This window comes from Dasypus novemcinctus, chromosome 13, assembly GCF_030445035.2.
Source record: "Dasypus novemcinctus isolate mDasNov1 chromosome 13, mDasNov1.1.hap2, whole genome shotgun sequence".
Classification (NCBI taxonomy): Eukaryota; Metazoa; Chordata; class Mammalia; order Cingulata; family Dasypodidae; genus Dasypus; species Dasypus novemcinctus.
In genome coordinates this window covers 105,600,547-105,744,725 of record NC_080685.1, presented here as the reverse complement: position 1 = coordinate 105,744,725, position 144,179 = coordinate 105,600,547, and the positions used below count along the sequence as shown (strand labels likewise).

The following is a 144,179-nucleotide window of genomic DNA, read 5'->3' as shown; positions in this document are numbered from 1 at the left end:
ATAGCAATTTTATTTATAGGCCATTCACATGAGGACTAATTCTTTGAAATAAAGACTGCTAATGCTTATCTACGTTCACTATAATGAAAACAGCATTGTGGAAACTCCAAACAAATGCTGAACCTTCGAGCCATGCCTTTGGACCTTTCCCCGATAATGGAACTCCACAGTGTCATCCTACTCTCTTGGCTCCCTCACAACCTGCCAAAGCTAGGCAAGACCTTTACTAAATGCCGGGAGATGGTATATGAAGCAAATTTGAGGGACTTAAGCTCCATGCTGGCACCAACACATGACTGCACTTGAATTCAGAGGCTCACATATGTCATGAAGATGTCTTAGAATACCAAGTAGTAAGCAGGCAATTTTATTTTTGCATGCACTCTTTCTTACATAGGAGAAATGGCAACCTTGATTTCTGTGATATTCTGCAAAAACAATTTTGGTCCAGGCACACACCGAGTCTGGATGTAAAATAGATTGAAGCATGAAGATGTCAAGTCAGATCCTGGAATAGTCTCCCACACTGACCCATAGGTAATTAGATTATGTTCTGTAAACAAAGGCTTGGCTTGACAAACTCACTTTCTCATTCAGCATGCTCTGGTAGTAATCAAAGATGCCTCAGTATCAACTTTAGAAAGTTTATGTTCTCAGTAAAAGAAGTTTTCTGTTGAAGAAAGCCACCTTTATGTTTCATATGTTTACATTTCTGCTTACAGATGTAGCCAAACAAAAATACATTGGTTATAGCATGATTTAATGGCATGGTTACTTCGGTCTCTGCAAAGAGTCTTGTCAGCCATCTAAAACCACATGGGCAGCAGTCAAAGCCCACTAATTTTCTAATTAACTTAACCTTTTCTTTTCTTCAGTACATCTTGAGCAATGTGAATTATGATGTACACAAATGAGAGACCTTGTATTATATTATGTAAGATGCATATAAAAGCCAGTGTGAAAAATTTATATTTGCATCACTTTAAGTGACTCTGATCTTCGTCACATTCTTATATTCATCAAGTACAAGCATAAAGAAATGAATAACGTTAAAAATTTGAAAAGATAAAACTCTCAAACTCTCTCCAAATGAGAGGCGGCATATGGATTACCCATTGTGTTTACAATTGCACCTTGTCTTCGAGGCTGTGCATTGTCCACTGGATAAATGCTCCTAAGTCATTAAAGTATCAGTTTAGAAATAAAATGCTACATTTTTTTTTAAAAGAACCAAATGAAAATATCTCAAAACTTAGTAAGAATAGGAGCAGGTGTAGCTCAGTGGTTGAGTACCTACTTCCCACGTACAAGGTCCAGGGTTCAATCCCCAGTACCTCCTAAACTTAATAAACAATCTACAGGAAGAGAATCACAGATCCTCAACGTGTTTCATAGCACTACATAGGAAAGAAAGTCCATGAACTTATCAGATACTCACCCTGCAGTGATAGTTTCCTTCTAAATTGACTTGTGTATTTTCATTATTATTGAATATAACTTTCAGTAGTCATGCTCAAAAAATAAATTTTATAGCATTTCTAATTCTCTTAAGATTATCCTTTATGCATAAGTAAATGTGTGGCATTTTATACTTAGAATTCTAAGAGTATTATTTATTTAATTAGGGAAAGAAAGTATTATTTAAGGAAGTTAACTGATGGAGGCGGAACTATACATCTTAATGTATTAATTCAGTAATTCATATGTAAGAGTTATAACTGTCTATTAATATAATCTCTGACATATTATTATTTTCTAAAGTTCAAAACAATTTATATTTGAAGCTAAAACATTTGATTTAAATAAAAGTACTCATTACAGTAATGACAACATTACTACTTTCTTTGTTCTTGTTTGTATATTAGATACTTAAAAAATATGCATTTATAAATTCACTATCAAAACAATCTTATATGAGTTACATGGTTTTCTGTATTTAAAATATGGAGAATCCAGGGACCACAATGTTTAAGGAATTTGCCTCAACATAGGCACACTTGCTGTCAGTCAGACCCTAGCTTGTTCCACCCTAGAGGCCATGGTCTTTCCCCTGTCGTCTTTACTGTTTTCCCCACAAACATACCACATCACTTCTTCAGGATGCCTGTCCCTGCCTCTGTCTCCCAAAGCCTGTAGTGCTTACACACAGTTTATCATGCACTGGGGAAGCACTTCCCCATTGTTTCACTCTGACATAGGATTGCATTTTGTTACATTTTTAAAAAATGTTATGTATGTACGTAGTTAAGTAGGTATTTTTTTTTACAGATTTATTTATTTATTTCTCTACCCTTTCCCCCCCACCCTGGTTGTCTGTTCTCTGTGTCCATTTGCTGTGTGTTCTTTGTCCACTTCCGTTGTTATCAGCAGCATGGGAATCTGTGCTTCTTTTTGTTGTGTCATCTTGTTGTGTCAGCTCTCTGTGTGTACGGCGCCATTTCTGGGCAGGCTGCACTTTCTTTTGCGCTGGGCAGCTCTCCTTATGGGGCACACTCCTTGCACGTGGGGCTCCCCTACACGGGGGACACCCCTGTGTGGCAGGCGGGCACTCCTTGCGTGTGGGGCTCCCCTACACGGGGACACCCCTGCATGCAGGGCACTCCTTGCACACATCAGCACTGCGCATGGGCCAGCTCCACACGGGTCAAGGAGGCCCGGGGTTTGAACCGCAGACCTCTCATGTGGTAGACGGACGCCCTAACCACTGGGCCAAGTCCGCCACTGGCATTTCTTTTTTAATGAACAGTAGTGAAGTGGGCAGAGCTTGAGAATTACTGTTAAGTTATAAAAAAATCTAAGTTATCTGAAATAAAAATTGCTACTTGACTAACTCCAAATAAATCTATATTACACAACCTGTTATTTTCCCCAAACCTCACACAGTTTAGATGATATAGGTAATACCTGTTTAGTTGAAAGGAAAAGTAGAATTATGACAGCTGTGGTAGATTAAATTATGTACCCCGACGAGGACATATTCTTCGTTGTTATCCATGTTCCTTTGGGTGTTAACTGATTTGTAAATAAGATCCTTTAAAGATGTATTATCAGTTAAGGTGCGGACTCATTTGTGAATAGGATTTTCTAATACCCATATGAGGTGCGTCCTAACTGAACGAGGGTAGACCTTAAACCACACTCCTGCAGACTTTATAAAGAGGAGCTAACAGCTGGAAGGCAGCGGAGACTGAAGGAATAGACACAAAGAGAAAGAGCTTGCCAGGCAACAGGAGGCAGAGCTGCCTTGCTAATGCCCAGAGTTTGGACTTCCAGCCTTCAAACCTGTAAACCAGTAACATCCTGTTGTCTAAGACAACCTGTTGCGTGGGATTTGTTAGGACAGTCCTGGCAAGCTAACACAACAGCTAAGAACTTAAAACTTAGAATTTCAAGAGAAAATGTTCTCCCAAACCTGACCACTAGAGTTTTATGGAAATAACAGTGGCAGAAACATGTATAGTTTCCATTATACATGTAGGAACAGATTCCCCAGTGTCATGAAAATTTCAGATTAAATCTTCTCAGAGTATGTGTCATGGGAACATAGGACAAAGACAAAATGATCCCTATTTATGAAAGAGCTTAGCATTTAGTGAGGATGCGACAGCCATTCTATACCACGTGGAATATAATTGCATCTGCAGGCTGGTAGTTTTTTGACATAGCCTTTACCTGTATGAGATCATATATGTTGTTGTCCATGGACACTGATGATCCACGTGTAAGGAAAGCAGTGTGAAGGCACGGCAGACAATCTGCAAAGAAACTGGTGCAGACAAAGCATTAGCACTGATGGACTTCCCCAGAGAGTGCTTTTCTAACTGTCCAAAAAGGGGTGATCCTTTTTATCTTTCTATTTTCTAGCCTTGGTGTTGTTGTTAAGAAAATTAGGAAACTAAGATTTAATAATGAACATTATGTCATGTACTAGTGGTACTTGTCCTCTAAAAACATATGTTTATATGTATACACCCATATATATATAAGTACATGTATATAATGAACAGTTTCTAATATTTACCAGTGAGCCATCCTCTAACAAAAGCACTCTCACTTGCTTTCTCTTAATATATATAAACATAAAAACATATACATATATAGGCAATAAATACTTTATATTCATGCTAATCTCATTTTTACTCCAGGGAAGCACAAATGAACATAACATAATGTGGGTTTTGACATCTTCATATTTGTGCATTGTTTTAGAGTTTTGGACAGTTATTTCCACTGCTTACAATCTCAGTGTTTGATGTTTTCAATGTTCTCCTGTAACATGTTTCAAATGACTCCCTTTTTATTTTTGTCATCTGGATCTCATCTCCATGCATACAAGATATTCACCCACTTGGCTCTCCATCTGCACAAAATTGTTAAGAGGTCTTAAGGATGATTTACTTAAAATTCCAAGCATTTCAATATACCAGCAAGAGGGACTAATTTCAAAGTAGAACTATATTTCTTTAAAAATGACCTATACAAGTTAGTTGTCATTAATGGTTTCATTAGCTATTTTCCAGGATTTTAATTACATTTTTTAATATGACAAACTTTATTTTTAAAGAGGTTTTAGATTACAGAAAGTTACATTGAAAGTATAAGGATTCTTATATATCCCACCCCTCCCCCATCTTCTCCTATAATAACATCTTACAATTGTGTGGTACTTTTGCTACAACTGATGAATAAATACTGAAGCATTCCTACCAACCAAGGCCTATAGTTTACATTGTGGTTTACACTTAATTCCAATGCCCTAAAAATGCCCTGTATTCCACCTATTATTCCCTCCCTCTCCTCTCAGAACCTCTGGTAACCACTCTCTTTATATCACTGTTAAATGTTCTTCCATAATTACAATACTAATGAGTTTACTTTGTCCATGGTTGATTTCCACCTTATGTTTGTTCATTCCTCAAGCTTGAGGATTTTGGGGTGGTGATGCCTGCTCTGCCTCAGATTGAAAGGGGGTTTAGATCTTATGGGGCAGATGGAAGGAACTGCTTTGTTTGCAGTTGTAGATACACTCTGTTTTGGGGCATGGGGGCTGTTAGGTGTCCTGGGCAAGTCCGATGATCTGGAGAGTGGGTGTTGACTGCAACTCTTCTAGGTTCAGGGCTCAACCGGCGTATGAACAGACTGAAGACTTACATCTTAAGACATATATTTAAAGGGTATAGTGATAATTATAGACTCAAATAAAAGGGGTAGAAGAATCATGCCTAAGGAAATTATAAGTAAATCTAGGCGGCGGACTTTGCCCAGTGGTTAGGGCGTCCACCTACCACATGGGAGGTCCGCGGTTCAAACCCTGGGCCTCCTCGACCCATATGGAGCTGGCCCATGCGCAGTGCTGATGCACACAAGGAGTGTTGTGCCATGAAGGGGTGTCCCCTGTGTGGGGGAGCCCCAAGTGCAGGGAGTGTGCCCCGTAAGGAGAGCTGCCCAGTGCAAAAGAAAGTGCAGCCTGCCCAAGAATGGTGCTGCACACACCGAGAGCTGACACAAGATGATGCAACGAAAAGAAACACAGATTCCCATGCCGCTGACAACAACAGAAGCGGACAAAGAAGATGCAGCAAATAGACACAGAGAACAGACAACCGGGGTGGGGGGGAGAAGGGGAGAGAAATAAATAAGTAAATCTTAAAAAAAAAAAAAAAGAAAATAGCTTTAAAAAAATAAGTGAATCTAACTCTGCTACATTGGGGAAAAAGGTTGTCATATATTCCAAGGTAAGGCCCCCCAACAGGGTGCTGATTTCAGGTGTGTGTGTGCCCTGCTTATAGTGTCCAGACGGCTCTAGGGCCCTCAGGAGCACCCCTATTTGCGACTTTGTTCACAGTGGCAGTTAATGAGATCTGCCTGAGACATGCATAAGGGTAATCTCTGGAATGACCTCCCGATTCATTTTGAAATCTCTCAGCTGTGTTTGATGTCTCCCCCTTTTGGCCAAAGGTCTTTTTCCAAATGCATCGCTGGTCAGTGCTTGGTATTAATAATCCCTTGGTACCAGGGAGGCTCACGCTGGGGGTGGGGTTGGGGGGTGGGGCTGGGGCATGTAATGTGGTTATTTGCTGAGTTTTACTTAGAGAGAGGCCACATGGTACATGGAGGTTTTCGGAAAGGAACTATTATGCAATAGTTACTATTTAAGCTAAGTTTCAGTTTTACAGAAATAGGGTTCTTAGTTACATGCATTAACACTGAGGGCTTGGCATGTCAGTCTGTTTTCTTTCATTAGTCACTGCCTATGTTCTCAAGAAATTCTTGCGCCTTTATTTGAGAATGTAGCAGGTCTCCCCAGGATGGAAGGTTAATATTTTGTTGTTTATTGTGTGGGTCTCCACCCATTGAAATAATACCCTATGATAAGAGGAACACTTTCATATTCCATAAAAGCATGACGCAGGAGCACCCTTTCCCACACATCCTGCACCAGTGACCCTCCCCTGCCATATTTGCCAAAGGAACATTCCTACAATTGTATTTTCAACCACAGATTTCCACCTCCCTAGAGTTGACCTGTTCCTTCCTCCAGCTCTTCCCCCAGTTCCACAGATAGTCCAACCCACCCCTCAACCCTATTGACCTTCACACTCCAGCATCATTGACCCCATTCACATGCCTGCAAGACCATCACCCCCATCCACTGCCAAACCACAGCGCTTCCACCTTTTCATAGGTTCTATCCACACTGAGCATCAGCTCACCACTCGCTACTCCTTTTCTGCTAGCTGATAACCTATCTTCCAGATTCTATCTCTGTGAATCTGCTCAATATGCTTAGGTCATACCAGTGAAGTCACACAATATTTATCCTTTAGTGTCTGGTTTATGTCACTCAACATAAGGTCTTCGAGATTCATCCATATTGTTTCATATGTCAAAGCTTCTTTCCTTCTTACAGCTACATAATATCCCATTGTATATATATACCACATTTTGCCTATTGAGTCATCTGTTGATGGACCCTTAGGTTACTTTCAACTTTTGGCAATAGTGAATAATGCTGCTATGAACTTTGGTGTGTATTTATCTGTTCATGTCCCTGCTTTTAATTCTTCTCGGTATATACCTGGCAGTGGAATTGCTGGATCTTATGGAAGTTCTATAGTTAGCTTCTTGAGAAACCACCAAACCATCCTCCATAATGGCTATAACCATTTTACATTCCCACCAGCAGTGGATGAGGATTCCCATTCTTCCACATCCTTTCCAACATTTGTAGTTTTCTGTTTTTTAGATAGCAGACAGTCTAATACGTATAAGATGATTGCTCATTATAATTTTGGTTTGCATTTCCCTAATAGCTAGTGATGATGAATGTCTTTAGCCATTGGTTTTTAGTTACTTTTATTTCCTCTTTGGAAAAGTGTCTATTCAAATCTCTTTCTCTTTGTTTTGTTTTTTTTTTAAGATTTATTATTTATTTATTTCTCTCCCCCCTCCCCCAGTTGTCTGCTCTCTGTGTCCATTTGCTGTGTGTTCTTCTGTGTCCGCTTGCATTCTTGTCAACAACACTGGGAATCTGTGTCTCTTTTTGTTGCATCATCTTGCTGCGTCAGCTCTCCATGTGTGTGGTGCCATTCCTGGGCAGGCTGCGCTTTTTTCGCATGGGGTGGCTCTCCTTGCAGGACACATTCCTTGCACTTGGGGCTCCCCTATGTGAGGGACACACCTGTGTGGCATGGCACTCTTGCACACATCAGCACTGTGCATGGGCCAGCTCACCACACAGGTCAGGAGGCCCTGCGTTTGGAACCCTGGACCTCCCATGTGGTAGGCGGACACTCTTATCAGTTGAGCCAAATCTGCTTCCCTAGTCAAATCTCTTGCCCATTTTTAAATGGGTTACTTGCCTTTTTATTTCTGAGATTTAGGATTTCTATATATGTCCTGCATATTAGACTGTTATAGACTGTTATCAAGATAAGTGGTTCCCAAATATTTTCTTCCATAGTTAGGCTGCCTTTTCACTTTCTTGACAAACTCCTTTGAAGTACAAAAGTTTTTTTAATTTTGAGTAGGACCCATTTATCCATATTTTTTTTCTTTCTTTGTGCTTTGGGTATAAAGTTTATGAAACCATTTCCTACTACAAGACCACATAGATGCTTCCATACATTGTCTTCTATAAGCTTTATGGTCTTGGTTCTTGTATTTAGGTCACTGATCCATCTTGAGTTAATTTTTGTATAGGGCATGTGATGGTGATCTTCTCTCATTCTTTTGGATATGGATATCTAGTTCTCCCAGCACCATTTGTTGAAGAGGTTATTCTGTCCCAGTTCAGTAGCCTAGGTGGTCTTGTTGAATATTAGTTGGCCACATATATGTAGCTACATATCAGAACTCTCAATTTTGTTTCATTGGTTAGGATGTCTACCCTTGTGCTAATACCATGAATTTTAACAATTTTAGCTTTGTAGTATGATTTAACGTCAGTTAGTGTGATTTTTCTAATTTTATTTTCCATTTTCAATATTACTTTTGGCTATTCGGGGCCCCTTACCATTCCAAATAAATTTCATAATTGACTTTTCCATTCAGTAAAAAATACTATTGAAATTTTTATGGGGATTGCATAAATCATTTGGGGTATGATAGATATCTTAATGATATTTAGTCTTCCAATCCATGAACATGGAATATTCTCCCATTTATTTAGGTTTTCTTTGATTTCCTTTTAAAATGTGTAATATTCTGTGTACAAGTCCTTTGCATCCTTAGTTGTTTATTCCTAGATACTTGATTCTTTTAGTTGCTATTGTAAATGGAGTTTTTTTCTTGATTTCCTCCTCATTTTACTCATTATTAGTGTATAGGCATGCTACTGATTTTTGTGTGTTGATCTTATAGCCTGCCATTTTACCAAACTTGTTTATTAGCTCTAGAAGCTTTGTTGTAGATTTTTGGGGGGCTTTCTATGTATAGGATCATGCCATCTGCAAATAGTGAAAATTTTACTTCTTCATTTCCAATTTTGATTCCTTTTATTTCTTTTTCTTGCCTAAGTGCTTAAGCAAGTACTTGTAATATAATGTTAAGTAAGAGTGGTGACAGTGGGCATCCTTGTTTTGTTCTTGATCTTAGATGGAAAGCCATTAGATTTTCACCACTGAGTATGACGTTAACTGTGGGTTTTTCATACATCCCCTTTATCATGTTGAGGATGTTTCCTTCTATTCCTATCTTGTGGAGTGTTTTTATCAAGAAAGAATGTTGTATCTAGTCAAATGGTTGTTCTGCATCAATAGAGATGTCATGTGATTTTTTTCTTTCAATCTGGTAACGTGGTGTATTAGTAATACACTGATTCATTTAATGTTCCCTCTACTTTTGTTTTTTTGCAAGAGTTTAGGCAGGATTGGTGTTAGTTCTTTCCAGAATGATTGGTAGAATTCACCCCTGAAGCCATCTAGTCTTGGGTTTTTCTTTGCTTGGAGGTTTTTGATGATTAATTCAATCTCATTATTTGTGATGTGTTGAATTCTTTGTTATCGTCTTTCATTAATGTAGGTTGCTTTTGTGTTTCTAGAAATTTGTCCATTTCATCTAAGTTATCAACCTTGTTGGCATACACTTTTTCAAAGTATCCTATTATGATACTTTTTATTTCTGTGGGATCAGTAGTGATCTCCCCTCTCTTATGTTTTATTTTATTTTCATCTTCTCTCTTTTTTTTTCTTTATTAGTCTAGCTAAGGGTTTGTCAATTTTATTAATCTTATGAAAGAACCAGTGTTCGGTTTTGTTAAAATTTTCTAGTGTTTTTTAATTCTCAATTTCATCTAGCTGTGCTCTAACTTTTGCTATTTCCTTCTTTCTGCTTGTTTTGGGATTAGTTTGTTGTTCTTTTTCTAATTCTTACATGTGTGCAGTTAGGACTTTAATTTTAGCTTTCTTCTTTTTTAATACAGACATTTATGCCTATAAATTTCCCTCTCAGCACTGCTTTAGCTGTATCCCATAGATTTTGATATGTTATGTTCTCATTTTCTTTTGTTTCAAGGTAGTTACTGATTTCTTTTGCAGTTTTCTCATTGACCCACTGATTGTTTGAGTGTGTTGTTTAACGTCCATAAAGTCATGAATTTTTCAGTTCACCACTTATTAATTTCCAGCTTCATTCATTAGTGTTCAGAGAAATTACTTTATATAATTTCAATCTTTCTTAATTTGTTGTATCTTGCTCTGTGAAATAGCATGTGGTCTATCCTGGAGAATGATCCATGTGCATTTGAGAAGAATGTACATCCTGCTGTATTTTGGTGTAATGTTCTGTATATATCTATTAGGTCTAGCTCCTCTAATGCATTATTCAAGACCTTTGTTTCTTTATTTACCCTCTGCTGAGATGTTCTACCTAATGGTGATAATGATATATTAAGGTCCCTAACTAAGATGATAGAGGCATCTACTTCTTCCCTTAGATTTGCTATTATTTGCCTCATGTATTTTGGGGCACCCTGTTTAGGTGCATAAATATTTTGATTGTTCTTTCTTCTTGATAGATTACCCCTTTTATTAATATATAGTGTCCTCCTTTGTCTCTTAGTTTTGCATTTAAACTTTATTTTGACTGGTATTAGTATCACTACTTGCACCATTTCTTAGTTATTGTTTGCATGTAAAATCATTTTCCAACCTTTCACTTGCAACCTCCTTGTTTCCCTGGGTCTAACACAGTTTCTTGTAGACAGCATATAGATGGGTCATATTTCCTTGTCCATTCTGACAGTCTGTGTTTTTTGACTGGAAAGTTTAATCCATTAACATTCAATGTTATTACTGTCAAGGTCATACTTACATTAGCCATTCTTTAGGTTTATATATGCCATGTTTTTTAAAATTCTCTTTTTATCCTCTTAGTTACTCTTAATAATAATCTTCCTTTCTACACTCTCCTCCAGCCCTCTTTCTCCTGTTTTTTCATTTCAACCTGCAGAACTCCCTTTAGTATTTCTCGAAGGGCAGAACTCTTGTTGACAAACTCTCTCAAGAATTCTCTGTCTTGTGTATTTGACAATCTGATAAATGTGTGTGTCAGGGTAAGCCTGTTAGGATTTATACTGTTTGGAGTATGCTGTGCTTCTTGGAAATGTACATCCACATCCCTCATAAGAGTTGGGAAAATTTCAGCTATTATTTCTTCCAACATTCCTTTTATCCCCTTTCTCTTATATGTTTGTGAGCTTCATATTGTCATTCCATTTCCTGAGTTCCTATTGAATTTTTTTTTTCAATTTTGTATCTACCCTTTCTACTATTTGTGTGATTTCAGATGTTCTACCTTCAGTGTCACTAATTCTTTCCTCTGCCTGTTCAAATCTACTGTTATGTGTTTCCAGAGTATTTTTAGTTTCTTTCATTGTGATTTCTTCTGTATGTTTTCCCAGTGTCTTCTTAGTAATCTTTATTTCTTTCTTTACTTCATTAAGTTGATTCATGATATTTGTTTGGACAACCTTGATTAGTTGTTGTACATTCTGTGTCTCCTCCTGCCTTTTAGTTTGTTCATTAGACTGGGCCATATATTCCTGTTTCTTAGTACAGCTTGTAATCTTTTGCTGGTGTCTAGGCATATGTTTATCTTGATGAGTTCATTTAGTTGGTTAGCTTCTCTTCCTATTCTAGGGTTTTATTTCATTTTGTTTTGCATTAAGGTCCTCTTTGACACTTGGTTCCACTTATTCGATATCCTTGTGATTGTCTCTGTTCCCACCCCCAAAGTATTAAAACCATAAAAAAGAAAGAAAGAAGAGAAAAAGAATTAAAAAAAAAAAAAAAGATGGAAAAGGAACCCTAAAAGAACCAGGAAAAAAAATAAGCAATGAGTGAAAAAACATAAAAGACAAAAAGGAGTAAGAATGAAAAAAAGATAGAAGAAGAGGAAGAAAATGAAATAGGAAAAAATAAAATAAAATAAAATTCAAAGACCAGAAAGATGAGAGGAGAAGAAAGAAAACAAAGCCCAAATAAGAGAAGGTAGACAGAAAGAAAAACAAGGAAGAGGGAAAAATGAAAGGAAAGAAATTAAGGAGAAAAAAGAAAAAAGGAAACAAGGAAAGAAATAAGAAACAAAACAGAGTTCTATCAGCCCATGAGCAGCTCTCTCAGCCTGCCAGTGCTCACTATCAATCACCCTGCAGCCCTCCCTCCACTGGTAAGGTACCCAGAGGTAGAGAGAAAAATAAAGAGTAAAAACTAAAAAGTAAAAAATTCTAAAAAAAAAACTCAGTCTGAGATTGAGACTTGTTTGCAGCTGCCCCTCCCCCAGGGAGTTGACTGGGTGTCTGACATCCTGCTGGATCACTCTCTGGCTCCTTTCTTTCCAGGCCAGTTGGGCACCTGACAGTCATCAGGGTGCTTCTCCTGCCCACTTTCCCTGAGGTCAGTTGGGTGTCTGATGGCTTGCAGGCTGCACCTCCCTCCCCCCATTTCTCTCAGTCAGTTGGATATCTGACAGCTCACCGGCTGCCTCTCCTGACTTCCCTCTCCCCCAGCATTCGGGTACCTGTCAGTTGGGCACCCCCTCACTGACCCAGCTCCTCTCTCTCCAGGGCAGGGGAGTGTGGCAGCCTGCCTGATCAGCTCGCCGCTCCCTCTCCCTGGAGCCACTTCAGCGCCGGCTGTTGTCTCTTCTTTCCCTGGGAGGTGGCTGAGTTGGGGTCCACCTGCCCCATTTCCCGCCCCCTGGCTCTTTTCTCCCCCTGAGCTGGCTGGGTGCTGGTCCCTACACTTGTTTGCATGGCAGCTTTCCTCGCTCTCCTGGCCGGCTGAGCCCTGGTCTTGTAGCCAAATCCCTTCCCCAGCTTCCCTCTCCCTCTGAGCCAGCTGTGTGCTGGTTTGCCTGCCCTGTCTCCCACGGCTTTCCTCTCCCCCAGGGGCCACCTGGGTGCCCCCCCCCCTCTGATTGCCCCCTGCAGTGCCACGGCTTCCCTTGTGCCAGGTAAACCTGCCTACTTTCCCACAGTCTCTGAAGGAGGAGTGTAGTGTGCCATTCCCTACTCCACCCTCTCAGAACTCATTATATTTTGACAAGTAATTTTTTACAAGGACCTCTAAAAATAACTTTTCTATTGAAACAACATCTATTTGGGGGGCGGGAAGTGGCATTCTGTGAATATGGCATAAAGGTTGGCTTTTGAGACCTGCTCTGGTATGGTTCTACAGAAATCAGCTCTTCCAGAATTGCCATTAGTGAAAACAACACCCCTCCAGCATCCTACAAGCTTCTTAGCATTAATCTATGGGGATTTAAACTGAATAAACATGCATTCCAGCTGAGCACTCAGATGATACTTTAGCCATTAAGAGCCAACTGAGAGAAAGGCTGAAGGAGGCACAGATGGAGGCAGATTATTTCACTTGAAGATTGGAGGTTGTCTGCTAAATTTTTATTGCAATTCTAATTAAAATTTGCAATGACATGAGATTAACTTCATACATATTTTCCCTGTATTTTGTTTTAGACAATATTGAAAGCAGTATGGGTCATGAAAATATAAGTGTAGCCAAGCTAATTTTCTTTTGACCAATGAACTGACTTTGCTAAATCAATAAAATAGCATTGAGAAACTGCTATATGGATGGTAGTTGAATAGCAAAAGTAACTCAGGTATTTCATTTTGTTTTTTTCAAAATAGCCTCCACCTACAATGGTTAATGATAGTTCATAAAAGTATATTGGGAAAAGTTGGCTAGAAACACCGATTAAAATATTTACCAGAAAGAAAAAAAAAAGAATCCTCTTGGACGACTAAAGATACCCTCTCCACGACATTAAAGTGACTTAACATATCTTAACAACAATAAAATGATAATTCACGTATCTTAGCAACTAAGATACTCTCTCTTTATAGACAAACACGCATATGCATTCATTTGTATACATATACATTATTTTGTATGTATATACAATCTTTATTTTAGCAATGATGACTGCTTATATTATTATGACTCTATAAATGCTATACAGAGCTGAGATATGTAGTGTTCTATTATTACGTTTCTTCTTCCAGGTATAACTTGTAATACCTGGAATTAGTAATTATTTCATTTATTCATTTGCTCACATAATATGCACTCATCACTAGCTCAAACCCCCTCTCTCATCCTAGGTTGTGCATATAATCTCTTAATATATTGAATATGTGAAGTAGTCTATCAAATTTCTTCTTCCTGGGAAAATCTGTCCTATCTGGACAAATAACTAGCACTTTTTTAAAATAAAGAATGTGTGGGTTCTTATTGCATTTTCTCAGACTTGGAACTTCTGGCAAAATAACCAGATAATAGGCAAGTTCCATTTAACATACTGTTAACATTTATTGACTTGTTTATGTTCAGCCTCTCCCGCTAGGCTCTAAGCCCACGAGGCAGGAGCCCTGCCTTGATTGTCCAGCTCTGTATCCTTGCACCTGGAAGGGCCCCTGGGCTGGAGCTGTTGCTCAAGAAGTATTAAAGGCATGGGAAGGAATGGGTTCAGAGTACTGCAACTCCCTGAAGGTAAATTATCTCAAAATCTTCTATTTCAGAGAAAAATGTGTGTTTTCTGTTTAATAGCTAAAAGGCCATCTGGGTGATGGTCACAAGATTAAGTTCAGTTTGTCCTATGGATAAATATGTTTCACCCATTTAAAAGGGAAGTCATATTTTCAACTTTGAAAGGGAGCTTTTTCCTCAACAAAAATACCACTTTGGTAAGTCAGGAGACCTTGATAATATTAGCATCAGGATCAGGGGTAAAGGATCTGACTAATATTTAGAGCATTTCTCTTTCCCTTAATCCAATTAGCTTAAGAGCTCTACCGAGTTGGGTGATTTTGGGCAAATTATGTCATCTTTCTGTACTTCAGTTTTCTCGTATGTAAAATGGGAATAATAATATTACCTATCTCAAAGGGTTGTTGTGAAAACTGAGAGTTAATACATGTACAATGCTTAGAAATGTAGGGATATACTGAACTGGCAGGAATGTGCCCTGTTCTCGGGAGCTCAGGAAGCATACTTGCAATCGTAGTAAACAAAGTAACAAATTAAATTTTGTCATGTGGTAAAAGCAATCACACTTTTTGGGGAATGATAAAACACAGTAATATCCCTTAAGAAGAAAGTTTTTACTGTTGGAGATTGTAGCAGAACTTCTCGTTGCCTATCCAACATGCATTTTCCACTTTCTAACTTCTTCCTTCCTTGCAAAATCCAGTTTTGTTCAGGTATCTGTCCTCTACTAAAATATGCTTCTGGAGAAGCTGGCCCTATCCCCAGCTCTAGGGAACTGACCCTGATTTGGCTAAGCATATCATGACAATCCTGCTTCTCTTCTCTTGCCAGAGATTGTTTTAGAAATGGCATGTGAACCACAGCTAGCCAATAACATGTGTGAGAGACACTTCTGGGTCCTTTAGGAAAGTTTTCTCTTTCCTAAGAAAGAGCCAGGTAAAGAGATGAATTCTTTTCTTCCCCTTGATGATGCTGTGTTTGAATGTGATGCCTGGAATTGCTGAGTTTATCATTTGACCAGAGAGAAGCCTGCCCATCCAGGAGGAAAGCCAGCCCTCTTGGAAGGGCAGTTCCAAAGAATGGGACGAACCTAGATTCCTAATTCTTTGGTTGCTCTGCAGAGGGCACCAGGCTTACAGCCTGTGCAACCTCTGGGCTTATTGTTATGTGAAGTAATATGTTTATTTCTTAAGCCTGTTTAAGTGTTTTCTATTACATGATGTTCCAATGCATCCAAACTGGTACAATGCCCTTTTCAAGTAGACATTAGGGAGTAAATTATTATTTACTTAAACACATATTGTTCTTCTTTAAGAAAGCTAAATTATGGAGAAAGGAGGCTCTCACCATATTGCTGCTTTTCTGCTATAAGGTGTCAGAAATCCAAGGATTGTCTTTTAATGCCATTCTTCAAACCATTATTTTCATTGCCAAGTTCTATACTATCTATAAACATTCCCTTGGCACTTTTCCAAAACCATGCTGCACAGCAAAAGTTTCCATTTAAAATATAAGTTTCTTCCCAAGTGGGACACACAAAATTTAAGGAAGAATGACTGTTCAAAGTACAAGACTACGTAATTCTCAACACTATAATTGACCAAAAGGAACAAAAAGATGCAAAACTAGCATTGCAAATGTTAGTACTTAAAAGTAGGAATAAACCCAAATTTATTTCACAAGCTAAGAAATATTAGCCAGGAAAAATACAATTAAAGTCAAAGGAAAAAAGGAAAAATAAAAAGGAAAAAAAAACCTGTAGATCAATACTCTACTCCTGTTTTTGAAAGAGTAAAGCATAGTGGCAGGAAACAAACGCAATTCTGAAAAGTCTTCTGATATCCCCTGATTTAGAAGATGTCTCAAATGGAGTATGGATATGTCACTAGAATGTTAGCACCTTGAAGGCAGGGATTTTTGTCCATGTTATTCACCACATTATCCCAGTGTTTACAATAATGTTCAATGACCACTCATTGAATTAATACATACCTATACTGTGAACTTGGTGGAATCGGGCCCCAGCATAGGGCAGGTCTAGAAATAACAGATGCCATTTTCTCCACATATAATTCCCCAAGAAAAAATGTAGAGGAATCGACAGACTTCAAACTAAGAAAATAATAGTGTAAACAAAATCAGATAACTCTCATGTGCACGGCTTCTTTCTAAGCAAACGTGGCCGTGTCATGTAGTTCTGACCAGTGTCTCTTTAAAAAAGAGACAGTTAAGTGAGGAGACCTTCCTTGTGCCACTCCTTCCATTCTTCTTACACTAACGCTGAGACGCGAGGAGACATTGTCTTACGCTCTGGAAGTCATCTTGCGATCTAAGATGACAAGTGTGGAGATAAAGGGCAGCATGTTGGGATGGCAGAATGACTAGGAAGCAGAGTCTGGGTCTTCCATGACAGCATTGGGAAGCGGTACCAAACCTGGAAACATCTCCCACCAGACTCTTCTATACGAGAAAAGAATTGCTTTTATTGTTTACGTCATAGGTGAGCAGGATTGCTGTTACCTGAAGATAAAAACATTCTGTACCCATAAAATAATTATGTTTGAGAAAAGTCAAAAGGTATTCCATCATCTCACACCATCTTTTGTTCAAGGTAAGAAACTAATGGAAAGAAACAATCAGTTGATTAGGTGAGATAAAGTAAAAGCCAGAAATAAGGCCATGCTAATGACTAACAGGCATGAAAAAGCAGGGATTGAAAAACATTTCAGAGGTGGACTCAACAGAGTTTGAGGATTAGATTTGGGAAGGTAGAATAAAGGGGTGAATAAAAGATGATTTCATTATAATAAAGTGAACATTAGGAATGGAAAGAGGATTGGAGAAAATGTGACCAGGCTGCTTACCCCAGAGTTGGTGTTCATGGAAAGATGAAGGTGAGAAGAGAGCTATCTAGTGAGACATTGAGAACTTTGGTCTGGCATTCAGAAGCAAGACTAGTGCTTTAGTTGCACATTTACTTGTACATAGAGAAGAGCATTTGCCGGTTTTCATGGTGTAAATACTCCTGCCCCTGCTAATTTCAAGCTACCAATGGTTCAATATCCAGCTAGAAATATTCCTCAACATTGTGCACTTGCGAGTTGATAAACACTCACTTCAAATCGCCAAGGGCTAGAATAATCCCTGTAATAATCATATTGGAATTGGAAGCAACTGAATGAACTCAAGTGTTTATATATATAAATGTATATTTTAGTTTTATATATATGTGTGTACATACTATGTATATATATTATATAAATACATAAATATGAGTAAATATAATGGTTAATATTTAATATGGGTACATGTATATATACATAAACATATTCCACAACTTCTTTCCACTGAGAGAGCCTGAGAGCAGTAAGACCCCAATAGAATGAGTTCATCCAGCATCCAAATCGTAGTTTCTAAATTTCATATTCCATTTAAAGGAATCAGGACATCTTGGATACATGACTGATACAGTGGCTTGGGCAAGAAAAATACAAGTTGAGCCTTGTAGTTTTTGAGGCACAAAGTAATAAAATGTTCAAAGAATGAGCACTGTGGAAAGGACACAAAAACCAACTGAAAGAGACTCCAACTGGCCAATTCTGGGACAATTCAGCATCCAAAATTTTATAGTAAATATTATAACCCATTGAATAAAATAGGAAACCATGAGCTGATGATGATATAAATTTATTAAAACTTTGATGAGGAATGCAAAGGAAAAGAGTAACTGTATAGTAGATAATCCTGGAAAAATAAACACCTCCAGTAATGGGAGAAACAGAACATGAGCCAGCTAGCTGGTAGGATACAGTGAGAAGTACACACTCTCACTTCTACAATATCGGTGCACAAAAGGAGTTAAGCAAAATCGATTCATGAAGAAAAATCAGACAAATCCAGGTTAAAAAAGTTGATGGCAAAACAGCTTCAAAAGTATCAAGGTCACAAAAGTCAAGAAAAAAACTGAAGAACTGTTCCAGACCAAGGGAACCAGAGACATGGCAGTTAAATGTTATGATTCCAATCTGGATCCTTTTGCTATTAAGGACATAACTGAATAATTGGTGAAACTTGAACTGGGTTTGAGGCTTAGATAGTAGTAATGTATTATTTTGAATTTATGGAATATGATGATTATATTGTGATTTTATAGGAGAATGTTCTTGTTTGTAAGAAATACACATTAAAGTATTTGGGGTGATCGAGTATCTGTTGGCAATTTAACTCTCAAATAGGTAAGGAAGAGAAAGTTCATTTTATCCATTCATTACATATGTACTTTGTGCCTTTCACTGTACTAGGCACTGAGGGAGAAATAAGGATAGCTATTACCCCTGAGTTCAAAATTTAGAGTAGGTGGAAGATCAACCTATAAAAGATAAAAACAGCAAGAATGAGAAGAGAGAAGTGTATTCTGCCATAGATAATGGGCAATACATTGGGCTACTTAAAACTTGTGCCTTATAATCTTCTCAGTTAATTGTAGATGTAATCAGCCAAAGCTGCAGTCAACTCACTGATGAATGATTAAAGCCCAAGAAATGTCTTGCATTACCATTAGCACAGTGCTTGCTTGACCAAACAACTGGGCACCATTACCTAGCCAAATTGATACATTAGCCTAACCAGCAGTCTACCCCTTGTTAACTCGGCAGCCAAACACATCATCTTAAACCATATGTACTGTCTAAATAAAAACAATAACAGATACAATAATAATTTTTTAAAAACCTGTGCCTTAAATGTTAAGAGTGTTTCAGTTGTAGGAAGAGAGAGTATTCCAAGTGAACCATATGTTAAAGGCAAAGTCATGAAAAGGATTGGCGTGCCTTGGGAATCTGGGTGTGGCAGATATTAAGGGGGTATATGCGCCTATGTGTGTCTATGCTCATACACTGTGACACGGGAGAAGAGAGATCAGGGATGAAGCTGAAATAGTAGGTTGGGACCATACTGTGAAATGATTTACTGCTTAACTAAAGAATTCAAATTTCACTCTGAAGACAGTGGGAAGCCAGAGGGGTCACTGGGTAATGGACCAGGACGATGAACAGACTGAAGAGAGACGTGAGGCAAGATGATTCATCCAACGGCACGTTAAGGAGACCAGAACTAAGGAAGAGAAACGAAGATGGTATAGTGGCCAGGGGAAAGCTGCTTTCTTTGGATGGAACATTAAAAGAATTTGTTAATTGACATGATGAAAAGTGGAGAGAAAGGGAAGGGTGGAGGATGACAAAGAGAGATCCTTTGGGAAGGGAAGTCATTTAAAACAGATGACAGGGGATTGGGTATAGCTCAGTGGCTTGAGCGCCTGCTTCTCATTTACAAATTCCCAGGTTTAATCCATGGTACCTCCTAAAAACAAGAACAATAACAACAGAAAAAAAAAAACTAAAAGTACAATCCTCGGGGTGCAGATGTATTAATGTGCTACTGCGCACCTGCCTCCCACCTATGAGGTCCTGGGTTCAATTCCTGATACCTCCTAAAAACAACAACAAGAAACGCAGAAAAAATAAAAGAAACTATAATCCTTGTACCTCAATGGTTGAGTGCCTGCCTCCCATTTTTGAAGTTCCAGGTTCAAACCCTGGTACCTCCTAAAAAACAACAAAAACAACGAAAACACAGATCACAGCAGATCCTTTAGGCTTAATACTTAATGCTCAAGGAAAGACTTCTATCTTGGAATTTTTCAATTTCAGTAAGTTCATTGGCAAAAGAAAACATATCGGAAGCTGACAAAAGTAATATACTAATTAAATTAATTACCAATATGTCAATATACAAACTAATATGCAGATATATCAAGTGTATCTCTAATTTTAAGTTTGGTGCTTTACCACAAACCCATTTTACAGATGGGGGAAGAGAAACTTGGAGAGATTTGTTTGTTTTTTAACTCAAATACAATTTAGTAAGTTTGAGATTATGCATTTTTAAAAAAAATGTTCAAGTAAAGTGACTCTTGGACAAGCAGGTGGATAGGTCCAGCAGGCAGTTAGAAACCTGGGTCTAGAGGTTGGAGGATAGGGTAGAACCCTCAGTCTGAAGCTATGGAAGTGAAAGAACATTCAAGGAGAGAATAAAAAGAAACAACAGACCCTAAAGAAGCCTCAGCATTAGGTGCTCATGGTGAAGGAGGCACTGAGAACAATGGAAAAGTGACAATCCAGACATATCAGAACAACCAGACTGGAAGGCCCAAGTTTCAAGAATCGGGGGTTAACTAAAGTGTCTAATCCTATAAACACATCAAATAAGATAAGGACTAAGGACAGAAACATGGGATTTGGAAATTTGAACTCTGGAAGAAATGATTAATAATGTTTAACTACTTCCTCTTAAATACATAAATCTATACCATAACTTTAAAAATTACACTGAGGCAGATGGAGAGGCCAATACATTCCTTTAGTAAAACAGCAAAACTGGAGCCCAAAGCAGCATCAATGTAAAACGTCTACGAAGGGATGAATGTCACTCTGAATCTAGAATGTTTTAATTTTATGAGCATTTTTAGCTTTGCCTTCTGAAGACTACCTTTATAGCAGCAGTGAACGTACCCAGTGAAAAGAGCACCTAAGCAGAGAGTTATATTTTACCCCTTCTTTTATTCAGGACTATAAATGTGCCACTTCACTTCTTTGGATCTCAGTTTCCAAATGTGTAAAATGATAATCTCTAAATTCCCTTCCAGCAGTAAAAATTCTTTGATTGCACTGCAGAACTAAGACAATGCTAGCCAGCTGCTCTCAAGCATACTTCACAGAACAATTAAGAAGCCTTAAAAAAATGCATTTCAGTTACTACTTGAAATTTATTTATTTTTTGTTTGTCATTTAAAAATCCGCTTTTTAGGGAAGCGGACTTGGCCCAGTGGTTGGGGCGTCCGTCTGCCACATGGGAGGTCCGAAATTCAGACCCCGGGCCTCCTTGACCCGTGTGCAGCTGGCCCATGCGCAGTGCTGTTACGTGCAAGGAGTGCCCTGCCATGCAGGGGAGTCCCCTGCGTAGGGGAGCCCCACGTGCAAGGAGTGCACCCTGTAAAGAGAGCCGCCCAGCATGAAAGAAAGTGCAGCCTGCCCAGAAATGGCGCCGCACACATGGAGAGCTGACACAGCAAGATGACGCACAAGGAGGAGCACAGATTCCTGTGCTGCTGACAACAACAGAAGCAGACAAAGAAGCTGCTGCTGCAAATAGACACAGAGAACAGAAAACCGGGGTTGGGGGAGAAGGGGAGAGAAATAAGTAAATAAATAAATCTTTTAAAAAATAAAAAAATAAATAAAAATCCTGCTTTTATACTTAACTAAAGATTTATAGCTGTTAAAATGAAATTTTTAAAGAGAGCCATTTATTTGCTTCTGCCAGTTGCATATTGTGAACTTTGGTTTGAAACTTCTTTCTTGTTACATGATAGAGAAAACTGGCTTAATGCCCAAGGGAAAGATTTCCCAAATTTTCATTTTCAACAATTTAACTGGCAAAAAAAAAGCATATTAGAATTTGTCAAAATTAATACATCAAGTAACTAATATATCAAGTTCATCTCCAGTTTCAATTTGACAAGCCAACAAGAACTAGAAAAATTTGGGGTGGAGAAGAAAGAGAGAGACAGAAATGAAAGCAAAGTGATTTTTAACAAAATAATACTATGCCCTTAACAGTAGGTGATGACACACCCAAAACAAAACAATTAAAGATTAGCCTCAATACCAAAAAAAAAAAAAAGAATTAGCAAGCTATTTTGAAATTGCCCCTAAAATGAATTTAAAATGAAATGCAGAAGTATCAAGTTTCCTCATTACTTCTTTAAAAAGAAAAAAATAATCAGAGGCTCTGAACTGAACTATTGGCAATGACATAAATCACTTATGGGCATTTTGTCCAAAATATGACTTCTTTAAGACAGGATAGCCACTGTTCATCACAGAACCATTAATTAAAATCACAATATAAAAATCACATATGACTTCTAAAACCAATCCAAAACAAAAGGCCTAAATAATATCACATATAATAACTTGAGAGTAGCAGAAAGAAAATATATTTTAAAATAATATATTTTTTGAAAATTCTATTCAGTATTTCAAATGAGATTCCACACACCCATTTTCTAAAATACTGAAGCACTGGAAGATAAGGTATGAGGGTCTCATTGTAGGCCAAGTAACAATATTTGAGGGAAGTCCATGGGAAATGGTGGCAAACATGGCCAACTGGGCAATAAACATTCCTCTACTTTATTTCTTCTTAATGAGGAGTCATTAGGGACAGCACTGTAGACTGAGTGCTGGGAAAGAAGCCTAAAGACAATGATGTAAAAGGTAGCTTGCTAATTCTTCTCTAGGTAGGACCTTGGTCAACCTCAGTCACAGGTCTACCCCTTGATAATAACTAGACCTTTCATCCTGGATGGGCAGAAGTCTCTGCTCCCTTTCAGACAACTGTTAAGGAGACTCACACATAAAATGAGTGTGAAGGGAAGGAAATTCACAGCCATTATGAGCAGAAAGCAGGAAATTCTTTAGAAAGTAGCCTGATTCACCTGGATAAAGAATGGGCCATGTGTAACCCTTAATGAAGAATAGCCAGCAGCTGGGCGGTTTTACAGCTCGACTCCTGTAGTCTATCATGTCAGCATTAGATCCACTGGAAGATGACCTTGAAGGGCCTCAAAGTTTTTTGTTAATTTGTTTTTTCATTCTCCAGTGGGTCTTACCTTCTCAGGGAAATTTCCCTGAGAAGACAAATTCCCTATGGGAAACCACAGCTGAAGCATTGACTAGTAATCAGGATCTTACTGACCTGGATTAGATTTACCGTGCTGATGAGGTTGACCTTCAGGAGAATGAGAAACTGACCACCAAAATTCTAGATAAATTCTTGTAAGCAGGCATGCTGCTCAAAACTGAAATGTGGCTTTCTTACTGCAGGGAGGTACCCCCTCTCCACACCATGTGATTCGCTGCTCCTCCTCTACAGTGACCTCCGCTGCTTTAAGGAGAAAGATAATTAGGGAGAGGGTCGGTCAGGATCTTCCTGACCCCAAGGGGATCAAAGGTCATATATCTACTGAATATGTTGGCAAATACTGGGGAGGGAACGATTTTGAATATTTTGGTTCTGTTGGATACTGTCATCCAAGTGACCATCCTACCACCTTCTGTAGGGTGAGGCTGTGCTCAAACTCAATTGATGGAGTTTGGGCAGAGTTCAAGGTGTGGAAGGGAAGTTAGCATGACTCGGTTTTGACTTAATGTACTGTTTTATGGCTTCCATTGCTTAATGTATAACTGGTATTGATGTTTTAGATTCCTATAATGTGAATGCTCTTACGTACCAAAAGGGATTCTCCTGATGGGAAGAAGTGGCTGTAGAGAAGTGCTAATACTTCTGGGCCCCACACTTTTAATGATCCCTTTGAGTTACAAGTCTCCTTGACTGATAATTTTGGCAGTTGGAACCTCTGGCAATAGGAGAACTCAGAGCTTCCCTGACACGGCTACCAGTTATTCCCTTCCTGAAAAGCAGCTTGCTATTGGACTCTTGTCAACACGGAACACCTCACTGCTGGAAGGCTTTGTGACTGCATGGACTGATACTCATTTTGGGGGGTGTATCAACTCAGACTCAACAATTAGCAAAGTAGAAAACATCCAAACTGGTTCACTTGTGCTGTCCCCAGGTAAAGGACTGTGTTTTTGATGTGTGGGCTACCATTACATGCCAGAATTTTGACTTCTACCAAGATGATCCATGTAGTGCAGCAAATGCAGCTGTATAACATGCCATGTTGCCCATTCCTGCTCCTAACACATTAATTACATCTGACCTTTGACCCCCTTGGGGGTTATAAATATTGCCTAACTGCTATGATACTTTTTCAGGTTATGTTGCTCTTCTAATACTCCAGCCACACCATTGTGGACCTTGAAACTTATCAGTGTTATATTTTTTGCTTTCTAGACTATTTGCTGTTTGACAGTGGTGTGCCTTTTATTGCAAAAGCAACAATGGGCTGGTAGTCAAAGTATTTGATGGCCCTTTTTACATTTCCTACAATCCATGGAGATCTGTTGGTATTGTTGAGAACTGGAACAATCTCTTCAAAAATTGACTCAGAAAGATTTCTAGGTCTACCTCTGTGGTGGCTTGAAACTTATGTACCCCAGAAAAACATATTCTTACATTTAATCTATTCCTGTAGGTGTGAACCCACAGTAAGTAGGACTTTTGATGAGACTACTTCAGTTTAGGTGGGACCCACCTCAAACAGGATGGATCTTAATCCTAAAACCAAAGTCCTTTACAAGCCAAATGATATTCAGAGGGAGAGAAAGACAGCCATAGGAAGCAAGAAGCTGAAATGGAACCCAGAAGAAAAGGAAGAGACCAGGAATTGCTATCATGTGCCTTTCTGTGTGACAGAGGAACCAAGGATCACTGGTAACCAGCCTCAGAATGCCAGTCTTCTGGGCGAAAGCATGGCCTTGGATGATGCCTTGACTTGGACACTTTCCCAGCCTCAAAACTATGAGTGAATAAATTCCCATTGTTTAACCTGACCTGTTTCATGGTATTTGTTTAAGCACTCTAGGACATTAAAGCAACCTCTCACTTTCTTCTGGTCCACACCTTTAGTAAGGCAGTATGGTCAATTAATGCAGCTGTCCCCAGAAAGAGACTAGATCCTCTCATCTGTTTCCTAGGTAAAGGTCATATTGAATGAGTTGGTAGGTTGTATGGAGCTATTTATATAAGCAAGGATTCCAGCTAACGATTTCTGGACATGAAGCTTCTTTCTTTATTCTAATGGCAACAACACCAAGCTGACTTGGTAGGACAATTTCTGGGAGCTTGCCTGGCCAAAAAGAGCCCTAGGGAGTTCAAACTTAATTTGAATTCCAAGCTTAATTAATTAGATTTACTTTATTCATTGACATAGTCTTAGATCCAAAAGACAATGAACAATTTGTTGAGGACAATGCTTGGGAATACCCCTACAGTGGTCCATATGGACCAAAGTGGGGGACATAATGGATCTCTGTAAGTTTTAAGAAAACACGCTTGAGCTGTGACGTTGTGCAATGGGGAAGAGAGACCAGTTTGTAAACACTGGAGAGAGGTTCTGCTTGCTCAAGGTCATTGCTGTGCAGAGGCCCCAGGGTGAGGTCACTGTTACCATGTCTGACTAGGAGGCAAAACCTTCAACTGAGGACTTGGGGGATAAGAAAGAAAGGGAATACATTAAACTGAAAGTCACTGGACAGGATAGCTTCAAAGTGAAAATAACTACACATCTTAAGATACTCAAAGAATCATACTGTCAAAGACAGGAATTTCCAATGAATTCACTCAGGTTTCTCTTTGAAGGTCAGAGAATTGCTGATAATCACACTAAAAAGAACTGGGAATAGAGGAAAATGTGATTGAAATTTATCAGGAACAAGCTGGGTCATTCAACAGCTTAGATATTCTTTAATTTTTTTTTCTTTTCCCTTAATACATTTTTATTTTTAAAAATAGTTCTTTTGTAATGTGGTATTCAAAACAGAATTGAAAACTGGCACCCCATCTCTTTAAAACATCTGGTATTTTGAATTCCAGTGCTCAATATTCATTTGTTTGTTTTCATCATGTGGATTTTGTTGATCAAGACTCAGCCCCCTTCATATTGTTCTCTCCTTTTAAAAACTACCTGTGTGCACAGAGGCCACCTTTTTCCAGGATTGCATTTTCAGGCTTTTGGTGATAAGATTGACTAATGGGAGTGTTCATAATGACTTTACAACTGGCCCTGAGATTCTAGAATGTGATTGTTTCACTCCTGGACTATGACTTTCTTTTTTTTTTTTTTTTAAGATTTATTTATTTCTCTCCCCTTCCCCCCTACCCCGGTTGTCTGTTCTCTGTGTCTGTTTGCTGCGTCTTCTTTGTCCGCTTCTGTTGTTGTCAGCAGCATGGGGATCTGTGTCTCTTTTTGTTGTGTCATCTTGCTGCGTCAGCTCTCCATGTGTCGGCACCATTCCTGGGCAGGCTGCACTTTCTTTCGCACTGGGCAGCTCTCCTTACGGGGTACACTCCTTGCACGTGGGGCTCCCCTACATGGGGGACACCCCTGCGTGGCAGAGCACTCCTTGCGCGCATCAGCACTGCACATGGGCCAGCTCCACAAGGGTCAAGGAGGCCCGGGGTTTGAACCGTGGACCTCCCACGTGGTAGACCGACGCCCTAACCATTGGGCCAAGCCTGCCGCCTGGACTATGACTTTCAGTGGGAAATGGAAGTATTTCAGAGAACTGAACTGTGGAAAAATGATCTTTCCTTAACTTGAAGGTACTTTAAAAATCTGAGGGTCTGGACCAAAAGAGGAAGATTATCTGGTTGGAGTTGAAATGACAGATATGGTGGGAGAAATGACTAACTCCAAAGATGGCTTCACTGAAGAGACAAAGCATTTCAAGATTAAAAGTAATCTTGTCTGGCCATATCCAATGGAGAGAGGGAGAACACCTCACACAAAGAGCTCCTGGAGGAAAGTGTAGGAGGGCATCTTTAGGATCTTGTAGTGGGTGGTAGTTTTTAAAGTCTTACACCCAAAGCATGAGCAACAAAAGAAAAAAATAGGTAAATGGGACCTCCTCAAAATACAGTACTTTTGCACCTCAAGGGACTTTGTCAAAAGGGTGAGAGGGTGGCTTACTTGATGGGAGATGATGTCTGATAAGGGCCTGGTATCCGTGATATGTAGAGGGTCATGCAACTCAATAATAAAAAGACAAAGTATCTGATTAAAAAATAGGCAAGAGGGAAGTGGCTTTGGCTCAAGTGATTGGGCTCCCGTCTACCATGTGGGAGGCCCTGGGTTTGTGTCCCAGGGCCTCCTTGTGAAGGCAAGCTGGCCTGCGCCTGCGGAGAACTGACGGCCCACACCCATGGAGAGCTGGTGCAGCAAGATGATGCAACAAAGGGAGACAAGCAGACACAGAAGAACACGTAGCAAATAGACACAGAGAGCAAGCAAGCCGCAAGGCAGGGGAAAATAAAAAAAAATCTTAAAAAAAAAAAAAAGGCAAAAGACTTGAAAAGATAACAGTCCAAAGAAGAAATGAAAATGGCAAAGAAACACATGAAAAAAGGTTCAACATCACTAGTGATTAGGGAAATGCAAATCAAAACTGCAATGAGATATCATTTCATACCTATTAGACTGGCTGCTATTAAAAAGTCAGAAACTGTAACTGATGGAGAGGATGTGGAGAGATAGGAATGCTTATTCACTGGTGATCAGAATGTAGAATGGTACAGCCACTGTAGAGGACTGCTTGGCAGTTCCTGAGGAAGTTGAATATGGACTTGCTATGTGATCCGGCAATACTGTTGCTAGGTATATACCCAGAAGAACTGAGAGCAGTGATACGAATAGACATCTGCACATTCATGTTCATAGCAGCATTCTTCACAGCAGCCAAAAATTGGAAACAACCCAGGTGTTCATCAACAGATGAATGGGTAAACGAACTGTGGAGTATACACATGATGGAATGTTATGCAGCAATACGAAGAAATGAAGTCATGAAACATATGAAAACATGGATAAACCTGGAGGGCATTATGTTGAGTGAAGCAAGCTACATATAAAAGGACAAATACTGTATGATCACCCTATTATGAACTAACTATATTATATGAAATATAAATATAGTGTGAAATATTAACATGGGCAGAATTGCATAAGACCATTTTTCTTTGAACAAATGAAAGTTAATACCACAAAATGTTAATATCAGGCACCCCCCCACACACAAAAAAACACATTATACTTAAGTGTAAGAGACCAGACACAGAGTACTATATTGTATGATTCCATTTATATGAATTGTAAATATAAATCAATTTGTAAAGATGAAATGATATGAGTGGTTATGTAGATCTGAAGAAGGAATGCTAAGGAGTCTTTCTTCTTGGAGTAATGAAATTTTTCTAAAATTTTTGAGATAATGAATATACAACAGTATGATTATATTAAAAGCTATTGATTATACACTTTGGATAGAATTGCCAGAAACAGCAGCTATGTACAGTGGGGGAAGCATAGAGAGATTGAGAGGTGAGGAATTTTCTTGTCTTTGTTTATTATTGAAATAATAAAAATTACCTAATAATGATTGAAGTGATGAATGCACAACTATGTGGTTATACCAAGTACCATTCATTGTACACTTTGGATGAATTGTATGCTTAATATGTATCAATAAAATTCATTTATTTGCATTTCTTTTTTGTCAGTGTAGATAAAGGTTTGACAATTTTTTTGATCTTTTCAAAGAAGCAACTTTTAATGTCTCTCAATTGTCTTTCTAGTTTCTTTTTCCCATACCTCCAATTTTATCTTTATTTCCTTCCTTTCTGCTAGTTTTCAGTTTAGTTTGCTGTTCTTAATTCCTCAAGAACTTGACGTTAGGTTATTGATTTGAGTTCCTTCTTTTATAATGTAAGTATTTACAGCAATTTCCCTTTGAGCAATGTCTCTGTGGCATTGACAAGTTTTGGTATATTGTTTCTGTTTGCATTCATCAATGACAATTTTCTAATTCCCTATGATTTCTTGGACTCACTGGTCCTTTAAGTGTTTTTTGATTTCCATTAACTCTAACTTTCACAATTTTCCTTCTGTTCTGATTTCCAACTTCATTTCATTGTGGTCAGAGAAGAAGCGTTATGAGATTTCAATCTTTTAAAAATGTTTGAGACTTATTTTGTGACCTCATATGTGGTCTATCCTGGAGAATGGTCCATGTGCACTTGAGAAGAATGTATATTTTGCTGATATTGGTTGACATGCTCTATGTCTATTAGATCTAATTGATTTATTGTTCAAATCCACTGCTTCCTTATTGATCTTCTGTATAGATCTATCCATATGGAAAGTGGTGTTCTGAAGCCTCCAACTGTTATTGTAGAACTAGTTCTCTCTTCAAACTTGTCAATGTTTGCTAAATATATTTTAAAGCTCTCTTGTCAGGTACATGTATGGTTATAATTGTTATGTCTTTGTGATGAAGTGACATTTTCATCACTACATAGTGTCCTTCTGCCTCTTGTAACAGTTTTTAACTTATTATATACTATTTTTTTCTTATTTTAGTATAGCCACCCCCGCTTCCTTTTATTTACCAATTTGTGTATTTGTATAGAAAGTGAATCTCTGGTTGAAAAATTATAGTTGGATTATGATTTTTTATCCACTCTACCTCTCTGCTTTATTGGTTGGAGAATTTAATCTATTTATATTTAAAGTAATTACTGATAAAGCAGATCTTACATTAGTCATTTTGCCTTTTTTGTGTGTATGTTTTAAATCTCCACATCTATCATTTCTTCCATAATGCCTTTGGTTGTGCTTAGCAGATCTTTTTCTTTTTTCCACTGGCAATTTAGTTGTTTTTTTTTTTTAATTGAAATGTATCAGTCCTACATGAACACACATAAACGGTAAGTGTATAGTAAAGATTGTGAACTTCCAATATAAACATACATAACATCACATAGTGGTCTCAAACATCACCCCTCCACCAACTCTGCATTGGTGTGAAACACTTGTTACAAACTATGCAAGAGCATCGTCAAAATATTACTACCAACTATATTCCTTATCTTACATTTGGTGTACTTTCTCCCAACCCATACTATTTCTTTTAAATGTATTTTTGTTACAGATATTGTGAACTTGCAAAACAATCATACAGATGTGTAGATTTCCCATACAACTCCACACCCTGGTGGAACATTTGTTACAGATTATGAGATAATATCATCAGACTCTTACCACCAATCATGGTCCATAGCATACATTTGCACACTTTTTCCATACATCTCCATTATCAACACAGTATCACTTGGCATTAATGCAAAAATATTATAGTATTGCTGTTAACCACAGTCTATAGGTCACACCAGTTGTAACCCATGTTTCTCCATATTCCCATCACCCTGCAATAATGATGTACATCTACTCTAGCTCACACAAGGATTCTCTTTTAGCATACCTTTTGTAGTGAATCATTTGATTCCCTTCTCATTTCCTTTTCTGTGTATTTTTAAGATATTTTCTTTGGGATTGCTGTGGGAGTTATATTTAACAACCTAAATGTTTAACATTCTAGCTTGAATTGTACCAGCAACTTCAATAGCATTCACAATTTCTGCTCCTATATCCCTCTAATCTCCCTCTTGTTCTGGTTATAAATTACATCTTTACAAATTTTGTGCCAAATGACATGATGATTATTTTCTATACAGTTGTATTTTAGATCATATAAGTCAAAAGTGTAGTTATAAACCAACAACATTTATATGGACATTTATATTTACCCATGCAATTACTTCTAACTATCTAGTGGTAAACTCTGACAGCTTTTGTTTTGGGAGAAAGTCTTGATTTCTCCTTCATTTTTGAAGGACAGTTCTGAAGATATAGAATTCTTGATTGACATTTTTTTTGCCTTCAGCACTTTAATATGCCATTCTAATGTCTCTGGTCTCCATGGTTCCTAATGAAAAATCGGTATTTAATCATACTGAGGCTCCCTTACATGTGACTAGTTGCTTCCATCTTCTTCCTTTCAGGAGTCTTAGCATTCACTGGTTTACAGTGTGTCTCAGTGTTCTTCTCTTTGGTTTTATCCTCTCTGGAGTTTGTCTAGCATCTTGGATGTGTTAATTCATGTCTTTCATCAGATTTGCAAAGTTTTCTGCCCACTTCTTTTTCTCTTCTCCTTCTAGGACTCCTACAATGTATATGTTTATATGCTTCATGGTTTCCCACAGGTCCTCTTAGGCTCTGTTCACTTTTCCTCATTCTATTTTTTCTCTGCTCCTCAGATAAAATAGTTGTTCTATTTTAATGTTCACTGATTCTTTTGCCTACTCAAACCTGCTTTTGAACTTCCAAATTGAAAAAAAAAATTCAGTTGTACTTTCAGCAGCAGAATTTTTGTTTGCCTCATTTTAAAAATTGTATTTCTCTTTATTGAAACTCTCCTTTTGTTCATGGATTGTTTCTCTGGTTTCCTTTAGTTCTTTGTCCATGTTTTTCTTTAGCCCATTTAACTTACTTAGAAAAATGTGTTAGTAATTTCAATATCCAGACTTCCTCAGGGATAGTTTGTCACTTTTTAATATTCTTTTGAATGGGCAATAGTTTCCTATATCTTCGCATGTCTTGTGATTTTCTGTTGAACTATGGGCATGTGAGTATTATATCATGTTAATCTGGAAATCTGATTCTTCTCCTTTCCAGCATTTTGGTCTTTGTTCCTTTTCCTTTTCTTTTTCCCTATCTTTTCTTTCTTTCTTTCTTTTTTTTTTTTTTTAACTGTTTAAGGCTTAGTAGTCTTTATTTTTTAGAGATTTTTCCAAAATCTGTATTCCTTATTTTATATGATCAATGAAATTTCTGTTCCTTTAGTATGTATTCAGCTAGTGTTCTAACAGAGATTTCCTTGAATTCCAGGAGCTCAGGAAAACAGATTCCAAAAACAAAATCTCTCCCAGTCTTTGTAAAAATGATATCTCTGTGTTGAGGTCCTCCTTCAACACTTAGCTCAGCATATTCCATAAGGTCTTCTCTAGTCTTTTTGAACATGTGAAAAGCATATCCCTGGGTATGTACTTGGTTTTCAAAATTCCCCAGTATGCAGGAATACTCCTAATTTGCCCAGGAATCACCTCAGGATTTCCTCCTGGCCCTCAGGTGCTCTATTTTATTTATCAACCACAATCTTTCTCCCCAGGCGGCTACAATTTGCTTAGTTACTGCTACTTCTCCATACTTCTCTGCCCCAAATGAGTTCAAAATTAGGAGAAACATGAGCACCTTGGGTGAGACGTTCAGGAAGCCATTAGATGAACTTGAACAGATATACAGACACCCTGTTTTGCAAACAAGGTTGTGCTCCATCTAGAATCATGGACAAGGACCCACATTGGCAATGCAGCTGCCATTCCAGAGGCATCAGTTGAGGTGGGAGTATTGGGGCCAGAGTTTGGGGACAATTGGTTTTGATAGTTTCTGCTTGTTTTTCTGATGTTTCTGTGTGGGAAGGGTGTGTCTGCATTTGGTGTTTCTTAAGTTTGTCATCCTGCGATTGTCACTCTAATAGACTTTACATTTTTACAGTATCTTTCATAATGATTGATTTTAAATTCTGCTTCTAGCCATGACAGAATACTGGGGTTGGATTTACTCTTTAACCTGAAAGAATTGAAATAACTAGCCAAAATAATTGAAAAATTATCTTTCAAAACACTAGACATCAGGCAATGAAGGACAATAATCTCTGAGAGATGAGAAAAAAATAAGGCAAATTTTTTTTACTGAATTTATAACCAGGTGGACTCCATTAGTTGAAATGTAGACCTAGCATCTGAGTAGGTCTCATGAAAGTTCAAATAGGGCAGAGTAGCACAAAGGAGTGAGCTGCAGAGAAACAGAGAACCCCAGATAAACAGATGGTCTACACAGAGTATTCAGCAGAGTACTGATCAGTGTGCATGTGTGAGAAAACTATCTGAGGCAAGATAAAGACATGCCCAAATCTAGAGGGTACCCCAAGCACAGAAAACATGAAAGACTATGCAAAGGTACATCATAAAATTGCTCACAAGCAGTGAAAAAGAGAAACTCTTAAAATCAGCCACCTTAATTATCTAGAAAGGATTGTGGAAAGTTCTGTCTGCTGGTTTGGAGCCTTGTGTACTACACATGAAACCGACAAGTTGTGTGTTTTCTTTTCTTTTCTTTTTTTTACTAGAGTTGTATGAACAGAATAACTTCCAGCCTGGACTAAAAGGGACAGATCGAAGGAAAACTCATTACAAAGGCAGAATCATGGAAGCTGAGGTCTGGACTGAAGACATCTTCTTGGGCCAAGAGATCAGAACCACTCAGTGTATGGAGAGGATGACTATGCCCCAGTACCTGGAGAGGGTGGGCCTTCTATCTCATTGTTCAGGAGGAGTATTACCACCCCAGGTTTCTCAGACTCCTAGGGGAATGTGGAGAGGCTGGACATCATCCAAATGTGTGACAAGGGTGGAGCCAAGAGCCTGGTTGTCACTCAACTGCTTAAAGATGTTGGAGCCTTCACCCCACTGTTTGGGGAGAGCATGTCTGATACACAGAACTTGCAAAGGGTGGGGCTGCCACTCCATCAGGACTGGAGGACAAGATATTATTCTGTAGATGACTCTCAGACCTTGGAAGCTAATGGAGTATGCCCTGCAGGCTTCTGAATTGTTTGGGACCTGTGACCCATTTTCCTTTCAATTTATCTCCAGGAGAGTGGGAGCTTTTATCTGTTCCTCCATTGTATATTGGAAGCAGATTACTTGTTCTCTAAGTCACCACGGGTCAATAGCTGGAGGGGAACTGTGCCTCAGGATAGACCACACTTACTAGGCCCTAAAGCAGGCCTTTCCGATAACCAGCAATGGCAAGAAGAAAACTTCAACACCAGAGTTAGGCAGAACTTACATTTATAGTGTGTGCAGAGACAAGGAATCAAGGTCAGCCTAAGTGACTCACTCCCTGAGCTGCAGTTTCAGTCTTGCTTAAATGCCTAAGTTCCTACCTAGCATCCGCTTTGATTATGCATTAGCTTTTGTGCTTATGGATGAACACACATAGCTATAGAATTGTATGATTAGTATGTCTGGCAACATGCTTGCACATACATTGCATAATCAGGAAAAGGGAGGATAAGCTCCACCCAGGGTGGGGATTTTAGTATGATAATTAAGCAAGTTCAGATAAGGACAACTAGGGTTTTCTTTTGTGCACATCTGACAGATAAGCTGGTTGAAGCTAGTTTTCACACTTCATTGCTCTAGCAGACTGTTCTTAACCACAAGTTTCAGCACCTGGCACTGAATGGGGTTTTAACTGTTGGGGGAAACTGGGTGAATAATACACGGGACCCCTCTCCACCATTTTGCAACTTCCCGTGAATCTGCAGTTATTTCAAAGTGGAAAAAAAGAAAAAGAAAAACTTAAAAAAAAAGGCATGCTATAGATTCTAAAGTAACTACTAAAATAAAAATACAAGTGGCATAGCTAAGGAAGGATTCTTCGAAAACAATCATAAATAAAACAATCACAATTTAAAAAAAGAGGATAAAGGGAGCAAACAAGAGGTGGTATATATAGAAAACGACTAGTAGGACAGTAGGATGGTAGTTTGATACCCAAACATGCCAACAATAAAAATAAAATCAAATTAAAATCACATTAATTCAAATTAATTTTTATTTTTTCATTTCATTTAAAAATGTATCACATTTAAGTTAAATCAAATTAAATAATGCTATTAAATAATCACATTAAAAAACAATTAAATTAAATGGCAGAGATTTACCAAATCAAAAAGATCTAACTATATGCTGCCTGAAGGAAATGCACTTCAAATACTGAAACACAAATAGGTTAAAACTAAAAAGATAGAAAAAAATAGTAGTCTAATAGAAGCTGGAGTGGCTTATCAATATCAGAGAAAGTAGATTTAAGAACAAAGAATGAAACAGAGATAATAAATATGGCTATTTAATAAAGATTAAGGGGTCAATTAATCAAAAGAACATAACTATCCTACATATTTATTCATCTAATAACAAAGATTTAAAATATGTGAAGCCAAAACTGACAGAGCTTCATGGAGAAACAAAACAATTCAGAGTTGGAGATTTTAATAACCCTCAAAATCAATAGAACAAGCAGTCAGAAAATCACCTATCAACTAAACTGATCTGACTGACATTTATAGAACACTCCACCCAACAACTGCAGAATACACATTTTCCTCATTTGCACATGGACATTTACCGAGATAGAACATATTCTGAGCCATAAAATTAGTCACATAAATTTAAAAAGATCCCAGCCATACAAAGTAGATTCTGTAATCATAATGGAATTAAGTTAGAAAGACATAAAAAGATCTATGTAAAATTCCTCAGTATTTGTAAACTAAATAACATGCTTCTAAATAACCTATGGGTTAAATACGAAATCAAAAGGGAAACTAGAACATAATTTGATCTGAATGAAAATGAAAACATCAAGTAGAAAAAAATTGTGGGATACTTCTAAAATAATAGGAAAAATTTATAGCACTAAAGGAATATATTACAAAAGAAAAACTGTCTCAAATCAATAACCTTAGCTTCTACCTTATGAAACTAGAAAAAAGAGCAAATTAAATGCAAACTAAGCAGAACAGAAATAAAGATTAGAGCAGAAAACAATAAAAAAGAATGCAGAAAAACAATAGAGAAAATTAGTGTGTGTGTGTGTGTGTATATATATATATATATAAGGGATCCCTGAGTATATCAATAACGTTAAACCTCTACTCAGGCAGATCAGGAAAGAAGGAAAAAAATACACAAATTACCAATATCAGGAATGAGAAGGGTGACGTCACTACAATTTACACATATAAAGGGTTAATAAGGGACTATGTTGAACTTTATTCCAATAAGGCTGATAAATCAGACAAATGGACAAATCAGATAAAATGGACAAATTCCATGAAATACATACACTGCAAAAGCTTACCCAAGAATAAACAAACTATCAAAAAATTGAATTTATTGTTAAAAATCTTCCTACAAAGGCAACTCCTGGTCCAGTGGCTTCACTGGTCAATTCTACCAAACATTTAAAGAATAACTAATACCAATTGTATACAAACTCTTCCAGAAACCTGAAATGGAGAAAATACCTTCCAACGCATACTATGAGGTCTGCATTACCCTTGCAGCAACATCAGATAAAGTCATTACAAAGAAAGAAAACTACAAGACAATATTTCTAATGAACAGAAAAGCAAAAATTCTTCACAAAATTTTAACAAATAGAATTCAACAATACATGAGAATGACAAACCACAGTCAAGTTTACCCAGGAATGCAAGATTGGTTGAGCATTTGAAATACAATGCAATTCATGCTATTAACAGACTAAACAAGAAAAATCATATGGTTACCTCAAAAGATGCAAAAATAGCTTGTCCAAAATCCAACATCCATTACTGATAAAAACTCACAGCAAAATAGGAATAGAAGGCAACTTCCTCAATCTAATTAAGGGCATCTTTGTAAAACAAACCTAGAGATTACAACATACTTAATATGTTGTGAAAGACTGAATACTTTCTCCCTAAGAGCAGGCTGTCCAATCTTATCACTTCTATAAAACATTGTACCAGATGTTTAGCTAGTGAAATAGGACCCAAAAAAAAAAAAAAAAAAGGGAGGAATGGAGGGAAAAAAAAAAAAGGAAGGAAAGGAGGAAAGGAGGGGGAGGAAGGAAACAGGAAAGAAGATAGGAAAAAAAAGGGAAGGAGGGTGCAATGGAGGAAGGCAGGGAAGAAATGAGGAAGGAAGAAAATGCTAGTAGGTATACATTCAGACTGGAAAGGAATAAAACTATTTTGATTTGCAGATGCTATAATCATCTATGTAGAAAAATCCTACTAAATCTTTTTAAAATAGCAACAGAACTAAATTTTAGCAAGGTTGTGGGACATAACAGCAATATATAAAAATCAATCGTAGGAGTGGATGGAGCTCAAGGGGTTGAATGCTGGCTTCCCATGCACAAAATCCCAGGTTTGTTCCCTGGTACCTCCTAAAAACAAAACAAACAAAAAAATCCAAATCTCGCTGGGAAGTGGATGTAGCTCAGTGGTTGAGTGCCTGCTTCTTATATACAAAGTCCAGGGATCAACCCCTGGTACCTCCTGTACCAGTGTGCGGTTATTTATGAATCCCCAAAAGAGAGATTATGTTTGTAAACTAGTCTGTTCCTGTGGGTGTGGTCTCCTTTGATTGTATTAGATTCACCAGAGATGTCTTTTGATTAAATTACCTGTTAAGATTAGGGTTTTGATTTGACCATGTCAGTAGGGCAGGAGTCAGGGTTGAGTCTTCACCCCCTTGGTGGGCTGATAGAAATGGACACTCAAGAAGAGAGAGCTCCACAGACACAGGAAGAGAAAGAAATTTGTCAGTTTTGATCCTAGGGCTCTGGGGAGAGGTGACCCATTCACCTGATAGTTTGCAGCTGAAGAGAACGGAGCAGCTGATAAGGCCTGGAAAGAAACAAGCCCAAAGCCAGACTGATTCAGGAAGCCCTGAGAGACGAGCCCTATGCCAGCCTACAGCTGAGATCGGAAGAACCTGGGCTCATGGAGCCTTAAGAGGAAGAAGGAAGGAGGGATAGAGATCTTGCTTCAACAGGTGGCAACTGACTTTGGTGAGAAAGCAGCCTTGAGTTGGACTCTTTAGGGCCTTGTAAACTGTAAGCTTTTATCCCAAATAAATACCCTTTGTAAGAGCCAACAGATTTCTGGCACTTTACATCAGCACCTCTGGCTAATACAACTCCTAAAAATTAAAAAAATCAATTGCTATATGCTAGAAGTGAACAATAGGAATTTAAAATAAAAAAGTACTATTTACAATAGCATAAAAAATAGGAACTGCCAAAGGATAAAAAGGACCAAAGTGTCAAAGTCCTGACTGCTGAAAACTGTAAAAAATTCAGAAAGAAATTAGTAGAGACCTAAATAAATGAAAAGACAGTCTGTTCGTGGATTGGGAGACTCAATATTATGTAGATGCCAATTCTCACTAAATTGAAAGTGATTATTAAATTAATATGGAAATGCAAAGGATTTAGACTAGCCAACACAACTCTTAAAAATAAGAATAATGTAGACCTTACGCTACCTGATTTCAAGACTTGTTATAAATCTACAGTAATTAAGTCAGTGTGATATTAGTGTAAAGATAGCTAAACAGATCAATGGAATAGAATAGAGTCCAGAAATAAAACTGCACGTCTGGACAACTGATTTCAACAACAGTACAAAGGCAATTCATTGGAAAAGAGTTTTTTTTTTCTTCAGCAAATCATGCTGGAATAACTGAACAGCCATATGCAGAAATGATTATTGATTCTTACTCTAATCATATACAAAAATTAACTTGAAATTGATCATACACTTAAATATCAGATCTAAAATTATACAACTCCTAGAAGAAAAAATAGGAAAAATTAGTGACTTGGTTTTCTTAAGATTTTAAAATTATGACATCAAAAGCACAAACTTATTAAAAATGAAAAATAAAAAAGGACTTCAAAATTAAAATGTTCTGCTTTTTGAAAGACATTATAAAGAAAATAAAGGCAAGCCACAGAGGAGAAAATTTTTGTAAAACACATATCTAAAAAAAGTATTTGTATCTAGAATATATAAAAACTAACAAGGCAAGGAGGAGTGAAACAATCTAATAAAAATGGGCATTGCCAAATAATTTACGTAGGTCACAAATAAACATATGCTAAATGTTTAACATCTTACTCATAAGGAAAATGCAAATTAAAAACACAATGAGAAACTATTATAAACCCCCTAAAATAGATAAAATTAGAAAGACTGGCCATATCTAGTATTGGCATGGTTGTGGAGCAACTCTTAACTGCTATATTGGAATGTAAAATTGTACAACTTTGGAAAACAGTTTGGCAGTTTCTTATAAAATTAAATTCAGTTCTACCATACAACCTTGCCATTTCACTCCCACTTACTTATCCAAGAAAAATGACTAAATATGTACACACAGACTTTTACACAAATATTCATAGCAGTTTTATTTATAAGAGCCACTTCCTGGAATCCACCTAAATGTCTATTACAGATGAATAGACAAATTGTGGTAGATTCATCCAATGGAATACTTCTCAGCAATACAAAAAGGAACTATTAACATGTGCACCAGGGATGAATCTCAAAGTAATTTTGTTGAGTGAAAGCAGCCAGACAAAAAAAGAGCACATTTGTATATTCTATTATATAATATGGGGATAATGTACATTTTACTAAACTTATGAAGTTGTTGTAAGGCTCAAATGAGAAAAAATGAGATATGTATGCATGAGATATTACCAACTAATACAGTACACAAATATAAGCTCTGTTCTTAAGAGCACTTTCAGTGAAATAGTATTATTTCATGCTTAACTATCATTATCTGTCAAAGTCCTATTTGAACCAAAAATCGTGGCCATCCTTATAGCTAATATTTGAGTAGTTTTTATGTACTGGGTTCTGGCTACTTATATATTATATTTAAACCTCAACAACCATCCTACAGGGTAGGTACTATTAGCATCATTTTACAGATGAAACTGAGGGCAAGAGCAGAGCAACAGTTTGGTCTAACAGAAAGAGAACTTCACTGAGAATCAGAAGACCTTGATTCTGGTCTTAGCTCTTGAGGCTCTAAGAAAAGTCTTTAACTTTTCTGTTCCTATTATTTAATAGCAATAACAGCTACTCTGCCTAGTACAACAAGCTTTTTGTGATGAAGTGATATAATGTGAAATCACTTTATAAACCTGAAGAATATTATGTTGAAAAGTAAAAAAACATGAGTATCTACATAAATGTTATCTACATAAACAGGAAAACTATAAACATGAATAATAGTAATAGTAATTTAATAATAATAGTAATTTAAGGAAAGGTAAAATAACACCATGTTAAGCCCTTTCATGTTTTCTTCAATCACCCTCATTTAAAAGTACTTTAAAATACCTTATTTTTATTTAAATGTTTAAATACTTAGAAGCTTTCCAAATATTTATAAAAATGTATGATAAAATGGTGCACAGATATTTTTCTAAATTAATGTTTATTATTAGCAAGATTATAATATTCTCTATGGTATTAGGCATTTTAATAACTACAAATACAAAAGTCAGTAAATTGTATTATAGTTCTTAATATTTTAATTATCATTTATGAAATTATAATTTGGCAGTAAAAATGACTTTTCACAAAGACATTTTATATATATTACCCAGGTTATTCTCGATTCATTCATTTTGCCTTTCCATTTCTCCTGGTAGCTTTTTAAGAATCCACAACTTCAATTTTTCTAGCTCAGTTTTGCTTAGCTCATGATAAACATCTGGGAAACTATAAAACTTTGTGCTCACACCTAGAGATTTCAGCTTTAAGTTTGTTTCTTCACCCCAAGAATGAAGAACTAACTCATCTGCAGTTCCATGACACTGAAATAATTCAGGAAGTGTACCATCAGTTTTCTGAAGAGCCTAGAGAAGAAGATATAAAAATGGAAAAGTTTAAGAAAATGTCTTATTAAAAATCATTCTAGAACTCAGAGAGGGTAGAAAATTTCCAATTTCACCAAAGCTTCAATAATTAAACGAAAAAAAGAGCCACTGGTGGTCTCCCTAAGGTATACAATGGTGGGCCTGGCCTGGGGGCTTACCTGCTTGTTGGCACCACTTACACTGTGGTTGTGTGTGAAATGTTTTCACTATATAGAGAATTTTCACAAAAATGGCCAAAACATTTCCTGAGGGAAGTGACTTGTGAAGACAGAACCTCTTCACATACAGTAGAAAGAGGGAAGAGGACAGAGCTAAGGCACAATAAAGAGGGGAATTACATTCTAGCACTCATTTCTTTATCTGTTATATCATTTCTACTTCTGGTAATGAAGCTGTAACACTTCATTAAATAGGATTTTCCTAAAAATATGTACCAGTTATGAATTGATTTTTCATTTACTGTTTAAAACATAATAAGCAAATACATATATACCTACAAATTTTTTTTATCCTTTCCCTCTTGATATTTAGTTTAACAATATCCTTTGTACAAAGCACTTCCTGGACATTAATGAGCAGTTAGAATTAAACAATATGTCTCACTTGGCCAGGATTCCCAGGAAGGTTCTGTATATCAGTTGCCACTGCTTTAATTCTCAATTTTATTTTTAGTTTCAATGAGTATATGTTTCACTTTTTTTACTTTTAAAATCTGTGACTTACCGGGTAAACAGCAGATGTTTTATTCAGAAAACTAGAAAGTGCAAATACTCCTGCCACATCTTGATGATTTCTATATGCTAAATGCATTGCCATGCATCCTCCCATCGAAAATCCTCCTAAAAGTAGCAAAATTCACTCATCAGGAAAAGCTGAATACAATAATAATTTAGACCAAGATCTATTTATGCCTGACTTTCATAATATTTTTTAAGATAAAACAAAATTTAGTCTACTTTAGGTTTCAGAGAAAATGACCTGTTATGAATAAATAACACCTTTCCATTTATGTTACTATTGGTAAAGAGATTTGTGTTGTAAGCTGGAATTGAACTAAGAAATCATGTTCATCGAGTAAAATATGTTTATTGTAATTCAAAATGTAGGTCAGTCATAGGAGAAGGGCTATTAAACTTCTAATGTCTACTTATATTTTGTTTATACTTATATAAAGGTAATCCTCAACTGCAAGTACAATTGCAAGTACAATTAATAGCATACACCTGCTTGTCTTACTTGCCAGGCTCTGAGCTCTTTGAGATGTTATATTTCTATTATCTGCTATACAATAGATACTTATGATCTTTGAATTAGGAGGCTCCTCAATAATCTGGTGGGCTAGTAAAAACACTTTTGGTTTGCAGTATTCTGGAAACTAACTTATTATGGGATGACAAAAATACTTCTATGTCCTTTTTAAAAATAGTTTTTAAAAAGTCACTTATTCATTTGATAAACATTTATTGTCTTTTATGTATCAAACACTGAGCTAGTCACTAGAGATATGCAAATACATAGGGAAATGCCTATTAAGGGGAGGTTTGATGGGAAAATCGACACATAACAGAATATGCAGATAGGTGCACGATATGACAGCAGCAGAGTAAGTAGTGATTCCAAGCCTGACTGAGAATCATAGAAAATTGTACGGTATTCCCAATCAGTGAGTTCAATTTAGATTTTTAAAAAGGGCATAATATGAAAATAATGGTAATGTAAAAAATGTTAAAAGCCATTGGGTCATATTATCCATGAATTTGAGTATTAATAAATCTTTAGCATGTCCCATTTAGATATGAAGAACTTACTGTAAAGAAGATCTTAAGCACCTATAAAGAATTCTAAGGTTTATTGTTTCTTGCCAGAATTCTAGTTATAGACTTCTCTTTGTTGTTCAGGTTTCTCTATTAATATATTATGTGGGCTATAGAGCAAAGTATGTTTTGAGAAGTAATTTTTATAAAGTTTTAATTTATTGCATATACATAAGTCCTCCAGATTTTGAAATCCTTAAAAAGCTCTTCACTGGATGTAAATCCAGATGTTTGAAAATCAGTCTTAGAGAAATATCAATGGTTGCGCAGTAGACAATTCAAAATTAAGTATAATGGTAAGAACAAAAACTAAAAATACATCCATGATTTAAAAGAATTCCATATGGTATAGATACCAAAGGTGTAGGAGTAAAGGTGTGATTTTTTTTTTTCTGAGAAAATTCACAAGCTTGAATGTGGCCAAATGTAGCTATTAAATAGGATATACATATCCTAGTCTGACTGAGGAACTGAATTTTTAACTTTACTTCATTTTAAGTAGTTTAAATTTAAATGTAAATAGCCAAATGTGGTAGTGGCCACCATATCAAACAATGATGTTGAAGATCATCTAAGGTACACCAGTAATTTAAAAGGCCTCAAAGTTGTAAGTATAGCAAAAATAAAAGTAATATTTCAAATGATCATAATGTGAAGGCTAAAATAAATGTAATTGAGATTAAAATGTGCACAAAAGAGAGATTAGTAAGCAAAAACATCAAAATGATTTTAAAAACGTAACTTGCAATATAATTTTACACATTAAGACTTTCTGTCACTTCACTTTTATTGACCAGGGTGACCTAATCACTTTATGTGGTTTCAGGGCCCCTTGATGGTACCAACCTAACTCATAAAAAAATGAAAACATTTTCCCACATGTGAAATGTCATTAAGAACACACATAAATGCATCCTGCAGACATTTAACCTTATGTTCAATTCACATAATTTACAGTGAAAGAAAATGTACTCATTGAAATCTTATTATTTTAAGATTTAATCTAAGTCCCTTACCCATTTATAATCTGGTGAGGTAATCTGCAATTTCTCACTAGCTGTCTTTGACAATACACTTACCTTTAACATTGGACATTACTATGAAAAGGGACTTTGTGCCTTTTTTTCTAACAGAAGAAAACTTAACACAAAGGTCTTGTTATTTGAAATCAATTTTCCATCTAAGATTCTAAAATGTAATATGAAATATATTGTTCAATAAGTAGATACCAAATAGTAAATTCACTGTAGGTAATGGTTATAATATATATTTATAGACGGTGGTGAAATGTTAAAAATGTCAAGGGTTAACATTTTAACATACATTTAAGATTAACAAGCTGAATAAAACATGTTAAAATAATTAACTGGGCTTTTATGAACTCTAAGTAAAATAAAACAAATAATGCATAAAACACATTTGAGGAACACATAATCTAGCTAAATCAAAATTGTAGGAAAAACAAAATTCAAGTTTATCATGATTTGAATAGGGTTTTTACAAATGTAATAAAATCCATCTCCCTGTATTTTAACAATTCTTCCACTTAATATTTTATAAATATTACAACTATTCTTCAGACCGAACTGTGATAAGTTTCAAAAGATTTTGGGCATATAAAACTATGCCTACCATATTTCTTTATATATTTTCTCTCGTACAAAATTTACAGACTAAACAAAAATTTATTTTCCTCCATAGAAAGCTGTTAGAACAGCAGTCCCAAGCTCTTAAACTCCAGATAATTGCTGAAGAAACATAAGTTGTTTAATTAAAAAATATATATAGTCAAAGAAATTAAGAGAATATTAACATTTCCAATTTTAGCTCCCAGAAAGATCTCATAGGAAACCTGGGTAACATAAGGAAAATGCAGCTGGGAAATTCTGATGCTGGGCTTCACCTTGGGAATTCCAATATACCTTTATTTTATATTTAATTTAAATCTTATTATTATAAAATGAATATATTAATATATACTCACTATGTATAGGCAAAAAAAGACACAAAGAAGAAAATAAGTCATCAAAAATCGTACTAACCATGCATAATATTGACACATTCTTTTACAATTTATTTTCAAAGTTAAACTCACTTTACATGTACAAATTTATAGCTTGCTTATTCTTTCATGTAACAGTGAGTTGGAAGTCTTTCCACAGAAATACAAAACTTCATACATATTTGTATTCACTGAATACATACTTATTGAGTGACTTCTATATGAATATAATATTTAATGGTTACATAATATTCAGTTATATCCATAGTTCCCTTAACCATTCTCCTTATTATAGGTAATTAGTTATCTATTTCACTTACTGAAGTGTAGTTCCAGAAGCACATTCTCCTCCAAGCTTCAAAACTCTTGATAATTTGTTCATATTATAGAAATTCTGATAATGTGTTCATAACATTTGTTAGGTTCTATTTATCCTAGATCACTGGTTAAACCTAAATCATATCAGAATTTTCTCTTAACAAATTATCACCACCTAGTGGCTAAAAAAGGAATTTCAACATGGGACAAAGTTCTTGAGCAGGTCAGGGGAGCTGGGTTCTAGTTCCAACTCTTTTTTTATATCAGCCAGTAATCTCTTCGAATTTTAGTTTCTTCATCTCCAAAATGAGAATAATGATTTCCTATTTTATATATTACAAGGCTTGAGAGAGAAACTATATGAAAGTTACTTGTATAATTTATATACTATCTAAATATAAAACTATGATATAAAGGCAATTTAAAAACTGTTAAGTAGACTATAAATGCCAATTAATTTTAGTAGTACTGCTACCATATATATTTTCTAAGCACAACAGTACACAAGGGAAAAATAACTTTCTCCATCTTGATTTCTCATATTATACAGAAACATATTAGAAAGAAATGACGTTTGACAGTCTGGATTCCTTTTTTCAAGACAGACATTAAAAGAGAGGCAGAATGTACTGCCTTTGAAATATACTTATATTCTGCACAGTGGACAACTGTAACATGCTAATAAAACCAGAAGACAGGACAATGTAATACTACTTATATTCTTCTCAGAATACAAGATTTGAATATAGAATGCCAATAACTATATTGCCAGCTTTCAGAAAGTAATCTAAAAGTCACTATTTTATTGCCTGTGTTTCTCCTAAATTTTATCATATTCTCTATAGCATGTGTTGGTTTAAATGTACAGAACTAAATGAGGGACATTGATGAGGCTCAAGCAGTCAAGGGCCGACTTCCCACATACGAGGTCCCGTGTTCAATCGCTAGCTCCAGGACCTCAAAAAACAAACAAACAAAAAACCCCAAAAAACTAAATGATAAAATAAACTTTCTTATATCTGATATTCTTAATGAACAGAGTGAGGATTCAACAAATGTCTCCAAGGATTCAACAAATGTTACACTTTGATGTAACACCTTCTACATATGTGATACTGGGATCATTTGTGAACTTTTGCCCCATTTTTCCTATCTTAACAAAAGGGTTTTATTTTTTCCATTAAGAAAATAATACATGTCCACGCAGAAAACTTAGAAAGCAAAGAATTTGTCTTCATAGCTAAATCTTCCAGTTGATTATAATTAGATTATAATCTTATACATCCTTGTGTTCCCAAGATCTTACAAACAATATACATATTAGTTTCATCTTTCACCATTCAACCTGATCTACTGTATCTTCTTGCTGTTCTTGTGGTTAGACTAGTCAGTCCTCCACATGTTACTGGCATCAACTTTCTAAAATGACCACATCACTCACCGGGTATAATTCAATGATTCTAGGGATTGTATGTGTTTTATTTTGCCACAGGGCTATGGATCCAAAATACCAGAAATGGCTTGGCTTTTATAATGGGAATTTTATTTGGGGTAAAAGTTTACAGTTTCAAGGTTGTGAAATGTCCAAATCAAAGCACCATCAGAGATACTTTCTCACCAAAGTCAAGTCAGCTACTAGTGTCCTGCCACATGGTGAAGATGGAGGCCGGTCTCTGCCGAGGCCCCTGCCTTCCCCTCCAGAACACACCGTCTCCTGGAGCTCAGCTGCGGGCAACCAGGGGTAGGCTTGTCTCTTTCCAGGCCTCCTACTCGGGGTCTTGGCTGTTCCACTTTCTTCCCCAAGGTCAGCTGTGGGCTATCAAGGATCTCTACAGCCCTGAGCTGCTCCATGAGCCCTGAGCTGCTCCAGGGGCCCAGCGTCTTGGGGACAACGTGTTTAAGCACTGTCTGCTAGTGATCCTCGAGTCCTCTCTCATGTGGCAGGGGGAAAAATGGGAGCTTCCTTTTTCTGTGTCTCTCTCCCTGTGTCTCCATTTATATAAAGCTCCAGTAAGAGGGTGGGGACCCAACCTGACTCACACCTCCCTGACTTAGTCCAATCAAAGGGGCCACACACCCACAGGAATGGTTTATAAAGTTCAAGAACATAATCTTTTGTTTGGATTCACCAACTTCAAACTGTCACAGTATGCATACCAAACTAATATTTTTGGGAGATTCTGACACCTGTGTATTAGTCAGCCAAAGGGGTGCTGATGCAAAATACCAGAAATTGGTTGGTTTTTATAAAGGGTATTTATTTGTGGTAGGAGCTTACAGATACCAGGCCATAAAGCATAAGTTACTTCCCTCACTAAAGTCTATTTTCACGTGTTGGAACAAGATGACTGCCGAAGGCTGCCAGGGTTCAGGCTTCCTGGGGTCCTCCTTTCCTCAGTCTTCTTTTTCCTGGGCTTAGGGTTTCTCTCTTCCTGGGGCTTGCTTCTCTTTCCTCTGTGAGCTTACTCTCCAGGGCTCCAGCTTAAGGCTTCAGCATCAAACTCCAACATCAAAACTCCAACATCGAAACCCTCCATCTCTGTCCTTTGTCATGTCTTTTATTTGTAAGTCCCCACCCACCAAGGGTTGGGGGCTGAAAGCCCTACTGGCACAAGAGGATTACTTGATTACTTAATCAGGTAAACCTCTGAATCCAATATAATCTAATATGCCCAGAGGAAAAGATCACTTTACAAACATAATCCAATATTTCTTTTTGGGATTCATCAATAATATCAAACTGCTATACACTGCTTTCTTTCATGAATGTATTCCCCTTCAAAATTGTTTACCAGTTGAGTTCTTATTTATTCTTTAAGATTAAGTTAGAGGATATCTATTCTAAGGGGTAGCGGCGAATTCCCAGAAAGACTGACTTGACTTCCCCTCACTGCATATTGTACATTCCTAAAATAATGCTCATATTATTGGAACACTTTACTTGTAATCCCCCTTATTAGACCGTAAATTCTGAGAGATTTTTCTTTCTTTCTTTTTTTTTTTTAATTCTGCAGCACTTAAAAAATTTATTAACAATTTGGAAATAAAATTTAGCATGAAATGTTTAATTTTCAACCTGACCAAGCTGGGCAGACTATTTAGAAAGGGTGAAAGAGCATATATTATAAAAATAATTGTTTCTAAAACTAAGTTTAATATAATAAAATACCAGTAACCAAACTAAAACCACAGAAAAAGAATGAGCTCTATATTAGTTTCCTAGATGCTAAAACAAATATCTTACAATGGGTTGGCTTAACAACAGGAATTTATAGGCTCCTGGTTTCAGGAGCTAGAAGGCCAGCTTCCTCCTGGGGTTGGTATCTTCTTGCTGGTTGGCGTTTCTATCACAAAGGCAATGTACATGGTGGTGTCAGCTCCCTTTTCTTCTGGATTCTACTAACCTTCAGCTTCTGGCTGCTCCCTGTGGCTTCTCTTTCTGCATGTAATTTCCTCTGCTTATGAGCACTTCAGCTATATGGATTAAGAACCACCCTCATTCAGATTTGTACACAGTAACTAATAATATCTTCAAAAGTCCTGTTTACAAATGGGGTCACATCCACAGGACCAGGGTTGGGACGTGAACATGCCTTTTGTGAGGGACATGATTCACTCCCCAACATATAGAAATACAGAAAGTAGTTTCATTTACAAGCCATGTATGTTACAAGAGACAAGAACCATGTGACCACAATAATGTCTAATATTAAATCCAAAATCTCATTATATATTAAACAAAATCAGTAAGGATAACATAAAGTTTATACTTATTATTCACACTTGTCCTTTTCAATGCTAAATTTTCTCATTTCTCCTTCTAATTTATTTTTAAAAGTGTCCTACCCTCACTACTGTGTATTTATTAAAATTTATTTGTAATCTAAAATGTTTTTCCTTTGATTCCCTATTAAATATCTCCTTTATTGTATGGTCTCACTAATATGAACTAAAATGATAAGTAAACTCATGGAGGTAAACTCTAGAGCAGGGGTTCTTAACCTGTTGTTCCATGGACGCCTTTGCCAGTCAGGTGAAAATCACAGACTCCTTACTAAGCCCACACTATACTGTGTATTACTTAATAAATAGAGCACACCCATACCAATATGTCCCTACAAGAATAATGTTTTATTTCAATTTCAATTCAAGCTCACGGGCCCTTGGTTAAAAAAACCCTGCTCTAGAGTATTACAAGTTATAGGAAATTGAATGTGGGTTGAGAATGGGAACTGATGCGTTATATATGTAGAATTTTTAATAAGGTGTATTGTAGATGTGTGTAAATAATAGAGTTGATGGTAATACAGTACATTGAGTACAGCTAACACTGCTAATTTATAAATGTGATCATGGCTGACAGGTAGTCTGTGGCTAAAAACGTAAGGAAGCTAGAGAATAATGTAGGGACTATATAACAGTGATTCTGGTGGTGGATGAAGATTATGATTAATAGCATTAAGTATAAGAATGTTCTTCTTTTACAAAGTGTGAAGTATATGGTGATACATGGGAAAATTACAACTAATATAATTGATAGATGATAGTTAACAGTAATACTGTATATTTTTGCAGCACTAGCAAAGAAGATATTAAACCAATTCTAAGGGACAACGATAGAGGGGATATAAGGGAGTCTAGGGTTTCTCCTTTGGGAATAATGAAAGAGGATGACAGCACAACTCTGTGATGAATATGAGAGCCACTGAGTGTACACTTTAAATGGACTGTACAAAGCAAGGGACTGTATAACACAGTGACTCCTGTGGTGGAAGATGGACTGTGGTTAACAGGACAAATACGAGAACATTGTTTTGTACAGTTCATGAACTGTAACAAATATAAAATAATAATACTGGTCAGATTTGGGGAAAAATATAACATAAAATACTGGCTATAGTTAGTAATAACGTTTTGATGCTACTCTTTCATAGTTTGTAACAATTATTTCACAATAATGCCAGGTGGTGGTGGTGGGGTAATGTACAGGAGCCTTGTATGATGATAAGCATGTTTGTTTTGCACGTTTACAACTTACATACTATACAATTATTATTTACGGATGTTCATGTATGAATGATAAACTTGAATAAAAAGTTTTAATAAATGTTATGAATAATGTAAATCTTATTTAACAGTTTAAGATATACTATAATAATGTATAAAAGCAAAAAAAAGTAGAAAAATATTAAGCATTATCTTCTAGTTAAAGTCTATGAGCAATGAAAAAGACAGAGGGAACCATAGCATGTATACCACCGAGGAAAAAGAAAACAGGTAGGGAAGAAACAATGAGCTACCTATGAGTCTTCACGTGGTAGCACTAGTCCACAGCTACTTTGCTATCCGGAATGCCCTTGATGTGGATGGTATAGAGTAAGTCATAGCATCTTTGTTATTCAGGGATAGATAAGGTGAAGTAACTGATGGTTTTGGGGTAGGGGGAAGGTTAGGAATAAGGAAAGAGAGAAGTAGGCAGCAGTTGTAATTCAATGTGATAAATTCTTTAATACATGTATATTAAGAATACTAATCAAAGTATTTTCTACTTTTTTATTTATGAAGATTTTGTAAACTTATTTTAAGTTATTTCTTACCCTACCTTGTTCTCACTTCCTACTGCCACAAAATTACTTCAGACCCTCATTACCTGCTTTTCATAAATTCTATAACTGATTTCTCCATGCCTAATTTCTGAACCTTTACCTTAACCCTTTTGCCACATTCATTTTCCTAGAGTACAGTTCTAATTAACGATATGACCCAAGGACAATTTTTGATAATCCCTCACTAAGTACTTACAGAATACAGAATAAAAGGGGGATGAGAAAGAATATTTATTGAGAATACAGGACGAGCTAAGTATTATGCAAGCACCATCTGCCAGTAAAGTAGATATTGTATTATTATTGCTACTTTACTGATGAGGTAGCAAAAATTCATGCAGATAATTGAGTGACTAATTTGGAAGTGGTAGACTTCAATTTTGAACCCAGGTTTTGTCCCTATACCACTGTGCTTTTCAGTCTCTTAGTTTGGTTTTGTCAGAATCAACAACCCAGTCAGAGAATAAACTTTCTGCTAAAGCCATCCAATGTTAAACAGACAAAAACAACCAGCACTACTTTTTCTACTAGGTCCAAATTCATATGACCTTTTCTTCCTCTCAATTCCTATGGTACTTAATTACTTAAATCACAAATTCATTGATTAGGTCAAGATATTCATTATAAATTCCCACTATGATGGGTCCTGGGAAATAAAAATAAATAAGCAGGCTCACTCCTTTGAAGAACCATTAGTTCATTAGGACACTCATCACAGGCTCGTTGACATTGCAGTTCTAATTCTAAGTACTTCATGGCCCTTTCAAGTTGTAAGCAATTTGTGAGACAGATTCTGTTTGATTTATCTGTGTGGTGTCTCCCTTTGAACATCTAAACTTAACTGCCTTGGCTCACGGTGGGAACTTAAAAAAATTTTTTTGCTAAATGATTGCATGACACAGCCTATGATATAATGACATATTCTGAATTCTATATAATATCAAATAGCATTCTAAAAGACAGCTGGGTCACCTCTTGCAACTATTTTATAATCCCCTACTAGAATGAGTTAGGTACTCCTTACCTATGCTCTTCTTAGTAGTCCCATAATGGTTTATGTTTATCTTTATTAAACATAGATGTGTTAAACATGGGTACATAGAAATACAGATAAAGTTAAACATAGATGAGGAAAGTGAGGCCCAGAATGGTGATGATTTTACAAGGCTGGAGGTCATACTGCTCTTAACTAACAAAAGTGGAAGTTGAGGCCAAGACAGAATAGAATAGATTCTACGCATTATAGCATGCTGCCTCTCATAACTCAACTAGTTTTTCAATACAAAGGAAGTTTACTAATTCACCCAAATCCTGTGTATAAAGGATTTCATTGTGTATTTTAATGTTATTTAGAACACAATGGGAATACTTCACCTTTTGTAATATCTTCATTAAATACAAATCAAAAATTAGTTATATTTGGAAATAAAACATTTTCACCGAAACACATTCTGTACCACTCACATTCTACACAATCCATTGTACTTGTGGATTATAGAAATAGTGATTTTAATAGTTTATGCATCTGATGAAAAAAAGAAAAGGGCATTAAGTAGAATAAAGAGATTATATAAATCCATGTTATATTCCCTAGGGAACAGACTGCTAAAGACACATTTAACAAATGTTTATAAATATTATTCCTATGATACTAACTTTGAAGAACTTTAATTTTAATGAATTTGATGATATATTTTGACTGTATATTCTGATTTACTTTTATCATGGTTCAGATTTTTAAACATATTCATGAAACTTAAGCTAATTAAATGTTTTAAAAATTGAAAGAACAATCCCTTCATTGAAAATTAACAAACTAAAAATAAAATTTTAACCAACATGGAATTCTTAAAATGTTATTATTCAAAAAGAACATTAATTACAATTTCACAAGCTGTTTATAATTCTAATAGTTTTAATACCCTCAATATGTAGTATATCTCAAATTATGAATAGGTCAAATGATAAAGAAGTACTTACTAAATAATTTATCAGATAGAAAATTCAATGTATATAAAATTAGACAAAAGTGAAAAAATATACATTACTAACATTTAAAGGTCTTACCTATTAATATCCTGTTCTTCTTAATTCCACTTTTTAATTCATCATTAATTAAATCAGTAAGCACTTGACACATTTCATCAATTGATTCAAGGTGTTCTGGGCAGTCATCAGATATTTTAAATCTGTCAAACCATACGTTGGACATTGCTCCTTTCATAGGAGTATAGGGCCTGTTTAAAATCAAAAGGAAGGAAGGAAGGGGGAAAGGAAGAGAGAAAGGGAGGAAGAGAGTTAGTGAGGGAGGGAGGAAAGGAAGAAAGGAGGAAAAGAAAATATTACAATGGGTACCTTGGTTTTCAAAAGATTAGTGTTTTGAAAATTTAAACTCATATTAAAAAAATACATCCTTCCAAGTATTGCATTAATTCCCCTACAATTATATTGATTCCATTAATGTTTACTAATGCCTGTTCATCTTTACTTATTCTTGCCAACTCTTAAGATTCAGTCTCCACCAAATCTACATGAAAACAGGGGATTATATATGTATATGTATATATGTGTATTTTTGACTCTCAATTTAAATGATTAATCAGCTCTACAAATCAAGTGTGTGTGTTTTAAAATTTCAACTGTTTTCCTTTAATCCTTTTTTTTCTTCAATGCAAGGTTCAATATTTAAGTATTCATAGCTGACAGAATAATGTTTTATTAGTCCAAAATATGCAATTCCTCAAAAGTGGAAAAATGATTTACCAAAATGTTTTTAAAAGGTATTTAATCTGTACCACAGAAGTATGGAAGCTGAGGGCTCTCAACCATATCCATGCAGAATAGGGGTCTTCAGTTTTATTATCAAGAGTTTGAGTTATTTTTCAAACTTCTCAGGAAACTTTGAAACAAGAGTGTTTAATGGGATATAAATGATATTTGGAAGCTCTTACCATACAGATATTCAATCCTGTTTGTACCACCTGAGTCCCAAATTGGGTGCCTTGTTGGATCTACAAGATGCTTTATATGATAAAGTGCTTTAAAATGGGTAGTTTTGTTGAACCTACAAGGTTGATCTTATAAGATGCTTTACATTGTAAACAAACACTGGCATTCCAAATGATTTAACAAATTACAATGGGATTTAGGAGTTCTGAGTTGGTAAAAGGAAACGAAAGGGCAAAAAACAACCTTAGAGATTGCTGTAGGAGAACATAAAGAGGTACAGGGGGATATATTAGATAAACATGGAGAACAAAGGTTTTCCAAGAGGATAGGAGAGTTTGATAAAGATATTGCTTATTTGCCAAGTCCTGTTTTCTCCTTATTGTGAGTGAAAAACAGGGTCCATGTTTTATGGAAGAGTGCCATAGAAAACCCAGCCAGGACCAAAAGCACCCATTATGATTTGAAAGAAACCTAAACCCAAAACAAGTAATTTCACCCTTTGATTACCATAGATGCAGAATTCCTCCTAGACCAACACAGCTACTACTTTTCTTCATCTCAGTTTTAGTGATCAAAAGGGAAGAAAACCAGAAAATCTGCAGGTAAGATTAAAAAAAAAGGAAAAGTTGGGGGAGGGTGGTCAGAGACATCAGATGAGATTTGAATATGCTTTCCTGTAGTTTTCTAGTGAAAAACTCAAGGAATTAGATATATTCACTTCCTACTTTCTCTTATATGCCATCAAAAGGACCTCACAGTCTGAGCAGTTCTGCCCTTGTGAAGCTCCCACACATTACAACCAATGGCTGTGGTGAAGGGAACAGAGGAATTGCACCGCCATTTTTCTATATTGATCAGACGACTCCAAAATAAATGGATTTCCATTTTAGGAGCTTGGAAGTCAAGAGGGTTATATTTAGAACACTTCATAGAAGCTGAAAGAAACCTGGAAACAAGAAATATACTCTGAATTAAATTTAACAAAAACTCATATACAGGGATCTTTTATTTACTAAAATAGAATCATGTTTTAGATTGTTAAGCTGGTCAAAGCAGATTCCATGAAAAGCACTGGCTTTAACAGTGAAAACTGATTAGCTTACAAGCTTATAGTTTTAAGGCTTAGAAAAATCTCCAAATCAGTGCATCATAAAGGCGATGCTTTCTTTCTAGAGACTAGCTGCCAATAATCCTGGACTCCTCTGTCACATGGGAGGGCCCTTCTCTTCAGGTTCCATTGCTTTCAGCTTCTTGCTTCCATGGCTTTCTCTTTCCATGTTCATCCCATTTTTAAGGACCCTAGTAGGAAGATTAAGATCTACCCTGGGCCATGCCTTAACTGAAATAAACTCATGAAAACCTACTTTCAAAAGGTTTACACTCATAGGAATGGATTAGCTTTAAGAACATGATTTTCTGGGGTACACAGAGTTGCAGACCACCACACATAAAAATACTTTGCAACATGCTTTCTAAAATTTGAGTCTGTATAGTGTAGATCCCTACAAGTCAGTACAGATAATCCTAACATTTTTTTCCTAATTTATGAAGATATATGAAATTTAACAAATGAGATGCTATACATATGTGTAGTATATTGATTTTTTTAAAGAAATCTTTAGTTTGTTTCTCCATAATTTCTCTCCTCTCTCTCACTACCACCAAACAGCTCATCTCCCTCATTAAGTAACCTATGTTAAATTATTTGGTAGCTATTCTTGAATGCTTCTCTTGCTTTTAAAAAGTAAAATAAGCCTACTTGCTTTCCTTGCTTGCATCATGCTTTATTCCTTTAACAGTACCTCATGGAAATTCTTCCCTTTGGCGTAGCTGTAGTCCATCCTGTTTTACTTGGCTGCACAACATCGTGTAATAAAGATGTATCATAATTTAATTAGCCATTACTCCACTAGGGAAATTCACTTGGTACCCAGGTTTCAGCCACTAAGAACAATGCTGCATTGAACATATTTCCATTTATGTCTTTACATATTGGAATTTTATTCTATGGAATATAGTCTGAAGAACAGGATTGTTGGGATGAAGGGTGTAATTTTTATCTTAACAAATGTTTCAAAGGTGCTTCCATAAAGGTTAAAAATTGACATTTCTATAGGAAAGGAATGAGTGAAACCTTTTATTGATAACCCTAATTGCATAAGTGGTAACACAATTTAAAATGTCACCTATTAAGGGCATCAAATATTAACTTGAAGTTTTAAAATCAACCTTATCGAGGTATAATTTACATATATAAAAGTATACTATTTGCATATATAGTTTAACAAGTTTTGACCATGTAACTACCATTTCCACACAAACATAAAACGTTACTTTTTCTTCAAAAAATTCCATCACACCCTTTGGCAAGTAATTACCATACACTTTCCAGGAAACGACTAAGTTAGTGATTTCTATAATTCTGAATTACTTCTGCCTGTTCTGGAACTTCATATAAGTAGAAGTAACCATTCGTGTTGTTTGCTAATATTTCTAGTGGGTGTTTTATTTATTTTCTTATTAATTTAGAAAGGTGCTTTTCTCTTATTGACACTTAAATATCTGCCATCTGTATTTCAATTTTTTCCCCAAATTTATTTTTGTGTATTGACATTATGTATGTAAGATATCCTTTTATTTTTACCAGATAAAATACTTTAATTTTTGTATAATTGGATGTCTTTTTTTAAAAATTAAATTTCTGTTACCTGACTTGTTTAAGGCTCTTCCCAATCAACAATTTGTACATGAATGCTGCAGATTTTCTTCCAAAAAATTTTTTTTCCATTTTTATATTTAAGCCTTGAATTTATCTGGAGTTTATTTTATACATGAAATGACAAAGATTCAAATTCATTTTCTTCCATTTGGAGAGATATTTGTGTTGGCACAATTCCCTCAAGAGGTGAAATTCCATCTTTGATATATATTTAATAGTTTTACATTATCTAGTCTATCTCAACCTGCGTTCTGTGAAAGAATTAAGCCCTAATGTTTAAGACACACAATGTATAAAAAAAGTTGATTTCTCCTGAATGTATCTAAAACATCTAAAACTAGCTCAGTACCATGCTTAGGAAAACTGAGAAAATAGTCACTCAAATCATTTGCTGTGATCTGTGATTCAGGTGAAGAAAGGCTAAGAACATCTCTATTTTGTTATGTATGTCTTCCTGTGTTAATACCACACTGACCACAATAGAAGGGTTTTATATTGTGTTCTGAAGTTTAGGGAGGTAAGGTCCCCCACCCCACCATCGTTACCATCTTTTTTCACACTTTTCCAAGCTACTCTTCTTTATTTATGTAAGAAATTCATCAAGTATTTAGTAAACTTTAAAATAATTTCAAGTAATTATCTTCAAAAATAGTTTTCTGGCTTTTAATTAACATTTCATTATTGCCTGACAATTAATATTTTACACCATAAATTTAAGAGGAGGTCATATTTTTCAGACTAAGCATTTTCCAGGATCTGCCACATTCTAAGCCTCATCTAGAGCTTCTCTCCTGCATTGCTTTCCAGGCTCTCAAATGATACAGCAAAGATAATCCTGTACCAGCTCTCTCTACCAGGATTCCTACAGAGCCCCTTGTTCACAAGTACTTTCTGATATATGCAGCTGCTTGGCTCAAGAGAAGTAGATAAAGTGGACTCAGAAGGAGGGAAAAGGCAGAAAGCATTCAAGTGTGTTTCCCAGAATCTCTTCTCAGGATTAACTCTCTTAAAGTATTCTAAAAATGAAAGCAGGTGTTTTCCGCATAGCATTAATGTCATTTTAGACAAAAGGAAACCCAAAACTGTATTCAAATTGTCACTAAAAATCACAGTGAAATTCTGAATCAAAGTGAATATACAGCACTCTTTTTAAAGCTTGATTTAGACAGTTATACTTTTTATTTCTCTCTTTTCATTATATTCTGCTATTTCTCTAAGTGTTTGTCTGTCTAAGCACTTAAATAAGGATGATATCATGGGCTAAATTATGAACCACTCTGGGAACTCAGCCAGTAAAAGAAAAAAAGGGCATTCACTTAACTTTTTTTCTTTGACAACGCCTTAATTAATTAGATATAGATGCTCAGTAGGGGTAGAATATCAATGTTAGATTTTTACTAATATGGTAGCTTTTTATTCTCTCAATTCACAAGAAAATTAAAACTGTTCAAAAGGCTAAAAATTGCTTTAATTAAAAGAAAACATACTGTAGAATACTAATTTTCTTAAGATGTTAGAATAAGGTTTAAATTATGCATAAAAGATTGTTTTTTAAATAGCTAAACAAACTGGCCCATGTGTTATACTCATTCACCTTCTTCCTCAAATAAATCACTTTTTTAGCTGTGTAAAATAGCTCAGCCATTACCACAATAAACAAATATGTTTGGCAAAGAAACACCTGTATGACTCCTAATATCAACCAATCAATCAACCAACCCCACTTTGGTAAAATATTAAGCTGGAATAAAATATTCAAGGGGAAAAAAATAAAGATTTGACATACAACGTGACACCAAATTCTAGTTTGATCTGCATTCCCTAAACAGCATAAAATCAAAAGGTCATTCATAACCTTTAAAGATACATAATCTGGCACTACTTCTTTCTCATTTCTTATGACTTCTCCCATCATTCACAAGGTTCAACTATTTGCCTCTCTCTTTTTCAAAAACAAGATAAGCTCATTATTGTTCCAAGGGCTTTGTATTTGATTATCTCTGTGCTTACAAAGCTTTTAGCCACAAAATTGCATGGTGGACTCCCACGGACTTTTCAGGTCTCAGCTTAAAAGTCACCTCCTCAGAGAAGCTTCTTTGGTCCCCCAATTTAAAATATACCTCCCCTCCATCCTGCAATGCATACACATATTCTTTTTATCTTATTACCCTATGTAACTGTCTTAAAGCTTTTATCGCTATTTGAAATTATTATATTTAATTTCTCTTTTACCTTCTATTTGTATGTGAGCTCCCTGAAAGCAGTCTTTGTCTTTTGCACAGTGATATCTCCTGTGCCTCAAACAAAGTCTGACATATAGCAGATACTAAATAAGTATTTGTTGAAAGATGACTGTAAATAATTATTTGTGTCACCTGGGAATAATCTTTGTCAGTCGGAGGCAACAGAAAGTTTAAAATCATTATTTTTTGCTTTGAATATCTTTTGACTTTAATTCCTATAATTTCCGCATTGTGATTTGTAGATGACCTGAAGATCAAATTTTCTTTTGTTGTTTTCTTAAAAAAAAATCAAGTTTCTAAGAAAATAAGTTTTTATATACTAATAGGTATTTAAAACGTACTGTTTGAAATACCAAATAAGTATACTTTAAAATAGCTGATTTTTTTAAAAAGATTTATTTATTATTTCTCTCCCCTCCCCCCACCACCCCGGTTGTCTGTTCTATTTGCTGCGACTTCTTTGTCCGCGGCACAGGAATCTGTGTTTCTTTTTGTTGCATCATCTTGTTGTGTCAGCTCTCCGTGTGTGCAGCACCATTCCTGGGCAGGCTGTACTTTCTTTCGCGCTGGGCTCTCCTTACAGGGCGCACTCCTTGTGCGTGGGGCTCCCCTACGCGGGGGACACCCCTGCGTGGCACAGCACTCCTTGCGCGCATCAGCACTGCGCATGGGCCAGAAAATAGCTGATTTTAACAGGGATCCTTACCAGCTCACCTGTAGTAAAGCCCTACTGGTATCAGGATCTCTTAATGTCATTTTTCAGATGGGAACCTTAAATGATGGAGAAAAGACAGGCCAATTGTTCATTATGTCTAAGCAGAGGGCCTAAGTTTGTTTTAGAATATATGTTTAATGGAAAACATAAACATGCCCTTTATATGGAAAAATAGTGAATCAAAGAGTAGAAGTACTACGAAAATCTTACTACTTTTAGAAATTTTCAGCATACCAAGAGAAATGATACTATTACATAAATTACAAGTGGCTTGTTAAATATTTTTGAAAAAAATGGAAATTCTAGTACTAAATTCAAAACAAGAAAATCTTGTAATTGTCTTGTATTATAGTACAGTTAAAGTATGACTAGAAATAAAAATCTTTGCTGAGCACATCAATTAAATATGGTCCTGACCCGGCCCGCAGGTCAAACGAACCGGCATCTGAAAGAGGGAGTGGGAATTGGGGGACAAGAGGCGAGAGAAACGGAGACAAGACAGGATTCTGATCAAGTCTCCGTTTATTGAGGGTAGAGCATCAGAATATATACTAAGGGGAGGGTATTAGCAGGGGGTGATAGGCTGACGAAGCGGCTCTTCCATATAAGGCAATAAAATGCTGTTACACCACTTGCTATAGGTTGCGAGTCTTCAATGCTGGTCATGGCTTCAGCATCTTGTTGCACAGGCGCGACACTTTTTGCCCGGGAAACTGGGGAAAGGGGAAGAAGGCGGAAGCACAGGGGTGGAGTAGGCGTAGTTATGAAAACCGCCATGTTGCTGGAGACCGCAAATGCACGTAGCTCCGGGCAGCTCCCCACATGGTCCAAATTAGAATAATGAAAAATGAAGCAGTATTTTCCATTAAATCAACATAGCAAGCTAACTGCTTTTACTTAATATACACCTAACTTAGCTGATTTTAAAATAAGCTATTAAATGTAGTTGAGGAAAAGGAAGACCTTATACCAAAGTAGTAATTTACAATTTAATCAAAACATATCGATATGTTGTAATAGACCATAACTGAGTAAATATAATAGACTACTGTTCTCCTTTTAAGTTCTTTAAAATATGCATGACTATTGAAAGCAAAAATTATAGCATTATTTCATGAAGTTGTTGATGTATGTAGACGAAATACATATACCAACTATAACACAAAGAAGGCCACTTAAAGGGATCTATATGGTCATAAGGCTTCTACATTTTACTTAAGGTAGAGAAAACTAACTTTAAATACAAGGTAAAGGTTTGATTTGTATACTGTAACCCTAAAGCAAGCAGGGAAAACAAAGATAAATTAAAAATCCTCAAATAATCCAAAAGAAGGCAGAAAAGAGGCACAAAATCAGTAAATCTATATCCAAACATTTCAATAGTTACATTAAATATTAATGTTAAGTCTAAATTCATCACTTAAAAGATAGAGACTATCAGTTTGGTTAAAGAAAAAACAAAGCCAAATTACATACTGTCTATAATAAACTTATTTAGAATATAATGATATATTTAAAAGTAAAAGGATGGATAAAGAAATGCCATGGATATCAATGTAAGTATAGGCAAGCTGATGTATTCTAAATTATTATCAAACACCGTCCTTTTCAAGTTATTACTGGAGCTTAAAATGAACATTTCACAATAATAAAAGTAGCTATTCATGAGGAATATGATAATCCTAAATGGGTACGCACTTAATAATATACCTTAAAAATATAAGAAGGGAAAAGTGACAGAATCAAATGGAGAAATAGAATAACCTATAATCAGTTGGAGATTTTAATAAACATACCCAGTAACTGATAGAAAAATATCACTAAATATGTACAAAATTTTACTACTATCAACTAACTTGAACTGATATTTATAACACACAGACCATATGCTACGTCATAAAACAAGTTCCAACATATATCAAAAGACTGAAGTCACACAGAATATTTTTTCACAAGGGAACCGAATTATACATCCGTACCTACAATAGCTTCAAATATCAGGAAATCAAACAAGACATTTCTAAATAACCCTTTGGGTAAAGAAGGTCACATAACTATATTTTTCACCTACGGCCATAGCATATCATCCCCCTCACATGCTCCTCTTATACTGTGACTGACACTTTCATCTTCCTTTGAATCTGACTGGTCTTCTGACTACAGAGGAAATGGAGCTACATAACTTATGAGGTTAGATATTAAAAAGGCAGTATAGCATTCACCTGATTAACTTTAGGATGGTTGCTCTTGGAACCCAGTGTCTATGCTGTTAGGAAGTCCAAGGTACTAAATGATGAGAGACCTCATTTAGAGTTCCAGTAAAAGACCAAAAGGAGGTCCCAGCTAATAGCCAGCTTGAACTGCTAGACAGGAGTGGGTCTTCAAATGATTCCAGTCCTTAGCCATAGAATGCCAAGTCTCTCTTGCCTTCTGATAGAGTTCCAGATATGGTAGACAGACACAAGCCAGTACCATGGTGACCTCTCTAATTTCCTACCCACAGAATTCATGTAACCACAAAAAATCTGTTCTGTTACACAGAATAATAATGGAAACATAAGTGTAATTATAAAGTATTTCAATATGACTAATAATAAAAGTACAAAAGCTAATATTAGGATTTAGTTAAAGTGCTTAGCAAGAAATTTACAGCTCTAAATATAAGTAGAAGGAAAGAAACAATAAAGATATGAGTAGATATAAATGAAATAGAAAATACAAATAGAACAAACTATCAAAATCGAAAGTTGCTTCTATGAAAAGATTAATAAAACTGATAACAGCAATTAATAAAAAATATAACACAAATCTTGAAAGCTTAAAAGGAAATATTAACTACTTATGCAAATAAATTTGACAAATTACATAAAGACACAAATTCTGTGAGGACTATAAATTATAAAAACTGACACAAGAGAAATGTGAATAACGCTAATTCTATTAGAGAAACTGAAATCACGATTAATACCTCCACACAAGAAAACACCAGATCCAGATGATTTCACTAGTGAATTTTATCTAAAACTGAAGGAAGTAATACCAACAAACTCTTTCAATAAACATAGAAGGGAACACTTCCTAACACATTTTAAGAGGCCAACATAACCTTGATAACAAAACCTGTCAAAGGTATTACAAAAAGTAAATTACAGATCGATATCCCTCATGAACATAGATATTAAAATACTTAATAAAATAATAGCAAATTGAATTCAGCTATATATTATTATGATGAAGTGGGAGTTTATCCCAGGAGTGTAAGGTTGGTTTAACATCTGAAAATCCATCAATGTAATTCACCATGCTAAAAAAAGGAAAAAAGATATGCTTTCAAAAGATGTATTTTAAAAGCATGTAAACAATTCATGAAGAAAATTCACAGCTAATTAGGTTTACCTTATTAAGAAATTTCCTCAACTTAATAAAAGACACAAATAAAAAACCTATAGCTAACATATTTAACAATTAAATATTGAAGATTTTCCCTCTAAGTTTATACTGGAAGGAGGTCTTCTCACATCACTTCTTTTCAGCATTGTATTGAAAGTTCATACATGCACAATAAAGCAAGGCAAAAGGGCATAGGTTGAAAAGGAAAAAGTAACACTGCCTTTATTCACAGATGACATATGACTAAGGAATCCATTAAATAACTAATGGAAATAATAAGGGATTTAGGAATACTTCAGGAAGCAAAAATCAATTTTACTTCTATTGTATTAGCAACAAACATTGGGAAATGAAGTTTTAAAAAATCATTTACAATAGCAAGAAAAAAAAACATACAATACATGGGGATAAATTTAGCAAAAGGTATGTATGATCTATATATGTAAAACTCCAAATCAATGCTGAGAAAAATTATGAAGACTTAAATTATTGAGGAGACATACCATATGTATGGCCTAGAAGACCTCAATTTTCTCCAACCTGAACTGTAGATACCATGCAATTCTAATAAACATTCTAAGAGATATTCTGTAAAATTGTTGATTCCAAAATTTAATGGAAATGCACAGAACCTAAAAAGACCAAAAAATCATGAAAAAGAACTTATACCCTCTGATTTTAAAATACTCTATAAAGATAAAGAGTAATCAAAAGTTATTTTATTGATGTAAGAGTAGAAAACTAGACCAATGGAATAGAATACAGATCTAGATATGAATACACAGAAGTATGTTCTCAAAAGTAGTTGTACAAAAATATTTATAGCAGCATTACTCATTATATCCCCAAACTGGAAGTAATCTAAATGTCAAATATCCATCAATAGGAGGATGAATAAATGAATTATGGTATATTCATACAATAAAATACCTATTATAAAAAAGAATAAACTATTGATACATGCATGATAGATGAATCTCAAAAACACTATCTGACTGAAGAAAGACACAAAAGATTAAATGATTTCATTTAATTGAAGTTCAAGAACAGGCAAAACAAAGCTATTGTAATAGATTTCTTAGAAGGAAGCACAAGTACTTTTTCTGGTGTGATGGAAATATTTTTTCTTAATTGTGGTAATTACACAGGTGCATATACTTATCAAAACTCACTGAACTGCACATTTAAGATTTGTGCAATTTAGTATAAATTTTGCCTTTAAAGAATAAAATTAAGAACTCTGTTCAGAACATGTTTTTAAGATCACGAAAATGCAAACAAGGGAAGATATCTGAATTCATTTATTGAACAACAGCAAACTGTATCCAAAAAATACAATGAATTCTAACAAATCAATAAGGAAAAAACAAAACCAAAAAAAATGGACAAATGATTTTAATGGGCATTTCTGAAGAAATCCACATAGCCAATAAACAGATGCAATAACACTCAACATCATTAACAGAGAAACAAATTAAAAATACAGTAAGATACCATTATACATCCACTAGATTGCCTGAAATTAAAAGACTGACAATATATGTTCATGTGACTATGAAACAAATGGAACTTTCAAACATTGGTGGTGAGAGCACATATTGTCACAACTATTCTGGAAATGTGTTTGGGCATTATGTACCAAAGCTAATAAAGTTTAGCATATAACTTTCCATAACCTAGCAATTCCACTTCTAGATATAGTCAAGAGAAGTAGTGCACACAGAACAAAAGGCATGCACAAGAATATGCATAACAGTATATTCAAAATGTCAAAATAGCCCAAAACTTCATAGAACCCAAATACCCATAAACAGCAAAAGGGAAAAATAAACCAGGTATATTCATACAATGAATTACTACAGAACAAAGAATAAGCTAGTACTGCTATACATAGCATATACATGTATATGCTATACATATACATAGTAAACATGATAATGAACAAAAAGAAGTCAGACAGAAAATGTAACATCCAGAAAGAGATGCTATCAATAATATGTATGTTGTCTCCCAGGTACAGCGGTGGGGACCGGGAGGGAGTGAGGGTTCAACAGTGAGCCCCTGATACTAATGACTATGCTTGTGAGCTGATAAACCCAAAATAATAACAAGGCCTAGAGCAACTTTGTGCCTGGGAATTTCCTTCTGTCAGCCTTCATGTTACTCAAATGTGGCCAGTCTCGAAGCCAAACTCAGCATGTAAATGCAATGCCTTCCCCCCAGCGTGGGACATGACACCCGGGGATGAGCCTCCCTGGCAACGAGGGACCACTATCAACTACCAACTGATGATGCAACTGGAAAATGACCTTATACGGAAGGTTCAATGTGGATCAGCAGAATATCCATGTCTACATAAAATACCATGACTTTAAAATGCTGTTTGACCTAAAGTAAGGGGGAAATGGAAAGGAGAAATGAGTTTATATGGCTACGAGTTTCTAAAAAAGAGTCTGGAGGCTGGCAGAAGGTTTGCCCTCATGCACAACTGAGCAGAGTCAGAGAGACAGATAAAGCAGATACAACCCCCAGATATTGGTTCCTTTGAGGGCTAAAGAGACCCATGGGAGTTATGGTCATGGCTGATGGGGTTAACTACCAGGGCAGATGGCCCCTCTTTGGAAATGGTGTTTATGTGTGATGAATCTGGACTCAGATGGGATCTCCCTTCATAAGACTTTCATGCTAATGTGCTGGAGGTGCAGTTAATGTTGGGGTTTAAGATATATTTAGGGGATTTGAATCTCTGGACTGACAATGTGATAGCCAGATCCTGAGCCTCAACAGATTCCAGCACCTACAATCTGATTTATTGGACTTACCACACTCAGCTAAGATGGAGGTGAAGAAGGACAACCACCACACCATGGAGCCTAGAGTGATTACAACTGAAAATGGGAGGATTGCATCCAGCATCCAGGTGGAATCTGAGCCTCCTCTTGACATAGAGGTGCAATGGACACAACCAATCCAGTGTCCACATAGAAGAGGTGGCATTGGATTGGGAAAAGTAGACATAATGGACAAAGGGTATGGGGAAAGGCAGGAAGAGATGAGAGGTGGAGGCATCTTCGGGACATGGAGCTGCCCTGGATGGTGCTTCAGAGGTAATCACCGGACATTGTAAATCCTCACAGGGCCTACATGATGGAATAGAGGAGAGTATGGGACATGATGTGAACCAATGTATATGAGGTGCAGAGGTGCCCAAAGATGTACTTACCAAATCCAATGGATGTGTCATGATGATGGGAACGAGTGTTGTTGGGGGGGGGGAGAAGGGGGGTGGGGGGGTGGGGTTGAATGGGACCTCACATATATATTTTTAATGTAATATTATTACAAAGTCAATAAAAAATAAAAAAATTAAAAAAAAAAAAAAAAAAATAATATGTATGTTAATGCCTTTAAAACTCAAAAACACTACCTGATGAGCAATGTAATGTATAAGTTGTAACAATCAGAAATAATATGACAACTAGCTTTTTATTTTTGTAAACCTATTTAAAATCTGTCTCTTCATATCATAGTTTTATAACAAACAACTTCATACAAATATTAGTATTATAGTTTTTTAAGCTGATGAACAAAAGAACCTAGATGAAAGTACATAGTAGGACAACCACCACACCATGGAGCCTAGAGTGATTACAACTGAAAATGGGAGGATTGCATCCAGCATCCAGGTGGAATCTGAGCCTCCTCTTGACATAAAGGTGCAATGGACACAACCAATCCAGTGTCCACATAGAAGAGGTGGCATTGGATTGGGAAAAGTGGACATAATGGACAAAGGGTATGGGGAAAGGCAGGAAGAGATGAGAGGTGGAGGCATCTTCGGGACATGGAGCTGCCCTGGATGGTGCTTCAGAGGTAATCACCGGACATTGTAAATCCTCACAGGGCCTACATGATGGAATAGAGGAGAGTATGGGACATGATGTGAACCAATGTATATGAGGTGCAGAGGTGCCCAAAGATGTACTTACCAAATCCAATGGATGTGTCATGATGATGGGAACGAGTGTTGTTGGGGGGGGGGGAGAGGGGGGGTGGGGGGGTGGGGTTGAATGGGACCTCACATATATATTTTTAATGTAATATTATTACAAAGTCAATAAAAAATAAAAAAATTAAAAAAAAAAAAAAAAAGAAAGTACATAGTTTATGATTTCATTTATATTCAGTTCAAGAAGAGGTAAACCCTACTCATGGTGGTGGTAGCAGAAGTCACACCAATCATACCCCTGAGGGGCTTTGTTGTGGTGATACTGACTGGGAAAGGGGAGCTTTCTGGGGTGCTGGAAAGGTTTTATACCTTCATCTAGGTTCTATCTATATAAATTTGCCAAGCACTCTATTATAATATAGCTCAGCAAGGATAAAAAATAGGAAAAAAACATTAAGGAAAGGCATGGTACTTTCTGCCATCCATATCTCTAATCATCACAACTCATTACTTTCCCTGCTATATGTTTCCATAGGATCCTATGCATAATTCCACTGTAATATTATGATAATATAAAACTATTTGTTTACTTGTCTAACATTTTCATTTGATTATTTATGGTGTACAAAACACATCTGGAGAAATTTATGTATGTTTAATAACCTTGTATATTTGTTGACACCAAACAACAGGTTCAAGCCTACTCTATTTTTCTCTTCAGCAGACCCAAAAACACAAAAGCAAGGAAACCTTTAGTTCAATTTAATTCACCTTACCTAGAGGAGGCTTTGTATATAGATATAAAATAGGAAAGCTCTGCCAATTCTTTTTTTTTTCTTTTAATTTATGTCTGTTAATGATAACCCAGTTCACTGTTTATAATTTTAAAAGCTGTCTCACCTGCCTAAAATAGAGAGCAGAATTATGATGCATTACTTCAAGTTGTGTTTCAAGTGCATCCTGAAAGGTTTTCTCTTTCCTCTTTTTCTACTAGGTACTATCCTATTTCAATTTACCACCTGATTTAGCATTTCTTTTTTATTAATTTCCATAAGTATCTTGCTTGGGCAAAACTATTTAACAGCAAGCACTATTTCAACAATAGGACAAAACTGTGGTTAATTAACAGGCCATTTAATCCTGTATATCATCTAATGATGGCATCTATGGGAAGATTTTAAAAGCAAAATGATTTATTCAATATGCCCTGGTATGACTAACATTATATATTCAAAGAGATACTCATAGTTCAGAAAAACCTGGAGTTCAAAGTTTATGTAAGTAGGAGCAATAATAAATTCAGGTATAGCTCAGAGATACTGGGGGTTCAGTTCCACACAACTGTAAGAAAGCAAATACTGGAATAAAGCCACATGGATTTCTTGTTTCCCAGTGCACATAAAAGTTATGCTTGTGCTGTAGTCTATTAAGTATGCAACAGCATTATGTCTAAGAAAAACAAGGTACATATCTTAATTAAAAACACTTAATTGTAAAAAATGCTAACCATCATCTGAGCCTTCAGCGAGTCATAAACTTGTTGCTGGTAGATGGTTTAGCCTAAATGTTGATGGCCTGTTGATCATGGTGGCGGATGCTGAACGTTGGGGTGGCTGTGGCAATTTCTTAAGCTAGGACAACAATGAGATTTGCTGCATTGATTCCTTTTGCAAAAGACTTCTCTGTAGCATGCGGTGCTGTTTGATAGTATTTTACTCCCAATAGAACTTCTTTAGAAATTGGGATCACTCCCCTCAAATCCTGCTGCTACTTTATCAACTAAGTTTATGTAACATTCTACATCCTCTGTTGTCATTTCAACAACATTCATAGCATCTTCACAAGGAGTAGAATCCATCTCAATAAACCACTTTTTTTTGCTCATTCACAAGAAGCAACTACTCGTCTATTAAATGTTTTATCGTGAGATTGCAGGAATTCATTCATATCTTCTGGCTTCACTTCCAATTTTAGTTCTCTTGCTGTTTCTAGCACATCTGCAGTTACTTCTTCAACTGAAATCTTGAACCCTCAACTTCTCCCAAACTCCTGTTAGTGCTGATATTTTGTCCTTCACAAATGTTGTTAATGGCCCAATCTTTGCCTAGATCCACCAGAGGAATCACTATGGCAGCTAGAGCCTTATGAAATATATTTCTTAACTAAAAAGACTTGAAAATTGAAATGACTCCTTGATCCATGGGCTACAGAATGGATGTTATATTAGCAGGCGTGAAACATTCATCTTGTACATCTCCATCAGAACTCTTGGGTGACCAGGTGTATTGACTATAAGTAGTAAATATATATATATATATTTTAAAAAGGAATCTTTTTGAGCAGGATTCTCAACAGTGGGCTTAAAATATGCAGTTAACCATGTTGTAAACAGATGTGCTGTCATCCAGGCTTTACTACTCCATTTATAGAGTATAGACAGAGTAGGTTTAGCATAATACTTAAGGGCCCTAGGATTTTTGGAATGGTAAATGAACACTGGCTTCAACTAACCAGCTGCATTAGCCCCGAACAAGAGAGACAGCCTATCCTTTTAAGCTTTGAAGCCAGGCATTGACCTCTCCTTTCTAGCTATGAAAGTCATACATGGCATCTTCTTTCAATAGAACATTGTTTTATGTATGTTGAAAATCTATTATTTAGTGTAGCCACTTTCAACAATTATCTTAGCTAGATCATCTGAATAACTTGGTGCAGCTTCTATATCAACATTGCTGCCTCATCTTGTATTTTATGTAATGGAGACAATTTCTTTTCTTAAACTTCATGAACCAAGCTCTGTTAGCTTCAAACTTTTTTCTGCAGCCTCCTCACCTCTCTTCATAGAATTGACAAGAATTAGGGCCTTGCTTTGGATAAGGCTTTGTATAAAGGGAATGTTGCAGCTGGTTTGATCTTCTATCCAGACAACTAAAATTTTCTCCATATCAGCAATAAGGCTGTTTTGCTTTCTTATCATTCATGTGCTCTCTGGAATAATACTTTTAATTTCCTTCAAGAACTTTTCTCTTGCATTCATAACTTGGCTAATAGTTTGGCACCAGAAGCCTACCTTTTGGCCTATCTCAGTATGCTTCCGTACTAAAGTTAATCATTTCTAACTTTTGATTTAAAGTGAGAGATGTGTAACCCTTCCACTCAATTGAACACTTAGAGGCCACTGTAGGGCTATTACTTGGTCTAATTTCAATATTACTGTGTCTTTAGGGAATAAGGAGGCCCAAGGAGAGGGAGAGAGATAGGGAATGGCTGGTTGGGGGAGCAGTCAGAACACATACAACATTTATTAAGTTCACCATCCTATATGAGTGTAGCGTGTGGCACCCCAAAACAATTACAATAGTAACTTCAAGGGCCACTGATCATAGATCACCGTAACAGATATAATAATAAAAGTTTGAAATATTGTGAGCATTGCCAAAACGTGACACACAGACACAATGTGAGCACATGCTGTTAGAAAAATCATGCTGACTAACTTACACCATTGTCACAAACCTTCAATTTAAAAAAATTCCATATCTGCAAAGTACAATAAAGTGAAGCACAATAAAATAAACTATGCCTGTACTGGAAATTCTCACAATATCAGAAAGTGTGTGGTAGAACATCACAGCATTCAACCTTGCTACACTTTTAAAAGGATTCTTAAAATTAACTGTCATCAGTGAAAAACTAAAAATGTTAAAAAAGAATGACAGTGAAGCTAGGCATGTGTCTACCACAAGACTTCTCTTAATGCTATCTGAAAGACAGCAAGCAGGGTAGATTACTCAGGAGTCTTCCTACTGGTGGCACAAGAAACTACTATAGATGAAAGGCAGTAGCCATCCTTAGGTCCCCAAATAAAGCCACATTATGCCACAAAAACAAGGTCAATGACTTACAACCAAACTTCTTACCTAAACAGAGCAAAAAACTATCTGGAACATCAGAGATGTTGAAACAACATAGTATGAATGCCAGATTACTCTCATAAAAATACCATCAAACAGCCTTTCAAAGTTTGGAAACCAAGCTAAAATCTCTAGGTTTATTTGGGATGCATCAGTAAGAGCAGTACATGAAGCTTTACATACCCCAACTAATTAATTTCACACTCACTCTGGAACAATCTTATTACTGGTCAAGTTCTACAAGGAATAATTGCAATCCCTTAAAAATTATAATTCTTATATGACTTATCACAACAAAACACACTTTTAAAAACTCACATAAGTTTATATCATTGCACAGTTAGTATAAACACCCACAATATTTGCATAATACAATACAGCATTTTAAATTGTAACAAATTCTGCAAAATATATATTCAATATTCAAAAAGGTTATCTATTTGTCAAGTTCTATGCTAAATACTTAGAGACAGTATATTTCCAAGTAATTACAGGGATAAAAAAAGAATATAATTTTTCTAGAGACTTATCTAGCACAAGATAGAAAAAAAGCAGCTAATTATAATACTAAGTATTGTCTCTCTTAACTGACCTTCACTTAATTGCTTCATAGGATTAAGTGAAGTTGTCTATTCCCATGACTAATGCACCCGGAAGGCTAAATGCTCTGGTAAAGAGACTTCATTCTAGCACACAGGCACTTTTGCTCCAACAAATTGAGCTTCATGCTTTGCCTATCAACTGTCACCTGCATGTGTTCCCATATTTGTTTATGCCAGTTTTATTTTAATGTAATTAAATAATCATGGTTATATATTATTTAAAATGATATCTGTATAAAAATCAAAGGATTTTGTTCCTATAAAAATTAAGTCAAATGTTTTGGAAAGATCAACAAAGATTAGTCACTAAAACAAATTCCTATCAATTGGTGTGTGGATGTGAACTATTAAAGACTTCAAAATAAATCAAGAATACTGTACTCAGACTGCTTTGACATTCTAGTTAATACACTGTAGTTCTGGCCATGTCAGCTAAGAGGGCATCTACTAGCTATGTAAATTATTTTTAAGTACACAGAAAGAAGTAATTAATTCCTGAGGGAGGTTTGGAAAATGTGGGAAGAGGTCAAAAAGGTTTTCTGCATGGGATATGATAGTGAAACTGTGCTGAAGGATGATTTATTTCTTAGGAAATTAATGATAATTAATATGGCTCAAATATTTAGCTCAATTTTCAGTCAGTGACACAAAAGTGTATTAGGAAGGAACAACCAGCAACAGGTAAATAGAAACACTCAAAAATATTAGTAAATATATGGTACTTACTCAGAAAAGGGGAGAATGTTATTCTAAGTATACCATGTAGCTAGAACAAATCCAAAATAAACTCTGACATTAATCTTCACCTGTTTTAAATTTGGTAATAATCATCTTTTCTTGAGTTAAAGCTTCAGCAGAAACAAACATTTAGAGTGGTAACAACAAATTCACCTGCCTGGCAGTGTTGTGCAACATAGTAGATACTTTAAGAATTGCATTTACTGCTACAATTCCAATGTGAAGAGCAATGCTTAAGTAAAACATATAAACAGAAAAGGAAACAGTTTAAATAATAAAGACATACTTAAAAGTTAATATTGCAAATAAATTAGTCTCAAGCATATGACAGATGACATTTTAAAAAGCCATATCCTGCATAAATGTTTTTAAAAATTCATTTCAAATTAACTTGCATTTTCTAGAGCAAAAGTTTTAAAATTTTGATGCAGAAACACTGACACTGGGAGTTCTTGTTTCATATCCAAGATGCCCCCAAAGATTTCGTTTTGGTATCCAGAGGTGGTATCCAAGCGTTTGTTTTTTGGTTCCATTTTTACATATGCCAGTATATTTAAATATGATTGGTTGGTAGATGCTTTAACTCACCTTTATCAAAAGTGCTGCTCATTAAAACCCAGCTTCCTGGTATTTAAGTAGACCTACTCAATCAGAATCTATGGGTCTACAACTTGAGAATCAGCCGTTTAATAAATTTCCCAGGTGGTTCTTATTGTCCAACAGTACAGTTGGAGAGAAACTGCCTTTCAGTTTATAACCTGATTTTTAAATAAACTATAAAACTTAAAAGTCCTTCTAATTTGATCCAACTTCATGAACATCCTACCCCAAATGAAATTTAAGATGCCCTGAATGAAAAACATTGTATACTCTCTAAAACCTAACCTTTATCTTAGATTTCCCACCTTACTCACCTTCCCGTTTCCACTAGTCTTCAATTTCTCCCAGTCTCTGCTCTGTTAATCTTTTTGTACTGAATACTTTTATTACATTTCCACCAGTATCCTAGTTCCACCTTTTATGGTTGCTAGATCAGTGGATCTCAACTTTGCCCGCATACTAGAATTAGCAATGAGTCTGTGCAGGCCACATCCCAAACCAATGAAATCAAACTCTTTGGAGGTGGCAACTAGATATGTTGCCAGACATAACACAGGAAACCAGTTAAATTTGAATTTCAGATAAACAACAAATAATTTCTTAGTATATGTATGCCCCAAATATTGTATTATTATTATTTACTAAATCTGGCAGTTCTACACAGGCAGCTGTAATATTTCAATCCTAGAAATGTGTGTACAGGGTCCCACTGTGAGTGGGGTTTAAAAAGTTTGAAAGTTACCACTCTAGACCAGAAGTCAGCAAACATTTTCCGTAAACGGAAAGATATTAAATATGTTAGTTGTCTCTGTGACAACTATTCAACTGTTTATGTAATGCAAATAGAGCCATGGGTAATATGTCAATGAATGAGTATGGCTGCATTCCAATACAATTATATTTAGAAAAACAGGCAGTGGATTGTATTTGAACCATAGGCCATAGAGTGTCAAATTCTGCTTTGGACTACCAGATGAATTTGGATTTCCATTTTGTTATTAAACATATTGATTGTATTTTTCAGCTTTATGTCATCTGGACCCTTAAACTGTGTCCGCTCATCTAGGATTACCAGTAATTAATTCTTTGGTTAGTATTTCTACATCCTGCTCATAAGGATACCACATATTTCTATTAATAACTGACATTTATTGAGTGTTTATGTCAGATACCATGCTGAGGGACTTATGTATATTATATATGTTTAATTTCACAACAACCCTTTGAGGTTAATATAATTATCTCTGTTTCCTGAAAATTGAGATACTCTTAGAGAAGAAAAGTAACTTGCTCAAGATCTTAGACCATTAAAAAGAGAAATCAGGATTCAAATACAAGTCTGCCTGATGCAAAGACCATATTCCTAAATACCATTCCACAGTAATTCCACATATTTTAAAATATCCAACTAAACAATATTTTATCTTGGGTATTTCCCTGACCTACTGGTCTAGGAACTGTAACAGAAAAGTCAATGGGTATATTTCCAGTTGTAATCTATCTGTACTGGACTAGAATCCAAAAGTTAATGACTGCAAAGGATTTTAAAGACCTAATTCAATCTGTTCATTCTAGAGATGTAAAAATTAAAACCTAACTGGCAAATTCATTATTGGTTTCTAGCATTTTTAATTAAGAATTAGATGACATTTCTAAAAGTTTCCGCTTTTCTTCTTTAATTGAAATACTAGTTTCTCAAAGATTCCACGTTGTATAGTGCATACCAGATTGTCGATTCAAAGAAATTGTGAAGGAAAAACAAGTGAGTTTACTGCTTATATATTACTAATTTGTGACTCTGAATATGTATTATAAATGCTTTACTTTTAGTAATATATGATATACTTAAAAATAAATTTATAAATATAATATAAATGTGACCCTGCATATATATTTCTAAGAACACACATCTAAGCTTATAACTGAAAAATGAATTAGCAGCCTATACCTGGTTTGACACTCCTCTATATTTTCCTTTTTAATATTTTAGAGGCTGTTAAATTATAAATTTAGTATATTAAAAAATGTTAGAGCACAAGGAGAAAAAATCACACATCTATAGTATTCTTTTCCTTAAATAAATACATCAAGCTATTGGCAAGGTAGTTAAATAAATTGTGATGTTAAGAGCATTAATTACTTAATAAATAATAACCTTTAAAGAGTCCCAGTGACAAAACTAGGATTTTAAAAAAATGAATGAATGCCAATATGTGTTCAGTGAAATGATTACCCTGATACCCTTTTAGCAATAATACAAACAATTTCTAGAAAATGATTTGGAATAAAGAACTGACTTTATGGCTCGGGATAAATATGAAATATTTTCTACTAATTTTTCCTGAATAAAAAATCAGAAACGGGGAAAAAAATTTTGAAATGATAAACTGAGAAGAAAATCTAAAATCATCTACAAAAGAGAAATTTCTAAATATTCTATATCCATTAAAACAAAATTTTCTAAAATCATTCATGAAAAATTTTTAATTGAAAAATCATCTAAATAGTGTTGAATGGGGGAAAAAGCAAAATTTACAATTATACGCTTTGTTTGAATCTATAAAAATAATTTATTCATAAGAAAGCATTAAAGACAATAAAGACAGACATTTTTAAGAGGTCACCTTTTTTGGTAATACTTGTGATTTAATCAACTTTTCACTTTTAGTTAGCAAAGTGAAAAAAGTTTGGAAAACTTTTTTCTTCTAGGATAAGTTTTTACTAACCCTGCTTATATTAAATCATCACTAATGGTCATAAAATTTTGACATTTGGGTTGGACTGACTGAACCCCTGAAAAAGCATACCTAAAAGATACCAGATTGTGATTGGGAGTTATAGAAATAATTACAAATATAGTTTAATGGAAAAAACTAATAAACAAAATTGTAGGACAAAAGATTAAGTTTAAACATATGGAAACACTACAATTATATTACATTTAATTTACCAGGAGACTAAAAAAGCATCATCACCAACCTCAATATGACCAATGAACTAGACAATTATTGTACGAGTTTGTAAACACTATCAGCCTAGTCTCTTAACTACCTCAGCATGATGCCTATATACTAAAATAACAAATAGTCTTGAAAAACGTTAAAGCAGAAATAGCATACACTAAAATTGCAATAAGATATACAATGAAGTAAGATTGCAAAGTACCTAGTCAATAAAGATGTGGTTTATATTTAAAATTAAAATATTTTAGATGTTTATAATTTTAAATTATAAATAAAAGTAAATTTCCAATTGCTCTGAAGGTCTGATACTTTTGAAATTAAAACCTGGGTGATTTCTGCACTACCCATAGAACAAAAGAAAAATAATTTCATAGTAATTTTGAAATATATTTCCAACATAATAAAATACTAAATCAGTCTGCTTTTTATACTATTCATAAGATGCTTTAGTACATTTGGAAAATATACAAATCAAAGGTTTTATAGTTATTGGTAGTTCTTGATCAATAATATTTGATTTCTAACATGAAAAAGCACTACTGAAATACAGAAGACTACCGATTGCACAACTTGCTGAATATTTAATACAAAATAACTTTGCTAAGTCAGTTGAGGCTTCTGGTATTCAGGCTTAAAACCAATAAGCACATTTTAACAAACTTCATTTATTTGTGTATTAGCAGCAGCAAAGTGTGGCTGGCATTACCATCCTTAAATACATGTTTTATTTCACTGTATTATTTGATGCTTCTTGTCAAAGATAGAGATATTTCACAATGTAAATTCTATGTATAGTTAAAAAAAATTCTCTGAGTATTTGAAAAACTACAGAGTTCTAGGATAGTAAACTGCAAATTGTACTGAATTGTAAAGGTTATTTTTATCTTTATTTTAGGAATTGTTAGAACAAGTTAAACCAGAAAAGCAAAATGTTACAACTTCTTGCCCAAAAAATAAGTTTGAGAGTAGAAAGACTATTGAAGAAAATTGGCATTTTGTTTTTAAAGCTTCTGATCTAGAGTCTAAAAACAAAGACAGCTTATCATAAAGATCTGCTTTTATGTATAATTTCAACTTCATTTAGCACTGATTCAAAAACACTGATGTACTTCATATTTCACCTCTGTTTCTCTAAAATATAAATAACAGTTGGGCATAAATAGTCAAACTTTTTTCTAAGGAGAACCAAGATGCCAATTACTTAATATGTATGGGATAGAGGTATAAGTTAACACAAGGTTTATTAACCTCAGCACTACTGACATTGTGGGCTGTACAAGCTTTGCTGTGGGGGCTGTTCTGTGTATTGCAGGAATCAAGCAGCATCCTGGCATCTGCTCACGAGATGCCACCAGTAGCCTCTAAGCCCCACCTTCACCAGCAATTGAGACAACCAACATTGTCTTCAGACATTGCCAAATGCTCCCTGAGGGACAAAAATATCCCTGAATGAGAACCAATAGTTTAAAGGTTCCCCCCATTAAAAGAAAACAAAGTTCAAGTAAAAATGATAATTTGATTTAGAACAATAGCTCCCAACAAACTATATACAGGAACAGCAGATCCAGTCACATCAGCCTACTAAACACACTTAAAATGTAGCTAGTACAACTGAGGTACTGAACTTTTAATTTAATTTTAATTTAATTAATTAGTGTCAAATTGAGATGTGCTATACATATAAAACACATATCAGATTGAGAACTTTTATATGAATTAAAAGAATGTCAAATATCTCATAATTTTGAATAATATTTGGATATACTCAATTAAATAAAATATATAATTTTATTTATTATTTAATTTCAAATTAAATTTCAAAATTATTTATTATTTAATGTTCCTTTTTGAATGTGGCTTCTAGAAAAGTTGAAATTATATATTTGGCACATATTTTATTACTATTGGTCAGCATGGTTCCAAGATGTTTGATCATCTGTCCAAACACTGATTGACTATAAAAACATATAACAAAAAACTACTATGTATTCAGTGAAAAATTTAAAGAAGTTTGTATTTTACTCATGACAGCACCTGCAAGTAATGCTTAAAACTGCCTGTGCAGTTTCTTGGAGCGTCTGAAATATCTGATCAGATATATAAGACACACTGCTTCAGAAGTTACACAATTGGTGATGACATGACTTAGTAAGCTCAAAAATATAAATTTTATAGCCGTGCTTCTAATGGTTTTCTATCCTAGTTAGCAGACAACTGTATTTATATTTAACCTGAAATGATATGTCTTTCCCACCCGCAAAGGAATATCACTGTCTTTCTCCCTCCCAACTTCTCTGACCCTAAAAAGCAAAAGGAAATAAGTAGTTCTGACATTTTGTTGGTTATCAGGGCTTTTATTTATTTTATCTGCACTACTAAACTACTGAACTCTTCCAAAATTATATTAAAACAATAACATTGAATCTTAAATCTCACATTTTCATTTTTTTTAATACCTCTTTCCATTCTACCACCAGTGATAAGTAATACCTTTTCAGTGCACTTTAAAGGTCCTTGAAGTTGTGGTTCTATTTCTCTTAATACTAAGTTAGAAAAACAAAGCAAAGCATTTTGCATAAGTACATAGTGTGCTTAATAACATAAATCAAGAAAAGGAGGACTCAGATTTGGTAACATACAGAAAAAATATTTGCAACATCCTGTTTATATCATGTTTTCAGAAAAAGAGCATATGGATGCTAATTTAATTACTTGTCTGACTTTATACCTATACAAGTCTTATTATTGTGAATTTTGTTAATAGTATAAACACATCTACAGGTTACATAATCTAAATATTTATTAAATAGTCAATTGCATATTCTTATTCTGGTTAACTGATCTAGAGCATTTAAAAGAATGCCATAAAACTTTGAAAGTTTATGAACTCAGGCTTAACTAGATGAGTAGAAAGATTATGTTCCTTGAAGTAATTAAGTCTCCTTTTGGGGGAAAATAAGGGAAAGAGAATTTGAAAGCAATCTGTACAGGCCCAGAAGACACAGAGTTCTATAGGCTCTGTGTGGGATACCATTTAAGTTAAGAGCTTTGGAGAATGCTTTACAAGGAAGAAATAAATTCCTTACCTGGCAGAATTTGGCACTAGCTAACTAGAAAAAGGATACCTTTTGGGAAAAAAGTACCCTAATATAAAGTATTTTAAATAGAGAATTAAGCCCAGACATTTTTACAAAACGAGCAGAATAGATATTAATTAATATTTAAGTTTAAATAGCAATTTCTAAAAAACAGGCAAAACTATGTATTAACATCTAGCTGGCACATCCAGTTACATATATTTTATGCCACAGAGTTACTCTGAACAATGACATAAATTATTGCATACCTGGAAGGAGCTGTTGGGTAAATAATTTTTATGTGTTGGAATGCTAAATCTTGGTGAGAAACTTGCTTGATCCACTTTCTCAATCCTTGTCCAGTATCACCTGATGAATCACAAATTCTAGATTAAGATAAACATTTTGACAATATGGTAAAGTGATTATTAAACTTTTGAAGTTGGGGCAACCTAAAGCAATTTGCTTGGTTAAAACAAAAACAATCCTTCAAAGGGCATATTCAGCATATTTTTCTTTTTAACTTGAAGAAATTAGAATTTTATTTTGCTAAAATTTTTACATGACCTAAAATAATGACTATATACCATGAGGCTGCCAGAAAACTAATCATAACTCATGCAAGTATTAATGTATGTATAATTACCAAAGGAAGAAAGAAATCAAAGGTCTATCTTTGGAAATTTTAAAGGTTAAAAACTTCAAAAATTTAATCAATTCATTAAAATATCAATTCAAAAATTATTACTGATTATCAATTATGTACCCAGGCACTAAACTCATTGCTGGAAGCAAGACTGGGGGGGCGGGAAGGAGGACTGGGCTCAAGAGCCTACTCTCATGGAATATGGTTTATTGTGAGAAATAGACACTATTCAAATAATCATACAAATGTGAAAGCAAATGTAACCACTGCAAAGATGAGACACTGGAGCTGCAAGGGTTTTTTTTTAATATGCAGAATTGATGTAGTTAAGGAATTAAGGGATAATATCACAGCATATAAACTCTGCAAGGCAAAGTTCTTTTTATGTTTATCTGTTTTACCCACTGAGTTATTTGTTCACCTCATGCCTAAAACAGGTCTGACAAAAAGAGGGCATTCAATAGTTGTTGAATGGATTAACAAAGGTTTGAGCTAAAATCTACCGGATGATTAAACCAAAAGGAAAGGGCACCTCAGGCAGAGGAGACACAGCAAGTGCTAAGAACCTTCACAGAAGCAACAGGGTGGCATCTTCTAAGAACTGAAAAGCAGAGAAAGAGAACAGTAGTGAGTGCAAGAAGAGGCTGGAGGGAAGGATCTGCTGCGTCATGACAAAAACGCAAGGAAAAGCAACTGACCTACTTTGGGCAGAAAAGTGACATGATTCGAAAGGATCGCTCTGGAAGTTGTATGAAGACTGAACTGGAAGGGGACAAAAGTAGATATGGGGAGAACAGTTAGAAGGCTTAACAGTCTATGGTTCAACAGATGCTTAGACAAGGGTGATAGCACTGGAGTAGACAAAACAGAGATAATGGAGATATTTCGGAGATAAAATGGATAGAACTTGGCAATAGATTAGTAATGGGGAGTTGCGTAGGAGAAAGGTTTCAAGGATGACTGCTAGGTTTTCAGAGACGGACTGGGTGAACGACAGCACCACACACTGAGACAGAAAACACCTAACCATAGGTTTGCACATGTTGAGCATGAGGTGCCTCTTTATAGTGCATACAAAGTCCTACCAGAGGTTGAGCCAGCTATGGCTAGCTGGATAGCAAAATCCAAGTTGAAGTCCATAAGGGCCTTAAGCTAAGAATACGTTTTACATTTTAAAGAGAAAGAGAGTGATATAAGGAAGGGAGGGAGGGAGGAAGGAAAGAGGAGAGAAAGAATGGAGGCAGCAAAAGGTTAAAGAAAAATATTAAAAGAGACAGTATGTGGCCTGTGAAGGCTGGGATACTTATTATTTGGCCCTTTTCCGAAAAAGTTTTCCAACCCCTGCCCTATACCACCAGGACCCCAATATTCCTTTGGATCTCCTCTCCTCCTCTGCTCTCCCCGCTCTCACTTCTGGCACACCAGCCTTACTGCTGTTCCTTGAATGTGTCAGGGAACATGGCTTTTGTCCTGGCTTTTCCCTGTCTGGAAGCCTGTCCCAATGACTTGCTCACCCTAAGTCTGTTTAAGGATCAACCGGACGGTGAGGCCCACCCTGACCACCCCCAATCCTCCCCACCTCCCCTATCTTGCTTTCCTTCTTGCCATAGCACTTGCCACTTCCTACTATAGCATCTGTATAATGTAGTCCCCTACACTACAATGTAAATTCCAAGAGAGCAGAGATTTTTGTTTGTTTTCTTCATCACTGTATTTCCTGACAACAGAACTGTGTCTTGTACATAGTGGCCACTTAATATCTATTTCTTGAATGAAGTTATGAATGAACGGCTATTACACAGTAGGACAAACATATTTAGAGCTCAAAGGGGAGATCTAAACTGGAGATACACACTTGTGTCACTTGTCTAGAGGTAAAAATGGAAACTGTGGACTTATATGGGGAAGTTGAGGGTGAGGGAAGAGTGCGGTGGGAAGAGAAGAGGGCCTAGGTCCAAATTTTGGGCAATTCTATCATTAATGGCCAGAGCAGAGGAGGATAAGTTTGCAAAAGGGTGAAGAAATGAATAGTGGTAAAAAGAGAACCAGAGCAGTATCTCAGGGAGCATGCTGAATGCTGCTGATGTCCATTACATTTAGACGCAGAGGCTACTGGTGACTTTAAAAAGGTTCAACTCAGTCAACTTGCTGAGACTTACTATGCCTTGGAGCACAAAGACAGTGAGGAGAAAACCAAAAACAAGACATGCATGATTTGGGTCTTTGTGAATACAAACATCAAATTAAGTAATTACAAGTATAATGAATCATACGTATAATAATAAAAGGAGAACCACAGAGTCCTAAGAAAGCATTTACCAAAGTGAGGTCATCTAAGCCAGGAGGATAAACAAAGCTAATTAAACTATAATTTATTTTTATCTTCCAAGGTACTTTTTGGTATTTTAGTGGTGGGAAAGGCTCAAATTAATTTGGCTGTAATTTACATTCCCACATGTTCTTCTATGGCAGCTATATCGTAGATGAGAACCTCAATGTTTAAGATGGCTTTAAAAACAAAATCTGTCTCTAAACACATTTTTTTTTTTTTTTGAGGGGCTGGGGATTGAACCCAGGACCTCCTATGTGGGAAGCCAGTGTTCAAGCACCTAGGTCACATCCACTCCCAAAAGACACTTTTTCAACTTTGGAAGGTAAAATAACTCCATAAAAGAGCATCCATCCATTCATAATGCCCAATTTTTAAAATCCCAGTATTCAATTCTGGGATATGGCAAAACTGTTATATATATATATGTATTTTTTGCTCATATTCTGATTAACTAGAAGTCAAACATCTCCTATTAACATAACCACATATAAAAGTCAAATGTAAAATCACTAGCCTCTAACCTGCAGAATTGTTTATTTCATTTGAGAGCTAAATATATATTAATAACATACCCTTGCATAATTGCCAGAATTCTTTGGATAAGTTCCTTTATTCGAAGTACAAAGGGAAATTCACATACACACACACAATAGTCTGGATTTCAGAGATATACAGGCTATAAAAATGCCAGTTATTTGTTTCACACTGAAAAAATTAAGACCAGTTACTTTAAGCAAAGTAATCCAGGGAAAGAACAAACAAAAGTCTAGTTCTTCTCGAAGATACTATGAATTAATTTACAAATGAGAAGATATATGGTATTTGGGAATTTCTGGGTGCTCAAAAATGAACACCCCAAATACCCCAGGGCCCTGACTACCAATCTCCCAACTGTATAGCACTGGGGTCACCCTGGACACCTCCCCTTCTAAATATCTACTCACCATCCTCTTTAAGCCTACACAACTGTCAACCTAGACCACTTTCTACACAAATCTGAGGCTCTCCAACTTCCAAACAATGCCCTAACCACAGATTTTTTTTTTTTAAACAATTCACTTGGCAGTAAATTATACATCATCTTTGTGATCTCCCCATCCCTTGCTGAGTCAAACTGCTAACCGAATTGTTTTTAACTTTAGGTAGGCCCTGTGAGGATACCCACTGCATCTTATTCCGTCAACATTTCCTGAGAACTTAACCTGGACCAAGCACTAGGGATGCAACGATTAAAGGAAGGGTCCTTACCCTTCAGGAGCTCACAGTCCAGTGGGGAAGACAGACTTAAGTAATTACAGGCGAATGTAATAAACGCTTTGTAGAACACGCCGTACGCGTTGCTAAAGGCGGGCAGTGAAGAGCAGCTGCCCCTGGGACTCATCTGGATTTGTGCTCAACGGCTTAAGGGCAGAGAAGGAAAGAGGTAAGGGGGCGAGGGGAAAAGGAAGGGGAGAAAGGCATCCCAGCCCTGGTCTGGCCTCACAGAGATACTCAGGAAATATCAAGTGTGGATCTCAATTAGACACATCAGAGTGGGAGACTCGGGAAAGAAATCAATGGCGAATAACCCAATGCGGCTGAAAACTTAAATCACTAGTGGGTGACCCTGAAAAGCACTAAGTAATTTGTCCGCTTCTAGAAGACTTACCTTACTAATGTGCTCTGTTTAAATCTGGGGGAGAGGAATGGAGGGTTAACTAAGGGTTGCACTGGAGAGAATGGAGCCGACGGAGGGTTGGCCCAGAGTGTCCGGTCTTACGGGCCGAAAGCGAAGAAGCTGGGGCAAGGACGGGAAGACCGACAGAGGGAGCCCCGAGGGGAAGGCGCGGCAGGGCACGAAGCCGGCGCGCCCACAGCCGCCCGCCGGCCCGGGGAGAGCCACCCGGCTCCTGGGGGCCCGGCGCCTAGGCCACTGGGGAAACCCGGGAACAAAGGGAGGACGTGTCCCAAGCTGAGGAAAACCAAGACGTAAAACTGTAATCCACCTGAGCCATGCAGGAAGATGAGAGAGGCGCTGTGCCCCCCAGCCGGCGCCACGATGCACCGCGGCAAGCGGACTGAAGCGGCCGTAGGCGCCATCTCTGCCGCCCCGACCCGCTTCGCGGGCCCCGCCCCTCCACGCGCCCCACGGGCCCGCGCACGCAGGCACGCAGACACCGCGCGGGGACGTGCCTGGGTACGCGCATGCGCGGCCGGTGCTAGCCCGGCTCGGGAAACCACTGATACTCTGGGGTCAAATCTTAGGCGGTTCTGGAAATACCGAGGCTTTGGTTTTCGTAAGAACGGCATTATATAGGTGTTGGCCTCCTAAGGACTTCGGTTGTGGATATATTTATTTGCTGAAAATCTACCGTAAACTTTTAAACAGCAGTCCTGAAACTCAATTATCTTTTTATTTTGAGTAATATAATGAGGTTTAAATTTTTTACAGATAGAAACATATCTTGCCTTCCGATTGGGACTTGTGCAGGATTTTTGCAGCTTTTTATAAACGTTGTAAGAGAGCCGTATAATAACGCCTTTTTATGTAGTTTTAAAAAATAGTAAACAAAGCAGATTTAACTGTGATAATGATCCTGTTTGGAACATTTGTCTCCATTTTGACATTGATTTATAAGTAGCAGAACTGGAACGTGGATTCAAACCCTCTGATCTTAGACCGAAATTTTCTGTGATGTCACCCTCACTTCCCCTCCTTGACCACAAACATTCTTCTGTGACAAAAAATCTTTGGCTACAGCCTAAACCATCGACATTGAACAACATTGCATCTGAATCTTTTCACCAATTACCAGAGTAATCAAAGCCAAAAGATACAGCCTTGCAATCATTATTTGAATATTTTCATCTGGGAGTGAATTATAAAATGGAATTACTTTTAATATAAAGGTCTAACCACAGACAACTTTTAATACTAAGGGCTATAAAGCCAGCAGGTGGTCCTGTTCTCTCGAAAAATAAAAAAAAATAAAGAGCAACTCAGTAGATTAAAACAGCAGTCTTCCATCATTGTAGCCTGCATCATATTTAAGCAATTACAATTTATCTTTTGTTTGTTTAACATAATCACCCTACTCCCAAGTGGCTAGGATAAACTACTAATCATCATGGGTTAGTTGCCAAGATAAGCTCTATGTATCAAAGTGCTGTACCCATGCTGTCTATGGAAATGGACCTACATGGCATTCTTGACCAGATCAAAGAGGAACTCTGTGTCATTTCTCTAAAGCCGGTAGCTCTATGGTTGAGAGTGAAGTCATTGAAGAAGATGAGATAGGGTAGGCTGTGCTCCAATAGCCAATTCTAAAACAGTCTTCTGTCTCTAGACCTGCCTTTCTCATGTGAACACTGGATAATTTTCAAGAGCCAGGTGAGCAGAGAGTGCTGCTGCTAGTGGAGATGACCTGAAAATATGCCAGGTAAGGCTGAATTCTACACTTAGAACTCCATTGACTGCCAGAAAACCTTGCTGTATGTGGTCTCAACTTTTGAGACTAAAAAATCAGAAAAGAAATTATTTTATTAACACGTGTTGTTGTTAATAATATTAAAAAGCAGTTGGCATTTATGGGGACTTACTATGTGCCAAGCACCTAGTATAAGTAAATTCCCATAAAATGAACAATTGCTATCTGCTTTTACTAGTTAGGCTCAGAGAGGTAAATAACTTGGCTCACAGTCATACTGGCAGTTATTTGTAGAGCCTGCACTCAGTGAGCCAATCTGACGCCAGAGTTCCTATCCTTAACCCTTTCTCAGATTTACACGTTAGCCCACAAAAATAGAGGGGCAGACACTTGTCCCAAGGATATTATTCTCTCCCATCACCTCAGCCCCCAAATCTGGGATTTAGATTTGGACTATTTATATTAAAGTCTCTATTTGTTAGAAGTTCCTGTGTTTCGTCAAAGTTCCCTAAGTCTCCTAATCTTCCTGGTTTGAGCCCCTGTCTGAGCAAGTAGATGCTTAAGGGGAGGTACTTAAGGGGAGGTACAAGATGCATGGGATTTCTGGTTTCCCCTAGAATTTGAGCTTTCCCAGATTCAGGACCACTCTTACAACAAGCTGAATTCTTCTAAACCTAAGAAGTGTGTTCTTTTATTTCCAGTGATTTAAACATTATCCTTTCATCTTCATTTATTTGTAGAGAAAACGGAAGGTTTTAGTTTACGACATTTAGAAATGCCATCTGGCAGACAAACAATTGAGCAAAAATGTTTTGTTCCATTCATATAACTGTTACTTTGAAATGAAATTAAGTTTAGGATTACTGTTTGCATTTTTATGATGGATTGTTTGCCTAGTGAAATTTGGGGAGAAATTTATTCATGGAAGATTATTATTTATTCATTGTTTTACTATTCATGTCCCTCTCCTTATATTGTTGTTGCTACTCATTTTTTTCACCTAGTCTCTATGCACCTTATTGATGTATCCTTTTTGGTAACTTCAGTGTCCAAACAAAGGAAAGCAAGTAAAACAAAACAAATTGCCAGTTTCAGCAATTTCAGATATTAACCTTGTGCTATTTTTTTAGGCATATAAAGACATGTATATAATTCTTAACTCTCAGTTACAAAGGCTCAGTACAATGCCTCAGTACTTACGCTGTACTGTTTTTTTCTATTGCTACAGATTTGAAGTAGGAAAACCCGGGTTTGAATACTTGTCTTGCCGTGGCTAGCCCTGTGATCTACTAATGTGTAGTTTTCTTACAAGCCAGAACTCTACTTTAATAGTTTTATCCTCCTGGAATACCCAGAATAGTGTCTTAGATATTACTTGTTGAATTAAATGATTTTGAGTTATCTTATCAAGAAAAAGAGTGAATACTCCCCTCTTTCAGGTATCTACCTATTATACTGGCATGTTGGCTGTAGCTGGGCAGCTCTAGGGAAATGGCCTTGCCAAGGCTTGGAGGAACCAGGCAAGCCCAGGCCCGGGATCACGTTAGGACTGGCTTCCAGCTTTTCTTGGGAAGCAGAATTCTTTGCAAAGCACAAAGCCTAATGTCAAGAAATCTTGTAGTGAGACTCAAAGTAAGGCTATGATTCCAACCAAAAAGAACAAGGATATAAAGGAAAATGAAGGGGAAGATCCACAATCCAGGAAATCTGGCAGTTTAAATGCAATGTGTGTGATTGGAGTGCGGCGGTGAGCCAGAGCAGGAAGAAGGTATTCTGTCCTATGGCACAGTTCTTACATTCCTGGGGGTGATGAGGATGGGGGTTGTTCATGGTCTCCTGTAAGATTCTACTCAAATGTATGTAGGTGAAAGCTACATCACCACACATGAACACACACAGGCATACTCATGCATAACATTTTTTGAAATACTTGAAAAAAATTTTTTAAAGAAACTTTAGATTACATAAATGTTATGTAAAAAAATATAGGGGATTCCCATATGCCCCACTCCCTATCCCTCCAACACTTTGCCTTACTAACAACATCCTTCGTTAATATGGTGCATTTGTTACAATTGATAAACATACATGGAGCATTGCCACTAAGCGTGGATTATAGTTTACGGTTTACACTCTGTACACACAATTTTATAAATTATGACAGAATATATAATGGCCTATATCCATCATTGCAGTATCATTCAGAACAATTCCAATGTCCTGAAAATGTTCCTGTTTTTCCCTCTCCCTCCCTTCAGAACCTCCGGTGGCCACTGCCTCCACATTAAAAATAAAAGTTCTTCCCTTGCTAGAATAGCTATGAGTCTATAATAGAATAACAGTAAGTCTACTGTAGTCCATTATTCATTCATTCCACAATTCTGAGGATTCTGGGATGGTCATGCCCACTCTGCCTCTAATTGAAAGGGGACTTAGATCCCATGGAGCTGATGGATAGAACTATCTTGCTTGCAGTTGCAGACTCTCTTTGTTCATTGGGATGAGCGTTGTCCATCATACTCACACATAACTCACACAACATTTTGAATGCACTTAGAGGTTGTGTGATTCACCAAAGTTAATCAGTAGACTCCCATTGCCCCATGATTTTGTACTTTGAGGGCAGCAACCCATAAGATTCAGGTGGTCCCTCTTACCACAGGTTCATTCCATTTCCCAACAGGGCAAGGTTTATGAGACATTCTGCACTTATCATTCTCTACTAAACTAAGTTAACACCATTCATCTTGTGTTAACTACCATATTGTCCAGGTTAGTGACTAGGAGAAAATAATTGACTTCTCTCTTTGTGGTCTCCAAAATTATTCCATCACATTCTTCTTTAAATAAAAAGTTTTTAGCACACCTCTTATTAGGTATTTATTTATAAATAATGTATGTGTTTATAAACTATATGAATGCATGATTGTAGTAATGCGTTATGTATGTGCAAAACATGAGTGAAAGCAGACATTAATAAGCATGAAATAAAAATGAAGTATAAAGAAGTTCTAATTTTTTTCCCCACATTCTAAAGGATTGTATTGCACAAGACTGAGGTCCAGTCACACTATTTGGAAACTACTGTTCTTCAGGATGATTCTTGCAAACCCAGGTATGGAAATAACAATCAAATAAAAAACTTTTTTTTTTAAGATTTATTTTTATTTATTATTTATTTCTCTCCCCTTCCCCGCCCTTCAGTGTCTGCTCTCTGTCCATTCACTGTGTGCTCTTCTGTGTCCACTTGCATTCTTGTCAGGCGGCACAGGGAATCTCTTTTTGTTGCATTATCTTGCTGCGTCAGCTCTCTATGTGTGTGGTGCCACTCCTGGGCAGGCTGCACTTTTTTCATGTGGGGCAGCTCTCCTTGTGGGGCACACTCCTTGTCCGTGGGGCTCCCCTATGCGGGGAACACTCCTGTGTGGCATGGCACTCCTTGCAAGCTGCAACACTGCGTGTGGGCCAGCTCCACATGGGCAGGCCCTGTTCGGTACCAGGAGGCCCTGGGTACTGAACCCTGGACCTCCTATATGGTAGGCGGACACTCTATCAGTTGAGCCATAGCCACTTCACAACAATCATTTTTATACATGTGCCTCATTTCAAGAAAGTATGATTTACATTCTAAAATCTAAGTTTGCAAGATAAATTCAATTTGATAATTTACATTTCAGTGAGTAGCTTCTTGATAATTTACATATTTGTGAATTTTTTGCAGTAAACTTTTTTCATCTCTATTTGCAGTGCATGGACTATAAAAGGATTCTACACAAATTTACTTTTTAAAAATGAGCTTTTACAGTACATCTAGTATAAGGTTTGTTTTTATAAAACTAGTTTTCTAAAAACTTGTCAGAAGCACAACTTTATTTATTTTCCCTCTGATTTCTAGATCTACGCAATGTTGTATTCTACTCTTCTCACTATTTGAATTTCCAAATGTGCCATGCTGCCTGCTGATCACTTGACCAGTAGTAACCCTCTCTGCTGATTGTTCCAAAGGCTGGCCTATTGCCTCTTTGTTTGAGCAATCCTAACTGAATGTGATATGCCCCTTACCTGTGCCTGTACAGTTTACACAGCTCTCACTAACACAGCACTTCCATATTTGACCATTTACTTTTTGTTTTCCCTTTCCCCACTTTCATACAACCAACAATATCAACAACAATGAATAGTTCCATTTAGCATTGGCACTGGGCTAAAGTCCTTGACACTTATCCTCTCAATTGAAGGCAGGATTTAGGGGTACCTGTGTGTGTGTGTATGTGTGTGTACAAAGAGAGTATTCACTTAATTTTTCTCTGTAGTTTAAATTTGCATGGTCATTATAGAATGCATTGTACACAGAGGACACTCAAAATTATCATTAACCTATGTTGTGTCAATAGAAAAAGTACAGGAGATAAATAAGCAATTTCCTCAATAATTTAAATATTTTGAAAATACACTGAACATCAGCTTTTGGAACCTTACTGACAATCTCAGCTGCTTACTTCAATTTTCCTAATGATGGTCTTTGAAAAGCTGTTTATTTTGGTACTTTATTTCTCTTTTCTAACAATTTATATATTCTTCTTACTAGCATAGAAGTCTAAGTGGAAAAACATTAATAATATTTTTTATAAAGACAAGTGGGTTGACTCTAATAAAAATATTGATTCATGTCTTGCTTCTCACTGAGAAATGCCACCCATGAAGTCTGTTGGCACTGCTGTTAATAATAATATAATTTCAAGAAAGCCAGAAAAGGTATATACCTTAACTTATAAAAGTGTGGGTTATGTATTTGTCTTAATAAAAAATGTGAAATGTATCAATATTCAACTTTATATGAAAACAATATAACGGCATATTTCACTTAGATTATGTATTAATAAAAAGTGAAAAGGGTCTGTAATATCTTAACATGAACTATAGAAATATATCTCTCATTTCATTAAAGCATAGACATATATTTAAAATCTAAAAGCAATCTAAAAGTTTAAGAATATTACAAATTGTCAACTTCCATTGATTTTATTATTTTTTCCTGTAAAAAAACCATAGAGTAGGTTCACATGTGCTATATCGAGTTCAATCTTCTTCTTATCCACAAAAATGTGTCCTTATTTATGTAGGTTTTTTACATCATGCAGGTGGAGTTGATAGAAAAAAGTATTTTTTCATGGTTATTAAAATCATCGTATATACTACTAACAATTTCCCTCTCTTCCATTCCTTTAAGTGAATAGTTCTGTTCAGTCACATGGTTCACATCTGGAAGTCACTCAGGGTAATAGCTACCACCAATTTGTTGCTTTTTCAGAGGAGACATACCAGAATGGAAATGGAAAAGGCAAATTCTGTGTCTCTTTTGACACAAAAGGCTCACTTCTCAGCATTATCTTTAAGCATTTATTGGGTCAGTTAAAAGATTCAGCTACAAATAAGCACATTTTTGTCTTAAAACAAACTTCCAGAAAAAATAAAAATGCATTGCAAATGAAATCTCTTGATTATCTCAGTTCACACAGGACATGATTTTCACTCTGACCCATGCCCCTGGCCATAAACACAAGTTACAAGCATTTTTCCTGCACTCTGTGCTTTGTGTAAAGTACCAAGTTTCTCTCATAGCATCATTAAGCAAACTTGTTCATTTCTGAGTAAGGAAAAGAAAAAGAAAAATACAGGATATGATATAAAAGTTTCAGCCCTACTCTTTGTATTCCAAAGCAACTGCTTTTTAACTGTTCCACAGATCTCTAAGTCATTTCCAATAGTGTCACTTTAAGAAGTTTTTGCAGGATTTGACATACAGTTTGAGGATATTGACATGTTTACTTTCTGTCCCTATAACCATTCCTGGTTCTATAGATTCTATGGTTTTTAACAGATTTACAGGAACTTAGATAAGAGGGACACACAAATATTGTAGAGATTCAAGTTTTTTTTTTTTCTTTTTAAATAATGGTCTGTATTATGGGTGGAAGATGGATTGTTTTTACATTCAAGGTTTATGGTAATCATGGAAATTATTTTGGAACTTCTAGCTTAAAATGAAGCCATTTGAAGACAGAGCTTTTAAATTGTGGCTATGGCTGTTATTTTCATAGCTTGCCATTGTTTTTAATTTTCATCTATTCTGACCTGTGTTGGACTAAATCCGTTCCTCAAAAGAGGTCACCACATTCCTGATAACTACATTCCTAGCTGCTCTGCTGATGCTTCCTCCCAGCCTCCCAAGATGTTTGAAGAAGTGCTTCATTGTATTTGTACGACTCTAGGTCTGGCCTTGCTATTTGCAGTTGACCCGTTCCAGCTCCCTGAAGCCATTTGGGTATTTTGATCCTAAACCAGGAAAGTTGCCTTGTGAGGAACATAATTTGAATTCAGATGGATGCAAATCTCACTGGAAGTGATAGAAAATCAGTGCTCACTCATGTACCCAGATGACTCAGATTAATATGAAATTCTCCAGTATTCACCACTTGCCAAATGTGAGAAGTCTGAGACTTTTTAAAAAATAATAATTCTCCTCTCCGGAGTGAAATCATTGTTAGTTTCCCTAGAGATGATGAGAAAATGTGGTAAATGACCTTTCCTTTGCTAGTTGTCCTCAAAGTTCAACAGGATACCAAAAATTGAATAACTCTTACCTAAGGATCAGTAATTGAACCTTTTCATTAAATTTAGCCAAGTTAGTTAAAATTGTAGTAGCACTGGGAGATTGCCAGCTGTATCCTATGCACTGTAACAAAAGAAAATTCGCAAAGTTATACTCTTAAAAGAAATTGTCTTCCCTTTCTGTGGATCAGGGTATTCTGGCAGAATGATAAGAAAATACCGTAAAATTTTGTTTGTTTGTTTTTTGTTTCTTTTCTTAGATACATTTTTAAGCTATCTGTTTAATATTTAGAACCTACTACAACTAACCAAAATTATTCTTGTTTTTACCATTTTTATCAAATAACACTAACAGTAATAATAGTGACAAGAGCATAGATTTGTTCTTGGAAGTCATTTGCCATTTGCAGTATTTGCAATTGTTTGTGGACCATAAAAATGATAGTGTTTCTCAGGTCAAGGGATTTTAGTCTTCAGTTGTACCCTATGAAATACACTTACTTTTGGAAATTTCGAGGTCACTTTTCAATGACTTTATTTTTCATGTAATTCCACAATTTTAAAACTGTAACCAAGACCAGGATTCCTTTACTTCATCCTTTTATTTATTATCTGCACATGGTTTATACTACTGAAATGATACTTCTATACGTCGGTCATGCATTTTCAGTTTTTCTCAATTAATACTTATATATTTTATTAACTTCCTACTACAATAAGTACTGTTCTGGGTATTTGATTATATGTTGGCTGAATCTGTTGCAAACACGTATTCAACCAAAAGATATAGTATGTCCATTATTATAGTATACTGTGCTAAGTACTATTGGTGAATGAAAGATAAATCAGACTTTGGTCCTTCTCTCCAGGAGTTTATAGTTTAGTAGGGAGACAAGACATGTGTAATATAAAGTAACTAGTAATAGCCACCATAAGCAGGCTATGGGTAAATTTTGTTTACATTCAGAGAAGAAGGATTATTTCTAGCTGGGGAAAACCATGGAAGGCATATGCAGAAGAGAGAATCACAATTCTCTAAATACTAAAACCAGAAATCCCAACCACCGGAGTCTAACACCCTTAGAAGGGTATGTCCCTGAGCATCACTGTTTCTGCCTTTTTCACTAATGTTCAATATGTTTCCCCAGCGGGAAGGAATTTACTCTCAACAATATACCCTCCCTCCTTTTCTTGCTTACCCCATTCTGGCTCCTTCCAGTTGCTTTCAAATCCCTGAATAAATGGGTTGCTTCCAATGATAAATTTGGGATCAATTGCAGTAACTCTATAACTGACTGTGATTTAGTAGGCTTAGGTGACTCAAACCCAGTCAATTTGTAATAGATGTTTGCTGATTTTTGAATGTGAAATGAATGGATAGTGTGTGAGTGAGTAAGATGAATGACCATTTACTAGAAAACAAACCAGCCCATGAAAAAAGAGCTGGTTCCAGATTGTATTATTTTGGGTAAATTACATGGCATCCTCCTTTGAACTCTATTACAGAGACTCACTAGATATTTTTTAACGTGATAGCACCCCAAAATCTTCTATTTGCACACTCATATTACAATATTTATATTGTTAGGGAAAACTTAGTCTCCTTGTAAAAGGGATAATCTAGTTTCAGAACTGGAAAAATAAATCATTATGCAGTATTTCCAACAGCTTTTCTGAAAATGACCCCTAGGAGGTTAAAGAAGGAACCAAAAGTGATTAGATTTTATAAATGTTATAGCACTTCTTATTGCATATAGTATTCAATAAAAAGAGAATCCCATAAGGCCATTCTGTTTGTCCCATGAGTCTAATATAAAGTCTTATTCTTACAGCATCTACATTTTGGCATTTGTTTTTCAAAAATGGGGTGGAGGTAAAAGTATTCTTTTTGTCAGTTTATGTGATGCCATAAAGCAGCATTTTTCATTTTTCAACACTTATTAGCTCAGCTCCCCAGCTGTGTAGTACCACGCCCTGGTGTGAAATTGAGAGGGAGAACTCTGACAAGTTTATGTTGGCTTAAATTTATAGCATTTCCTTTGGATGGGGGAAGGGTTTTGTTAAGGACAGTGCAATTCGGTGATATTGAATCACAGAACAGTGATACTATAAAAATAATAGCTTAAGTGAGTAATAATATACCATGTTTAAGTCACCTAAAGAAAGCATTAACAGCTATGCAACTATAGGAAAAGTGAAGCAGAAAGTTAATTATTGATTATTGATAAATTTATTTAATCTAAGTGCCTTTATTTCATGCATGATCTATAGCAGAGTGCCTTGAATGAAAAATATGCTCCAAGATGTGAGCCAGTAGTGAAAAAGAAAAGCTCAGGCTTGAATAACTGAATAACTGACATAAATATTCATATAATTGCTTCACATATTTACTCCCTTTGTTTTCTGGAGAACAGTTTCAGCAAGACAAAATTAAATTGATTTCATAGAAGGTTTTGAATAGCTTCCAGAAAGTGGGTTAAAACAATTACTGTAGCATGATGTAGCACATTACAATGAAATGATTGACTGCAAACTTAAATTTTTAAGATAAACAAACTTAATCCTTGGCTGCTTCTTTCCTGCTCTCATATACACCCTTCCATGTGACAAACAAGAGGGAAGTAGTTCAAACAATTTTTAAGATTCATCTTGAGTGAACTCAGCTAAATCTCCTTATATTTATGTTGTGTGAAAATTTTAAACGTCAACACAAATTAGACCTTTAGTCATCTAAGTAAGACTAGATATTGGGAGGTACTGTGGAAGAAGCGACTTCACAAAGCCTAAACAAGTCTTGAGAAATATGGTTAAAGTCTCCTAGCAGTGGAGGTGGGAGAGATTTATGCATAAAGAATTGCATAATACCCAAGCTGGCAGGGACAGTGAAGAAGTGCCATCATGTACTGTCAGAGTAAACTGGAAGTAGCCTTAATTGGCTTGATGTTTTTGTTTACACATGAAAAATATAAAGTGACTATTGTAAATCTTCTAAAATAATCTTGAAAGCCCAGGGCCACCTTTAATTAGGTGAGTTCTTTCATAATCTTATTTCCGACTGAAAACCAGGACATTTTAACAGGCATGTTTACAAGTAACAAAATTAATTTTTATGCCAGGTGAAAAGAATGTTTTTTAGAAATAAATGAGACATTTTTAAGAGAGCCCTTGGAAGCCCAAATTCTGTCTTTTAGCCATAGCCATAGTAGCAACAGGTGACAAGGATGGTACAGAGAAACCAAAATGGAGAGAACCATTTTTGGGCAGAGAGAAATGCATCTGGAGAGAATAATAAATGGTTTCATAAAGATACCTGATATTTTCAAAAATAGAAGAAAACAGTCTCTCAAATAAAAACCACACAGACAAAGCCTATTTACTGGTATTCTCAACCAGCCTTTATGTGTAGATCATGTTTTAACTGGGAAGACACAAAAGTAAGGCTAGCACTTAGAAACCTGTCATATCAGAGCTGGGTTTCTTTTTTTTTTTTTTAAACAGAAGTGGCACAGGCATGTATGTGTTATATGTAACATAAATTGGGTGAATTGGAAGAGCCTTAAAGGAAGGACTCATTAGAAGTCTATTTCAATAGACTAGGGAGAGACAAGAAGAATTACCTGAACTTCGGCAGTAGTTTAGAGGATAGGGGTAGATAGGGCAAATTGAAAGTGTTGAATGAATTCGGACTTAGTGACCCACTGGATCTGGAGGTGAGGGATAGGAAATAGTCTAAAATGACATTTTCCAAGTGTTCTGGTGAATCTCTTAACAAAGATAAGAAATAGAGGAGGAGAAGCAAGTATGGAATGAAGGTAATAAATTCAACTTTTGGCCACTTGCTTAAGATGCCAATGGAAAACTCAGAAAGCAGGATTAATTTGGGTTAAAGCTTAGAATAGGAATAGAAGTATATTTTGGGAGTCATCAGTATGTAGGACTCAGGTAAAACCATGGGAATTCAAAGTACTTGGGGAGAAAGGAGGGGAAGAAAAGAGACTTTAGGGATATATTTTGTAAAAGACTCACATTTAAAAGGCAAGACCAAGGGAGAGAAATCAGTGAAAAACTCTGAAGAGAAGTATTAAAGGTAGAAGGAAAGATACGGGGAATGTTATATGAGCAAAATGAGACAATTGTTTGGGGATACAGGTAAACAACTGTGGGTGCTGAATGAGGATTACTTGAGACCATTGGATTTGGCAGGTAAGAAGAGCCATTAGCAACATTTCTGGGAGCAGTTTCAGTAGCACAGGAGGGCAGAGAGTCAGACTGCAGGGTCCAAAGTTAGGAATATGGGGTAAGAATGTGCACACAGCAAGTGTAATCTATGCATTTAAGTTTTCTTGTAAAGCCAGGGAGGAAGAAGAGCTGAAAGGAAACTATTTTTAAAGATAGAGACGACACAGACATATCATAAACTGATGCCAAGGCATATAGAGCAATTGGCCAGTGGCTTGAGCAGGAATGCAAGGAAGGTGGAAGAGTAGGAGCAAGAGCCTAATAGAGTAGGGGCACTCTTCCTCTAAAGGTAGAAAAGGAGTGGGTGAAGAATATAGGGAAATCTGAACCTGAGGTTGAGCTGAGCGAGGTTCTACCCAACAGTGGTTGAAGAATTTTTTAAAAATCTCTCAAGGTTTAAAGGAAGATGGATTGGAGTAAGAATGGGGAAAGATTACTGAAAGAACATAAATAAAAGTAGAAAATTTAAAGGCGGTAATCTACATTGTCATCAAATTTGTACTGGCAGCTTGTGAAAAAAACAAAAGTAGTACACAATTTGTTGATCTTGGAATAGAGATAGCATGAAGGATGGTCAAGGTGGGATGGGCAGTTGATTGTGTCGGTGAGAATGTAGTACTGTATAGACTAAGTAGGGAAAGAATTAAGCCAGGAAAGGGGAGAGAGATTGGAAAATAATAAGAGGATAATGGCTGTAGGTTGTGCGTGAAGTTGCTGAGCCAATTTAGTGGGAATGAGGGAGATGGAAGGACAGGAGAGTTGAAAAAAGGACACGGGGCGTTTATTATTTCAAAGGTGGACTATGAGTAGGTAGAGTTTAATATGTGAAAAGCCCTCTGAGGAAATACAATGTAGCGGGATCTTTTAAGAACTGCTAGGGTTTAATGGTGGGGAAGAGGGAGGACTTTCCTCTCCAAAGCTCAAGAATTGGGGACAGGCTGAAAGAGTAATCTTGGGACCTGGAGAGGGAGAAGGTTCAGCTAGGAAGGAAGCAGTGTGGACACCACGGCTCCTTCTGGAACAGTAGCTGTGCTCTGGAGCTGAAAAGAAAACCAAAGATGGTTTGGTTTGATGGACTGAGCATTACTATCGAAAGGCTTGAAAGCCCATGGTAAGATTACAGCTCTTATCTAGCTGAGTTGGGGAGCATATCAGTTGGGAATCATAACAAAATATAAAGAAGGTCATGTTTTAGGCCTGTTTACCTGGATAGAGACTGTGAGAGGGACTCCAGCGGGAGGAGTCTGTGTTCTTGGGGCTCATCAAAGAGGCTCAGATGGTGGGAAATGTGAGGAGCTAGGAGTTGGAGTACCGACATGAATGGAGACAGCTTCAGGTAAGAGATGACAGGATTTGATGTCAAATTTATACAGGGAAGATCCAAAAGAGTCAGCATGGTTCTCAGATTCCCAGCCTGGGACTCCAGAAGAGAATCCTCCTACTGAGGGATGTGGGAAAACTGAAGGGAAGGAGCATTTTGGGGGGGGGGGGGGGGTCATAGGGGTGGGAGTGAGGGAGCTGTGCATGGAGAGGGTAGTTTTTCACCTGGGAAGATCCACCCCAGGGCTTCTTGTTTGTCCTGTGGAAAAAAAACAAATTTCTTGTGAAGCCACAGGATGTCAAAAATCTCATAAACAGAATTATCATCATGTTTTCTTTTATTGAAACTGACATGTGGCAGAACAGTACACTGTTGAGAGATGACAGCAGCAGACATCATCCTGGCATGAAACAGTTAGAAATTGGGTCCTCATTTTGCGCGAAGACTTCTGGTGAACAGACTCAGTTAATGATGGCTGTGTTCCAATTAGGCAAACTTTAAGGGCGGATAATATGAAAAAGGCCATTTAATCGCACCTTGATTTTTTTTTCAGTCACAGCTGCACTTGGTAGCAGGCAACATGCTGGGAACACTACCTTTGATTGCAGCACATAAAAATTTTATGGGTTTTTTTTTTCCCCTCAGTTAAAATTGGGGGTCTTTCCTATGTTCCATTTGGGTAATAATTCAGAACAAAATATTAGAAAGTGCATAAATGGACCCAGTTAAAATATTTTAAAAAACCATCTTTGATGGTTCTTAGTTGCTTAGGATGTGGAAAAATGTGGATTAATGAATATTTTAAATGAATGTTACTATGTAATAGATTTAAAACTGGGCCAGGGAGATCAGTATTAACTAGGAGTAATGAAAATATGTCTTGAAATGGTTGTTTGATGGCAAAAAATTACTATATTTTATATTTTTTGGAATTAATTTTTTCCAAAATATTTCCTTTAACTTTTTTTTTAATAGAAACTGTCTTTTCAGATCATTCTGTTTTATAATTACATGGAAATATGGTACAAAGGGGGAAAAAGTCTCTCAATTGTAAGATTTTATTCTAGTTACTGGATCATCAAGAGTGAAAATGTTGGGGAGCAGGTGTAGCTCAGTGGTTGAACTCCTGCTTCCCATGTACCAGGTCCCAGGTTCAATCCCCAGTACCACTTAAAAAAGAAAAAAAAGTGAAAATGAACTTTGGCAATAAGGACTTGTGTTTTCCCCACGTAGACTGTACTTCACAGAGTTTTTAATTTAGTTCTGTATTTAGAATCTCTGATTCTTCAATGGATTCTAAAGTCACAAAAATGCCTTATCTAATTCTTTACAGAATAAGTAGAAGTAGAGGTATAATTTCATAATTTGAGAGTTGTCAGCCAGACCAGCTGTAGAAGGGAGGGCCTGCTAGGGTGAGTGGCCAAAAATGTGGAGGCCTCAGGATATAGCACAGGAAGTGGTCTGGCAGTGGAGCTGTCCCTCAGGACTGGGTTTACCGGATGGACCCTCCACATGATCCTTGGCCTTGGTGTATGTCCCATGGTCTCCTGACTCCTCTACACACAGGAACATGCTCAGCAAACTCTACCCTGAGATCTACCATAATTCACCACACACTGGACTAGACTAGAGGAGTCAGATGAAAGGAGAGCTTGGAAGCAAATGAGTCAAGCCGTCTATTCAAGCTATCATTCATTTCTTAGCAAATACTGCTAACTGCACCTTGCACTAACACAGAACGCATTTTCTTATTTGAGCCCCAGTCAGGGAAGTGAGCAGGTGAACTGGGATTCAGAGACATGTAGGGACTTGTGGAAAAACATGTGGCTCATCAGTGAGTTCAGTAGCGTTTCCCGATCATCTGTTCAGAACAAGGCTCTGGCTAGGAGGTCCCTAAACCAGAAACAGACTGTCAAGGTTTGCCATTAATTGTATCATATTCCTTATGGACTAGCTGCCATGAGTGGGGTCTCTGGGGCTGAATGACATGGGACAGAACCTTGTTTCCTCCTCTTAGTTCGCTGAGCCTCAGATATTTCATATGGAAAATGGAAATACTAATAGGAAATATTTCTTAAGTTTGTGGTAAAGATGAAATGTTTATACAAGTAAAGCATTCATAATAGTACCCAATACATAGTAAATGATCAATAACATTCAATTGTTGTTACTACTATATCAAAGGTGCTTTAGTAGAACAAGAGTGTATAAGATCCTTAACCTTGAGGTTATTATTAATAGGAACATATTTGAATATAGCTTATAATTTGCAAGCATCTTCATAGAATCTTTTTTTTTTTTAGAATTGAACCCAGGGCCTCTTACATGGGAAGCAGGTTCTCAACCACTGAGCTACATCTGCTTCCCAATGGGAGTAAGTTTTTTACTAGTTTGTTTTGTTTTTAGGAGGTACCAGAGATCGAATCCAAGAACTCATTTATGGGAAGCAGGTGCTCAGCCACTGGAGCTACATCCATTCCCTTTCATAGACTTTTTTCAAAACCCTTTAATTTACTCAATTTAGTTATAGGCTAGAAAACTGGACTCTTGAGAAATTACATGACTTGTTTACTAAGTAGAGTTAGTGGCAGAGTTGTGGACTCAGATCTAGGGGGTCTGTCCTATGGGCCTCTTGTTTTTAAAGGAGAAGGAAGACAGTTGACATCTATACAGTAACTTCATCCTAGGCTTCAGCAATATGGAGAACTGATTTGAAAAGCATACTGTATAATGGAAAACGTACCAATTTCAAAGCCAGAAAACTTGAATTTTAGCCTCTTTCCTGCCATTTGAGCTGGAAATTGTATCTGATGATCTGATTTCCAGGCTTTTGCAAAGTCAGTTGACTATTAATGAAATCTATGTGATCTATTTCAAGTGGTAGAGCTCTGAGTTGTAATATACAAGCCCTCTCTTCATTTGCTGAGTTTGTAGTTTCTGGAAAACTCCAGAGTCTGGCTCATGAAGCAAACATGTTTGTGTAACGTGCTAGTTGCCATGTGTTTGGAAGATGTTCCCATGCCCTGTTGTTGATGCAACAGGAATGGGGTTTTAAAATGTTGATACTATGAAAATGTAATGTGATTGGACTTGGACAGGTGCCTGAAACAGACCACCCATCGAAATTATTTTCCTGCCAAATGGGTCAAATAAATTCAGTTGAAGGGCTTTGAACTTTCTTGATAGTAAATAATTCACATTTCATTTCAAATGCATGCTGAGTTATACTGAAATATCATGTTGAAAGCTACCTTTTGGTGCATATTTTTTCAAAGAAATTTACCCTTTGTCTATTTTATGTTTTATAATTTACTTTTTTTAAAAAGCACCCTGTTTTGTTGAGGAAAATAGAATGCTGTATCATTATTATTTTTTAAATCTTATCATAGTATCTCAATCAGTGGTCAAGATTATCCCTCAGAAGAATGAACTAAGATTATCCCTCAGAGGAATGAACTAATTTATGTTCTTTTCTTTGTTTGTTGAACAGATCTAGTGACTGGAATTCTACCTTATTCCCTTCACTTGTTGCCCTCCTAAATACTCTTCCATTTGCCTTGTTTCAGATTGTCCACTGGTGACTAACATTATGCTAGCATAGAGCAGACATTCAAAAAATGTTTGGCAGATAGAAGTATGTAGTCCCAGCTCAGTAAAACAGGTAATTCTTAGTCCTTCTTCTAAATTGACTATCTCTCTTCCTACTGAAACCAAAATACCAGTTCTGAGACCCCTGTCCTTATGATATGGAGAACAAGCAGGTTATCAGAAAGTTGCCTCAGAAGGATATATTTGACATTTTATCCGCTTCTTGAAAATTAGGTGTCAAAATTAGAGCTGGACTGCCCTGATCTGAGGGAAAAAAAAAAAGGATACCAGACCTTCTGTTTAGATAGGACTAAAGTGTAAAGTACTTGTCAGAGTCTATTTTCCTGTTCAATTACCCTAACCTGAAGGGAGTGATTTTTCCCATTCTCCCCAGGAGAATGCTCTGCAGTCATTGCCTTCAGTCTGGTGGGAATGATTTGGTCTGGAGTCTATATTTCTATATTCCTTTCATTTTCATAACTCTCATAGACCTGGGCCAGCTTGAAGGCATAGAAGGAGACTTGCTCCATCTTCTAGTTGAACCAGAATGAAGAATATTTTCATTTGTTTCCTTGAAATTACATTTTCATTTATGCTCTGTGTGGCATCCTCAATTCCACTCTTATTTATTCTTTGTCTAGGTTTCCCCATGACTCTCTAACTTCTTTTCTCCACTGAGGACCCATGGTCCCCTGATAGCAGCTCATACTGAGAGTTTCCTTAGTGACCAATTTGAAGAATTAAATTTGTGACTGGGGTAATCAGGGTGTGAGATAGTTAAGCACCTGTTATTCAGGAAAAGATTATCAAACCATGTTTTCACAATTAAAAAAAATAATTCACAGTCATGGATACATTATTAAGTAATTTTCAGAAGGATTCTTTTTTCCTCCTGGAACACAATGATCTCTTTCTCAGTATCTCTAAAACCTTTATTAGCCAGTTGGCCTACGGGTTAAGTGTGTGGAATTTAGAACCAAATTGCGTGGATTTGAACCCTGGCTCTACCATTTCCTAATTGTGTGAACATAGGTAATTTACCTAACCTTTTTGGTCCCAGTTTCCTTCCCTGTAAACTGTGCCTGTTTTTGGAACCTAAAAAATAGGGTTAATAGAGGATTCAATGAGCAAAGCTGTATGAAGCTGCTCAAAACAAAACTTGGCATGTCATAAGTACTCAAATTCATTTTAGCCATTATTATTCACTACTTCCAAACAGTCCCCTAATCCTCCTCTACTACAATCAGATCCCTGATGTCAAATTACCACAAATATGTAGCCTTGGGGACCCAGATGGGATTCCAAAACAAACTCAGAAGCAAAGGGAAAATTTTTGTTTCAAGAAATTTCAGAATAGAAGCCATCCCTCATGTCCCTGATAGTCATTGGACTCTAAAAGGGAACAATATTGACATTTCTCTTGATCACTGAGTTCCAGAATCTTAAACAGGGTCTCAAAAGAGAAAATGATGCAAATGATCCACAGGTCACCTTTTGAAGGCTCTATTAGTTTCTGGAAGGGTACTGCTCTCCTCTTGCACATTCAGTACGTGTTTTGAGTACCTGCTGTGTGCCAGAGATCATGCTCAGGGCTGTGGAGGATCCAATATGAGTTAAATGTTGTCTTTTCTTCAAGAAATCAAAAATATAGTAGGGGAAATATATCATGCAAACATCTCTTAATTTTATGTGAAAATGACTGATACATTCCATATTATTTATAGCTGAGCAGTGAAGTTAGAAGGCAGAGCTTGCTCATTGGTGACATAGGAATTGACTCCCTAAACTTAGAAGGGCCACACTCAAGAATTCTTAATTTAAAAAACTAAATCCTAATATTTTAAGAAGTTGGACCTTAAATAAACCATAAAATCCAAAAGGTTCTCTAGAGTAGAAATTAAGGATGGAACAAAGAAGGTTCAGAAGAATGACTTTAAATTAGGCTCTTTACTTCATCCTCAACAGTCAGACTTTTATTTACTCCTAACTGATAACCATTAAGAGCTTTTTCTACCTCTGTATGCATAAACTGTCTACCCTTAAACCCACTACTAGGAAAATCCTGCGGTGAAGTCAGAGTTGCATCAAACACATGACCTGATAAGGTACTGTAGGACAGTATTCCTGGTGGCCTTGTTGGTATAAAGATTATAATAAAATGAAGTTTTAAATGTCCTCTTCCACTGTTAGACTCCCAGCTCTTTGATAACATATGTCATGTGTTGTGCAACCTTACAGTTCTGTGAAAGTGAAGTTAAATGGTTTTAACAAGCATGTGTAAAAAGTATGACTGGCATTTTTCTGATAGGTACCTCAAGGCAGTGTCTAATTTAATCCTGGAACTTGAAATGGAGATTCAGAGATGTACGAGACTTGTCCAAGGGCAAGTAGCTAAGTAGTAGCAGATCAGGCACTGTGTGTTAGATCTGGATCACCAGTTCAGGATTCTTTTTGATAGTTCACTGGGCTCCAAACAAATTTTTCCTTATCATGCCCTCCTACTAATAAAAGCAAAAAGTCATTTTTGACCTGTTCGGCCAACATGTGTTTTTATATGTAAAATGTATACATAACTGCTGAATTAATGTTTTATTCTCATTATTATAAAATATGTTTTAAAAAGAAAATTTAAAGAATAAGGATAAAATAATCTATAGAAGTCCTAGTAATTTCTTCCTTTCCCCAATTTGGAGTGAGACCACTCAAAATTCTAATTGCGCAGAATGATTTATGTAAACAGAGAAATAAAATGTCCTTCATGATTTTAAATGAGGGCTAACGTACCTCCATCCCTAGCACCTTATTTTTCATTACACCTTGAGCCAGGAATGTTTTTATTAAAAGTTTGACTTAGGACATTTCCGCACAGTGTTCTTTTAGTATGTTTTTTTTTGTTTGTTTGTTTCTGATAATTTACACCTCTCTAGTGAGATTAAAAAAAAAGATCAGGACCTTCATTTCTAAAACTCAGAAGGCAGAGTTTATGCTCTGAATTGAAAAGTGCATTTTTTTTCCCTCTAAATACCATACATAGCTGTTTCATCTCTCTCATTCCTGAGAGGGTCCACAAGAGAGAGTTGTTTTTCCTCCTTAGGAATTTCCTTCTGATTATTCTTACTTTGGAATGCTAATCCTCTGTTTTTAAGTTTCTTCTGGGGAAATTACATATAGCTCATAGCCAGAGGATTTTTATTTCAAATCTGCAGTGGGTAGCAAATGGAAAGAAGTCCTTCTAGACATAAGGTCTTGTTTCTAAACGAGTCCTTGGAAGTAACAGGGAATGCATGGGTTTGGTAATGAAGGAGGTAGTGGGGGTGGGAACAGATATAGTAAACATCAGTATAAGCAGATTATCTCTAATGTTTTACAGAGTGTTAAGGGTCTTTATCAATACAAGCCACAGGGGAAACCAGGATCTGACAGCTGTGAGAGGAATGCCCATGAGTAAGGAGGAGGAACAGAAGATGTGGTTGCTAATTTCCCAAAAGGACATGTCAGCCACTTTAATGAGAAAAATGAAGCCTTGTGGAAGGATGGACTAATGGCAGAGAGAAACTAGCCAATGCTCACAATGCTGGGACCAACAACTTTCATTAAATATTCAGACACAGACTTTTAGTCTATGTTTTCCCAACTTGGAAGAAATGCTTTATGGAAATGCTGACATTAGACTAGAAATCTGAAGATTAATTAGGTCGATGAAAAACAGTCATTTGTTAGAGAATGTTATACTTGGTCATTCACACACCTAAGAGAACCAGGCAAAACTTTCTGTGCCATGCTTTTTGTCTCTCTACATAAACAAATAAACAAATCGTAGTAGGAAGGTCATGAAAGATTACTCCATTGCACTGCTTAGTCCTCTTAATTTATTACTAGAAGGAAAAAACCTTCCTTTCAGAGTCCCTTGATAAGCAAGTTACCTTAACAGTTGTAGCATTTACCTAGACTTGTATAAACAAGTAAAGTTGTTGGGGTGTCATCTATTCCTGACTCAAGTTTTGCACCATCAAAAGCTTATATTCTGCATAATAAAAGTGACAAGAAATAGAGTGCACTATCAAAGTAATTCCTCCCAGCTGTAAGATTTGGAACAAAGCACTGTCAAAGGCAAAGTGTGCCTGATCCAATTAAGAACTCTCTCATTTTTTATGGAATTTGAGTTTTAAATGAAACCCTAAGATTTCTGGGTTCAGGTTCCAATTGTTTACTAACTAAAATAAAAGAGCCCACAAAAATCGTTCATGAGTCTTTGTGCTTCAAATCATTCTTACCAAACATGTTGATGAGTTAAGTACAAATGAATCAGAAACATACGGTTCACATTTCTGTGGATATCCACAGGGTATATTAAGGGAATTAAAAGGAAATGTGTTAGGCCAAACATATTTAAGAATTTAACAAAACCAAAATCTACCAAAATAGTTTAACATTTTCTGGTGAGTTTGTTCCAGTTTATTCTACTTTAATCATGTGTTTTCTCAACTGCTTTAAATGTATATGTTTATGTGATGTGATAAATCCATAAATAATTATGACGTATTACAATAAATTTTCCAACTTCTTTCTTTATATTCTAAATAACCACATTTGTCTCAGCCAATGGTGCTACAGTTAGACATAATTCAAATACATTAAAAACTCCAGGAAATTTGGACCAGTCAGAAAGAAATGGAATTTTGAAATGGTGAAATCTAAGTTATATAGTATATTAAATTTAAACCATTTCAAGTGTGTGCATTATTTTAATACATTCATCAGTATTTATTACTGTTTAAGGCACCATTCTTGGGTGCTTTGGGGCCAGGTAAATATTAAAAATAAATTATAAATAGTGCCTGGATCATGGCCTCAAGAATTATACAAGTCTTTAACTTAGCCTATGCTAAATTATCATAAACTTAGAGGATTGATATTCCTTACTATTGTGTTACTGCACAGCTTAAAGCAATATTGTAGGATTTCTTTTTAAAAATGGCTCTCCTGAAGTGTGAGCATCTATTTCCCAAAGAAAGCGTGTACAGAAGTGACCTAAGTTTATACAAGTAATAATCATGTAACATAGCATATTGCAGAAGATAATCTTTTCTTATATTGAAAACAAGGTGGAAATTATCCTGTACCTGAATTTCTAAAAATTTTACAAACTTTTTAATTAATTAACAGTTCTCCAAATGAAAGAAAAGATTGGATTAATTTGATTTGGTTTTGTCTTTGGTATTTTAGGGTTCTTTAGTGAGTGTTTCTAATTTCACTAAAGAATATTATGCAAAAGTGAATGCATAATGAAGAGAGGGGACATCTTACCTATTTTCTAATATTAATTAAAATCACTGCAAACCACAGTTTTCGCAAATGATGAAAAGACTGAAGGGAAACGCTCACTCTAGGTGTCAAAAATGAATATGAGATAACTTTTAAAAACCTCTCACAAAGCTGTTATTTTTCATTAAAACTTCTCAAAGTTTGTGTAAGAGATATGTCCTGAGGCATTTAATGTCAGTACAAAAATACGATTTTCATGGTGTTAAACATTTTGAGGCTTTCCAGGTATCCTAGAAAGACCATGCTCCTTCTCATGTCAACTCTCTTGAAAGAGACAACAGTCTATAATCGGACACTGTCAGTCAGCCAGTGGCCCTTGATAGAAATAGCTCCCTGGATCTGAGCCTCTTTGGGCATTGTGGCAATTTAGGTTCCCAGACATTAGTTGGTGTCTAACAGATATGGTCTTTGAAATATGTTTTCTTACTGAGTTCAGTTCCACTGGAAAAATGCCAATGTCTCATTACTGTGACTGGCATCTTGAAGCTTGGATGTACCAGGAAGGAGCGTAGGGGCAACTACCATTCTGGGAACAGCTCTAAAGAGTGGAGGGGCTACAGCCCCGGAGCTCTCAGCCAGTGAGGAGAAGCAGGCAGGGATTTTAATTTTTCATCAGTATGAGCTCAGCTGTGAAGTGAGTCATTTGGGGGACTTCTGGCAGAGAGATGATAGTTAATGTTAGAGGCAGTTCAAGGAAACCAAGTGTGTAGCAGGAGCTGGGGGCTCTTTAAAGAGCAAGACTAACTAGGCTGAAGGATCTCATCAGTGGGTGTTAGATGAATCCAATGGCTGAATATTTAAGAAGTAATCCCAAGCGGGTACTGGGTGTTTTCAATTAGGGAGGACCTTGTGAGTCGCTGTAAGTGAACGGATTGTTGGGGGTGGGGAGGTGGGGATTGGAGGGGATGGGAAGACTGGGAGGAACTTGGTGAAGACATTGGAGCCCCAGTTATGGGTCCAATTATATTCTGGCAGAATGACATGGAATTCAAACATTAGTGGAGTAGGGGTAGTGTGGTTGGGATAGAAGTAAGAGGGGGGAAGTGAAATTTGATCAATCTCAAAACTAATTGATTAATTTGGTTTATCTGGGACATCAGTCATGCACTAGAATATTAAACATTAAGTGTTGTTTTAGAGGGGGTACTTATGCATTCCCAGAAACCTTATTTAATTGGGAATATATGACTTGACATCTACAAAGCAAAGAATAAAAGACCTCAGTGATTTTAAGCATGAGGGGGTCTTCTAGAAAGATTAAAAAATGTAAACAATCTATTCTATCTTAATGATTCATGATGGTATTGTCTCTATTTGTATTCTTATTTATTTAACTGAGGACTCTGTGAGAAAATATCGTGGTGTTTTTTAAAACTTAAGGGGTTGTTAAACCAAACATGTTAATGGTAACAAAGAGAGCTGAGGTTTTTAGCGGAACATTTCTAAAGCTGGGTTCCAAAGATAAGATGTTGAAAAAAAAAAAGGCTTTTAAACAGTCCCTATACAGTTTAAACTGACCAGTCAATTCAATTGCCAAATATTTTAGCTATTTCACTTTTTGATGAACCACAATAATTAGAATTTGAAGTGACCAGTTGTCATTTTAGCCGTTCTAGTGACTGAAAGGAAACTGGACTACCTAAATGCAAATCAGATCTACTGGCACTGTGATTTGGAGCAAGCCACTAAAATTTTGGTGCCTCTGTGTTCTCAGTTATAATATGGGATGATAATAGAATTTACTTGGTAGGATTTTTGTGAGCCATAAATGATGTATGTAAGGGACTTAGATTTTTAAAATGTGTCCTTATTCATCATAGTATCCACAGAATTTAATATATAGTTTTTATGTAAGTGTCTACTGTATAATTTATTTGTATAAATATGGGTGAAAAAAACCCTAAATTTTATACCGATATTTTTAATGCTGTATCCATAAAGCACAAAGAGGAAACTTGGCAATACATAGTTGATATTATAAAAATATATTTCTAATTGTTCAAGCTAAAAAGCAGCAACAGGAAACCACAACTTTTTTAAGGCTATGCACATTAAACAAATTAACCAAAAAACTGTCAGATCTTTATTACATAATGCCTGGGCTCCTCCTTTGATTTTAAATTCTCAACTTTACTTTGGAAAAATAGTGTTTACTTCTCTTGTATTTTTATGAATCTAACCTGGCATATGAAACCTAAACAAGTTAAAATCTTAACCTCTTTTTCTCTATATCCTCTAAAACATGTGGAATATATTTGCTTTATTGTTTTTAAAGGGTTGTTTTATTGATACTTTTATAATAAAATGCCTGAACTGCAAAAGGTTTTGATATAATAGAACAGTGTGCTATAAATCTAATAAATGATATATTACGACTTGGTGTATATTTTGCCTTATCAGTGTCGTCTTTTCACTGCTATTTTAATTTATATCATTTTTCTTTAAAACATCTTCCCAGTCATTCTAAGAAATGGGTTCCCAGTACTTACCAGCTCCCTGTCTCTTCATACTTCTTCTCAAGGAAGTGACAATCATTGGTGTTATTATTCACGTCAATTCCTTCAGCCCTGTCTTTAATTTCTCATTAGTCTTTTGCTCCTTTTTTCTGAGAATATATTTTAAGAGCCCATTATTTTCAGCTGAAATATTTTCCTGTGGTTTGGCATTTAATCCTTTCACTCACTTCTAAGGCTGAAATCTCTTAACCCTGCTTCTGCTTATTTTTACATATGGTACCTCCAAGCTCCCTCTACTAGATTTTCTTTATATTTTATGAAAGTTTTCTGCATATAAAAGTTTTATATTCTGTTCCACTTTACTGTTGTGGCCTGTATTATCCCTACCCTGGTTTCTTATAGCTTCAAACATTTTCAATTGCTGGATCTTTGGCAGTTTTTAAAATATTTTCCATCTTCTTGTAGAAGGTTTCCCCAAAGCCCTCTGCAAACCAAATCAGAGTGCCTTGACTCTCTTTCAAAGTCAGTTCTCTGATTATTGTGATCATATTCTGAGCTGGCTATTAAACTCTTGATTAGTCATCTTGTGTATATTTTCCTAAAAGTTGGATAAAAGATTATTTCTGTTTCTTTTTCTTTTTTATTGTGGTTCCTTGGCCTCACATACTTCATGTACACTATAAGACTGAGACTCTGAATCTGAGAATTTTGCATTTTCTTAATCTGAATTGTCACTATGGCTCTCTTCGAAATGCTTTTTCATTAGACAAAAAGATGCAAGCTCATCTCTTACCCCATATATATATTTATAGTGCAAACACATACTAAAAGAAAACACCACCATCTTCCTGTGAGGGAGTTAGGGAAAGACAATGGCCACTGATGATTTCCCAAGTAGTATCAGGAATCCGATTTACATTAAGAGGAAATTGAAAAGCCAAGTAAGAGTCTAGTTAATAAACTGAAAAATACAGAAAAGATTCTTGTACTTTACTAAACAGCTCTCTAAGGTCAAAAAGCAAACAAGCCCAAATCACCACCACCACCAGTCTATCTTCCTTTCTTTAAGAAAGTCATCATCCTACACTTCTTTGATCATGGCAGTTACTCTACTATGAAAGTGTTTTTACTTCTGCAAAAATGCATGATATAAAGGCAGATTCTCTTCCCCTTCTCCTACCTCTCCTCATTCCCCACTGGTATTTTTAGTTTCTCTTATATCCCAGGTACCCTATATACAGTATTTCATTTAATCTTCATAATAGTATTACAAGTTAGACATTATTATCCCATTTTTCAGGTGAAGATAATGCTAATTTTTCATATTGATTCAGCTAGAATCTGGTTTAGGACAAATACTAAAACAAATATATCCATACACACCTTTATCTCCTCTCCTGCTGCAACTTTTTTTTTTTTTTTTAATGGGGAATTCTGTAAAAAGTAAGAGAGATGGAAACCCAAAACTGCTAATACATACATTTCATAAGTCAGTGTTGGCAGTTTAATATTTAAAGACTGTCCTAATGATCCAAGGTTTGGGACTCTAGAGAGTTTACTTTTTATAAGCCTATATGAACAAAGACACATGAACTACCATGAGCAAAGGAGATCAAGTATTCTGAGTCATGCCAGAGATTTCTCAATAGATATGTCGCTGTTGCCCAAGGTTAAATTTTAATAATCTGTGTCTTCTCACTTAACACATTATCTAATGCTACCAATAGACACTTAATAACCATTGAATGATTGAATAAATGAGTGAGTGCAACAAGGGGACTGAAAGAAAGAACTGCTATTTGTTATGGAATGAATCAAGAACACCACCATCTCCTCTGGTACCTGACTCCTAGGAAGTGCTCACAAGAGTTGATGAATGAATCCACAAGCTCTACAAGCCTGCCTTTAGCTGCACCTCTGAATCTGCAGCCACACAGCAGCCAGTGATGTTTTGGCCACCAGGATCTGATTCAGCAATGTACAATTCCTCCTTTCGTTCCTCAGAAGGAAAGGGAAACCTTAGGGGTGGCAGGGGCTGCCCAGAATGCTCAACGCTGGTCCCGAGGGTGCTGACACAGTTCCACTGGGTTCTTTTATGACCCTCGAGGCCCTAGGCAGAGAGGAAATCTCCAAATACCTTTCCTGCCCTGGATGGGAACCATCTTACCACTGTTGGAAAACCTCTCAGCTCTTTGCCTGTGTCAGACCTATGTGTGTGGATGCAGTGGGCATTGCTGAGGGGCAGCGGGACATAGCAGTTAAGACCAGCCTGGCCTTGAGGTCCACCTTGTGAGCAGCGCGACCCTGGGCAAGTTACTTATTATTTCGATATCATTGTCTTTAAAATATGGTGAATGATAGTGTCTATCCCATAGCGCTTGAATGATAAGCGAGTGAGATACTAGATGTACAGTATCCCACACACGTTAAGCACTGATGTGCTGGCTGTTTTTATGGCTACCATAAGGCAGCTCTCCGTATAATGGGGAGTAGGGAACAAATGGGTAAGAGTAAAGAGCCGTGGGAGATGAGGAAATGCAAGTGGCTCATGGAAAAGAGGAGGCGCTGGAGGAGAGCGTAGTGTAGTCAGATGTGCAGTGGCCTTTCGCGTTGTCTTTTTGGCTTGCGCTTGTGTTCCTTTCCAAGTGGTGCCAGGTGAAGGAGAGACAGCCACACGGGGGGCAAAGAGGGGAGGAGAAATGTTAGCACAGGGTGAAGGGCGGGTACTCAGAATTGCTGCATGGCTCTGACTCTCTAAATAGACCTGCTCGGCGGCTGGACAGGAAAATAGCTGGTGCTTTTCCAGATGTGTGTCAGGAAGAGGAGGAAGTAAAGAAATGACCCAGCAATCTGACGCTAGGATCATGACAGGGACATGAACTGCGATAAAAAGCTGAAAGAGCCCACAAGATAATAATAAACAGTCCAGCACCATTTGTCCTCAACCCTGAATCCCAAACCACATTTTTATTCAAACAAGTCATTTAAAAGAAGATGCTGGGAATTAAACCATGGAAAACCCGGCAGCCAATATAATCCTGTTAGATTTTTCAAAAGCCTCCTTTCTTCAACTGAAGTATATCTACACAGCACAAATAAGGGAAAATTTTTGCTATTACTTGGTTGGCTTGATGGATTCAGACAGCCAAAGTGGATTACTCATTTTTGTGTGATTACTTGATCCAAAAAAATCCACTTGGAGGCTTGAATTATCTAGTTTTGCTGTCAAAATTGATCAGGTTAATCAAGTTTCAATGAGGTTTTGGTTTGAATTTCATCCAGTTCTGATTTTATATTCAATCATTTTTCTACATCTCTTGCTGATAATAATAGTACAATCAAAGGGATTTAAAACTATCTGAGATAATTGAGTGATAATGTGAAACGTTTTTTTGTTCAGCTATCACAAAAAAAAAAAGTCAGTGATTATTTATGAAAGATACCTGGACAGCTCTGTCCCCCAGATCTGCAAACTTAGTTAATTCAAGGTAGTCAGAAAACTTTTCTACTTGATCAATCAATATTCCTTTTTTATAAAGATTTATTTATTTTTATCACCCCCCACCCCAGTGGTCTGCTCTCTGTGACCATTCACTATGTGTTCTTCTGTGTTTGCTTGTCTTCTCTTTAGATGGCACTGGGATCCGATCCTGGGACCTTCCAGAGTGGGAGAGAAGTGCTCAATTTCTTGCAACACCTCAGCTCCCCAGTCTGCTGCATCTCTTATTGTCTCTCCTCTGTGTCTCTTTTTGTTGCGTCATCTTGCTGTGCCACCTCTCCACATGGGCCAACCCTCTGCATGGACGAGCTCTCTTTCATGCTTGAGCCAACTTGCTGCATGGGTCAGCACTCCTGTGTGGGCCAGCTCTCCACTCAGGCCAGCTTGCCTTCACCAGGAGGCCTGGAAATTGAACCATGGATCTCCCATATGGTAGACAGGAGCCCGATTGCTTGAGCCACATCCGCTTCCCAATCCATATTCTTGCAAGCCCTTGATCAGGTGTGTGCTATGTGGACCATGAATGTTACAGAATAACAGCTGAGGCAGTTGTTTGAGACCCTCTGAAAATATTTTCCAGGCTCATCCTTGTTTTTTTCTTTTTTTTTTTTTTTTATAATAGTAAAACAGTTATGTAGTTTTATTGTAAAAATGTAAATTTTTAAAAGAACATGTATTTTTTAATCTTTTTTTAAAAGATACATAGATCACATAAAATGTTACATTAAAAATATGAGGTTAAAAGGAAATGTATTTTTTTTCCCTTCTAACTTTTTATTTTTTTATTTTTTTATTTTTTTATTGACTTTGTAATAATATTACATTAAAAATATATATGTGAGGTCCCATTCAACCCCACAACCCCACCCCCCCTCTCCCCCCCCCAACAACACTCGTTCCCATCATCATGACACATCCATTGGATTTGGTAAGTACATCTTTGGGCACCTCTGCACCTCATAGACAATGGTTCACATCATGGCCCATACTCTCCTCCATTCCATCCAGTGGGCCCTGTGAGGATTTACAATGTCCGGTGATTACCTCTGAAGCACCATCCAGGGCAGCTCCATGTCCCAAAGACGCCTCCACCTCTCATCTCTTCCTGCCTTTCCCCATACCCATCGTCCACCATGTCCACTTTTCCCAATCCAATGCCACCTCTTCTATGTGGACATTGGATTGGTTGTGTCCATTGCACCTCTATGTCAAGAGGAGGCTCAGATTCCACATGGATGCTGGATGCAATCCTCCCATTTTCAGTTGTAATCACTCTAGGCTCCATGGTGTGGTGGTTGTCCTTCTTCAACTCCATCTTAGCTGAGTGTGGTAAGTCCAATAGATCAGATTGTAGGTGCTGGAGTCTGTTGAGGCTCAGGACCTGGCTATCACATTGTCAGTCCAGAGATTCAAATCCCCTAAATATATCTTAAACCCCAACATTAACTGCACCTCCAGCACATTAGTATGAAAGTCTTATGAAGGGAGATCCCATCTGAGTCCAGATTCATCACATATAAACACCATTTCCAAAGAGGGGCCATCTGCCCTGGTAGTTAACCCCATCGGCCATGACCATAACTCCCATGGGTCTCTTTAGCCCTCAAAGGAACCAATATCTGGGGGTTGTATCTGCTTTATCTGTCTCTCTGACTCTGCTCAGTTGTGCATGAGGGCAATCCTTCTGCCAGCCTCCAGACTCTTTTTTAGAAACTCATAGCCATATAAACTCATTTCTCCTTTCCATTTCCCCCTTACTTTAGGTCAAACAGCATTTTAAAGTCATGGTTTTTTATGTAGACGTGGATATTCTGCTGATCCGCATTGAACCTTCCGTATAAGGTCATTTTCCAGTTGCATCATCAGTTGGTAGTTGATAGTGGTCCCTCGTTGCCAGGGAGGCTCATCCCCGGGTGTCATGTCCCACGCTGGGGGGAAGGCATTGCATTTACATGCTGAGTTTGGCTTCGAGACTGGCCACATTTGAGTAACATGAAGGCTGACAGGAGGAAATTCCCAGGCACAATGTTGCTCTAGGCCTTGTTCTTATTTTAGGTTTATCAGTTCACAAGCATAGTCATTAGCATCAGGGGCTCACTGTTGAACCCTCACTCCCTCCCGGTCCCCGCCACTGTACCTGGGAGACTGTTGCTGCTCCCCTAGGGACCACGACAGAGCACCACTGGCCAGGAACCCAGTACCCCCCCTGCTGTGGTTTTTAATTGTTGCCACTATGAGTATATCCAAACATTACCATGCACCCTGGACATATGTTCTGTACAGCTCCCTGTCAGCCATATATCACCTGTCATTGGTATCCCATACCAGTATCCCTCCATTGCCATTGTTGAAACACTCTGTGATCCAGAACTCCCCGAAATTTGAATCCCAATATAATGTCATGGTCCCTTACTAGGGAATGGCATATAGCGATGGGTTTAAAGGATAGATAAAGAACTTGGATAAAGTTAGATAAAGAACTTAGATAAAGAATGTTGACTTGAAAAAATTCCACATCCTATCTTTTTCTTTTTTCCCCCCCCCCCCTAATTATTCAGCTTTTCTTCACAGGAGTCCTAGACCACAGCAATGTATATATATAATATACAGCACTCCCACACATCCACCAGAAAACCTTTTCCCTTCCACAGTGATACTCTTACGCCCTATTCATATCATATTTACTTAAAGTGATGTACAGAGTCTGAGACATTAGCTTTCTAACAAGGTAACATCTGTGCTTACATTATGGTGCATACTTTAGGATACACAGTTCTTTACATTTTTAGTTATCCTATGTTTTACATTATGGTTTACATTATCAGTCTGTCCCTTGTTTTTTTCTTGAACCCTCACCTTCCTTTCTCTCTCCTCTATGTCTTTTATCTGTGTTTCTTCTTTGTTTCTCACTTCATGTCTCTCTGTCTTTTTCCTCCTTCTCTGACTTACTAGGAGCCCTCCTGGACCTTATTATGCTCTTCCGGAGGGGTTTAGTGCCCCGATCAAGAGGAGGTGACATTCAAGGACAGTGGGAATGCCCAATGGCCTGAAAGTGGTACTGCTCTGGCAAAGCCCCTAGGAAAACTACAGAGCAGGCAAATTTATCTTCATAGCATTCCTACCTTTCTTTCCATATTCTTTCCCTTCTAGACTGTCCCAGTTTATGTCTTTTAGGCAGCCTGGGACTTTATTCTGCCCTATGTCCAAATTTCTTCTTAACTTTACTCTATCCAAACCCACCCTCTTCCTGAAGTACAGCACTGTGTTTCTTCCTTTCAGCCGCTTTGTGAAAATCACCTTTCCCATCCCTGTAAATACTTTTCATAATAGAAAACAGAGTGAATTAAAAATTCTATCTGCTTTCAAAAATATGTCCACTTCACAGTACACCCCTCTTCCTAGACACTGTTATTCCTTTCGTGAATTATGTCGGTTGCCCCCCAACTGGACCTCCTCGCTTCTGATTTTGTCTCCCTACGATCCCTTCTCTACACAGCTGCTAAGTGACTGTCTAAAACCTAAGCCAGGCTGTCATTCTACTCAAAATCCTTTGTGGTGCCTCAGTTCATTCAGAGTCAAAGCCCAAATCCCTCTTGAAGCCTACAGAGTCCCAGTCTTGGGCACAGGCTCCCTGCGTGGCCTCGCCTCCTGCTGCTCGCTCCTCTGCTCCCCTCCAGGCACAGTGTCCTCTTGCTGCTCCTCAGACTCCCCAGGTGGGGCCGTGACACCTGCTGGACCTCAACCTGGATTCTCTCCATCAGCTCTCCACGTGGCTCGCTCCCTCAAGTCCCTCAGATCTTTTCTCAGATATCTTCTCTTGTGACTTCCCAAAATCTTTAATTACAATTACATCCCCCTCCTCCCCTGCTTCGTTTTCCTCCACACTCTTTATCGTCATCAACATACCCTGTTTTATATTTATTTTGTTTAGTGTCTGTAGCAGTTTCATATTGTTTATGAATTCCACAAAAAGATACCGATTATATTTGTAAACTGGTCTGTTCCTTTGGGCATGATATCCTTTGATTGTATTATATTCAAAGGTTTTACATGTACATGATTAAAACAAGATTAGGGCTTTGATTTGACCGTGTCATTAGGGTGACTCTGGGTTGAATCCCTGGCTCCTTGGTGGGCTGTGTAAATGGACACTTAGAAGCAGATACTGGAGAAAAGAGAGAGCTCCATAGAGGTGGAAGAGAACTCTCATCCTGCCGCCCGGGGAGAGATGAGCCATTCCTTCTGATAGTTTGCAGCTGAAGAGAACTGAGCAGCTGAGCAGCTGAGCAGCTGAGCAGCTGGGGAAGGAGAGAACAGGCCCGCCATCTTGCTTTAACACGTGGAAACTGACTTTGGGTGAGAAATCAACCTTTAGTTGGACTCCTCAGGGCTTTGTAACTGTAAGCTTTTACCCCAAATAAATACCCTTTTTAAAAGCCAACAGATTTCTTGTCCTTTGCATCAATATCTCTTTGGCTAGCTAATACAGTGTCTATCTCTCTTTACTAGGATATAAACTCCTTGAGTGCAAGGATTTTTTCCTGCTGTATTCTCAGTGCAAAGAGCAGTACTTATCATCTCGTAGGTGTTTGATACATATTTGTTGCATGAGTGATTATATAATTAAGCTAATTTACAGCAAAATGCATTGACAGGTAGACATCTGAGTAGGAAATTTTGAGAGGTGCTTTGAATAATTTAGCTAATAATAAATTAATATTTTAAGAACCTGTTTTTTCTAGACATGCTTAAAAATAAATAACTTCTTATGCAAATGAATATGCATTGAAAAAAGAATTGATGGTTATTTCCTTTTCTGAATTTCAGTCTTCTCACTCCACTGCCTGGGCCTGCCAGAAGAAAGGGTAGCAATTGGCAATCCTACTTTAAAATGATTTTGCATTCTGCTCTAGGTCATGCAGTACTGAATGGACCACTGTAATTTATATAGTTATATTCTTACGTCATGATTTTCTTTTAAAGATGCACCTACCAGGAATTTAATAATGGCCTTTACAGAAAAAGTAAAATTAATGAACAGTTAATTTGTGTCCTGGGTCAAACCTGTGTAACTGAGGCAACTATGCACAACCCTCAATTAAAGTTTTGACGGTGTTCAGAATGATCCCTTCTGCCCCTTTGAGGAAACACATGCTTGCACAGCTTGAAGCATTTAAAATCTTTCAAGTTAAGCTTTGGCACCTCATAGAGTATAAGCCATGCCTAGGATAGTTAATCGTAGGAGTTGAGATTCTTATTTTCTGCATTTTAAAGTTAAAACCTATTTAAGATTATCTTTTTTTTTTCATATTGTCTCATCAAAGCAAATCTCTTAGAGCATGAAACAATGTGGTTAGGGTTGTGGAAATAAAAATCACTGTATAACATTTTCCTGTGACTGTGTAATGCCCAAGTGAAACCAAGCTGCCATCTGTCTAGAATCCTGCCTGAAAATTCACAAAGGAAGATGTGAACAATTGGGAAACCTGCTTGAAAAGCAAGATGCGTGACTGACATAAGAGGGAAGCAGGGAAAGAGAGAGAAACAGAAAGTCCTCATCATTAGTCCAGTTTTTCCCAAATTGTCTAGGACACCAAGAGGAGCCACGGATTGTGGATATTGAATTGTTACAATGGGAGTGTCTAGTGCCTCCCTCAAACCTCCTGCCTCCATTTGAGGGTCTCTATCATTTGATTCTTTTCATCAGATATACAAATTTACTTCCCACTAATTTCAATCCAAAACTTCTATTCCTTCCATAATGGGCCTTCCACTGTCTCCAGCCCTAGTACATTCATACCTGCTTCTGTGCCTTTAAAAGGTTCCCCTTACCCACATTTACCCTGTTTTTCCTCCAATTCTAGCATTTTTTATCCCCCTTCCCAACCCTCCCCCCCCTTCACCCCAGAGATGGATCCCTCATCTCTCTGCTTGTCTTCCTTAGGAGGTACCAGGAACTGAACCTGGGATCTCCCGTGGAGTTGAGTGTACAACTGCCTGAGCCACTTCCACTCCCTGCTGGTTGCAGTGTCTGCTCTTTGCAGCATCTGCTCCTCTTCTTTAGGAGGCACCAGGAACCAAACCTGGGACCCCACATGTGGGAGGCCAGCACCCAACTGCTTTAGCCACATCTGCTTCCAAATTCTAGCAATTTTAAAGGTACATTTCAGGTGTACCTTCTCTGAGATGCCTTCTCTAGATACACCAATCCATATAATCTGTCTTTTCTAATTCCTTTTTATTCATTCAGTAATTCAGTCACACTATAATTGTGAACCTCCCATGTGCAAAATCCTGTTGAAAGTAATAGGAACACAAAGATGAATAACAATTAAGAAATTCACAATCTGTGATGCACAAAATAGTTATAGCATGTGTAAGTGCAGTGATGGAAACTAACTGAGGATGTTATGAGAATGCCCAAGAGAATCCTGCAGATTCATCAATATTAACATTTTGCTGCATTTTCATTCTTTCTCTCTCTCATTTCATCTTAACCATTTGTGAATAGGTTACATGCGTTGTTCCCCCTGCCTCTTTAATACTCTGTGAATTTCCTAAGAGCAAAACTATGTCTTACATAAGCACACTAAAATGATGAAATTCAGGAAATCTACAATTGGGACAATATGTACTCTTAAACTTTGCTCACTTCACTTAACAATATGACCTGGAAGTAATTCCCTATCGGTTCATTGAGATCTTTTTCATTCTGCTTTTACAGTGACATAACAACTGTGCTGCTCCATTGTGTACTTGTTATAAAGTATATTAAACCAGTGTCCTGTGTTTGGACATTTAGGTAGTTTCCAATATTTTACAATTACAAATAATAAGGCAATGAATAGCCTCTCTCATATATTTTTTGTAAATTCATAGAAGTGGGATTGCTTGGTCAAAAGATAAATACAAAATAAAATAAAAAGAAAGATTGTTAAATATTGCCAAATTTCCTCAAAAAGGGTTGGGTCATTTTACCTTCCTGTCAGCAGGTATAAGAGGGTAGTGCCAGCAGATTACATTATCAATTTTTGAGTTTTTGACAACTTAACGGATGAGAAAGTCATTGTAGTAAGTTTTAATGTGCATTTCTCCTTAATGTTTAAAGTTGGATATCTTTTCATATATTTAAAAGCCATTTCTTGCTAATTATCTCTTTAAATTTTTCTTCACTTCTCTATAAGATTTTAAATATTTTAAAAATTATTTTTAAGGGATTTTTATATATTAGGGATATTAGCATTTTTTTCTGGACAGATAATGCAAATATTTTTTTCCTATTTATCATTTGCCTTTGATTTTGCTTATGTTGTTTTATTTTTTTTGACCATTCAAAAGGTTTTTTTAAAACATTTTTATGTAGTCTAATTAATCATTCATATGAATTTTAGTATCACCTTGCCTTGCTCAATATAAAAAATCATTGGAATTGTGTCAGGATTACATTTAATGTAATCAACTGTGGAAGAAGTAATAGATGCTGTTGAGATGTATTATTCAAGAACAAAAGAGGTTTATATCTACTTTTGGTCCTCCAGAATTTTTTAAAATAGTTTTTCTTAATGTTGATTTTGCACATTTCTTGTAAATTTTACATCTGGGTATTGTATTCATTTTTGTTAAATTCCATAATATCTTTTACCTAGAAGGCTTTACTTCATCTTCCAAGGTTGCTTATAGCCGGCGCAACCTTGAGAAATAACCTAAGAGTGGACAGGGTCTTGCATTCATGGAATGCACAGCAAGAATTTGAAGGGACGTTCAGGGGCCCATGGCAGATTGCTTGTCCCGTTACTAGTCTCTAAATATTTGGTTGCATTCTCTAGGAAACCCTCTGTTCATGGTACACATTTATTGAATTCATTCTTTGATAACTTTCTCTATTTAATTTATGTAAATTGATCTTACCAAGCTTTCTTTATTTCCTGGAGGCACTTTTTATAACTGTATTTTCCTAGGAAATTATCCATTTCATCTAGGTTTTCAAATTTATTTGCATGAAGGCATGAAAAATATTATACCATGACTTAAAAAAAATTTTCTCTATACCAATAGTTCTTTCCCAATTTCATTACTTACTTTGTATATTTGTGCTTTCTCTCCTTTTCCCTTGATTTAATTAGCTAGGGTTGATTTATTTTGTTGATTTTTCAAAGAATCAGGATTTTGATTTATTAATTTAATCTACTTTCTCTTTTTTACCTCATTAATTTCTGTTTTATAATTATTATTTCCTTTCTTGAACTTTCTTTGGTTACTTTGTAGCCCCTAGATTTTTAGTTGGAAATTTGATTCACTTATTTATATCCTTTCATTTTACTGCTATAGATGTTTAAGACTTTATATAATAGTCTGATCACTTTTTAAAATGCATCCATAGATTCTTTTTTTATCCTTCTTATTTTTTAGAAACTAATTTTCAGTTTGTATTTCCACCGTTACCCCAAAATATTTATTAGAAGTCTTTAACATTTCTAAGCGAATGCTCTTTTGGTTTGAATTTGTTTCTAATTTTTAATATTTTATTGCAATTAGAGTGTTATTAGTGATATTTTTACCCTGTGAATTTACAAATGTTTTCTTTTAGATCAGCTTTTGTGAATATCCCTGTGTGATTAAGAAGGTATATTCTCTTGCCTCAGAATTACCTCCTGAAAGCCTACTTGTGGCTCAAATGTGGCCTCTCTCTAAGCCAAACTCAGCCTATAAACTCATTACCCTTCCCTAGCTTTGGACATGATTCATAGGAGTGAGCCTCCCTGGCGCTGAGGGATTATTACCAAGCACCAGTTAGTGATGCATTTGGAAAAAGACCCTGACCAAAAGAGGGAAATATTAAATATCAATGAGTTTTTATGGCTAAGAGATTTTCTAAGTGAGTTGGGAGGTCATTCCAGAAGTTACGCTTATACACATTTCAGAAGGATCTCACTCACTACTACAGTAAACAGTGCCTTAAGCAGGTGTGTTCCTGAGGACTCTGGAGATCTCAAATGATAGGCGGGGTAGACAACCCAGGAAATGGGCACCCTGTTGGTGAGCCTTACCTTGGAATATATGATAACTTATTACCCCAAATGTATCAGGATTAGACTCGTATTTATAATTTTCCTACACAGGGTTCTTCTGCCCCTTCTTATGCCTATATAATTACAGTGCTATAATTAGCACTATACCCATTAAGTATGTGTCCCATTGACTTCAGTCTCAGGACTATTGATATGCCAGTTGAGCCCTGAATCTTAGCAGAGTTGTAGCCAACACCTACTCTCCAGTTCATCGGACTCACCCAGGACAGCTAACAAAATGATGATGATGGACAATGCCCATCCCAAAAAACTGAGAGTATATTCTTCTCCAGAGAAGATATACAGGTGGCTAAAAAGCACATGAAATGATAGTCAACATTACTAGCTCCAACTAGAAATGGAAACAGTAATTATAAGAATATGGCACACTGATGTTCATAGCAGCATCACTCACAATTGTCAAAAGATGCAAGCAATCCAAGTGTTGGTATACTGATGAATGGATAAACAAAACAGTGAATGTGGTTAAAAGTTGAAAGTTTAAATTGTATGTATGTTAGTAGAATAAAAAGGAAAATACAGATCATAGGACAGTATAAAACAATGAACTCTATTTTAGATGATGGACTGTAGTTAATAATAGTATAAGTAGAAAAATGTTCTTTCATGGATTATAACAAATGTAGCACACCAATGCAAGGTGTTATATAGGGTGGTATATGTGAATCCTGTCTTTTTTACATGATTTTTCTGTAAACTTATAAATTCTATAATTAAAATAAAAATTGTTGCTGTCCAATAAATGATAAAGTCTAGTAAAAAACAATTTTATGTATTTATCAGATTTTTAATATATTGTATCATGTGAATTACAAGATAATTATTACTATTCTTTTATGGCTCTTATTTTAATGACAAGCAAATTTCTTTTGTCAAATTACAGTTAAAATGTTTTTTCATTATGTTATTTTATTTTCAGTCAATAAAAATCAGCCTGTAGATTTGTGGTTGTTATAGAAATAATGATCAAGAATTTTAAAGGATGGACTTAATAAAATTGTGAAGAATGCCCTTCACATTTTCCAGGAGATTAAAGTTACCTGTAATTGTCTATTGGATTGCTAGTTCAAGTCTTCCTTATAGTTCTTATCAATTAGCACACAGCTCTATAATTTTTTATTGCCTCCACTTTTTCTTTATGTTTCAAGGAGTTTTAGATTATATAAATGTTACATTGGAAAGTCTTTTGCCCATTAAAAAATATTTTATTAGAGAAATTGTTTTTAGAACAATCATGCATAAAATGCAGGTTTCCCATATACCACCCTACCAACCACATGTTACAATTCATTATAGCAGTTTTTATAGTTGTGCTATTTTTAACAATATTTACCTTTGTTAAAATTGATGAAAGATTATTAAAATAGTGCTATTAACCATTAAAAAAATAAGAAGGTATATTCTCTATTATCAGAGTAGAGAAGAAGATATGCTCTCTATATATCTATAAGATCTACTTCGTTGATTTTGTTGTTCAAAGTTCTTATTTTGTTTGCTTGACCTGTTTTCTCCTGGGAGTGATATGTTAAAGTCTTTGATTTGTTTTTTCTTTCTGTTTCTCCATGATTTTTTTTCTGCTTTCTGCTTTATATAGGTAGATGCTGTTTGTTTCAGTGCATAGCTACACATAGATGTAAAATATTAATTGTGCATTGTAATATTTAGCATTACAAATTGTTCTTTATTTCACTTAATGTTTTTGGCCTGAATTGTGCTTTGTCCAATACCAGAATCACAATCCCTGTTTTCTTATTTTTTAATCTGCCTGGCATATGTTTACCCATCCCTGAGCCTTTTTCAAGGCTTGTTTTAAGGATCTAATATATATTGTGGCGTTCAATTTTACTTCCTGAGTCAAATTGAAAATAGTTTTCTTTTAATACATGAGTTAAGCACTTTCATGTTTTTTGATATGTCTGGTAATTTTTGGTCTCAACTCTCTCCTTTTTAATTTTATTATAATTTTACATGTATTAAATTATAATTACTCTTTAAGAGGGATGTCTTTTTTTTTATTTCTCATTTTAAAAATTTCTTTTTTGCATGTGAGTTTTTTTTTCTAATGGTTATCTTTGTACCCATAACTTTTATTGTGCCCTCCACCCCCTTTTTATTGCCTACCATCTGGTTTGTCAGTTTTAAATGATATTTTTTGACTCCCAATCATTAAATATACAAAAACTCAACGATTGCATTCTACCTTCTACTTTGCTAGAACATGTGATATTTACATACTGTTGTACCCATGTTCTCACCCTTATTTTAGTTTTAGATCTACAACTATATATGCACACATATATATATATACACATATATAAGGGAGAGTTTGTGATGCTTTTTTCCTGTTCTTTACCTATGTCCCCAGCTAATTCCTCTCTTCTTTTCCATAGTATCTTAAACTCTCCACTGCCGCTGTTCACATGCACAGGCTTGCAGCAGTGGTGGGAGGGCCAGTAGAAATTCTGCAATTTCATATTTCTTTATTTGCAGGAAATTGAAGTTTATGAACTTTGTGATCTCCTATGATGTTTGAAAGCATGGCTCATGTATGGTTTCATTTGTGCTCTTCTTTTGATTTTGTAGATTTTGGGGAGGATGTATAGAAAAAATTTGGATTCAAGATGGCATTATTTGGAGTATCTTCTAAATGTTTTTTTTTTTGTTTGTTTTGCTTTCATTATCGTGGCTCCCTCTATTCCAAATGTAATGCTGGAAGAAACTAGAACAACCAATTTGGCAATGGAAGAAGTAGGACAGTGTGTACAATTGCTTAATAAATATTGAGTACCTAGTTTGTACCAGTCACTGTTCTAAGCACTGGAGATAGAATAGTTATCTTGACAGACAAGGTTTGTGCCCTCAAAACCTTACATTTTACTAGGACAATAGACAAAAAATAAGTAACTAAATATATAGTATGACTTTAAGAAATGCTAAGGCCTATAAAAAATAATCACAGTATGGGAATAAAGAGTAATGTGAGTAGTGACATGATACTTGCTTTGGCAAAGTTCTCTCTGAGGAGGTGACTAAAAACTTGAAGGAAGTGAGGAAACAAATCATGCAAACATTTAAGAGAATCCCAGATAGAGAAAGCACATGTGTAAATGCCCTGAGACAGAAACAAACTTGGTGTGTTTGGGGTAAGGAAGAAAGTGAGGGTAACTAGAGTTGAGAGTGTGAGAGGAAGAGTATTAAGAGGTAAAGTCAGAGGAGTGAACAGGAGCCAGACCATTTAGGGTCTTGTGGGTTCTAAGAAGGCGTTGGAATTTGTTTTGAGTTGTGATGGAAAGTCACTGAAGGGTTTTAGGCAGGAAAGTAATGGGATCTGATTTATATTTTAAAGGGTTAACTCAGCCTGCTGTGTCCAGAATAGATTTACCAAGGAAAGAATAGAAGCAGGATGACAAGTTTTGATACTGTTGCTTCAATATGTCACTAATAATAGGACTTCTGACTTGCTCCTGATAGCACATCATTATTTTATAACACAATTCTTATAACCATATATTTACCTTTCTCCTTCCCATGACTATACTTAGGTACTGCTGATTTGCACAGTTTCCCAGTTGTTCTGTGTTAGTCCTGTGGGTTTCCCACAGAATAATTGAAATATTGTCCTGACATTTCACTTTTGTCACTATAGACTTGTTACTCTGATGTTAACTACCAGACTATGTTAATGAGTAATACCTGCTCCAAGGTTCCCTATTACTGTGTTCCCATGTGCCAATATCTCCTATTATATCAGCTGTACCTTTTTTGGTACCAGCGGTTTCTACTGATCATGACATCTTCTGCTGCTAATCCCAGCCTCTACTTAGTGTCTTCACTGGCTCAATGGCCTTTTTCTGTCCTCCCCCACCTTCCCACGGCTTCTCCATCATAGTGAACAAATCCAGGCTGTTTCATCTCTGTTTGTATGCATGTTGTTATTTTTGCTGTGACCTACCATGTCATACATAAGAGATGGCAATGATCTCTCAATAGATATTATTAAAGATGAACTAAAAGTCACACACTCTGCACTAGATGGTACTCAGGTATTTAGACTCAGAATCCCTGTCCTGACTGAGTTTAAAGTCAAGAGTAGGTTGCAAGCAAATTTACAAGAAATGTTTTTAAGAGCAGTAGACTGTGCAATTAGGAAGTTGAAAAATGATTTCTAGAGGAGGTGGTATTTACCAAAAATTGAAAAGATGGAAATAACATGATCAGCAAAAAAAGTAGAGGGAAGAAGATTCAGGCAGTTTCTAGTACATTCAATAGCATGAGAACACTATGACTTGCTTGAGGAACTTAGGAAGGATTAGGGAGCACGAAGTTGAAGTCATAGAAATGTTTCTATTATGCTCCCTACTGTGGCCAGATTTTTTCCACTGAGTAAATTAATCTCTGAAACGGTCTTCAGTTTTACATTATTTCATTTTGGGTTTCTTCTGTAGAACCTCTAGAGCACTTGGCCTGGCTGGAAATAGTGGGATGCAGAGCAGATACCTTATCAATCCACTTTTCAAGATCAGTAACTTACCCTTATAAAGAAGAAAACATTATCCTATTTCCTTAGAAAAATCTTCACAAATCTCAAACATGTTTACAAACTTACTTTGTCTAAACTCTCTGCTTGGACAACATGACCTAAACTAGCGTCTCTCTTGGCTGGACTAGTCACAGTCTGGGATGGTTCTGGCCCATGGGGGCAAGAGCAAGGAACTCAAATACACCCAAGGATGGAATTAAAATCAAAAGATAGGAAGACGGTTTAGTTAATTCTTCAACTTTGAAAGGCTAGGCAGAAGGACAGAATCCACCCACTTCATTCAGGAATAAGACATTTGGATATAAGGCAAGTGAGTCCTAGATGAGAACAAGAGATTAGGAAAAAAGGGTGGGAGTAAATTCTGGACATACTCCATGAAATGTTGAAGTAGCCCCAGGGACATTTTTATAAGGCACATATGGTCTCAGCTGGAATGAGAAAGGAGATGGTAAGGGCTCAGCTAGTCCTTGAAGAGGTCTCAGGCTATTGGGGGTAAACATATGTGAGAACAACAACAAAATATTACAATGCAATCTGCAAAGTTCTATAATCAAGTCACTTACCAAGGGACAAGGACCTTTAGGGTTTTAATTAAGACTTCATTAGAGTGGCATTTGAAAGAGTTGGTATGAATTGGTAAGAGTGGTCAGATGGCAGGCCAAGGTGGATGTGAAAAGAGCATCATGTTGCAGTCAAGGAACAGCAGTGAGGACTTTAATGCTAAAACCTAGGTGGTGTATGACCAAAACATGTTGGGACCTCATGGACATGAATTGGTAGAGGTGGAATATTCCTGGAACAGGTAGGGCTAGGGTTGAAGAAAGCAAATTTACTATACTGCTGGCTTCAGAAGGCTTATCTGTTGCCACCTGGGCTGGCATTGATTTGCTAAGTGGTCTAAACTATTAGACAAAACATAGAAAACATGAGGCTCAAGATGGTGGTGATGGCAAAGTTTCATGAAGGTAACTAAGTTGGCCCAGAGCTCCAGGCAGCAGTGAGAGTCCAGTTGTATGGTCCTTGCCATGGGTTTATAGGGTGCCACTGATCTATCCACCTACCCAAGCAAGCTGACTGTCAGGTCAGGGCTGGAGTCCTGGTAGTAGGAGTGGATGGTAAACCAAGGTACTAAAGCCCATACACAGTATAAGGAGTGGACAAATGTTGGGGGCAGTGAGAAGGCTGAATCATCTTGGGCTCGTACATGCTCATGGTCAACCAACGGTTTACCAGTCGCTAATCTTAGGGCAGCAAGACTAAGGATCCAATCCACCCAAAAGGCATAACAGGCTCAGGCAGGACTAATTCCAAAATTGGGTACGGTTAGGGCTTTGAAGTGAAAATCTTCAGTTCCTGTGACTGAATAGGGGTTGAAAATGTATAAGACTGACTAATAGAACTGCTGTGATGGTAGGTTGAGGATGCCAGGATGAATGATGAAATATGAAGCTTGGAAGTTAGACTGTGGCTAAATAAATAAAGTAGTCTCCTATATCATGCTAAGAACTCTGGGCTTTATTCTTTGTATCACTAGGAGTTTTTGGAGAAATTCAAGAAGTGCCCAAAAACAAGTTTTGCTTTTTGGAAGACTTTTCTGGTAGTGACATGGAGGACCCAACAACTTGGAATCCCATCATAAAGCCTTTTGCTTTACTATATATATTGTGTAGTAAAGGTTTGAATTGTGACAATGGCAATGGGAGAGGGGGATAGGGAATACCAATTTATTCCCGTATCAATTATTTCTTCCTTAAAAGATGTGGCTTAAGACTTTGGAAAAGCTTTGATTACATGGATTCTTTTACATATACTTCCAGCCTCATAGGTTAATGGAGAGATGTATCCTTTATATGTGTATCTACCCTTCTCCCAAAATCATGTTAAAATCCTTCTATTTAATGGATGATACCCTAGACTACAGTTAAGTTCTGATTTAAGTCTTGGCTCTGTTAGCTCCAGATGAGCTCTTAACCTTTAAGCTGTCATTTTTATTTCTTAGTATGAATAAATTCATGGAACAAATTTAGAACAAGGGAGAAGGTAGAAATATAAAGGCCCTGGTTACCTACATGAGAGCACAGGGGCTAGTTATGCATTCATATAAAAATCAAGATTTCTGAGAATAAATATTTTTGGCTATTTCACAGTCTTGACCAGGTGATGCAATAAAGAAAAAAATGAGGTTTGAGTATACTGAGTTGCATGAGATGATTTGGAAAGTTTCCATCAAGTTCACATGCAGAGATTCCAATAGCAAATGATAATAGATTCTGAGAAGCTCTTCACATGCATTATATTTGTACTAGATAATTCACACAAGAGCGAGGCAGTGAGCTAAGCCCATTATTTCAAGCCACCTCCCTTTTTGTTTAAAGGAAACCCATACTGCTTTATGTTATTGTTAAATTTGGCTAAATTTTGTCTATTTCTTTGATTGGCATCCATTCCATCTGTCAGGTGGCTTTGTCTAAACTAAAGAAAATGTCCTGTTCTTTATTTTCGTTCTTTATTTTTTATGATTATGGATCATGGTTATGTGACGGTGAATTTAAGGTAATGTTGGTAAATATGTCATGTTTTATACCATTTTTTCATCCTTGCTTATGGGTATATATTATTAAAGGACAAAATCTTCATTGGCTGTTCTATCTTAAGCCCATACTCTTGACAAGCTTTTGCCTTCTACTTCCTCCCAAGAATTAAACATTTTAATGTACTTCCAATTATCAAAATGAGAAAACAGTTCTATTTACCTTCCAAGGAGAAGTACCAGCCTAAAATGTGTTATATGGAGTTCTGACTCAAATATTTCTAAGAAAACCTATTTTGTTTACAAGGACAAAATGCACAGTCCAAATGAAACTAATTATTTTGCAGCCCATGATTTTGAAGCAGTCATGCTGCTTAGAGGAACAACTAGGGAAGCTTATGTTTTCTTTTTGGATACTTAACCAAAAACACAAACTAAAAACATTTAAGAATGTTTCAGGATGCAGAAAGCTAATCATTGTAAAGACTTACCTAGTACAGTAAGCATCAGCTACCCAAAATCTCTTGAACACTGCTCTACATTTATATAGTTCTCCACAATATGAATCCCCCCTTTCAATGTAGAATCCCTTCCTGCTGGGATTTTTAAAAAAAATTAATTTTGTATAAATCAGATGCATGTGGGAGAGACTTTGGTTTGCAATTGAGTCATGTAGAGAGAGAGGACGGATGTGATGAATCCATTTCTCAGGGCAGATTGTGGCAAAGCTGTAATAGAGGCTTGCTCATTCACTAGCTTCCTTATTTTGGCAGAGGCCTCAGCGTCCTTGGTGGGCCAGTTGGGAGTGTGAATCTGGGAGTCGTTCCTGGAACTTGGCCTAAAGTCTGTTTCCTAGGCCTCAATGAGACTGCAAGCCACCCAAATCTCGTAATAAAATCCTCTCTGCTTAAAGTAGGTAGAGTGGGTTTTGTTTTCACGTCTAGGAATGTTAGTATATCTGAACATTTCTCTTGTGAGACCGACAATAACTGGAAACCAGTTTCAGCTGGGAACAAACCAATTCAGATAATAACAAGAGCCTAGACATTAAGGGAAAATGCTTTTAGAAGAGAGAAATCTAAACATTTTTGTCTGTATTAATTTAGATTAATCTTGTAGAGCCAACAAAATTACTTGAGCATCTTATTTATAGCGTATAAAATAAATCCTTAATGTGATTTAGAATATTGATTCCAAAAATATTTTGTCATAGAGATAGTCTTCCTATTAATTCTAATATTTTGATGGTGGTACTTATTTCTCTGGCATTTTGTTTGGGGACTGGACTAGTATACATTTCTGTACAAAATAAAACACTCTTCAGGCATAGGAAAAAAGAAAAAAATTATTATACAAATACCTTTGTTCCTCTCCAAACCTCCTCAATCTGAAATTTTGGGACCCATGTTTAAACCCCTGCATTTTTAACAAATTCACTGGATTATTCTTAAGCACACTAAATAAAATATGAGGATCAGCATTTTAGAATATTGAGAGAAAATTATTTTTATAAAACTCTGATAAATTTCTTTTAACCTTGTTAAAAGTTCTTAATAAATTAACTACCAGGTGTTTAGTTCAATAACTTTCACTCTAAAAGTTTAACACTGCTTATGAAAAAGACGTTCTTTCAGAAATGAAATATTAATGGTTTTTCCAACCATCTTTTAAAATTCACAGCCAGTAGTTTAAATATTCAAAGCAAACAAAAAATTCGACTTGTACCCAATTATCTTTTCCTAACCACTTTTTTACCTTTTCCCTGATCATTATAATAAGAAAAATCATCCAGGGGAATTTGGAATGGTTTACAGTTCCCTTCCATTTATTTCAACAAACATTTATTGATGTTTATTGTGTACTAGTTACTGTGCTACAGTCCATGTAGACATGGAATGGGATGAAGTGAAGTGAGGTGAGATAAAGAAATAAAATGAAATGGCAATCCTTGGGTCTGAGGAGTGCGTAGTGCAGGAAGGGAGGTGGATGCATAGAGAGATTGGATATGTGCTAAGTGCTGGGACAGAGGGCTGCGCACAGTGTTTAGGAACTGTGGCCAGTTCTCAGCCTTGACTATATGCTCCCGCACCGGACTTTTCAAGTTATTACTCTGAGTCCTGGGCATCAGGATTTTCCAAAGCTCCCCAGCTGATTCTAATGTGCAGCCAAATTGAGAATCACTGGTTTAGTCTGCAGGTTCAGGGTAGGGTCCTGGAGGATGTGACACCTAAGGAGAGAATTGAAGTAGGTAAAGCAGGTCACAGTCAATGAGTGTGAGTGACCTACATCACAATTTAAGAAGCTAGTCATTCAATTTGTTGTTTAACCAGATTAATAAAGCTAATTCAAGTAAAGAATAAAGCCATAATAAAGTTATCCTCACCAATAGTTTTACAGTATACAAAGCAATTTCACTATACTCTCTCAACAACACTGTGGGAAGTAAAAGAAAATTGGTGGGGCTGTTTTCAGGAACATTACAGAGAGTTGCTGTGCACACGAGGGAGTTCTGCTACCTAGGTTTCACTGTGCACGATTGGGCTTTTTCCAGCAGCTGTTCTTATTCTTGGGATAAGTCAAGAAATTCAAGTTAAAATACTTTGGACTTGAATCAAATGAAAAGTAGAGACATCTGGAAAAAAGAATGATGCAAGGCTATATACTTGGGTGGAGGTCAAAGGAAAGGCAAAGGATTCAGTGGCCAAAAAGCAAGCGAAAGGGGTTGATGGGCCATGCTACCATGACTGCGCAATAACAGTGAGCACTTGGGAAAATCAGCAGGTCATGTTGAAAACAACACGTTCTGAGAAATGATGACAGATCCATTTATTTGCAACTTGGATTTAACTCATAAGAATGAACAAAGGAGGTTGCTGAAAGAATATGTTCTACAGGAAGAGCACTAAGAAAATGCAAACTCAGACTTTACCTATCAAAAAGCATGTTCTCTAGTTTAAAAATAAATTTTAAAAATCTAAAACCCAGCTGTCAGTTCATGCATTCTGCACAAATCACTTAACCTTTCTGTTCATTAGTAAAGGAATGTCTCTTTTGTTCAACAGGGGAGGGGTTAGCTTTGTTTAATGTAACTTGTTTGGGTCATAATACAGCTAGGCTCCTTTAAAAAAAAAAAGCCTGCAGAGTCATGCTAAATCATTTACCCAGTGAAAGCCTGAATTGCCTAATTAGAAACAGATGGTGCAAGGGTGGCACTGTTAGCTTGCATTTAACTGCATATCAGATTTGTATGAAGATGAACTGAATATTAAAATTGGGACACACCTATATGCCAGGAAAAGAAAATAATTGGGGATCAAAAAATTTCTCTGAAGTCACTTTGATATGAATATAGAAATTCTAGCTTTATTTTGACAACTTGCTAGTATTTCATGTGCTTTCCTTACAGCAGCATATATTTTGATTTTTATGTGACAGTTTCTGTCTTTCAATTCTTGTGCTTAGACCATTTATAGTCAATGTGATTTTTTTTTTTTTTTGAGACAATACCAGGGATTGATCCCAGGGCCTCGTACATGGGAAGCAGGTGCTTAACCACTGAGCTACATCTACTCCCCAAAATAATTCTTGATATGGTTATGTTTAAGTCTCTCATTCTGCTATTTCTTTTATTTGACTCCTACGTTCTTTGTTTCTTTTCCCTCTTTTTCTGATATTTAAGATTTTTCAGATTTTTTTAATAAAGTTTCTTTCAAGATACTAAAAGAAATGAATAGGCATAGGACTGGTAGATTAGGAAAAACAGAGAATGTGGTCAAAGATTAAGGTCTGAATGTAGTTGAAGAACACAAGCATTGGAAATAGTTCAACAAGTAAGCCACAGGAAAGGAACTTTCAAAGAGAGTGGGATGCTCAACGTGGTGTTTGGACATGTGCAGTAGTTTCAGATGTTAATGGAGTCCAGAACGTTTCTGAGTATAGCTTTTGGAATTAAAGTGGAGAAGAAGGTGAACATCGAAATCACATGGTATAATGGTAGCACTTAATGCAGAGAAGACTCTGAGTACTTGTTAACACAAGGATATCTTAGAATGTGGAGGATGACAATGATGTGGAGAAAGAATGGATGGTATAAATAGATTGAACCTCATAGGAGAAAGGATTTTCAGGATCAGTGAATATTGTTTTCAAAGAGGTTGTATAAAGTAAGGAGTTCAAGAATATAACCCTAGGTATAAGGACATCAATTTAGAAATTTGCAAGGAGATCCAGATTTCAGTTAAGACAACAGTTCTCATATATGGTTGTCTATTAGAAATGCCTGGGTGCCCTAAGAAAATTCCACTGCCTGGGCTCCACCCCAGATAAATTAAATAATTGCTCCACCCCAGATAAATTAAATAATTTTTAGTGGTGTAACACAGACAGTAGTGTTGTTAAACCACTCCCAGATAATTCACATATGAAACTAGGATTGAGATTCAATGCACTAAGGCAAGGAGGTAAAGAGAATATCCTGAACAAAAGTAAGGGGCTAGAAAGCTGGCTGACTGCAAAGCAGCCCTCCCAAGGGTTTCAGAGCTAGGTAGGGAAATGGGTAACTGAGTAGGGTCACAAAAGTCAGTTAAATATTGGGGAACAACTGAAGAAAACAGAGATGAAAAGCTTGTCCATCAAGTGCCCTTGAGGAGGATGAGTGTATGGCCCGATGACCAAATGACTGAAGCACTTAAGGGCAGGGGTTATGTCAGTCCTCGCTCACCTGATCTAGGCTCTGTCAGCACTTGCAGGCCGTCAACTGAATTAGACCATTGCTATGATGGAAATCCTTCTGTTACTATTACTGCTACCACTCTTACAATAATGACAAAGATGATGACAACTGCAAAATAACTCTTGAAACTGTTTTTCTGCACTTTTATCCCCTTCATTTATTTCAGGCTACCATCATTTCTTTCCTAGAACATTGCAATAGCTTCTTGACTTGTTTCTCTATTTCCGTTCTTACCTAGTTTGAGGACAAATTGTCAAAAGTGAATTCATCAAATGCCAAGTGCTGAATGTTTTATTTGCCAACTTTATTTTATTTTTGTTGTTTTTCAGCATTTAAGCCATGCCCACATTGTCTCTGCCTCAGCTCCCTCATGCAGCTATAGCATGAAAAAAAGAGATAGGAAGACACTGGGGTGCATGAGAAGAATGTATAATAGGAATATTTTATGATTATGAAGATTTTTTGTCCAGTACTACAATTTAACTTAGAAAAATCTTGATGAGTGTTTTTAAATCATCTCTTGAATAGAGCTGTATCTCTCACACATTCTGTGTTTCCCCCACATTCCGTGTGAATTTTGTCTTATCATTGCCTTATAAAGATAGTTTTATCATATACATATCCCAAACTTTCAATTTTTTTCAGCTTAGCCTGTTTTATATTTTCACAAGCACCAGATCAGATTGTATGAATGCTCTGGATCTTGCCCTCGCTTTTTTGTTCAATATTATACTTCTGTGATTCATCTATGTCATTGCATGGAGTTGCAATTTTTTCATTTTCACTGTTACATATTCAGATGTGTCTGTACCACAGTTTTTGCATATTCTCTTGTTGGACATTGGGTGACTTCCAATTTTCTGATATTACAAAGAGTACTGCTATAAACATTTTCCGTATTTTGCATAGTCACTTGATGTTCATGAGTAAAAATTTCTCTAGAATACATACCTAGGGGAAGAATTTCTGGGTTGTAGGGTATGTGATGCTCAACTTTGAAGGATAACGCTAAAGAAATTTACCAAAATGTTTGTACCAGTTTACATCCCCAAAAGCAATGGATCAAAATATTCTCTAACACTTGATATGTTCAGGTTTCCTATTTTTGCCAATCTAATGGATAGAAAATGATTTCTCATTCTGGTTTTAATATTCATTTCCTTGATCACTAACGAGGCTCAGCATCTTTTCATATTGTTTATGAAATGTCTGCTTGTGTCAGTGTTTCTACCGACTGGTTAGTTGTTTGTTTTTATTATTGATTAGGAGGGGTTCTTTATGGATGCTGGCCTCTAATTCTTTGTCAGGTATATGTGTTGCAAATGTTTTTTCCCACTTTTTTTTTTTTTTGTGCCTTCTTTCTTTGTGATGTCTTTTGATAAGCATACGTTTATTTTAATGTAGTCAAATTTATTGTATATTTTTCTTTCAAAGTTAGTGATTTTGTGTTATTAAAAGCTCTCCTTAAGCAAAGGTCAGAAAGCTATCCTCCCATATTTTCTACTAAATGTTTTGCTTTTTACATTAAATTTCTTGGCATATCCAGAATAATTTCTCACATTTTCCATTTATGGAAAATTAGTTGTTACAGCACCATTTATTAAAGATCCCCGCCTTTCTCTTAAATATTGTGTTAGTCTGGTTTCCCTATTCTGTTTCATTGTTAAATTTATCTTTCCCTTGAAACAGTGTTATATTTATGGCTTTATAATAATTATCTACTATATAATATGGGACTTACTTCTTTTGTTTTGGAATGTCTTGGCTATTCTTGATCCTTTGCTCTTTCACAAAAATTTTAGAGTTAGCTTTTCAAGTTCCACTGGACTCTCTCCACATTTGGTGAGGATTAATATTTTTGCAGTTTTATAGTCTTCCTATCCCAAAACTGGCAACTCTCTCCAATTTTTAAAGTTTTTAAAAATAGATTATTAGAGTTTTCTGCATGGAAATCTTGCATATCTTTCTTTTTTAGATATATATTGAGGTATTATATCGGTTTTTTTTTCTTTCTTAGAGAAGTTCTGGGTTTACAGAACAATCATGCACAAGATACAGGATTCCAATATATCGCCCTATTATTAACACCTTGTATTGTATCTGGGAGATTTATTACAATTGATGATAGCACATTTTTATAATTGTACTATTAGCTATAGTCCCAGGTTAAACTTTAGGATTCCCTGTGTAGGTTAATTCCATGGGTTTTTTAAATTTTTATTCTGTTACCATACATGCAATCTAATACAGCCCCCTTTAATCACATTGAGATATATATTTAAGTATTGTTAATTACATTCACAGTTATGCTACCATCACCACTATCCATTTCCAAAATATTTCCATCATTCCAAACAGAAACCCCGTACATTTTAAGCATTGCTGTTATGAGAGGTATCATTTTTAAGAATTGCACTTCTAAACTGTTGATGGTATAGAAAAATACAATTGATTTTTGTATATTGATCTCATAGCCAGCTTTCTTCCTAAACCCTTTTATGATTTCTAATAATTTGTTTGTGAATTGTTTAAGGTTTTGAGTGTACACAATATGATCTGAAAATGATGATATCTTTTATTTTTTCCTTACTAAACTTTGTATTTTATTTGAATTTGCTCATATTACCTGCTGGCTAAGATCTTCAGGGGAAGAGTAAAAGTTGTGATATGGAACATACTTGTCTTGATTCCCAAGGGAATTCTTCCAGCGCTTCAACAAACTGAATGATGTCTCATTTTTGGTTGAAACACTTGATAAGACTAAGGAAGTCCTTTCAATTCCTTTTTTTTGGAGAGATATTATCATAAATATGACTTAAATTTTGTAAATTATTTTCTTCACCTAAGATAGAATCTATTTTCACTCATTTTGCTTATTTTATAAAATGTCTTTGCTGATTTTCTGGTTTCAACCACCTGGCAAGTTTATGATTTGCCCAAGTTAGTTCGGCCTGATTTTCTTTTTACATATTGCTGGATTCAGTTTGGTAGTTTTTTTGTATAGAATTTTCAATATCTTTGTCAATGACAATGACCTATAATTATCTTTTTATTGTGTTTGTGTGATTTGATCAAGAAGGACATTCTGCCTTCAGAATGAGTTGGGGATAGTCCCTCTTTTCCAACATTCTAGAGGGATGCATTACAGTAGACTAACCTGCTCCTTGAAAGTCTCTGAAATCATCTGAATGTGGTATTTTCTTTCTAGTAAGATCTTTCAACCCCTGATTCAATTTCCTCTGTAAGAATAGGACTTTTGGGCTTTCAGTTTGTTTCTTGGGTCAGTTTGGATAAGGTATATATAGTTTAGAAATTTATTCCTTTTAAATAAATTTTCAAGAATTGTTAATTTCTTATTTTTGAAATGTTTGTGCTGTATCCCCTTTCTCAAACCTAAACTTGTTTATTCAAGACTTTTCTCTTTCTTCATCAATGTTATCAGATGTTGATCTATTTTATTACTTTTTTTAGGTAAGCAACTTTTGGTTAGTCCCCATTTTGCCTGTTTTCTATTCATGGATTGCCATTGTTATTCTTATTCTGTGGTTCTTTTCCTAACTTCTTATCTGGACAATTAGTTCGTTAATTTTCAGTCTTTATTTATTTCTAAAATAATCCTTTTAAACCTCTAAATTTTCCTCAAAATACCACCTTTGCTACATCCTACCTGTTTTGATATGTAGTATTTTCAATCTCATACATTTCTATGTATTTTAAAATTTCCATTATGATTTCTTTATTGAAGGAGTTATTTTTAAGTGCACTGTAAATATGTGTTTTATTTTGTTCTCAATTTTCCTTTCCCTATTTATTTCTAAGTTAATGGAGTTGCCAATCTGGTTAAAGAACATGTTCTGTTTGATATCTATATTTATTTATTGAGTATTGCTTTAAAGCCTAGTAATGTGACCACATCCCATTATATTCTGATTTGGAGGAATCATAAGACAAGCACTGCCCCCCACTGTAGAAGCAAGAGGGGTCCATATTTCCTTTATGGACCCTCTGGCTCTTAGATTATAGAATATGGGTGCATGACTTGAGTTGAGCTAGTAAGATACTCTTGCCTATGGCTTTGCAACATGAGAGAGTGATATAAGGATTTGGGATCAGGAAGAAAATTTTCCCTGCCAGTGTGGAGGAATTGAGAATCCAGTGGTATGGCAGTGAGAGTCCAGTACCAGCAGTGCCAATTCCAATATCCTAAGTAGACCACTCTCTTATAACCTCTTTCCCTTGGTTTTCTGCTTGAGCACTATTCTCCCTCTACTTTTTTCTTTGATTCTCTACATTCCTTTTCTTTTAATATAACCAAAATAACTCTATTGATTATAACTGAGAACCCTGATCAGTACAAATGGTAACCTTTTTTTTTCTTTTTTAAATTATTTTTTCTTTTTTTTTTCTTTTCTTTTTGAAAATATAGGGGAATTCCCATATACCCCCACCACCTTCCACTCCCATACTTTTCCCCATTAATAACATCTTTCATTAGTGTGGTACATTTGTTACAATTCGTGAAGACATATTGAAGTATTGTGACTAACCATGGGCTATAGTCTACATTATAGTTTACACTTTGTACCCAAAGTGTACAATTTTGCACAATTTTGTAGGTTTTGACAAAATGTATAATGGCCTGTATCCGTCATTGCAATGTCATGCAGGACAGTTTCAATGTCCCCTAAATGCTCCATGTTACACATTCTTCCCTCTCCCTGTCCTCAGAATCTCTGGGGACCACCACCTTTATATCAGTGTTAAAAGATCTTCCATTAGTAAAATAATAAGACGTCTACTTTAGTCCATAGTTTCATTCCCACCTTATGTTTGTTCATTCCTCAGTCTTGAGGATTTGGGGGATGGTGATGCCCACTCTCTTACTGCTTGAGAGGGACCTTAGATCCTATGAGGCAGGTGGATAGAACTGTCTTGCTTGCAGTTGTAGATAACTCTCTTGTTCTTTGGGATGAGCATTGTCCATCATCATCCTTTTCTGAGTTGTCCTGGGAAAGTCTGATGAATTGAAGAGCAGGTATTGCAACTCTGCTGAGATTCAGGGCTCAACTGGCATAATAACAGACTGAAGATTTAAGTCTCTAGTATATATATATAATGAGTTTAGAGGTAATTATAGGTTCAAATAAAAGGGGACAGAAGAACCATGTGTAGGGAAACTATAAATGAGTCTAACTCTGTTACACCAGGGAACATAGAGAACTCTAGAGACATCTAGTCACTTTAGGTAGGGCAGACAAGGTAACCCTTTTGAGGGAATTATAGTGAACCAGGGATTTTGTCTATTACTTTTTGCTTTATTTTTTCACTTACTTTTACAACCATCTGCTCAGTATGTATGATTTATTAACCCCATATAATAGATAAAGACACTGCAGTGATGAGAGTTTAAGTAGTCTGTCCAATACTACTCAGCTTGTAAATGGTGGAGCTGGGATTCAAACCAGCTTGGTTCTTGCACTGCTAATTTTCTCCCTTGCATGTATTCAATAGGCAACTTTTAAGCTTTTATTCTGACTCTAATATTCTTTTTTTTAATTTTTAATTTTCTTTCTTCATGACTTTAAGTCTATGAACAGAAAGAATTAATATGCATTGACAGGCATAATTAAGGAATAGCTTAGGTAATAAGAGGCCAGACTCTAGATGTGACAGATATTCCTACATCCTTAAGTTTTAATTGGGAAAATGTATTTCTCGCAGGCCTGTTAGTAGATACATGCTGTGAGATGAATTTTTAGAAACTGACCTTCTCCTACACCCTCCCACTCCCCAGCTCCAGCAAATTTGCCACACGTGCCTTGGCAGCTGAAACAGCCATCACACAGAGGGGCCAGGTGACTTCACATACTTCATCATCTCCCTGGCCTAACAGAGGGGTTCTTTGAGGTCACGGCCACTTTTCCTCCTGTAGGTTTATTGACAGTTTGTGTGTTCATGCTCATTAAGGAGCTTCTAGCAACCTTGGCTAAATAGATTGGTGAAAGGCTGAACTCAGCGTGAGCATTGCTTCATAACATGCACATGCAGAGCTCGTAATACATGTGACAGTTGACTCACTTAAATCACCCAATTAAGTTTTTGTAGTCGTGCATAAATGCAATAATAAAGTAGCTATAGAAATGAAAGATGTTTTCAAGTTAAATTTGACTCCACTGAACTCCTAGAATTAGAGTTAACATATGTATGTTTCATTTTAGGTGACTTTACTGAAAGTAGTTTTAATGGCAAGATATTCTTGAGAGATTGAATTGGTCTCTGCCCCCATTTTTCTTAATTGCTTTCATAAAACGTCTACTGATTTTATAATCTCTTAATTTGCAGTGGAAAAACTGTACTCTTTTGTTGATGTAGAATATTTTCACTAGCAACAACGCATACGTATGTGCACAAAGGTTAATCTCATCTTAAATAAGCCATTACTGACACTTTTAGAATTTCTTGGCTTATCTCACTGCCTAAGATGGTATGTTCAAACTTAATCGAAATACAGCCATAAGGCCATTTTGACTAGAAGTAATTTAGATAAGTACTAATTGTTGGAATTAATCTTTCTCCTTCCTGGTTGAAACACTGGACTGAACTGCAGCAGTTTATATTTCCCCAGAAAAGAGAAATACTGACTCACATATGGTAGTCAGGTACACAAATCAAATTAAACTCTTCTTTGTCATCAGGGATTTTTTTTTTTTTTTTTTTTTTTGAGAGGAAAACTCAGAGTTAAGGGAGAAGTGTTCATTTCTGGTACTGCACACACACCAGCTGAACCGAAGTTTTCCATGTGATTAAAAGAAAATTAGGCACACAAAATATTTATCTATAGAAATGGAGACATCTCTTTGGAGTGACCTAGGGAAGTTCATTTTGGGATGAAAAAAAAGCATTCTTCATCCCGTTTCTGTTATTCACTCAGAGACTGGAACAAATTGTTACCTTGTTTATATGGGCAGCTTATCTCTCCTAAAAAAGAGAGAAGGAAAGTGGGAAGGGGAGAGGGTAGAGAGTGGATATGCGCAAGAGAGAACCGAAAGAATTTTCTTTTAATTTTTTTCCCCTCACAAATGGCTTCTGAAAGGAACCTGAGTGTTTATAAATTATTTCATTCTGACTTATGTTTATAGCAGAAAAATAAAATAATAGATTGGCCATTTTTAGGCTGTCAGCAGTCAAATTAATCAAACTGAGGGAGTGGTAGCAAAGGTTGCTGATGTATTTACATGAAACCAAACCATGAAAGAAAAAGCCCATTGTCCACCTGATTTGTTTCATGGTTCAAGCTGAATTTATTGACCTGATAGGTTAAGAGATATATTCTTATTAAATTCTCTAAATTAGCAAATGGTGCATATGGATCTCTAAGTTCCATGTTCTTGCCATTGTAAACCCCTGATAATCCACCTGACTTAATTATCAAAAGGTGCCCTTAAAATACTGTTTTCTAACTAATACTTTAAAAAAGTGCTCTTAATTCATCACAGATTTCACTTAATTTCTTTATTTCTTTCTCTTCATCTGCTGCTCTTTGTTATTAGGATTTAAGGTTTTCAGAGCTCGGCTGGTATTTCTGCAGTGTTTTCCTGTATCTCACATGTAACTGTTACTCGTATCTGAAAGATGTATTAAAGCATGAAAGCATGCATGTGAAGAGAAAATATGTTCCTCGGCCATGAATACTTTCCATAATAGTGTCACATAACTTAGCACCTGGTCTTCGTTTTATTCTTATTTTGAGTCACATATAGCATTGACTACTTAGAATTTTCACTGTGATAACATTTCCTTCTCTAAATTCTCCTTCCCAGGATTACACTAGGATCATTGCCCTGGATCACAGTCTTCTATATTCTAATTGGTACCAGCTAGGGTTGGATAAAGAGACTCTACTGAGGCTATTTGTGTTTCCTTTGTAGAATGGATGAAGATAGAAAGTTCTTTAGATAAATTACTGATGACAAAGAACTCTTTGCTTCCATTACTATTTAAGTTAACAAGGATGTTTATGAGTTGAATTTGTAAGTCCACACTTTTGACTCAGAGAATTAGCTTAGTTTTAAGATTTTAAAACTTTCTACCCAAAAGTTTGCAAAAAAAAAAAAGTATACATACACATGTATAAATAAACATGTGTTTCAATAACAAATTTTGTTTACAAATGTTTAGTTTTGATTAAAGTGTAAATTACCTTATATTATTCCTTTCATCATTCAGGTTATTTACTAGACCTTCTAATGTGCCAGTCATTTTTCAAGACACTGAGGATGCAGGAGCAGCAAACACACACACACACACAGTATCTGTCATCCAGGAACGTATATGCTCTTACAGTGGGGGGAGCAAACAGTAAACGAATAAGTATAGGGATATTATGTCAGATGGTAATAAGTGTGGCAAAGGAAAACAATAAAAAAAAACACAGGGAAAGTGGATTCAGGATTCAGTATTCTTTATTACGTTGGGTTGTCATGGAAGGTAACTTCTGACTAGAGTCCTGAGGAATGTTAGGGAGCCAATGGTTCTTTTAGTACGTTCTAAATAGAGGGAATGGGGTTCATAGTCTCTGAGGTAAGATCTTACCTAGCATGTTTAGGAACAATAAGCATGCTAGTATGGTTGGAGTGAAGTGAGCTACAGGGAGATAATAAGACAAAGGCCAAGAGGTATGGGGGGAGCCAGATCTGCAGCCCCTTGAAGATCCAAGGAAAGGACTTTGGGTTTTACACTTAATGAGACGATGGAAAGCCATTGGGAGTGATCTGATCTAATTTAAATTTTAAGATATTCACTCTGGCTGGCTTCCTTGGGGAGTGGGGGCAGGGCAGGCAATAAAATCATTGTTTATTCAGTGATATTGAGAGATATAGCCATGGTTCGTAAAAAACACTCTTTGAGGAACATGCCCCTTTTGGATAAGCAAGAAAACAATGGAACAAACTTATGGCCTGATGTTGAAGTGAAATTTTTGTTTTGCTCATTCAGACTACTCTTGTTGATTTCTAACTATAGACCATGAAAATGTCTGCTCACTAGTTCAGAAATGAGGTATGAATATGGATTTGATCAGGACTGAATAGTGCCTTGATATGCATATTTTCCTTTAATAAGGAGCTAGGTATTATAGAAAAAGTATTTGAAGCTATAAAATCAGAGAGTGAAATAATTGTCCAAGCCATTCCTCTCTTTAATGGTCTTACTTAAGTATCTACTTATCATGAGCAGAATTTATTTATTTTTATGGTCACTTCTCATTTGAAAGTATGGAAAAATATTAGATGCAATACCATATAAACTCATTAAGAAAACACATATCCAAATTCTACTTTTCAAAAAAGGAAATCTCTAAGTGCCAGAAACAATAGAGAACTCCAATCCAAAAGGAAATTTGATGTGGTGCCCAAGCAATCCAAAGGAATATCAAATACGTCTTTGAGCCTTTTCAAGATAAGGAATTAGTACAGAGATCCCTGCAGATAGCCCAGGATAATGCAAAGATGTTTTGCTGACACCCCAGGATGGCTGAATGGAACAGAAAAGAAAATATTTACATAGCAGCCACTAAAGAGGATATCTCAAATGCATATGCATATATATATATAAATATATATATTTTTTAAAAGATGCAATTTTGAGGAAATTATCCAAGGTAAGCATGAAAATGATGTACTGAGAAATAGTGGTGATAGAACAATTTGAAAGAAACCAATAAATGTATTTAAATTTCTTTAACTGTATATAAAAGTTTTAAAATGGTAAAAGAAGATATACTAAGCTAAAGTAAGGACAGGTCATAAATACTAAAGAAACAAGATTATGTGAAAAATGAAACATGAAACTACTAGAAATAAGAATAATAAAGTTACTGAAGAAACAAAACCTTCCATGAATTTGTAAAATTTAATATAACTGAAGAGAGAATTAGTAATCTAGTTCTGAGAAAATCACTTAGAATTTAGCATAGAGAAATAATTTATTAATAAGAAGCCAAGAGGTATGGAAAATAGCATAGATTGAAGATGGTTTTATTAAGAAAGACTTCTAGAGAGCAATGATAGAATTTGATGAGACAATATTCAAGAAAATAGTGACAGAATTATCCAGAATTGAAACTTGAATTCTCAGACATCAGATATATGACATTTCCTAAACTGGATAAATAAAAGCAAATCCACATAGAGACAAAGCATAATCAAACTTCGTGCAGAAGACCAACTTCAAAGAGAAACTCTTAAAGCAATGAAAAGGAAAAAGTTACCTACAACGGAACAATTAGAGTGATGCCAATTTCTCAGAAATTAAAGACAAAAAGACAGTGGAATGATACGTTTAAGATGTTGAGGAAAAAAAAAGTTAACCAGAATTAGATATCCAATTAAGTATTTATTAAATGAAAGGGGAAAGAAGACTTTTTAAAAAATTTTCAAAGAATGAGCAAATTTGCAACTCATGGAACTTGTTTGAAAGAGCTTCTTAGTAAGCACATAAGAAAAATTAAACGCAAAGGAAAGAAATGTGATACAAGGAGCAGTAGTGGGAATTAAAAAGTTAAAAGTTGGTGGAATATGAATAATGACTGTAAAACAATTACAATGATTATTTTGAGGGTTTTTAAGAAACAAATTAGAAAAGCATTGGCAAAATCCAAACCCCTTAAGGATAAGAACCCTCAACAAACCAGGAAAAGAAAAGAACTTTCCTCAACCTGGCAAAAGGCATTCATGAAAATCTCACAGAATCATCATCTTTAAGAAGGCTGGAAGCTTTTCTCCAAAGATCAGGAACAAGTCAAGGAAGTCCACTCTTGTCACTTCTATTCAACTTGTACTGGAGGTTCTAACCATGACAATTAGGGAGAAAAAAAAGGCAATCAAATGGAAAAAGAAGAAATACAGCTATCTCTGTTTGCAGATGGCATGCTTTTATATATAGAAAACTCTTAAAATTTCATAAAAAAAGTATTAACATGTTTATTAAGGTTGCAGGATGTAAGATCAATATACAAAAAATCAATTGTATTTCTATACAGTGTCAATGAACAATCTGAAAATGAAATTAAGAGGAAAAATCTATTTTAATAGAATAAAAATATAAAAATGTAGGAGCAAGCTTAATGTGTGCAATCTCTGAAAACTGAAAAACATTAATGGAAGAAGTTAAGGGCCACCAAAATAAATGTAAAGACATCCCATATTAATGGGGTGAAGCATTAATAGTGTTAAGATGAAAGTATTCCCAAAATGATCTACAGATGCGATGTAATCCCCCAAAATGCCAACTAACTTCTTTGTAGAAATTGACAAGCTGATCCTAAATTTCATGTGGAAATTCAAGGAACTTAAAATTACCAAAACAATCTGGAAAAAGAAAAGTAAAATTAAAAAAAAAAACTCGACAACTTACTACAAAGCAATAGTAATCAGTACAATGTGGTGCTGGCATAAGGATGTACATATGGGTCAATGGAATAAGATTCAGAGTCCAGAAACAAATTCCATGTTTCTGTGGCAAAGTAATTTCCAACGAC

At 36.2% G+C, this 144,179-nt stretch overlaps 1 protein-coding gene and 1 long non-coding RNA gene across 2 annotated transcripts; one reads left to right on the top strand and one right to left on the bottom strand.

Annotated features, from left to right (window-relative positions):
- Positions 1-34,812: 34,812 nt before the first annotated feature.
- LYPLAL1 (lysophospholipase like 1) lies at positions 34,813-83,473 on the bottom strand. Its single transcript, XM_004480221.4, has 5 exons — positions 83,291-83,473; positions 78,597-78,696; positions 52,536-52,705; positions 41,452-41,567; positions 34,813-40,707 (listed from the first exon to the last, which is right to left on the bottom strand). Exons 1-5 carry the CDS (start codon positions 83,382-83,384, stop codon positions 40,468-40,470), a joined length of 720 nt encoding a protein of 239 aa, XP_004480278.1. The 5' UTR covers positions 83,385-83,473; the 3' UTR covers positions 34,813-40,467.
- Positions 82,412-116,193, top strand: LOC131273098 (uncharacterized). The gene is made up of 4 exons (XR_009180249.1): positions 82,412-82,728; positions 84,632-84,724; positions 87,750-87,827; positions 111,885-116,193. It is a non-coding gene; the product is annotated as an uncharacterized lncRNA (long non-coding RNA).
- The last annotated feature ends 27,986 nt before the right edge of the window (positions 116,194-144,179 follow it).

What these genes read in the sequence shown, in the direction of transcription:
- LYPLAL1 (XM_004480221.4), bottom strand. Translation starts at nt 83,384, where the DNA reads ATGGCGCCTACGGCCGCTTCAGTCCGCTTGCCGCGGTGCATCGTGGCG. An exon ending in CATCTTCCTGCATGGCTCAG is followed by an intron (nt 78,697 to 83,290) that starts GTGGATTACAGT and finishes GTGATTCATCAG; the next exon opens with GTGATACTGGACAAGGATTG. An exon ending in TACCCAACAGCTCCTTCCAG is followed by an intron (nt 52,706 to 78,596) that starts GTATGCAATAAT and finishes GATTTTAAACAG; the next exon opens with GCCCTATACTCCTATGAAAG.